Below are 144,179 nucleotides of genomic sequence, written 5' to 3'. Positions count from 1 at the left end.
ATGCATCTGATGAACATAACATGAAAATAATATGCATCTGATGACTTTAACATGAAAATAACATGCATCTGATGGCTATAACATGAAAATTACATGCATCTGATGACTATAACATGAAAATGCCATCTGATGACTATAACATGAAAATGCCATCTGATGACTATAGCTGGAAAATGACATTCATCTGATGACAATAACATGAAAATAACATGCATCTAATGACTATAACATGAAAATTACATGCATCTGATTATAGCATGAAAATGTCATCTGATGACTATAACATGAAAATGCCATCTGATGACTATAGCTGGAAAATTACATGCATCTGATGACTATAACATGAAAATGCCATCTGATGACTATAACATGAAAATGCCATCTGATTATAACATGAAAATGCCATCTGATGACTATAACATGAAAATGCCATCTGATGACTATAGCTGGAAAATGACATGCATCTGATGACTCTAACATGAAAATTACCATAAGTAAAAGAACAACTGATAGAACAAATTTAAACAAATCAAATTAAAAGATAAGAAAATTAATTCAACAAATGCTTACAAATTTGATGTAGGGGAAAATAGATCAGCAGATAAAATATATATGCACAGATTAATAACTTGTGAACTTAAAATCCGAAATTGACACTGAAATGCAAAAATTAAAATAACAAAAAAAGGAGGACAGCTTTACATCAACAACAGTAATCTGTACACAACTTTTCGAGATTTTAGGGTCAATAATTATGCTAGTGGTCATTTTGGTCTGATTTCATTATCATTTATGAGTGTTATTGATGTCATAAAAGAGATTAAAAAATTTTGTAATAAATGTTATATTATAATACTTCGTTTTGATGCAGTTTTTAAGTAGAAATATGTTGAAGACAGTGCAACACTTTCTTGTCACTGGGACAAGCACTGAAAACTTAAGTTGAAATTATTTGAAAAAATCTGAATTTTATACCTTTTTCAGTAATATATATTACAGACTTTAGTCATATTTAGCTATACACGTTTGAAATATTATGTTTACTAAGAATATCATTAATTTCTCCAGAAAGCTAAAATTAATTTTTTAAAAGAATCATCTCCCATTTTTTGTCAATAATAAGTAATATTGCTTCTTATTTACAAAAGTATTCAACTGAAGATGAGCAATAATTTAAAGCAATTTTATTAGACATAACAGAAACAGTATGACGCGTGTGCTGCTGAAGAAAATTTCAATTATTTGTAAATGAGCGTTCTTTGTCTATGAAGTCATCAAAATAATGCAAAGGTACCGTATATACTCACTTATAAAGCCAGTACAACTGCAAAACTACACAGACTCAAATCCGCCGACGTATAATGCGCCGGCAGATCATGGTTTGTGAAGTTAGAAGTAATCAGTAAAACAAAGAACGTACATAATCTGATCTGCAGACCCATTATGCTACGACATTTCAGGTTCTTTGTTGTTTGCAGTTTGACTCGACTTTTAAGCTAGTACATACGGTAATAAGATCGTGATGAAAAATCTTATAATCTGATTACTCAAACGTTACGCGACAAATTTCCATCAAATTTTTGCCGTTGTTTGTGTGCTAAGAAGACACTGCTTTTATTAAGGATTTCCAGACCTGGTCCCCTATTCTCATGCAGCGCGCTTTTTAAAAAAATACTCGAGGGTTTGCTTTCTCATGTAGTGAGGTATTTTTATATATAAAAAATACTCTAGGGTTTTATATTCTCATGCAGCGTATTTTTAAAGTACTTTAGGCAATGTATTCTAATGCAGTGTTTTTTAATTTCTCCATGCCCTGTATTCGAATGCAGTGTTTTTTTTTAAGTTCTCCATGCCCTGTATTCTAATGCAGTGTTTTTTTAAGTTCTCCATGCCCTGTATTCTCATGCAGTGTGTTTTTCAATTTCTACATGCCCTGTATTCTCATGCAGTGTTTTTTTTTTAAAAGTTCTCCATGCCCTGTATTCTCGTGTAGTGTGTTTGTTTAAAGTATTCAAAGCAATGTATTCTCGTGGAGTATATTTTCAAAGTACTTCAGGCAATGATTTCTCACGTAGTGTTGATTTTGTTTTCTTTTCAAAATAAAATTATTTCAGCCCCGTATTTTCATACAAGGCATTTATTTGTTAAAATTAGTCCAGGCTTTGTATTCTCATGCAGTTTTTTTTCTTTTTTATATAAGTATTTCCGACCCCGTATTCGCGTGCAACGTTTCTTTTAAAAAGTACTCTAGTGCCTGCATTCTCATGCAACTTTATTTTTATCAAAGTGTTTCGGGACCCGTATTCTCATGGAGTGGGTTCTTTTTTTTTTTTTATAAAAAAAGGTTTTATGGCCGTGTATTTTCATGCAGTGTTTTAAAAAAAAAGTACTTTAGGCCCTGTATTCTCATGCAGTGTGTTCTAAATTATTTCAGACTCCATATTGTCATGCAGTATGTTTTTAAAAGCGTGTCAGGCACTGTATTCTCACACGGTGTTTTTTATTTTATTTTAAAAATACTCCAGGCACTGTTTTCTCTGGAAGTGTTTTTTTTTTTAAATATAAAATTGTTCCACTATCCGTATTCCAGTGCAGTATTTTTTAAAAGCACTTCAAGCTCTGTATTCTCAAGCATTTTTAAAAAGAAGGTACTTTATGTCCCTGATTTTCACGCAGTGCGTTCCTTAAAAGCACATCAGGCCCTGTATTCCCATGCAGCGTTTTTTTCTTCTTCTTCTTCTCAGTGTTTGAGGCCCTTCATTCTCTTGCAGCGTGTTTTTAAAATACTTCAGGCCCTGCATTCTCATGCAGCGTGTTTTTAAAATACTTCAGGTCCCGTATTCTCTTGCAGCGTGTTTTTAAAATACTTCAGGCCCCGTATTCTCATGCAGCGTGTTTTTAAAATACTTCAGGCCCTGCATTCTCTTACAGCGTGTTTTTAAAATACTTCAGGTCCCGTATTCTCTTGCAGCGTGTTTTTAAAATACTTCAGGTCCCGTATTCTCTTGCAGCGTGTTTTTAAACTACTTCAGGCCCTGCATTCTCATGCAGCGTGTTTTTAAAATACTTCAGGTCCCGTATTCTCATGCAGCATGTTTTTAAAATACTTCAGGCCCTGCATTCTCTTGCAGCGTGTTTTTAAAATACTTCAGGTCCCGTATTCTCATGCAGCGTGTTTTTAAATTACTTCAGGCCCTGCATTCTCTTGCAGCGTGTTTCTAAAATACTTCAGGCCCTGCATTCTCTTGCAGCGTGTTTTTAAAATACTTCAGGTCCCGTATTCTCTTGCAGCGTGTTTTTAAAATACTTCAGGCCCTGCATTCTCTTGCAGCGTGTTTCTAAAATACTTCAGGCCCTGCATTCTCTTGCAGCGTGTTTTTAAAATACTTCAGGTCCCGTATTCTCATGCAGCGTGTTTTTAAATTACTTCAGGCCCTGCATTCTCTTGCAGCGTGTTTCTAAAATACTTCAGGCCCTGCATTCTCTTACAGCGTGTTTTTAAAATACTTCAGGTCCCGTATTCTCTTGCAGCGTGTTTTTTAAATACTTCAGGTCCCGTATTATCATGCAACTTATTCACAACTTCGAAGTCATTCATACGGATGATACCTCGAACGTACGTAGATAGTTTCATTCGGACCACATTGGTTATTTACGAATCAAGGATTGACCGAGAAGTTACAATTGATCGACCTATTTTATCATTCGTAACATTTTCGGTCAATCATATAGTAAATCCAATAGCAGAAATAGCCGAGGCAATCCTAATCAATTGGGGTTTCTTTTTAACGCGGGTAAATTGTCGGCGAACTAAATTCTTGATTTTTTCTGTAAATTACTGCGCCGACATATATCCTCAACATATTTTAGTCTCACAGAAATAACCGAGGTTGTTCCAATGATATAGCGTGTCATTTTTTCTTTCTTTCTTTCTTTAAATTACTTCAGGTTCCGTGTTGTCAAGCAGCGTTTTTTTTTCTTTCTTCAAAAGTTACTTCGGACCCTTGTTCTCTAAAGTATTTAAGCAAGAAACTTAAGCATTAAAAAACCCAAACTAGATATGAGACTTACTGGATGTCGGCTGCCGAATTTATTTTGATATGGCCATGGCCATTTGGTTCTACGTTGATGACTGGGAGTTAAATGTGTATGTGGTACAGAAAAAAAAAAGAAAAAAACAAACAAGGCCCAACTGTTATTACCTCATTGCAAATTTTTGTGTTCTGTATCAGGCGATAACTTAATACACATTTGAAATGTATAGATTTATGGTTTAATATTTGGAACAGCTACGACCCGGGCCGGCCTTAAGTTCAGGTGTAACTGCGTCATGGACATTTTTACAGCCAATGAGATGGATACGCGTTAATAAATATCTGAAAATTCCGTGATTCTGATTTTATTCTTAGTAAAGTTAAAAACTGTGATACTGGTTTACTCAAACCTTAAATTATCTAGCAAAGTGATCAGCAGGCACCGATGTTTTATTACACGTCATTGTGAGTGGCTGATGATATCGGGGGAAAAAAAGTTAATATCGAGACCTTGATTAAATCGTGACGTGTAATCTGTATCCATTATGAGGGGTGTAATGGCAATGTGACCATGTAATTGGTTCACCTAAAATCGGTTGTTCGGGTGTGTTGGAAACCTTAATTGTGATGAAAACAAGCGGATTCATGTTAGGAATTCATCTACACCAAGGTCAGGCAAACAGCTTTAGGCCTGCTATTTTGGGCGAACCGTGCTGCTGATTACAATCCCCAAAACGCACCCCTGTTAAATTAATGGTTGTGCATGGTGTTGTGTAGAGCTTCATGTGAAGATTTAGTTTATAAATATAACTACAGGATATTATTAGGTCAATATAAATATAACAAATGGGATATTCTACAGGATATTAAATCGTTATAAATATAACAAATGGGATATTCTACAGGATATTAGATCGTTATAAATATAACAAATGGGATATTTTACAGGATATTAAATCGTTATAAATATAACAAATGGGATATTTTACAGGATATTAAATCGTTATAAATATAACAAATGGGATATTCTACAGGATATTAGATAGTTATAAATATAACAAATGGGATATTCTACAGGATATTAGATCGTTATAAATATAACAAATGAGATATTTTACAGGATATTAAATCGTTATAAATATAACAAATGGGATATTTTACAGGATATTAAATCGTTATAAATATAACAAATGGGATATTCTACAGAATATTAGATAGTTATAAATATAACAAATGGGATATTCTACAGGTTATTAGATCATTATAAATATAACAAATGGGATATTTTACAGGATATTAAATCGTTATAAATATAACAAATGGGATATTCTACAGGATATTAGATAGTTATAAATATAACAAATGGGATATTCTACAGGATATTAGATCGTTATAAATATAACAAATGGGATATTTTACAGGATATTAGATAGTTATAAATATAACAAATGGGATATTCTACAGGATATTAGATCGTTATAAATATAACAAATGGGATATTTTACAGGATATTAAATCGTTATAAATATAACAAATTGGATATTCTATATGATATTAGATCGTTATAAATATAACAAATGGGATATTCTACAGGATATTAGATCGTTATAAATAAAACAAATGGGATATTCTACAGGATATTAGATAGTTATAAATAAAACAAATGGGATATTGTACAGGATATTAGATCGTTATAAATATAACAAATGGGAAATTCTATGTGATATTAAATCGTTATAAATATAACAAATGGGATATTCTACAGGATATTAGATAGTTATAAATATAACAAATGGGATATTCTACAGGTTATTAGATCATTATAAATATAACAAATGGGATATTCTACAGGTTATTAGATCATTATAAATATAACAAATGGGATATTCTACAGGATATTAGATAGTTATAAATATAACAAATGGGATATTCTAGAGTTTATTAGATCGTTATAAATATAACAAATGGGATATTCTACAGAATATTAGATAGTTATAAATATAACAAATGGGATATTCTACAGCATATTAGATAGTTATAAATATAACAAATGGGATATTCTCTAACATATTAGGTCATTATAAATATAACTAGTGTGATATTCTACAGGATATTAGATCGTTATAAATATAACGTTTGCGATATTCTGCATTTATTCGATCAATGTAAATATAACAATTGGGATATTTTACGGGATATTAGGTCAATGTAAATATAACAATTAAGATATTCCACAGGATATTAGGTCAATATAAATATATCAACTGAGATATTCTACGTGATATTATGTAATTATAAATATGACAACTGGGATTTTCTTTAGGATATTCGGTCGTTATAAATATAACGATTGGGATATTCTACATTTATTAGGTCAATATGATATAACGATCGGGATATTGTACAGGATATTAGGTCAGTATAAATATATTGATTGGGCTATTCCTCCCCCCCAAAGGGGCCCCGAGTGGCCGAGTGGTCTAAAGCGCTCACCGTTCCGGATCACTGCCATCTCATCTATGTCTGCGTGGGTTCGAGTCCAAGGCTCGGCTAGCGTGGATACGTGGGAAAGCCTGTCAGTAGCTTCTCGTGGGTCGGTGGTTCTTCCCTGGGTTTTCCAGGGTTCTTCCTCCACCAGTTATACTGGCCGCCATGTATAGCCTATCTTGTGCTGAAAAATGGCGTTAAACTCTACAACAACAACAACAACAACAACCCCACAACGTTTGACCTGTTCCGGCCCTGCGATAGCCACATAAAAATGTATTTTGTTCTAAGAAGAAAACAACAGACAAACTACGGCGTCAAAATTCCAGTGTCAGTTTAAGACATAAAACAAAAATTTATTTAGAACTCGTAAAATGTTCGTGCTATCCAAATTTTTATTAATAAAAAAATAATGAGTTTTCGTTTAAATGATGAATATGGTGAATTTGGCTGCATCTTTGTATTGTTGTAAGTTTGCTAACAAGTATCACTACTTAACGGTTCATAAATCTACAGATATCGTGTACACGACTGTTCTTTGTTTTGTAAAGTTCGTTCTTTTTTAAGTTTAGTTTTCGTTAGCTTAAGTATCTACTTTTCGGGCAAGTAATGAAAATTAATATATGGATTTTTCTCAGCATAATTTTGTAACTTTTTATCGGCAAAGAGTGAATTTACGGATTTTTATCTGTTTAGGGCTTATATATATATATATATATATATATATATATATATATATATATATATATATATATATATATATATATATATATATATATATATATATATATATATATATATATATATATATTGTAAATAGTATTGATAGTGGTATCCCTTTGTAGTGATGCGCTCGAGTTAGCTAGTGCGATCTTGGTTTGATTTCCTTATTATATTTCACTTGCCGTGACGTCACTATTAAGAAGGCTTATTAGGACCTCGTTAAGAACGTGCAGGCATAAGCAGTCACAAACTCTTTATGGGTAAGAGTCATGAAACCGATAATATGATTGGCTGAGAAATAAGAGTCATGAAACCGATAACATGATTGGCTGAGAAATAAGCTTTGCCTTATAAATCCTTTATAAGGCTACAGGGTTTTAAAGTCATCAGGCAATAAGCATTACTTAAATATTCTGTCTATCTAGAATAAGTCAACAAGTCCGCTTAATATAGATTTGTTTTTCAGACTTTATTCTTCTGTTATCTTTATATTTTCTTTTACATTTTTGGGTCTGTCTGTCTCATTCGCCAAATGCATAAATAGTTTCATCGTGGGCGTTCGCATTTTCAATAAATCATATTCAAATAATTAAAATAAGCTGTTACTACTCGGCAAAATATACTGCCTGCTCAAATACGATTCCATAGGGTCGTATCTAATTGGTTCTCATTATTAGAGCTGAGTTTCTTTGTGTTACACAGTTACTTTGACGACTGGTACCAGGACTTTGCTGCTCTTTTCGTGCACTGGATCTACCCGGCTTTTCGCTTGAAGCGTTGATTTGTTACTATTATTATTTGTCATACTGATACTTGGACTAACTGACATTTCTGTTTCACTCTCCACTTGGGAACTTGACTGCACAGTTTGGGAATGTGTAAAAACTGCAGTGTTAGTTTCGCCAGTTTGGCCAGTTAATTTCGGACTCCACCCCATCCCAATCAGAGAAAAACGTGTTTCATGCTATTCGGGAGCTAGATTATTTTTTTCCAGAAACCTTTGTCCATCGGGAATAGTAATGCCTTTCTTCTGTTTCAAGTGTTGGAACTCATCAAATTTCCACTTTTTGTAGTCTCTATCGTTGATAATTTTCCCATTGACAATTTTCACACAAATTTCCCTCTGGTATGGCCTTCTTGTTAACACATATAAAATACTGGTTCTCTTCTGCCGCCATGTTTGTGACTATGCTTCTGGTAACCGAGGCACCGCAAGGGATTTAAAATGAAGGTGTCCACTGAAATGTTCTGGAACCCATTCCTAGCGGTTGCATGCAATCGAACGTCGGTATGTAAGTGTTGGTGGGAATCTACTTGCTGTTACGGCCAATGTTGATTTATTTCACTTGGGAGACGTTCTGAGATCCAAAATTTTCACGCATCTCAGCTTCGATGCATCCGTCTAAATATTATCTATATCGCACATATGTACGTGTGTTAAGACATTTGCGTGGAATGACTTTGATGGGTGTATCCATCAACCGCTTGAAATGAAGCAGGTTATCAGAGTGATCTCTGTAGCTGCACTCTCAAGTAACAGGCCCGGGCAAAATTATTTAAAAAAAACTCTTTGGTTCTTCAGCCAAGGATTGAAGTGCGCTTCCTGTCACTAACGATGATGCTAGCTTCTGACTCTCATCTTTGAAATTCAAAAATGAGAAACCAAGGCAAATTTCCTTGACACTGGATGTAGTTCCTGATCCTTTGGAGACCATGTCTCACCATTGATTTTGTGTGTGTGTGTGTGTGTGTGATTTAGATTTTTTAATGTAGATTTAAACAATTTTCAGTCATGGCAGTTTGCAGTGTGGTTCCTTATGGTGATGTCTAGTACTGGGGCATCATGTCGCAGACATGTAACATAACGGTCCCACCCTGTCACATTATCCTGACACCAGGCCAACCAGTCCTAACACTAACCTCTTAATGCCGAGCGCCTAGTGAGGCAATAGTTTGTACTATTTTTATAAGTCTTCGGTATGATTCGGCCGGTTTTCTAATCCGCGACCTCCCGCATCCTGGGCGTCGGCCTTAACCACTAGGCCACCAGAACGGTGTCGCCATTGATTAAATTTATAGCGCGTTTCTCCAAAACAGAAGGACACTATTTGGTCACCTGGGCTTCCTACCTAGTTCGAAGAACAACAAGGAGGCAGTGAGTTGCGTTGATTTTGTGCTTCTCTCGTCAGGGCTGCACAAGGGTGATGTAATCAGAACGATCTTGATTTTATGCAACACATGAAAACACGATGCGATCAACTCTTAGCAAGACATTTAAGTGTAAATGTACATGTGAAAATACCCTTCCCCACACTTCATATACAGCTTTGGTAGTTTATATGATTCAAGTCCGTGTGACTTTGCAAGGCGATCCCCGCCTTGTGAATCATCATTGTTCTACCATTGTCAAGTGTTTTGAAGGTTGTTTTCTGATTGCGTCATGGGAAGGAGGTGCGTCGTTGGTGAATGTTATAGTAGGTTAATGTTTTCACCGTCTTGACATCACAAACAATTAGAATATCATCAGCTAGCAATTTCTTTATCAGCTAAACATCAAAAGAAAGTGCAATCTATCAAATCGTCATTTTCTGTGTGTATGTTTGTGTGCCGTGAGAGAGAGAGAGAGAGAGAGAGAGAGAGAGACAGAGACAGAGAGAGAGAGTGGGGGGGGGGGTACTGAGACTGTTTTCGCGAAGGTATGTTTACTTGTACTTGTATTTTCATAATATTGTATTTTCATAATACAAGCACCCCCCAAGAATATATATATATATATATATATATATATATATATATATATATATATATATATATATATATATATATATATATATATATATATATATATATAAACAATACCATAAACTGGATGAGAAAGTTTCACGTGGTTCCGGTATTTTAAAAAAAGAGATGCTTGATAAACTTCTCTTAGTAAAACGTGGTTCTCTTCGTAAGTGTACCTTTGGTTTAACATGGTTTAATATGGTTTTCTTCATAAGCATCCTTTTAGTTTGACATGGTTTAATATTGTTTTCTTCATTAGCATGCATCATACCTTTGGTTTAACATGGTTCTCTTGATAAGTATGCCTTTGGTTTAACATGGTTCTCTTGATAAGTATGCCTTTGGTTTAACGTGCTTTTCTTCATAAGCATGTCTTGGCTTAACACGGTTCCCTTGCAAGCATGTTTATCTGAAGCAGACGCGTCAATATCAAAGTATGATTTTTGTCGAAGATATTCGTAGCTACATGTATATTATATATATATATATATATATATATATATATATATATATATATATATATATATATATATATATATATATATATATATATATATATATATATATATATAAATTAACCATGAGTGGGAAAAGATATTAAATTAAACCGTGAAAGTAAGAAGGATAAGGAAAGAACAAACAGCGAAAGAGAAGGATTAAAGGGGTGGGGGTGGGACTAAATGAGTGAGCACACGCAGTCTCAAGATCACGCACATTGAATATAAGAAGCTTTAGATTTAATTAGAGGCGTTCTACAGATATGACATACTTATGAGAGAGTGACAGGTCTAAGTTGAAGTTGTTTGCATCTGCAACATGCAAAATGGAGAGAATGTTGGCACACCACCATGTTACTTTTTTGTACTCTGTCTTATTTGCCTTTTTTTTGGGATATTGCACTTGTACGTGATCTAAGCATACATTTAACCAAAGTAGCTGACCCCTTGTGCTCGAAAAAACAATCAGCCTGAATTAGTCTAAAATACACTATCTTTAGCAGCTATTATTATAGGGTAAACTAATTTGCCAGACTAGACCACACCAGCTAGCGAAGGTGCAGTGAATGAATTACAAAATACGTAAAAAGTAAAAATATTGTCGGGGTTTTGACAATGTACATAAATATACCATTATATATCAATATGCATACTCTATTACCCAAGTCTCACCCATTAATCATACACCAAAATAAAGGGAATTATTTTAACAATACCTAAAATAGACAAGGTCTTTTTTAAATGACTAGTATAACCAGTGTGGAAAACCTAGGAAATTCTTTTCGTTTAAAATTATAACCCCATGCAAAATACAGAAATGTAGAGTGCCACCTTAAAACAAATTTGAACAAAATATTGTGCAGTTTCTTTTCTTATTTTCATATCATCATGTATGTTGTTCTCAACAAACGGCACGTTAATATTGATGCTAGGTATGAAGTAAACCTAATTATGCTTATTTCGCTTCTGCTTACTCAGTATGCCTTGTGGCAGCGTTGGGTATGCAGTGACCTTAATTATGTGGAAATTAGAAGTCAAAGAAAACAGGAGTGAAGTCAACTCGAATTTACAACTGTTGCATTCAGTGAAAGAAAAATATATTGAAAATGTTTCTTTTCATTCATCTGTATTGAAATTAAAGAAGACAATATGATAAAGCAGATGCACTTTCTTCCATACGCATAAACTAAATCTAGAAGAACAAGCAAATATTGTAGCCTTTAACCTTTGACCCCCATGAACCTGATCTCTTCGATCTCTGTTCAAACTGTAACATTTTCTTATTGATATATCCGGAATAATTGTCGCAAGTTTTTCATGTTCATATTTTTCGGTATAACAGTGGGTGCTATTTTGAGAAATGCGAAGTTCATTTTGAAAATAGCTCACATTTCATCATGGGGTGCCGCTGGGATTTTGTATTCACGGTTCTAATTATATTGAAAAAATGAGAATCAGTCTAGAAATGGGTGAGCCTAAAATAAAGTATACGTGGGTTTCGAATGTCATGAATGATTGATAAATAAAAGTAACATTTAGGATAATGAATATTTTGTGTGCTTATCTTATTTGTAACTGCAAAAAGAGACATTGATGGAATTTCAGTACTTTTACAGACTTTGGAAAACTTATTACTGCAATTAGCACGTGATTCTTTAGTTCCTGAATTGAAAATGCGTTTGAAACACACGTAGAGTTAAATAAAACCTCTTGGGACATATGGTTTTCTCCACAAAGAAGCTTGCATCAAGGATGGGTCTGTACTGAGAAAAATATAGGTTTGATCATGAGCAATCAGAAATTTAGCCTAAAGTTATTTAATGTTAATAGGTTTGCTATGGGAGCTGAATTAGTGCCGCCAGTCCTGAAGGAATGATTGTAATTACAATGGACTTTCACCAAAATACTTCTTATGGCGTTTAAATGGTTCAAAATAATAAAAAATACCTAACTGACATTCGAAGTGGCCAGCCCAAAACAATTACGTTATGTTATATCAACATAAGATTTTTCACTAAACGACTTGTTATGCAATACAGATGGTTCCAAGTAAAATGGTGCCGAATTGACATCCAACAAGGCTGCCCTGTCGACCATCTTGAAAATCTTATTTTTGGCACTCTTCCTGAAAGAATTATCAGGAAGCCATGGTGTTTTCACTCCATGAGCTCTTATGATGCTTAAACGGTCCTCATATTCACCTTCATCGTTTCTTCATTGGCACTACATCGGCAGAGATTATTTCACTGTACACGAATACACGAGTGAAAAGTTTCACAATCGATTTTTATGTTAAACATTTATAAATTTAATTACTGGTATTCATCAGATGTGGCAATATCAATGCTTTCTTTTGGAAGTTGATTCCGGTCACGCATTGTCTTCGGGGCGAAACAATGTTTATGACAGTCAGTCCTTACCGTATCTGGTTAAACTAGTAATTGTGCATTTATTTTGACAGCCTGTTTGGTTTGTGAATTTTTTTTAATGGGTAGGTTTGCTATGGCTCGTTTAAAGACTTGAATAGGTATGGTATGTCTCCTTCTGACGGGTAGAGAAGACAGTGGAAGTAGTTCATTCAGAATATTTGTTATGATGCCAATTGCATTAACATGGGGTTTCCACTCAAAGACTTCTGATGATATGCAGATTGTTCTATATAAAAATAGTGCCGGTTCGGTATCCAAAACGTACGCGATCATCGTCTAATTCGCGTTATCGATAGTCTTCCTTAACGGATGGTTACATAGACATTGGGTTTATTCAGAAAGACTTCCGGTGATACGTAGATTGTCCTGAATGAAAACAGTGTCAGTCTTATTTAAGTTGGCGGCCATCTTGAACATCCTGGAATGTCTGCTTTGTCTGAACGGATAGTCATAAGGACATTGAGTTTTCACTGAAAAACTAAAATCTAGTTGCTGATGAATGAAACTGCCCCTCCCCCTCTTATATGGCCTCCACGAGGTCCACCATAAATATCTTGTTATAATTACTACACTAGAATGGATGGCGGTATTGTGGATTCTTGCAAATTCTTTTCAGCCGGAAGAGCGTCAATCCCATCGAGCAGAGCCTGCTTTTTACCCATCGATGTCTGTATTATCTTTAAACGAGTTATATGCAGTACCATTGTTCATTTCAATTTGTACAGTTTTTTGAGATCCCTCATCATTTCGTTATCTGTCATAAACCCTTACACTACTGTCTGTACTTTACTGAGTTCGTCGTTGTTCAGTAGCATCACTTCAGATGTATCAGGGGCAGGTAATGCATGCTCCAGCTTTAGCTAGGGTCATGTCTTTTTACAAGCTGTAATTTACACATGACGCGTATGAATTTAATAAGACCAACGGATATGGAGATTTTCACCTATTCAGGAGTCCAGATTAAATTCAAACAGAAACCTGCATAAACCGAGGGAGTAAATTATCGTCCTCCAATTGTACCAGTGTTAATTATATATATATATATATATATATATATATATATATATATATATATATATATATATATATATATATATATATATATAAAAGTAAATAATAAGTAATAATTTGAAGAAAATTGTTGGAGAAACGAAGGCTATAGAAAGGTGAAGTTATCCAAAGGTAAATAGTATTTTCCAGCAGACTTGTGTCCTTTCAAGTGTCTGCCTGATAATTCACGAATGATTAAGATAACGGGACGTTTTGATGATTGTAATTATGTTTTAAGAAATGGTGATAATCTTTCCTTGTCTTTTGAATGACAAAATAAATACGTTTCTAAGAAATAGACCAAAGTTATTACCTTGTGGTAAGTTCACAATGGGAAACGTATTGAAAAATCTGTCTCCTGGGATTAAAATGCCTTTTTCCTGGTGCTAGCTTTGTATTCTTGGCATTAAAGTTGTAGACCGTGATTACAATTTTTATTCATATTCACACATTTAAATATAACAGTAATAACAGTTTTCAATGGTTTTCTTGCCATACTCGCTACGAGAAGGGCGCGTGTTCGAATTATGCCTTTAATGTGTTGGTGTGCCATTAAAAGCGTATCAATCAATCAATTGATCAACTAAATATAAAAGACTTGTCATGTAACACAGCATAAAAATATGTTTCTATTATCCCCATCCCCTCACAAAACGTGCATTAGTATCTAGTACAAACTGTGTGAAGGTCAGACTGGGACAATATTATTCTTTACTGGTTTAGTCAAAATGACGTCTAGAAGCTTGGTCCTCAATTTGTTTTCGCCTTTTTTTAAACCCAAATAAATAACACTCACAAAATGTATTTTACTTACGATGCTTGTATAGAACTTTCTAATGGTCTTGAATCTAGAGACACGTATGGTTTGACACGCTCATTCATGTAATTTGTAAATAATGAGAGACACACAGCTTGCCTTCCATACCCATGTACATCATTTGCAAATAATTAGAGGCACACAATTGGCCGTACATGTCATATATGTCATTTTGCAAATAATGCTAGACACAACTGGCTTTACGTGCTCATGTATATCATTTGCAAATAATGGGAGACACACAACAGGCAGACCGCTCCGGTGGCCTAGTGGTTAGAGCGTCCGCCTCGGATGCGGGAGGTTATGAGTTCGATCCCCGCCCGAGTCATATCAAAGACTTACAAAATTGGTGCTAACATCTGCCTCGCTTGGCGCTCAGCATTATGAGGTTAGTGTTATGACTGGCCGCACATGCCCATGTTATTTGCAAATAATGCGAGACATAAAACAAGCCGTGCATGCCCATGTATGTCATTGGCAAAAAATGCGAGAACAATTCATAAAAGATGAATGGTAATATAGGACACTTCGTCACAGAGACGCTTCAATAAACTTTATTAAATTGATAGCAATCAAATGACTACATTTTCATTTTTCTCATTTTTTATTATTAAAAATTATTAATATTAGATATATGCAGGAATTCAGATTTTTCTTATTCTTAATATCAAATGAAGTGAGTGGTTACATTTACAATGTTAAACACTGACCATTATAGTTTACCCCAATTCCATCAATGTCTTCAGGTATGGAACTGAAAGCAGAGCTGTACAGGGACTTTTACTTCGACAGGTACCGCGACTTGCCCCACCCCACTTACCAGAGGCGAGGGTCCCTACAGCTTTGGCAGTTCCTGGTGGCACTTCTGGACGACCCCGCCAACTCCTCCTTTATCTCATGGACAGGAAGGGGACTGGAGTTTAAACTTATTGAACCTGAAGAGGTATGTACTCTACTTTCTGTATAATTGCGTTAGATGTTTAGCTTTATAGAAAATGTTAAATTAATGTATCTGGCTTATTTATTATTTTTTGCCCAAAGTAACCATGGCAATTAAAGGTCAGCTGCTTACGCGTAATCTTTCCATCACCGTAAGTGACCATAGGTCATCATCGTCCTTTTATCTTTTCTTCATTTAGAATAGGCTACCGACCTGTATTCATAATTGATTTGACTTAAATAGCATAGACAGTTTGTGTAAACTCCTTCGGTGTTGTTTTATTAATGCGGACACCCTATATTCGCTTATAAGTAGAGCCCAACTATAAACTGCACAGACCCAGATCTGCCGTCGCATAGTTCGCCAGTAAATCCGGGTCTATGCATTTTGTCAGAAGTGACAAGTTGAACAAACAACATAGACCATGAACTTCTAGCGCATTATGAGAACGCAGGTCACGGTCTTTGTTGTTTGTCGTATTTTTTAAATTTGATATGCCCTGCACACAGCTCATTATGGGTCCGTTTAGCTTGTGTACAGTCGCCATCTTAAATTTGGAACTTACACCAGCATTGATATTCTTCATCCATCCGCTGTTTGTTTGTTGGGATCAGCTCCAAATCTGAGGACCGCTCCGGTGGCCTAAGTGGCTAGAGCATCCGCCTCGGCTGCGGGAGGTCGCTGGTTCGAACTCAGGCCGAGTCATACCAAAGACCTATAAAAATGGTACTAGCAGCTGCCTCGCTTGGCGCTCAGTGTTAAGAAGTTAGTGTTAAGACTGGTCGGCCTGGTGTCAGGATAATGTGACCGGGTGGGACATGATGCCACGTGTCTGCGGCACGATGCATCAGTGCTAGACATCACTATAAACTGCCCAGTGCCGGATTACCAAATAGGCAGAGTAGGCACGGCATAGGGGCCCCGCGACAACTGATCAAAATAATATTGATAAAACGTATTAGGAGATAATTTGCGAGGGGGTCCCAAGATTTCGACTGCCTGCGGGCCTCCACAGGGTTTAATCCGGCACTGAAACTGCCACACTGCAGACGTAGCAATATTACTAAAACTGTTAAAGCTACGGTATAAAAAAACAACCCTCCCCCCCCCCCATCAAATCTGAGAGTTTATACTTCTGTTAAAATGGAATGCAATATATATATGTATACCTGCTGTACGTTCATACATATTTTAGTTTCCATCATAAGTTCAATTTAGTTTCCCCAGTGAACAATGTACCATCTACTGAGTCTCTAGAAAACAAGGGTATGGAATCGATAATGCAGGTGGATGGCCCGGGGTGGGGTGGGGCAGGTGAAGGGTTATGAAATTAAGAATTTCAGTCTTTGGGGGGAGGGTGATTATGAAATTATGAGTTCAATCTCGCACAATTCGTTTATATTTAGTTATAAATGCTTCGTCTTATATTTTACTCGGCTCTTCCATTTTCACTGAATACATGTTCATTTTGTAATCTATATATGAATATTTGTATTTCAGGTCGCGAGAAGGTGGGGTATACAAAAGAATCGACCAGCCATGAATTACGACAAACTAAGTCGATCGCTCCGTTATTACTACGAGAAAGGAATCATGCAAAAAGTGGCAGGGGAACGCTATGTTTACAAGTTCGTTTGTGACCCTGAAGCTTTATTTAGCATGGCATTTCCGGATAATCACAGGCCGGTACTAAAAACCGATCCTACACATGAGAACTATTTTCGGGACACGAGCCAATCCCCCGAATCCGCACCACCACTTTCCTTGGCCTCTTTACCACCACCATCCCAGATCCCTCCGCTTCCAAGCATCAACGTATCAGCCCCGGTTACTAGCTCTGCACCAGTAGGTCCAATACTACATCCAGCTGACCAACATAGGTACCAATATATGCAAGAGATGCAGAAAATGTACAATTCCGGACCATATATGGAGGGATGTGTATATTAGTAAAGTGAACTGTTTTGTCCCTTAATCTTTAATTATCATTAAATCTAACAGAAAATACGTTGTCGAACTGATGGCGTTCCGACACTGTTTTATTAACTTGCTACATATTTTTTCCATTTTTTGGAGTCATATTACATCCACACTGAAACTTGTTCTTCATTATCCACCTTCCTGGAATAAGGGAGGTAACCGTTAACCGTATTCTGATAACAGTTTTGGAACGTTTAAAACTAAGAGTCATCTTTATTTTGCATATTGATTTCATGTAGTACGAAACATACTTTTTAAATCTATTTAGAGATAAGAATCGATGTCTGTGTACTCTTTTTAAATCGATTCAGAGATAAGAATCGATGTCTGTGTAATATTTTACATTTTCAAAGCATTCGTTTCTTTAGAGAAACATTAATTTCAACCATTTTAAGTGGCAAAGCGTTACACAGTATTTGCACTGTATATTAATTAACCAATTTTACCGACTTTCTTATTAATATTTTCCCTCTCTCTTTCTTTCTTCTATTTCGATCTTCTTTTGTATTAAAAAGAGTTATAATTTTTTATATTATGCGGAGAATAATTTACCTGAAATTTCAGAATTTTCAGGTGATAACTGTGCAATACATTATTGTAACTTCCTACGGATCTGAACATTTCGTTACTTTAAAAAAATTATCCGGAAATTAGATCGGATGAAAAATTCCCATTGTCACCAATATTTTTTCTGGATGACACTACACCATTTTCTCCCAAAACCCAAATTTGCGAGTGTCCTAGAACTGAAATAGAAAAGAAAATATAATTAATGCGTTTTCGATTTATTATATCATCACATTCAACGTTATCGACACAGATGGTGCATATAATGTTAAAAGTTTCAACCGGTGCGATAGGTTTATACTTATAGCACTTTGATGTCTTGTTCATGAGAGCTGCTCAACATCAGAACTTTTTTATATTGAACATTTGATGGAGTCTAGTGCTGGTAAGGTTCCGCTCCACAGTTTCGTTTTTTTCATGGGGGATGGAAAGTGAATCTCGACATTGGAAAAATAGGATCGTGTGTGTTCTTTTTTAATAGAATAATTGATTAATTCTTATGTTGGTGTGAATCAGTTTTGTTTAGGCATTCGGTACGTACATCTATCTCAGTATGACCACCAAATATTGTTGAATGCGAAACAAAGAACGAATGCCCGTTTGTACAATGTAAATATATGTATAAAATGTTTGAGGTGAAATTTAGAAATAAAAGGTTTAACCGCTCAGCTATGAATTTTCAATAAGTTCGTTTTTGTAGAAAAATTCATTTGTAAAAAAAGGGATAAGGCAAAAATACCGAACTTCGATTAATTTCGACGCAATTGTGCTAGTTTACAAATTTGGATTTAAACAGGCGATGGATACTTAAAAATAAGATAAAAGCATAAGCTAGACAGATAGAGAATTTTAATTTCTACAGCAAGAATTAAGAAAAGGTCAGAATATTGTGCAGTAGTGACAAAACATCATTGCAGACGTCATATGTCTGAGGAAGTGAAATTTTTTTAAAAACTGTGGAGCGTAACCTAATCAAGGTAGCCCAAACTGCTCCCGAGATGACGTCCATAACAATTCCACTGACTGCTCCAGCCTTTTGATAGCGGTCTTATTTTGAAACGTCATTTCCGTCATTTTAGTGCAGACCTTTTGACGAAAAGCACGATACATTTACTATGACAGCTCTAAATCTGCTAGATTAATTATACAAGTTTCCATTTTATCGTTAATTCTTTCGAAAGCAAGTTTAAATAGAGAAATTAAAAAGAAATTGTTGAACAAATCTGAAGCAGATTTAAACTGCTAACGGGACAATAGGAACATTGTCGGTCTCTTCCGTTAAACCGAGATCGTTTTGTCTCAGACTTAACGGAAATTGATGAGTGATGTTTCGATCGTCGGTGACATTGGCTTTACCCTTGGTTGCAAGTGACGAGAACCTACTGTGAGGATGGTTTTATGTTTGGCTTTTGTGGGTTTAACTCCATTTTCAGCACATGATAGGCTATACATTGGGGTCAATATATTTGTTTGATGGAGGAAGAACCCCCGGAAAACCCAAGGAAGAACCACCGACCCACGGGAAGCTATTGACAAGCTTTCTCACATAACCACCTAGGCTGAGCTAAGACTCAGACCCACGCAAACGTAAGTGAGATGTCAATGATATGTAAAGCGACAGCCTTAGACAAATCGGCACGCCACCCCCCAAGAGTATGCGGATTTAAGTCACGCGCTACGACAAAGATTATCCGTCTGACATAAAAAGATTTAAGAATATTTATCAAATGTATTTTGACTTACTGTTTGGGGTGCAATTTACAATTTTGCTTCTTATTCGTAAGGATGAACGCGCAATTATTTATTTATTCATTTTTTATTTTGTTTAATTATCAATTTCATTGTTCATGTAATTTTATTGAAGGAAAACTTTAAACTACTGTTGTTTATTATCTGTTGGAAAGGACTCTGTATGTCCACTAATGTCTGTTCATTTAGGAGATGAATGTTATTAAATGGGCATAAAGCACTGACGAATCACCAAGTATCACATATCGACCAGCAACTGTGAAGCAGTCTTTGTTTACTTATAATTCTAAACGACCGCTGATCAATTCAATTCGGACTGTGTGAGAACCATCATGTTGTTGCTCACAGAATGCTATGCTTTTTTTAACTTTGTAGATATGTTGTTCACTAACGGTTGGACACCTATGTTGTTTCCTCTGTACAACATGTACAATTTAAAATTGTTATCATTCAGCAATGCTTCTTCTATTTTCTAAAAGAAATTCACTATCAACCCAAGGTTCCATATTAGGGAGTATTAAATTTTTAAAAGAAAAACCAGTTTTAAAATCTTCTGTAAATTAGTGGGCATGGTGATCTGTGATTCGTCAGTTTTAATGCATATCAGCTATTCTTATAAGTGCCCTTACCCCCCGAAAAATAGCATGTTATTCTGTATAAATTTTTAGGGCTCTTATTCCAAGTTTTCTTGTCTTGTTTCCGTTGCTATGGTTATGCTTCAATTGAAGTAGAAAAACTTTCGGGCTTAGTACCTACTGATCATTAAATATTTTATGAAATGCAGCTAATATGCATAAACACAAAGCCAATATATATATATATATATATATATATATATATATATATATATATATATATATATATATATATATATATATATATATATATATATATATATGAGATAAAATGTCAGCAAAGATTATGTAAATGTGTTTCTTAACCTTTGTTGATACCAGGATGTCAAACTTTATCAAACATATTAGCCCTTTACTTGAAAGAATATATATATATATATATATATATATATATATATATATATATATATATATATATATATATATATATATATATATATATATATATATATATATATATGGTGTATGTATTTGTTACTGAATTGATTTCTAGTCGGTGCAAGTAAAGTTTAATTATGTACATACATGCTCTAAATGAAAGAATATTGAAAACCTAAACATGAAATTATTTTCTTGTTCTTTTTTAATAACCAGATGGACTTTATGCGCATGTGCTGTAGGATGCCGGTATTATATGCAGTGTGGCGCTAGCAAGCTAATGAAACTTGGCCACATCTTTACTGAGCTTCTTGCATCTTTTTCCTGTGTGAAAATTCACATAGTCGTCTTTCTTTTTGCTTGGTTTATAGCAACTATTAAAAATTAACGCCCAATATCTTTAATTCTCTTGAAATTTCTTATTCGAACGTTTAATGATTTTCTTAAATTTGATGGATTTCTCTGCTCTTTATAGAAAATTACAAGATTAAAGAATCAACGTCGCTTCGACTGTCATGGCTATCACAAACTCTCAGTGTTGTCAAAAATGTAAGGACGAAGATACTTAAATTTAAGTTGAAATTTTGAAACATTTTGTGACACTGGTACCTTTTAATGTGTGCTACATATAAGGGACATTCGGATCACCTCTACTATTTCTGTGAGACAAAACTATGCATCGGATATATGTCTGCGAAGTAATTTACAGAACAATTCATCAATTTTATGCGCCGGAAATTTCTCCATAACGTACCCTTCCCCAAAGAATTATTCCGACCACCTTGGCTATTTTTTTGACTGGATAGACCGTAGAATTGACCGATAAGTTAGAAAAAAAATGTAGTTTGCTGCATTCGCAACTTCTCAATCAATTCTGGTTTTGTAAAATTCCTAGGCGTTCCGAATGACAACTATTAGCATGCATTCTCAAAGTTGCAAATGCTGACAGCGAATCATTATTAGATGAACTCTTGACTGATGCGATGACCCTGCCATACTTAAAGGTATCGATAAAATAAAGGATATCATAACACGGAAGAATAAACTCTGCTTGGTTTGCATGCAGACGATAGAATCCTGGTCCGGTGGGGTGGGGTGGGAAATCTGTTTTGTCTTGCGCGAGGCCCCGCTGATCCCAAAACATAACATATAAACTTTCGAATAACTTAAATGTTTTGCTTGCCAAGACATGGAAAAGACTAAACTTATTTGACTTGTCAGAAAAATTTCATTGAAATGTGCATTCACAAGATCGTTTGTGTATTTCAAGATCATTCACTGTACTATTATGCGGTATCGTTATATAAAATAAGTTGTTTTGTCATGCATTGGGTACAATCTTACATGTTCATTTTTTTTAAAAAAGAAATCATAAAATTCGGCGAAGAATATATATAAATTATTCGACTCGTTCCTATATTTGATTTGAAATAACCACTTGCGAAATATCATGTGCCATTTAGTAGGTATTTCTGCGGATATAAAATTTAGTGATTTTGTTAAAAACAGTCGATGCTAATTTTGGTTAGTAGTATATTTTAGCGATCAGTATGAATCAAGACAGTTTATAATATCCAAAGTAGTACATTTGCCCGGATTTATTTTCAATCTGCCATTACTGAACCACCATATTTTGTCTATTTGCATAGATTCGCGGCCATGAAAATTTTATTCAACAGTCGTTGAATTTTTCGTTGTGATTTTTCTCAGACAAATGAATGCTATCTTTAGTACGATTATCAATTTTCTTCGACTAGTCCGTCACTTGTCTGTTTCTATTTATATCACTCTTTCGGCTTTTCACGCTTTGTACAACATTGTTTTAATTGTTAATCACACCAGACACGTCACATTGATGTGTATTCCTACAGGTGTAAGACCTTGGTACACTCATCGCATCCAAGCACATGGTAATGTTGTTGTTGTTGTAGGGTTTAACGCCATTTTTCAGCACACAATAGGCTATACATGGCGGCCAGTATTAACGGTGGAGGAAGAACCCGGGAAAACCCTGGAAAGAACCACCGACCCACGAGAAGCTACTGGCAAGCTTTCTCACATACCCACATTAGCCGAATCCGAGACTCGAACCCACGCAGACAGATGTGAGATGGCAGTGATCCGTAACGGAGAGCGCTTTAGACCACTCGGCCACTCTGGGCCCCATCATGGAAATGTAAAACCTGGTTTCAGAGAGAAAAGGCGTTACTACCGTAGTGCAGCAAGATGCAGTAGGAACTCAAGTCGTGAGGAGAGAACCTCAACGTCCACTTCTGTCACAGAAGAGACGACAAAATTTGTACTGATCGTATTTAAAACAGGAAGCCCGTTCCGGTGTGTTTCTTCGTGGTGTTTGCTATACACATTTGACTGTCAGGAAAGGCAGCAGTGCACCATGAATTATCAGACCCAAGACTTTATTATCATTTTTTTTTTAACAATTACAACAAAATCTTTATTTCCTTAGGACTGGTTATACACTAATTTTGTTTCCGTTGCAAACTGTTTAAAACTATATTCAAATAATAAAAATATTCATATGGCCGATACTTTTTTCATTATGTTAATATCTCAGTAAGAAGCTGTAATTAAGGTGTGTCATATATAAATATATAGCATTACCAAATTCAGTGTGTGACTTTGGGTCCTGAGACTTGTCCTACTCTTGTTATATTGAAAATTAAAAATGTGACTATTTTTTTGTTCTATGACTTTATGTTTTTTACTTTTTGTTCTTTTACTTTCTGCCCTACATTCTTCGGAAACTACCAATACCTTACGCAAGGAAACAAAGTAACAAACGACGATTACAACAACGAAATACGAACATACAATAACATAATTACTATACAAAATACCCTAACGTATTTACTATACACAATACTATGGCGTAATTGCTGCACAAAATACTCGCATAATTGCTATACAAAATCTAAATAATGTATGCTGCAGATATTTGCATAACGATACAGAGAAATAATAAATGTAACGAGCAAGGATGAACGTTGCTACTTTTTGTAAGGATGCATCCTAATGAAAAGCTCCAAGGCGGAAATTGCAAGAAAAAAAAAGAATCCAATAGATGACGCGAGCAACTATATTTTCTCTTTATTTATTATCCCGGATCCAGTATTCTGCAGTGAGTTCCTTGAAACTTACATACTTGAAGTTCTAAATTTGTGACACATTACTGGGTTGGTACTAACAAATTAAATCAAATTAAACAATAACAAATTGATAAGCAATTTTATTGACATTTTTATATAGATAAATGGTAGGAAAATGTGTTAATTGTAAATCGGAAACTCTTTGTTATCCTTGAGCGGACAAATGCACGTTTTGAGTCTTCTTGATAGAAGCCTCGGGATTTGAGTGTTCGCAGCCGGTGAATCCAATAGAGTTCTTTGAATTTTCTATTTCTGTGCTCCAGTTTGAGATGTGGGCGATTCCAGTCAGGATTACATCATTGAAAGTATGGGGGTGGGGGACGAGAACTGTTTCGCCACTGGTCCCCTTTATTGATTTGCCAGTCTAATTTGTCCAGGATCCTCCTCGGAATATTTAATTTCTGAATTTCTTCAATATATTGGCAGCTGCATATCTTGCATGTGGCGAGGTAGATAACATTTTTTGTATTGCATGTTAAAGTATAGTTGTGAACATTTAACTTTCACCTGGAAAAATGTGTTAGTTTCCATCATGTCTTGGCACGTCTTGCACCTTTTGTTTTTGCAATACTTCGATTTCCCATCTATTATTTTTTTATTGATGGTGACGTTAAGTTTGCTCTGACCAATACGTATCTCAAATTTTGAGGTTGTTGTTGTTGTTTTTGTTGTAGGTTTTAACGCCGTTTTTCAGCACAAGATAAGCTGTACTTGGTTGCCAGTACAAGTGGTGGAGGAAGAACTATGGAAAACCCCTGGAAGAACCATCGACCCATGAGAAGCTAATGGCTCGTACTTACGTTAGCAGAGCCTTAGACTCGACCACACGCAGACACAGGTGAGATGACAATGATCCGGAACGGGAGAGCGCTTTAGACCATTCAGCCACTCGGGGCCCCCAACTTTTCAGGTAAACGGAATGCTGTAACGGGTTTGTGTGGACACATCAATTGAAGCCATTAAACGCATTTTAATGGTTGGTCAGTATTTTTTAATGATGCGACCTACAAGGAGGATATCTGGGTGGAATGTGTGGATGAAGGCTGTTCGTGCCACGTCCACCTCCATCTTGTGGTTTCGGTCATCACGGTTTGCTTGCTTACTGATCAGTTGTGATACCTGAGCAGATGACGAGACATCTATCTGAAGATATACTTAGTCTAAGCCATAGCTTCCGTTTCCGCTGTTGCAAGAAGTACACAAATAGCCTACTGGATACATTACGAAATTAGATATTACAATTTTTGTAATATGCATATTAAAAAAAAAATGAAAAAGAACCATACAGTTGTAAATTCACAAGGAAAGTGAGAATTGGTAACTAGAGACCGGCAAAGATCTTTGAGCGACACCACCAGGGCCCAAAGCAGTGCAAATGCACAACCATGTATGTCCTTTTGTATCGAAAGAAAGAATGAACGAATGTATGGTGGAGAAGAGGAAAACATCTTCATTGCATCCTTACTGAAAGAGGAACAAGCACATATTAAAAGGATAAAAGAAGAAAGATAAAGAAAGACGGGGCAATTTAAAATCGCACTGGACGATATCACTAATGATGGCAATGAGTCTCGATTAATTTTATTAAAATCAGTCTTCTGATATTGATACAGGAAATCAACGGTGTGGAAGCTATCCGAATGTGAATTTCTATATGCATTTACCATAAACATGTTTTTTTTTTTAAAAAGACAATGAATAATTTTTTTTTAAAAAAACAGCACTAAAACAATAGCCACCAATTTCCCTGCCCTTCACAGAAAAAGGATAATCTATGATATCAACATGTACCCCCACCAAAAAACAAAAAATCCTCCCCCACTGTTTCTAAAGTTTGAATTTTTGTTTTTATTTCTTGTACTCTTTTTGTATTGTACTTTTCTTGTACTCTTTTTGTATTGTACTTTCGGTATGAAACATGCAACTCCTTTTAGACGATTTAGGGATCTCGCCAGTAAGTGAGGAAAAAAGACCAACCAGAATCCGTCATAAAGATGACACAACCGACGTTTGTGATATTTATCGGCTATTGGTTCTCAAGTTAGGGTCTAGTGACCAAACATTCTGAAAACAGTCAGTAATGGGACTGAATTGTGATATTGACCCTAGCTGCTATATTACCACTGGCACTTTTTCTGTAATAGTCACAAAAAAGAAAATTTCTGTGTCAGGAGTTTTTGTCATTATACTTCTATATTTTTCAAACAACATTTCACGAGCATATATAATTTATCTTGCTTAAGTCTTAAGACCGGACGAACTGAAAGACACCAACGATTTCTATTTACGCAGGGAGAGGGGCAGCCAAATTAATGAACTGCCATTCGATTTTGCTGCTGATAATTTGCAGCATCCGCATCGGTACTGCCAGTAAAATGTCACAAGTTCTTGCTGTGACGTGTACTGGTGTTTATGAAATTTAACGGCGGTAATAATGGACGTAAATTTAAAAAAATGAGACGTTTTCCTGCAATTTTTCACTATCTGGAGTGAATTAAAGAGCTGTACTGAGCTACATTCTAATGTTTAATGAGAAATTTCGATATCAGCTCCTTTTCTAGATCCTGTTTTGTAAGGAAACTGCTTTATTTTACACCAGAGTTCAATCACTTCTCAAGAATAAAAGCAAACCTGTATACTGTATATAAGCAGAGGGAAAGACTGCGATAAATAATAGAGAGATAGATGGGTGGATGGAGATATATAGACAGATCTACAGGGCAAATCTGGAGATTGATATTTTTTTACTTTGACGGTCTCGAATTTAAAATGGTTAATTTTCTCAAGATGAACTGTTTGGATGATAGTAGCAAGCTGGGTGTTGTTTACCATCCATTAAATTTCAGGGCTACTTTATAATGAAGGTTTTACCCTAAAAATATGTTAATGTATGCCAGTCGAAAGAAAATGACTGGTAATGAAAACATCCTATTGTTCCTTCCACTAAGTCAGCTATTACCAAGTTCTCCTACTTCGACTATGGTAAACCGAGTCGGGCATATAAATAGAAACTGTAGTTACTGACAACTGCAAAAGAGATAAGAGAGTAAACATAACAAAATAGGCACTGTGCATGTAAACATGCTAGTCATCGTTGATATTTGAGGGCGTATAATTACATGTCTGAAATACTTGATAGTAAATCGCTTAAATGTAAAATTGGTAAGAAGATCAAATATATATCGTTTGACAAACACTGCAAAACAAAAGTACAGATTAATATATTAAGCTCAGAAATAAACAAAAAACTAATGAGAAGTGACGCAAACCATTAGAAGAGGAAAGTAAAAACAGCAAAAATGCAATTGAAAAACAAATCTATTGAGAGAGAGAGAGAGAGAGAGAGAGAGAGGTTTAGACAATATTCCAAACAATGTCAGAAAGAAGGACCTTAAGTAACCGAAAGCAATAAAATTTCCGAGATGCAATATATTGTTTCTAGGTTGCTTTTGTTGTTTTGGGGTTAAATACCTTTTTCAGCGCATAAAACGCTATACATGGCGGCCATACCCGGTAAGAATCACCTAACCACAGGAAGCTATTGGCAAACTTTCTCACATAACACACTAGCTGAGCCCGAGACTCCAACACACGTGGACAGAGGAGAGATGGAGTTGACCCGTAAAGACGAGCTCCGTAGACTACTCGGCTATCTGGGGCAAGATCAAAAGCAGATGGTATAGACTGTTCCTTTAGGTTTAAATTCAATACAAGAATTATTTATTTTTTAACAATTCTGATTCGACTCCACAATCTGTTATCATGAAAACTTTAGTATTTGATGACAATGTTTATACGAAGGATGTCCGGTTTTGAGTAAATTAAATAAAAGTACAGTGTAATAACATACAGTGTAATAACATACAGTGTAATAACATTGATTATACTGCTTACACAACTGCTGTATCTCAAATACAAAGTTTTGTATTTCAAATAGAAATCTTAACCTATAAATATTAAAGGTAAGTCTTTAAAATGGAACTCATCAAAGAAGGACAGCTTTAGAAACATCTTGATCGTTAATTATTAGAACTAATTTCTGCCGATGTTTTCATCCTTATTTTGTTCCTTCCATCTCTAATCTCTCTCATACATCTTTATTTCATCTTTAAAAAAGCAAACTGAAACAAAAGATTTCAACTCTGTCAAATAACAAGCTGAATGTAAATCCTCGTCTCTTTCCATGGAGAGTCGAATAACTTCGACACTCTGAAAGAGACTAGGAGGTAATCGCAGTGATATTTCAAGATTTGGTATGTTTTTTTTAGGACCAATATCCGGCTTAATGTTCAAAGAACAAATTCATATAAAATGGTAAGCGGCGAAACGATCACTTGATCATGTGTATGCAATCAATGAAATATCAGTATTTTTTAATTTTGAATGTTATTCTGCAGCATTGTAAACAAATTCAAGAAATCTTTCGGTTTCAATAGCCTAAAGCAGAGGTGGGCAAACTTTCCGGTGCAAGTGCCGCATACACAAATTTACACTTTGTCGAGGGCCGCATAGTTCATTAAGTAAAATAATTAATATTTGAAATAGCAAAAACAAAAGGTTTTTCTAAATAACATCATAATTAATTTTCAGTTCTTAATATGTTGTTAATATTTGAAAACTTAAACTTAAACTTCAAAAGAAGCACATTTATTTGATAAATAGAGTGACATAAACAGAGTCAGTACGAATGATGACTTGTTCCTAGGCCGCATGAAAGCCCTTGGCAGGCCGCATGCGGCCCGCGGGCCGTAATTTGCCCACCCCTGGCCTAAACGATTGCTTACACTGCAGTTAATGATGTAACACTATATGTTCATTGTGACATCAATGAAGAGATTATAACGTCTGAGTGATTTGGATTTATACTGTAGCTTTAATAAATAAATTCGTGATGTAGGAATGCCTTCAATATATTTGATAAAGCTATTGTTACTGGAAATTAACTTGGAAAGTGAAAGCGTAGGCCGAATAGTCGTCATGTTGACCTTTTATTGAGTGCATACTGTCTGCATAAATTATTGTAATGTCATTAATATTAAGTCAGAAATCTGTTACTTTTAAACTCCAAATCAGTTGTTTTATTTGGTTTTTCAATGCGGATTACATGTATTGCAGATGCAAATGGCAGATTAAAGGGTGTGAGTGTGTGTGTGTGTGTGTGTGATTTGGAATTTTAAGTAGCTTTAATAATTTTTCAGTCATATCGCTACGATGTTTGTAGTGTGGCAGTTTATAGTAATGTCTAGCACTGGGGCATCATGCCGCAGACACGTAGCATCATATCCCACCCAGTCACATTATCATGACACCGGGCCGACCAGTCCTAACATTAACCTCTTAATGCTGAGTGCCTAGCGAGGCAGCTGTTAGTACTATTGGAATAAGTCTTTGGTATGACTTCGCTGGGGGTTCGATCCCGCGATCTCCCGCATCCGAGGCGTACGCTCTAACCACTAGGCCACCGGAGCGTTGCAGATTAAGACGTAATAACAACCATGGAGTTGAGAGTAATTAAAAATGGGCATTATTTGCATCTACGTTTTTGATGGAGCTGTAGATCGAACAGGAATGCCTAAATTGTTTAGAAATTTTAAGGGTAACTTCACACACACACACACACACACACACACACACACATATATATATATATATATATATATATATATATATATATATATATATATATATATATATATATACCTTGTCAGCCAAACATTGGGTCACGTGTTGTTATTGGTCGAAAATCCAACTTGTATCAAGAAATAACGATCGTCCTTTAATCAGGGAAAGTGATATTCATAAAGTGTTAACAAAATATCCCACATTTCTATTCTAAATGCATATAAAAATGTGATTCTAAATGTCAACATAAAGACCCACTCCATGACCTTGTTGAACTTGTAACAACGAAAAACCTGTTTAATATTTATCTTTCAGAATCATACAAATAAAAACATTATTGAAAAGATAGAAATGTTTACCACAGAACAATACTGTATCTTAATTCAAGTTTCTAATTGTGCAAGTTGTCCTAAACCCACTTTATCGTCTGCTATCTTGTGAACTTTGCGCTCGAACGGATTTTCAAGTCATTTTTCTTGTACCGGGATTTTTATTTTTAAGTACGAGAAATAGTGTGTAAAACGTTTATTATCATTTTGAGGAAGAGTTCGCGTATGAATTGGTATATAATACGATCGTGGCGTGGTTCCCGAAATTTTAAATACATGTACGTGTAATTTTCTCGTACCGGAACAATTTTTTATTTTTTTTTTAAAGTACGAGAAATATTGTGTAAAACGTTTATTATCATTTTGAGGAAGAGTTAGCGTATGAATTTTAATATAATACGATCGTGGCGTAGCTTCTGAAATTTAACAATTTTACCAGGTTCTTGAAGTGTTATGCCCAAATAACATTATCGGAAATGTTACTTATTACTAATCCATGAGTAAAGCCAGTTAGTCGTCTTTGTGATTGTCTTCAATTATGTATACAATTGTTGCTCAAACAATAGTCATCATGTGTTTCTTCTTTAACTGCATGCAATCATGTGTTTCTTCTTTAACTGCATGCACAACCAAGCACCAAGCAGCAGACAATGCGGTGGTTGATAAAAGATTCTCATAATTTAAAAAACATCAAAAAACAAGAGCCGCCAACATGTTTGCTGGGCTTGGCGGTGTTATTAGACACAATCAGTTGACAAGTAAATAACGTCCGCTTTATTAGCTGGAAATTGAAAGGGTATGAAATTGTACATGCGTTCAGTTTAATTTTTTTATATATAAAAGTGACTAGTGACCATTGCAGGCCTACTGCACTTAGTTATACATGGGTATGGTGTTTGTTTATGAACTCAAAATATTTTACCGTTATGGAAAAGCAAGTTCACAAACGCAAGTCGTTCTCTGCACTGTGCGCAATGATTAGTATAGTAGTTTTCACACGTTTCTTTCGATATTCACAAAATCTGAAGTAAAAGTTATATGCACGCTGAAAGCATGTTTGATTGTTAATTATTCTTGCTGTAGTCGTTCAAATGAATAGGCATACAAGCGTTAATTATTGGAAATTTGCAAAGGATAAATGTACACGGAAACGCATATAAGAAGATGTTAGCATTATGAAATTTGTGCAGATACCGTTCATAGACCCTAGAAAGTAACGAACCGTACACGTGCTTCGTCTTTCTTAACCTAATTTTACTGTTAATTTTTCCCATAGAATTCAGACACATAATGATGTCTGACAAAATTATTTAATAGTTTAAATATGTATGCAATTTTTGCAATGGAATTACATGTATTATGGATTAATTGCATGCCCTGACAGTGTGATATCAGATTTTAGGTAAACGGTGTTAATACTCTGTTCATGCTGTATATTAAACGTTGAATTCAGACACAATGATCTGGGACAAAATTATTGAATATTGTAAATCTGTGCACGATTTTTCAATGGAATTACATGCATTATGGATGAACTGCATGCCAAGACGGCACGAGAGTAAACGGTTTTGATACCCTATTCGTTATATACATTAGACACGAATACACGTATATGTGCCAAAGAGTTATACTCTGAAAAAAGGAAAATACTGTAAACCCCGCATTAATGCGATCCATTTTTTTGGACCCCAATTATCGCGTTATAGTGGGGTTCCACTGCATGCATATATATATATATATATATATATATATATATATATATATAAGAAATTATGATGAGGAATTTGCCTCCATGTTTAGATTATCAGAGGGCAACACACGTTCCTCTAAAACTGCTTGAAGAGGACTAAACATGATTTGCATCTCAATTTATGATCAATGTACTAGGGTGTTACAGTATTGACAAAAACCTCTATGAAACCATCCGTCTCTTTCTGTCTCACTCTTTAAATAACCATGGTAGATCTCTTTGTCTCTGATTGCCTCAATATCTTTAATCAGTTCTTTGACGTTTGGTTGACCCAAACTTGATATGGCCTATATACGGTAACATTATCTCTTCTTTAGCATCAAACTATTATTGCCTGCTGAAATTGCTGACATCTTCCTCACACGTTTGTATAGAATGAGGTGCCAGAGATCACATAAGTTATGTCCGTGCTTTTGATAAACCTATGTTGTTGACATAATGCAGTCATTACCTGGTAATGACTGTGTTACCTGGTAATGACTGTGTTAACACATAACACAGTCATTACCTTCTCTTTTAAATTGTATGTATCTGCAGGAAATTTCCATCAAGGCAAACATATTGATAAACAATGTGTGTTGATCCTGAGTATCAACACTTCTTACTGGAATATCCCAAGTATTTGTCAGCTGTTTAATCGCTAGAGTAACAGAAATAATATTTCTTGTCTTCATCAAGTCATATAAAGTACTTTTTGTTTTTTTTCTTTCTATTTTTAGTAATGGTGGTCATATTAGATTTAACATAGCTTAAAAATTAAATGCTTGAAATGTCTAGATGTCAAAGTTTTCACTGGAATTATCAGTTAAATTTGGCTGAAATTATCATAGGATTTATAAAAAGTCAAAAATATCAAAATTATACTGACAGAAGATGCAGTATAATAATTTTTTGCTGTATGTATGCATTTCTATGTCCCATTTTTCCAGATTCTTAGAATTAATATTGTACAAAGTTAAAATGTATGGAGAATACTCTTTGCATACCATAAATCTTTTGTGTTATATTTTCATTAAATTCATGAGGTAGCACTTCAACCATGTTAAATAGAGACAAATACATTTTTTTTACAGACAGAATAAATACCATCAATTACAGATGAATAAAGTTAAATCATTGCAAACTAATAAGAAATTGAAAAGTCTAAATCAAGCAAAAAGTTAGTTTACAGAATTTCTTCCATTTGACCAAACAGAATGTCAGATGATGCAACCAAAATTATCTGACTTATATCTTGAAGTTGATGGAGTTACATGGAAAGGTTACATGTTGACACATATCCAGAAGGGGATGGAGTTACATGGAAAGGTAACATGTTCCTGAAGGGGATGGAGTTATGTGGAAAGTTAACATGTTGACATACATCCTGAATGGGATGCAGTTACATGGAAAGGTAACATGTTGACATACATCCTGAAGGGGATGGAGTTACATGGAAAGGTAACATGTTGACATATATCCAGAAGGGGATGGAGTTACATGGAAAGGTAACTTGTTCCTGAAGGGGATGGAGTTACATGGAAAGGTAATATGTTGACATATATCCAGAAGGGGATGAAGTTACATGGAAAGGTAACATGTTGACACATATCCAGAAGGGGATGGAGTTACATGGAAAGGTAACATGTTCCTGAAGGGGATGGAGTTACATGGAAAGGTAACATGTTGACATACATCCTGAAGGGGATGGAGTTACATGGAAAGGAAACATGTTGACATATATCCAGAAAAGGAAACATGTTGACATATATCCAGAAGGGGATGGAGTTACTTGGAAAGGTAACATGCTGACATATAGCCAGAAGGGGATGGATTTACATTCCTGAAGGGGATGGAGTTATGTGGAAAGGTAACATGTTGACATATATCCTGAAGGGGATGGAGTTACGTGGAAAGGAAACATGTTGACATACATCCAGAAGGGGATGGAGTTACATGGAAAGGAAACATGTTGACATATATCCAGAAGGGGATGGAGTTACTTGGAATGGTAACATGCTGACTTATATCCTGAAGGGGATGGAGTTACATGGAAAGGTAACATGTTGACATATATCCTGAAGGGGATGGAGTTACATGGAAAGGTAACATGTTGACATATATCCTGAAGGGAATGGAGTTACGTGGAAAGGAAACATGTTGACATACATCCAGAAGGGGATGGAGTTACATGGAAAGGAAACATGTTGACATATATCCAGAAGGGGATGGAGTTACTTGGAATGGTAACATGCTGACTTATATCCTGAAGGGGATGGAGTTACATGGAAAGGTAACATGTTGACATATATCCTGAAGGGGATGGAGTTACGTGGAAAGGTAACATATTGACATATATCCAGAAGGGGATGGAGCTACATGGAAAGGAAACATGTTGACATATATCCAGAAGGGGATGGAGTTACTTGGAATGGTAACATGCTGACTTATATCCTGAAGGGGATGGAGTTACATGGAAAGGTAACATGTTGACATATATCCTGAAGGGGATGGAGTTACGTGGAAAGGTAACATATTGACATATATCCAGAAGGGGATGGAGCTACATGGAAAGGAAACATGTTGACATATATCCAGAAGGGGATGGAGTTACATGGAAAGGTAACATGTTGACATACATCCTGAAGGGGATGGAGTTACGTGGAAAGGTAACATGCTGACATACATCCTGAAGGGGATGGAGTTACATGGAAAGGTAACATGCTGACTTATATCATGAAGGGGATGGAGTTACAAAGAAAGGAAACATGTTGACATATATCCTGAAGGGGATGGAGTTACAAGGAAAGGAAACATGTTGACATGTATCCAGAAGGGGATGGAGTTACGTGGAAAGGTAACATGTTGATATACATCCTCAAGGGGATGGAGCTACAAGGAAATGAAACATGTTGACATATATCCAGAAGGGGATGGAGTTATGCGGAAAGGTAACATGTTGACATATATCCTGAAGAGGATGGAGTTAAAGGAAAGGAAACATGTTGACATATATCCAGAAGGGGATGGAGTTACTTGGAAAGGTAACATGTTGATATACATCCAGAAGGGGATGGAGTTACATGGAAAGGTAACATGTTGATATACATCCAGAAGGGGATGGAGTTATGTGGAAAGGTAACATGTTGACATATATCCAGAAGGGGATGGAGTTACAAGGAAAGGAAACATGTTGACATATATCCAGAAGGGGATGAGTTACGTGGAAAGGTAACATGTTGACATACATCCTGAAGGGGATGGAGTTACATGGAAAGGTAATATGTTGACATACATCCTGAAGGGGATGGAGTTACATTGAAAGGTAACATGCTGACTTATATCATGAAAGGGATGGAGTTACAAGGAAAGGAAACATGTTGACATATATCCAGAAGCGGATGGAGTTACATGGAAAGGAAACATATTGATTCAAAACCAGAAGGGGGAGCTACAGACAAATATGTTCAAAAAAAGATCTGGGAAAAAGAGTACAGTATGTACTTGCTTACCAGTCAGTTGTACCTGCAATCAACAAATACCCTAAGCCAATGTTGGATAATGCATTGGCAGATCATGGTCTATGTTGTTTGTTGTACTGATTACCCCCAAAACACCGCATAGACCCAGATCAGCTGTCACATTATGCAATGGCAAACTGCAAAATCTGAGAAAATCTGAACATTTTCCTTAGAGGTAAAGAACAAGACCCTTTTATTAGGTGGACAAGACCATTTTCACAAACAACATAAGAAAGATATCTTAAACTCTCACGATCTGAGGAAGAAAATTTTAAAATTGTGATAAACCTGGGACCAGGTCTTCTATTGCCTAATTCATTGAAATACCTTATCTGGAAATCATAAAACCATTGAAACTTGAGTTTGAGGGTGAGATTTTGATTTGGCCAATCACAAATGGTGTAACTTTTTAAAGATAATTTCTGATTGTCTGAAAGTGAAATGTTGATTTCAAAATCAGGCTTACAGTTTTCTATGTTCTGAAGGCATGGTTTAGGTTCTATTCACTTTTAGTAGTCTGCTTTTGTGGAATCAATGCTTACTGCACAGCTCAAAACTGGCATCATTATATTATGATATCATCAATATGACATCATAACTATAACATCACATTTACCAATGTGTATCTTGGGACCATGAACTCTGGTAAACACTGGACATAAAATGATGTGAAGATAATCCTCTGCACCATATTACATACTAAAAAAGAAAACATTCTTATACAATTTTAAAACCCATATTACCATAAAGGAAATTGATAAGTCAATGAAAAGCATACCAGACCAATGGAAATATTTTAGCAAATTTTGACCAACTATAAATTGGTTGGGCAGACTTTTTGCTATGAAGGCTAATACTGTCTCAACATCTGTGTGATACGGAAAAATAATTAACTTGCCAACATACCCTTTTATATGTGTATTTGATAAATGGTGTCTGTCATCTTCAACTGATGTAAATTTGATGAATTTTTAAAACCTTCAGCCATTATTATTGTACAGACAGGGGCCCCGAGTGGCCGAGTGGTCTAAAGCGCTCTCCGTTACGGATCACTGCCATCTCACCTCTGTCTGCGTGGGTTCGAGTCTCGGATTCGGCTAATGTGGGTATGTGAGAAAGCTTGCCAGTAGCTTCTCGAGGGTCGGTGGTTCTTTCTGGGGATTTCCCGGGTTCTTCCTCCACCATTAATACTGGCCGCCATGTATAGCCTATCGTGTGCTGAAAAATGGCGTTAAACCCTACAACAACAACAACAACTTATTGTACAGACAATTAGTAACATGGTATATTTCCATAAACTATTTTTCTATATAATTAACATAATTTTAAAACATATTCAGTCAAGAGTAGTGCAAGATAATGCATACCAACATGCACACTTTTTAGTCATTTTGGATTGCCTGGAAAACACACACCAACCTATGAATTTTGCAAATGATTTTGGATTGCTTTGTACTCTTTACTATTTCAAAATATCAATTATTAATAAAGTTCAATGCTCCAATATTCTCTGCAAATACTCTGCCATAAAATCCTGGCAGACCTCATTCAGAGTACAGCAACTACACACATACAAGTCAGGTCCAATTGCAAGCAACACAGGGGACCCTAGTTGGTAGAGTGGTCTAAGGCAGTTGCCTTTATGGATAACTGACTTCTCACCTCTGTCAGTGAGGGTTCAAATCTTGGTAGGTATGTGAGAAAGCTTGTCAGTAGCTTCCCATGGTGATTCACAGGTTTTTCCTATACTGGCTGACATGTATAGCCTATCATGTGCTGAAAAATGACATTAAGCCCACAACAACACTGACCTAGATTTAATGTTGCATAATTTGCTGGGAGATCAAGGTCTATGTTCTACCGATACTCCTAACAAACTGCATGGACCCAGATCTGTCAACACATTATGCGACCGAAGATCTTTTGGTCTGTGCAGTCTACAGTTGGATCTAACTTAATATTTAAGTAAATACGGTTGTTGTTGTTGTTGTTGTAGGGTTTAACACCATTTTTCAACACATGATAGGCTACACATGATGGCCAGTATTAATGGTGGAGGAAGAACCCGGGAAAAACCCAGAAAGAACCACCAACTCACTAGAAGCTACTGGCAAGCTTTCTCACATACGCACATTGGCTGAATCTGAGACTTGAACCCACGCAGACAGAGGTGAGATGGCAGTGATCCGTAATGGAGAGTGCTTTAGACCACTCGGCCACTCAGGGCCCCGTAAGTAAATATCGTAAATGCAGTTTCATATGCTAGTGAAAGCAGCATCTAGTAGTTGGCATGGTAACCATAAGACAGAAAGATCTGGAATCTGTTGATGAGACTGACTGATGGGTACTGATGAAAAATAATTGTATAATAAATTGTATAAAGTCTTAACAGTATCTTGATAAAGCCCCTATGGAAAGAAGGTAACAATGATGACAGAAGATAATTATTTACTTTGTTTATTGTAATTCTCATAATAAGAGGTCACTGTGACCATATTGAATGTAAATTATTCAGGCCACTGTGACTGCCAAATCATTCTCTACTGAGGCAAGACAAAATTAAATAATAGCAACAAAATATGTGCAGTAAGTTTAGCAACTCGAAGTAAATGATGCAAAGTACTAGTTGAAAATTCAAGGTTTCTATTGATACAAAAAAGGTTTACAACTAAGAAAATGTACATGAAGCTGGACACAACATACACATCGATACAACCCCAGATCTTTTGGTAATTGGTGTTGTACACATTAAGATGTATCCACATACCAATGTGATATGGCTGTGTGGCTAACTGTACTTAAAAACTGACCATATACAAGCTGTAACATTGAGATTAATGCAGGATTTGCATGGATGTATGGACAGAGATGCACACAGACACCAAAGTAATCACTATTTCAAGTTTTTGCCATGGTATGATAAACAATGCAACAAATTTGTCAATGTGTCTAAGTGTAATTTTCTTTGTGGATCTTAGGGTAACCAGTAAATTTAACAGAAAAGGTTGAAACTTTAACTGATCTCACCTGTCCCTATTGTTACCAATCTCACCTGTCCCTATTGTTACCAATCTCACCTGTCCCTATTGTTTCCAATCTCACTCGTCCCTATTGTTACCAATCTCACCTGTCCCTATTGTTACCAATCTCACCTGTATCTATTCAATGTTTCCTAATTTAATCAAAGGTTACCATACCTATTGTGGATGGTACTGAAACTGATTTACATATTCATAAATAGTGTCAAAGAAATGATACTGCTGATAAAAGTGGTATTGTCACTGTGCTGGCATCACCTCTGGAATTAAATTCTTTTCCACTTAGGAAATATATTTGTTATTAATATGATATATTTTCCATGTTTATTTTCATTTTTTCTGTACTTCTCTCTCTCTACTCACAATATCAACATATAATAAATAAAAGCTGCCTATGCCCTATTGTGAAGAAATGACATGACTGTCATAAAATGCACCCCCCAATCAGTTCCACAACAAGTAGATTTCAAGAATCATACTCATTTTCCACTAAAATCATGCAAATTGTCATCGACTGAATTAACATAATCTGTTTCTGTTTGATATTTAGAGTTATGTACTGTCAATATCCATCATAAACTTTACAAGAAATGATACAGGTTATTAACATTAAAACTTGGTTATTAGGTGATTTAAACTCACATCTCACCTATACCTGTGTTTTGTAAACATTGCACAAATCTGGCATTGATGAATGCTGACTGCAAAAACAGAGACTATACAATTTTTTGAAGTCTCTCTTATGGAAATAGACTGCTTGCTTCGCAAGGCAACATAATTCAAGTTTGAATGTAGACATAAAATAAATGGGCAAGGCTATAACAGATATGCAGACAATCAATGAAATCTTTAATTTAATAATGTCGGATTCCACTGCTCCACATCCACAGTATCATCAATCCACACAAGAAATGTTTTAACAAAATATATTTGTTCCTTTTTCAATTTAAAGTAATAATTAATTGGACAAATAATACTATTTAAAGCATGTTTACAGTTTCAATTATTATAACATTCCTGGAGTTCTTTTAATTGATGTGATATAAGTAATAAAGCTTATGAGTCTACACTGTTACATGCACTGGCGCAGACTGAATTGAAACAATTCTAGAAAATCTATGTTTTACACCTTCAAGGATGCAATAAAAAAATACTCAATGCTTTTTAAGTATATATAAAGAAATGTTTGACCAACTGTAATTCACTCGTGAAATGTATCCTCATCATCTCATATGAGCATAACTTATTAACCTTCTACATCATCTCATATGATCATAACTTATTATAACCCTTTACATCATCTCATATGATCATAATTTTTATAACCCTTTACATTATCTCACATAATTTATTATAACCCTTTAAATCATCTCATATGATTTAAATTTTTATAACCCTTTACATCATCTCATATGATCATAATTTATTATATGGTTCTTTGAACAGATTTACTAGAATTTACTTCTGCAATGAAGCCATGAAAACTAAAAAATACATGTGGTCAATCATGGCTGCAGAATGTTTTATGTTTCTGGACAATTTCTGACACAATCTTGCTCTCTATTTCCACTCCCAACGACAGCTCCTTGTCTGTCAGTCGAATCCAGTTTTCCTGGTCTTTGGTGACTGAAACCACCTCCCTCTTTCGTGTGTCAAGCAAGTTACCTATCACCACCTAAAAGACAAAAATTTCCCAAAATCAGAGGAAACTTGTATGATAATAAATCCTCAGTTCTGGTTAGATTTATCTCCCCTTGGAAGACACAGATCATCTTTAGAATCAAACTTTCTAAGTATCATATTGTTACCATAGGAACAAAAAAATCTGACTTTTCTTGCATATGGTGTAGGTCATACAAATATATAATGCAATTTCTTCCAGGTATATAGGATACTTTAACAGGTTCAATATATTTGATACAGGAAGAGAAAAATGGTGGAGATGATTACTGGGGAAGGAATTACACAAGCAAATATTGTCATATGAAACTATATTTAATCATAAGTCAAGGAAGATTATTATTTTCTACTTTAAAACAAATATTTCCTATATGGACAGTATTTTCTTCAAATTGCACAGTAACAGTTTCTTTTTTTGCACATCAATATTCAGAAGTGTATATAAAAATTGGCTATGTGTCATAAAAGGCATAATTTCAATACATTGAAAATGCTTTCAATACATTTGTGCTCTGCATCATGAGTATTAGATTAGGAAAGTCCACTAAGTCACAAGATTCTACAATTGGATCAAATAGCAAGCTCCTCAATGATCAAGATTACCTCAGGTTTTAAACAATGCTCTAAGGGGGCGCTCACCAGTTATTATGTACTTTTGTGAGAGTGACGTATGTATGGCGAAGTTGTTTGCATTTAAAATATGCACAATGGAGAGAATGTTGGCATACCTACATGCTACATTAATGTAATGTGGATGATATTTCTCTGGATATTGTACTTTTGGAAATTGTACATGATCTAAGCACACTAACTAAAATGACAGCTCCCTTGTTCTAAAAAATCAGCCTGAATTAGTCTAAAGCACACTATCCATAGCAGCTATTAAAATAGGGAAAATGAATTTTGCCAGACTAGACAATTCTAGCTTCTGAAAGTGCAATGAATGAATTATCAAAGATATAAAATGTAAAAAACGTTATCGGCTCCTTTCTATACAATTTACCTCTGAAGTTCAGGAAGTGAAAATGACCAAGTGGAGCTAGCACTTTTTTGAAAGGTGCGCATCTGGAGTAAGGCCATGCTGTATACCCTATAACCCATATTACACCCTTTAATCATACACCAAAATAAAGGGAATTAAAGGTTCTTTGAATTATACCTAAGATATACAAGTTTTTTTTTAAATAGCCAGTATAACCAGTGAGGAAAGCCAGGGAAATTCTTTTTCTTTAAAATTCTAACTCTATGCAAACTACGAAACTGTAGAGTGCCACCTAAGCAAATAAATTTTAACTAAATTAAAAATATCTAACATCTTACTGCTGAATATTCAAGTCAATGAGGGTGATAACAACTGATGGTTTGATCCAAATGTATAAATTATATATTTAGAGCCTGTAGGAGATGATTGAATTTACATTAATGTCAATGACAAAAGAGTCATTAATTCAGAACTGGGAGTGATAGCTTATCCAAGGCTTCCAAATGACCAAAATGAAGAAAAAAAGATTTAATTTCATTATGAATGTAGAGCAAAATAAGGAAAAACACACCATTGAGTTATGTGTATGCATTATTAATTAAATTCTAATGTATCTGTAACAATTCTTCTACTAAATAAGAACATGTGATCTGTCATTATTGGCAAAATTAACTGAAAAAAGTATGGGGAAACCCCATAGTAACACACATTGTTATAACAAACTCTGATATAAAAACCCCTTCAATATGCATTGTTCTAACACAAAGTCTGATATAAAACCCCACTATAATGCACACTGTTACAATATGAATTCTGATATAACATAGTCACAGTGTAGCTCAACATTTTTTACAACCCCTTCACCACTTTCTTCTGATTGATTTGACATGACTACAACATTTTTGTTGCCAAAGAAAATTATTTTGATTAGTTTTTCCAGTGAGATGTGTTATATTCTTGAAAATTATTTATGTACTTTATCTTTACATGAATAATGATTTTACAAGTTTCTATTTTTAAATATGGTGTACATTTTCTTGCACTAGTCCTAGCTGACTATCAAAACCAAAGTAAAACTACTGAAACTGTAATGTGCTTGGAGCTACATTGTCAATTAATGTTGGTGTCATTTATCTTCTCTCCTTGATGATAAATGTAGGATCACTTTTTCAGCATAAAAGTAATTTGTAAAATCTGCATTTCCCACTGGATCTCTCCCTGCCTCTTTCGGAACTAGGTCCTGATTCATAACTTGGAAGCTGATCACAGCACCAATATTAAAGTGTATGCACTCACCAGGCATTACAAAGGGAGTTAATTCATAGACACAATGGTTCTTGTATCCTTACTTACTTCCCTTGGCTCATCTCTGAAGTGACAACTTGGAGGACTCACGGTACTAATTCAGTTCCCATAGTAAACCTATGCAAACACCATGATATTAAAAATTCAATAACTTAAAATTGTTGAGTGCTCATGATCAAACCTATATTTATCAGTATAGATGAAACCTGAATGTCAGCTTCTGTGTAGAGGAAAGGATATGAGCCACAGCATTTTCTGGACCTGCATGTGTTTTAAACGTGCGTTCATTTCCACACCATTGAGTCAGGTGCTAATTTTAGTAATGAGTGTTCCAAACTCAAGATTGTTAAAGAACTGAAATTCCATCAATAAAACAATGTCTCTATTTTTTTCTCACTTACATCTAGGATAAGCTCTCAAAAGATTCTTTTTCCTACAACGTAACTTACATTATTAACCAATTCTGGTCAGCCTAACCCATATATACTCCATTTTATATTCACCCATTTCCAGGCTAGTCCCCATTTTTCCATACCATTAGTACAGTGTGTCCTGGAAACCACCAAGATGTCCACCCAAGAGAGCTGTGGTGGATAAGTGGTTAAGACATTGGACTCATGACCAGAAGTTTGTGGATTCCCACCATCTCTAATCAGTTTTGATTGACTACTGAATTTTGAGGATATTTGTGAGGTCATGGGATTATCTGCTTTCAGTAGTTAAACTGGGAAATGTTTTCAAAAGGAAAACATTTTTTGTTATAGAAGATTAAATTAACAAAATATGCATTTAAAAATAATTAGTGAGTAATGACAATGCATTGAATATATGAAATACATAACAACAATGACAATGCATTGAATATATGAAATACTTAACAATAATGCACAAAGCATGCATTAGCGTATAAATGACACACATTTCAGTTACAATAAGATGGTAATATTTGCAATGGAAAATTCTATTTAAATAAATATATCAAACTTGCTTCAAAATATTCAACAATTTTAACTGTGGTCAAGCTTTAAATGTAAACCAAATATAATATGTTCTTCTAAATATGGACACATTTTTAGCATATATTTTGTCCTATTTATGCCATTTCTGACCAGATTGGATACTATTTTGCAGCCAGAAATGAGAGAAAAATAGTTTGTTATACACATCAGCGTTTGAAAGGAAAATTTCACCCTCAGAATCAGAATTTTGCATCAGACATTCAGTAAACCCTTGTGTCCGATGCAGATTTTTGGGTAGAATTTTCCTTTCCTACACGAAATGATATGAAGGATTCTGTTAGTCTTCAACAGCCAGATTAAGTATATATCTTCTTTCTTACCTGATGCTGATACCTGTCTAGGGCTTGCTTTGATTTACTTATCAACAAGGAAGGATCTGTCTCAAGCTGCAATAAAGATAGCACAGCATTTTGTTTATGACATTGTACTTAGATAATAATAATTCTGGCCCATTCCAAGAGTTATAATCAACACATACTACTACTGACTTGACAAAACAGATATGGATCAGGTAAGATAGTTACTGAGTAGACTTACAGTCCCTAATCAAACTTAGGGATGAAGCAAAAGCTACAATAAAACTCCAACAAATTTGCATGAACTTGATACTTTGAAGTCATTTATATTTGTGGGTTAAACTTTTATGGTTTTACAAGAATGATATATTCACTGGGGGAAACTGCTGTAGCTCAGTGGTTAGAGCATTGTACTCATAATTCATGGGTCAGGGGTTCGCTACATTGGCCAGACCGCAAGTATACCACTGCCCATCAGCTGATGCAGGTATAGATACAGGTGCCATTAAATTACTCAATTTGAGTTTTAAAATAGTTACTTATTTTAGTTCCTGTCTCATTAGTAACCCAATCATTAAAACATTCCTGTTTTGTTTTAATGTACTATTAGGACATGGTAACCAATTGTAATGTTAAATCTCATAATTGAAACTTTACTGGTGTGTCTGAATGTACTATTAAGACATGGTAATCGATTATAATGTTAAATCCCATCATTAAAGATTTCCTGTTGTGTTTGAATATACTGTTTGGACACAGTAACCAATTATAATGTTAAATCACATCATTAAAGATTTAATGTTGTGTTTTAATGTACTGTTAGGACACAGTAACCAATTATAATGTTAAATCCCATCATTAAAGATTCAGTGTAGTGTTTTAATGTACTGTTAGGACACAGCAACCAACTATAATATTAAATCCCATCATTAAAGATTTCCTGTTGTGTTTGAATATACTGTTTGGACACAGTAACCAATTATAATGTTAAATCACATCATTAAAGATTTAATGTTGTGTTTTAATGTACTGTTAGGACACAGTAACCAATTATAATGTTAAATCCCATCATTAAAGATTCAGTGTAGTGTTTTAATGTACTGTTAGGACACAGCAACCAATTATAATATTAAATCCCACCATTAAAGATTCAGTGTAGTGTTTTAATGTACTGTTAGGACACAGCAACCAACTATAATATTAAATCCCATCATTAAAGATTTACTGTTGTGTTTTAATGTACTGTTAGGACAAAGAAACCAATTATAATATTAAATCCCATCATTAAAGATTTACTGTTGTGTTTTAATGTACTGTTAGGACACAGCAACCAACTATAATATTAAATCCCATCATTAAAGATTTACTGTTGTGTTTTAATGTACTGTTAGGACAAAGAAACCAATTATAATATTAAATCCCATCATTAAAGATTTACTGTTGTGTTTTAATGTACTGTTAGGACAAGCAACCAATTATAATATTAAATCCCACCATTAAAGATTCAGTGTAGTGTTTTAATGTACTGTTAGGACACAGCAACCAATTATAATATTAAATCCCATCATTAAAGATTTACTGTTGTGTTTTAATGTACTGTTAGGACACAGCAACCAATTATAATATTAAATCCCACCATTAAAGATTCAGTGTAGTGTTTTAATGTACTGTTAGGACACAGCAACCAACTATAATATTAAATCCCATCATTAAAGATTTACTGTTGTGTTTTAATGTACTGTTAGGACACAGCAACCAATTATAATATTAAATCCCATCATTAAAGATTTACTGTTGTGTTTTAATGTACTATTAAGACATGACCTTGTTAGAACATGCCACAGTCTTAGCCTCCCTCATTTTTATAACATGGGTGACTCAAGGCTCCCATGAATAGCATGATAAAATAACAACACTAAATAAATGGTGGAAAGGTCAAATTTCTGTATAATTTTTTTTAAAAAGATCCAATACATACAATATTGAATTTATCATAGTCATCTTTACAACACTGTCATACAGCTGTTTGATCCCAACATTATGTTGCTAAATGACATAATAAAACTGCAATCTCAAATGAATATTTTTGTGCATAGTTTTCATAACATATCAAACTGGGATTACATACAATTACAAAATTTATGCATTTAGTGGAATAGAAGTGAAGAGTTCAAGCCCAAGGGTTCAGTGCTCTGGTAAATGTCAGGGATCAACAAACCTTATATGAACGTGGCTCAAACATAATCAATGTACTTGCTTATAAATCACTTGTTTTTAATGAAAATTTGATTCATGTGGAACAGGAGTCATCTTATAAAGTGAGACATACAAACAGTTAGATAAATCTTGGGGTAATAATGGACACTCAAAATATTTTCAGTACATAAAAAACACCATCAATTTAGATATTTTTGCTTTTCATTCCACTAGTCCTATTCAGAAATGCATACATGATATGCATTGTGTTTATCTGTTTCATTATGGTATTCATTATGCAGTATTTGCACCTACATTAATTTCAGTTTTAATAATTTGAATATAATAATGGTAAATTAAATATTAACCACTGTAATGTCCGTCAATATTGTTTAGCATCGATGTTTATTAGTAAGTATACTACTTCCGTCTGCATGCAAGTCCCGTATCTGTATTATATTTTTGTGTTTTGCTGTGTAAACACTATGTGTTTGATGCAATAAAAGTTGTGCTTTTATTTATATTTTCATTTATCAGAAGCCAGACCTAATTACCAAGTTATATTTCTTAAGTTATCTGCCAATGCACATTGGCCAATAAGATTTTGGGTTGTAAAGGCTTTGTTTTCCCATTTGACAGTCATTTAATCAAGCTGTGGATTTGATACTTGTTCGATGCCTACAATTCACTGTGTGCACATGAACTTAAACCATTCCTTTGTGAAGACAGTGGGTCCTACTTTGTTTTCCCAGATGACAATCTTTTGATCAAGTCATGAATTTGATACTTGTTCATTGCCAAGTAGAGTACTATATTCAGTAACAGTTGCAAAATATTCTTTAATAGGTTTTACAGATCAACGTCTCACTTACATAGCTCACATAAGTGACCACAGATAACAGTAAAGACAAGGAATCTAAGTCGGATGATGTTTATGATGACCAGGCAATGCTGGAGTCAGATGATGTTTATGACGACCAGGCAATGCTGGAGTCGGATGATGTTTATGATGACCAGGCAATGCTGGAGGATTTCAGAACTTTATTTTGTAGTTTGGGCAATGAGGCAATTCTATTTCTGTTTTACCAAGTTCAAACCAAATTGTATATAGATATGTTGAATGGTTCCTGGCTTGTGCTGATTACCAGAAACTGTTACTGCGAAGATTCAAATCTGACAAAATAGGGGTGTGACTATGTCAAATAACAGGGTTGGAAAGACAAAGTTTTAAAAAGCATATGTTCATGAATTAGGCAGCTTTCCAATACAATGAGACTGAATTACAATAATGAATTATTAAGTTATGCTGGTTGCAATTCTGGGCAAAGAAACAGACAGATGACAATTGTGTTACTACTGGCTTCCCACATCTTTATGTAGGCCTTAAATAAAATTGAGGCATTATGGGTATGACTAATACCTTGTTACACATCGACTAAAATCAATGAACATGCTTTCAAAGATTAAAAAGACACCAGTCATACCCACAATGTTTTTCCAGAAAATTAACTTTCAAAATGGTGCTAATCTGTATGTGAATTTTCACTGCAAGGGATGTCATCTGATTCAAAATAAACTTTTACAGGAATTTTAATTCATTTATCTCACTAAAAAATTATTTTTTTGTTAAGATGTAAGATAAGTTGAGAAAATTATTCATTTTTTAAGGACGTTTTGTTTTGAAAATTTGTTTAACCTGACTGAAATATACACTGGACTGTATATTATTTGAAGTGAATATTTGACATAGACATTCAAAGCACAGAAATAACAATGTTAGCTTCATTAGCACAGAATAATATGGACTATGGAAACATCAAAATAGTTCATTTCATCAATACCTTAAATGAGATAACAAAAGCATTTGGGACCCATTCCATGACAAGTGGTGCCATCATTTTTGGGACCAGTTCCAGGGACAGCTGTAAAGGTCCCTCTGAGGACTGTATTTTGTGTTCTGGCTGCGATCAATGAGAAAAACATTTCATTATAAGTGTCAGATCAATTTAATGGATAAAACACATCAGTATAACAATGGTAACCTCTGGGCAACCTAAATTAAATAAATGGTAATCTAGACACAGTATTCTGGTAGCCCCTGAGCAACTGGAATTCAGTAAATAGTAGCCTAGAAACAGTATTCTGGTAGCCCCTTGGCAACCTGAATTTAATAAATGGTAACCTAGACACAGTATTCTGGTAGCCCCTGAGCAACTGGAATTCAATAAATAGTAGCCTAGAAACAGTATTCTGGTAGCCCCTTGGCAACCTGAATTTAATAACTAGTAACCTAGACACAGTATTCTGGTAGCCCCTGAGCAACTGGAATTCAATAAATAGTAGCCTAGAAATAGTATTCTGGTAGCCCCTTGGCAACCTGAATTTAATAAATGGTAACCTAGACACAGTATTCTGGTAGCCCCTTGGCAACATAAATTCAAGAAATGGTAGCTAAGACACATTATTCCAGTAGCTTCAGGGAAACTTGAATTTCATTAAATGGTAGCCTAGACACAGCATTCTGGTAGCCTTGGGTAACTTGAATTCAACAAATGGTAGCCTAGAGAGAGTATTTTGGACTATGAGCAGTTGAGCTCAAAATACTGGTACAATACATGAACATCTGCATTGTTTATCATATAAAACGTTACTACACTGATGTATGACAATAAAATATGTATCCATATTTTACAAAAATATGGCTGAAAATTAAATCCCCATGCCCACATAAATTATACTTGTGTAAAAATGTGGACTGCACATATGATTTTATATTAGTGTTCATTCATAAGGTTTTATATCAGTGTTCATTCATAAGATTTTTTTATTAGTGTTAAATAATGATACAATTTATTAAACAAATCCAATAAACATGATATGTGATAAGGTACTTCAAATACAAGTGGCATGTTGTATCTTTGCTTACAAAGTAATGCATACTGGCAATAAAGAAGAAATGCATATACAATAATAAACATTTCTATACACAGTTGTCTCCCTTATCTGATCAATTGTATTTAAGATTTTATCGGCACATAAAAAGGCAAAATAATACAAGTGTTACAATTACTTGAAAATGTTTTCAGAAAATAATTTACCATTTTATCTTTTGGAACGTAGAAGTCCGATACAGCTGCAGCAAGGTACAGAAGTGCTCTGTTTCCTAATGGACTCAAGGCAAGGGAACAAGCTTTCAGCAGGTACAGGTATTCGGAAAGTGTACTGAACTCCAGCATCAAAAGCTGTCTTTTCTTCTTCACATCTTGATATATCTTAAGCACATTTAATACTTGAGGACAGTAGTCTGACTTCACTGAGAAAAAAACAATACACAAAGCATTGAATATAACTGTCAATGGCAATATCAGTGGACATTTCAACTTCCCTAAACCAGACTCGGTTCTGGATAAAAAAATGTTTGATTGTTTTATGGATGTGACCAGTAATACATGGCCATGAATTAGCATAAAACAGCATAATTTGATATAAAGGTACACAGTCAGTCTGCTGGTGAAGCTGTATAATGTGATGCCAGTTCATAGACATCTCAAAGTATTGTTAATATTGACCAACAACTCTTTACATTCCCAGGAGAAGTAAGAGTTACAACTCTTTGCAATAAGTCAAAAGTCTCCAGGGGATTTTTTTGTTGTTGTGGGGTTTAACGCCATTTTTCAGCACATGATAGGCAATGCATGGCGGCCAGTATTAATGGTGGAGTAAGAACCCACAAAAACCCCGGGAAGAACCACCGACCCACGAGCTACTTGCAAGATTTCTCACATACCAACACTGGCCGAATCCTAGACTCGAACCCATGCAGACAGAGGTGAGATGGCAGTGATCCGTAATGGAAAGCGCTTTAGACCACTCGGCCACTCAGGGCCCCGTCTCCAGGGGAAAAATTACTTATGTTTAGAAATCTATATATGTCTTGTAAAAGATTCTGTTTATATAATATAGGTCAAATTCTTGCGTAGTTGTTTTTTTATTATATAATTGTTCTATGCATTTTAATAAATAACTCACTGAGTGTAATGTATTGTTTTCCCCAATGGCTGCTGACCCATTGCAAAGGGATGTAACTCTTACATTGTCTAAAAGAATACTGATTTTGGGTACTGAATTGGTGTGTTCTACTGATGTATTGATACACATTACATAAAAATACCATGAACAAATCCTATATTTTTGATATGTTTACTCCTAAATAAAACAAAAAATACCATTAAATAAAATTGAACAGATACACAATACATTTAGAAGGAAAATTTTCTACTTTAATTGTGATGACCTAATTTTTTATTTTTATTTTTATTTTTGTTGTGGATGTAAAATTGGAGCACCATGATATATGGACCTGTCAATCATCAACCTTTCATAGCTAAACCGCTTATTATGAAACCATTTCTTTATAAAGCATGTATATCATAATTAATTTATATATTAATTAATTATGAAATTTAAACTCATTTCAGTGGTCGGAGTTCTCGCTAATTGCAGCTATGTGAAAATGATGTCAGAAGTTAAGACTCATCTTAAAATTAATTTCTATGTTCTGGTGTGAGACAGCTTTAATGACTGAAACTACATACATCCCATACTGGAATGTTCATCCATCCATCCATCCACCTAGGGGTCAAATTATCAACAGATATACTTACCAAGTTGGGCAGACTAACACAATACAGATTTGACAGAACTGGCTTTGCGTTTTGTTAATCAAAGAAAGGGTTCAACCATTACCCCATATAAGAACAATTTTATTTATATGAAACTGTAGGTTGTACATTTATTGAGATTTGAAAAACTGCACTCATCAATGATGAACATGAAACATATTGTAAAGTTATTCTGTCCCAAATTAGGACATTAGAGTTATGGTTCTTACCCACAACACTTGAGTTACTATCATGTTCATTGCTAATCACTTCCAAAATGTCTAATAAATGCAAGTTCTGCAAATGCCTGGTAAATGGTTCTAAAGATCGCCCTCTGTGCAGAAATATAACAGCATAACCATGTTGCAAAAAATATCTACAGATCTAGTTAAGGAATTTCAGAGCAAAAGAAGTTTTCTGTTGAAAAATGAAACTATTCTAAAAAATTATAATACTGCCTTCATCTTTATGCATTGTCAATCTAATCCCATTTTGCCTCAAATTTTGTTCTTTCATTATCATATGTTTGACCATATAAATCATTAGTTCAATTTTTATCATTAATATATAAATCATTAGTTCAATATTTATCATTCATATATATATATATATATATATATATATATATATATATATATATATATATATATATATATATATATATATAAAATTATATTCACATTAAAACGAAAGCTAATTAAACATTATAAAATTATATAATCATTACAACATCATTAATATGGTGTGGTGGTGTTTTGGGGTAAAATTACACTTTTCAGCACAAGACAGACTATACATGGCAATCAATATGTATCGTGGACAAAGAACCCAGGAATAACCACTGGCCTATGGGAGGCTACTGGCAAGCATTCTCACCTAAAGAAATTGGCCAAGCTGAGGCTAAAACCCATGCCAACAGAGACAAGATGTCAGTGATCTGAAAAGGCGAGCACATTAGACCACTCAGTTATCTGGGCTCCCTTGGTAATATGACAAAACTTTTTAAGTAGGTTTATTGTGGTACATTTACTATGAAATCCAAGAGAGATTGGATGAAAAATGATATGGGTGTGACTTCTGTCTCTCATTAGAAAATGAAAAAGAATTCTTATAAAAGTTTCATAATCAACATAACAGTCCTGTGAAAGAAAATGATAAAGACAATGAAAATTATATGAAACCTTGGAAAATGTCAAGAGATTCATAATTTGCTAGTTTTGAATACTTCACTGAGCTATTAATTTTTGAATACTTTACTGAGCTATTAATTTTTGAATACCTCACTGAGCTATTAATTTTTGAATACTTCACTGAGCTTATCATTTTTGAATACTTCACTGATCTATTCATTTTTGAATACTTCATGGAACTATTCATTTTTGAATACTTCACTGAGCCATTCATTTTTAATACTTCACTGATCTATTTATTTTTAACACTTAACTGAGCTATTCATTTTTGAATACTTCACTGAGCTATTCATTTTTGAGTACCTCACTGAGCTATTCATTTTTGAATATTTCACTGAGCTATTCATTTTTAATACTTACTGAGCTATTAATTTTTGAATACTTCACTGAGCTTTGAATACTTCACTGAGCTATTAATTTTTGAATACTTCACTGAGCTTTGAATACTTCAATGAGCTATTCATTTTTTATGAAACATTTAGTTGCAAGATACTTCAGTATATTTTCCTGTGCAATGACCTTTTCTGTGGAATAGAATTTTAACAAAGAGTAATGCTATTGACTAATAATAATTGGATTTCTAGGACAATGTGCCATGTAATAACTTTCTTTTTGGATTTCTAGGACAATGTGCCATGTAATAACTTTCTTTTTGGATTTCTAGGACAATGTGCCATGTAATAACTTTTTTTTTGGATTTCTAGGACAATGTGCCATGTAAAAATATCACAAAAGTAAAATACTCTATTTAAGAGACAATCATTCTCAATTCACTGACAGAGCTTTCAATTCATGTACTTTAATGATTGCTCCTGTCAAAAGAAGTGGCTGCAATATAAAGGCTCATCTTACATTAGAAATATATAGAACATATATTCCTGATATTAAGTCATTCAAGAATCTCCACTTGTGTGTTTATAAAAACAGAAAAGTATAAATAAAGATGTATAGAAGATATACTGTCTTACTGTGGCCAAATCTCTGATTACCAGTAAGACATGAACCACAATGAAATTTACCTTTGTGAACACCCTCATATAAAGAAAAGCCCCATATAAAGAACACCTAGTCATAAAGTACATTTATTAAATTCCTTTTCTTAAGTTTCTTTTACATTCTGCAATTGAGATAAAAGAAAAATGTCCGAAAAGAAAACAATTCTACCTATGGAGTCTTCTTTACAGCAAGGTTGTACTCTCCCTAAAATATTTCTGCTAAAAATGCCATGGAAAGTTACCCTAAAATTGTACACACCATTTTGCAGGGGAGATAAATAATACTGAAAAAGGAATAATATCCATAGTTACTGATAAATACAGTATATACTGCTTACATGTTGAGTCTGAATGCAAACAACATAGACCCTGATCTGCCATCACAATGCATTGGCAGATTAGGATTTATCCTATTTATTCTACTGAGTACTTCTAACAAACGGCACATCTCCTAATTCTGTTGATGCCTTATGCAATGGCAGGTCTGGGTCTGTGCAGCTTGCAGTTAGACCAGGCTTGATGTGATTTATGACTTTAATTGAACATAAAGGAAAAAAAATGTCTCTCCTGTACAAGTAGATAGTGAGACACAGGTGATGGCTGTGTTATTGTTGCAGTGGTCTCTCACTATACATGTATGACACAGTTAATGGCTGTGTAATTGATACAGTGGTCCCTCACTATATATGGTGTATGACACAGTTGATGGCTGTGTTATTGATACAGTGGTCCCTCACTATACATGGTATGAGACACAGTTGATTGTGTTATTAATACAGTGGTCCCTCACTATACATGGTATGAGACAGTTGATTGTGTTATTAATACAGTGGTCCCTCACTATACAAGGTGTACAACAAAATTGATGGCTGTCTTATTGATACTGTGTTCCCTCACTATACATAGTGTAAAATACATTTGATGAATGTGTTACTGACACAGTGGTCCCTCGCTATACATGCTGTACAACAAAGTTGATAGCTGTGCTATTGATACAGTTGTCCCTCACTATGCATGCTGTATGACAAAGTTGATAGCTGTGCTATTGATACAGTGGTCCCTCACTATGCATGCTGTATGACAAAGCTGATAGCTGTGCTATTGATACAGTGGTCCCTCACTATGCATGCTGTATGACAAAGTTGATAGCTGTGCTATTGATACAGTGGTCCCTCACTATGCATGCTGTATGACAAAGTTGATAGCTGTGCTATTGATACAGTGGTCCCTCACTATGCATGCTGTATGACAAAGTTGATAGCTGTTAATGTTACAGTGATACCTCTCTATAAAGCACATCTTTATAGCATTGTTACAATCCATGGTATAACATGGTATGGTCATGAACTTTATTATATTGACCGAATTATATTTTTCAGTTTAAGACAAACTCACCTATTATCAGGTTCACTTGTATGGCTTCCTTCAACGGTACTATAATGAAGGAGCATTAAATTAGGTACAGTAGAACTTTGATTATCCAGCACCCAATTAACTGTCAGTCTCTGTTAACTGCCAGGGCATTGTATGTCAAAATATTAAAAACAGGTACATGTACATATGTAGATATTATGATTTTTTGATGATCGGGTGTATTGTATAATACTTTTAATGTACATATTCTATTATCCGTCTATCCTCATATCCATCATGGTCTCGGTCCTGCATCCTGACAGATGTACACCAGTATGGCTTTATAATGAGTGGTATTCTAATGAGGGAGCATTATATCAGGTACTCTTGCATGACTTTCTCCAGCAGTTTTATAATGTGGGAAAACTGTATCAGGTACACTTCTATGACTTCCTTCAACAGTGTTATAATGAGGGAGTACTATATAATGTACACTTGTATGGCTTCCTTTGATAGTGTTATAATGAGGAAAAACTATCAGATACACTTATATGACTTCCTTTGATAGTGTTATAATGAGGAAAAACTATCAGATACACTTATATGGCTTCCTTTGAAATGTTATAATGAAGAATAACTATATCACATACATTTGTATGGCTTCCTCCAACAGTGTTATAATGAGGGAGCACTATATAATGTACACTTGTATGGCTTCCTTTGATAGTGTTATAATGAGGAAAAACTATCAGATACACTTAAATGGCTTCCTTCAATAGTGTTATAATGAGGAATAACTATAACACATACATTTGTATGGCTTCCTCCAACAGTGTTATAATGAGGGAACACCATATCAAATACACTTGTATGGCTATCTCCAACAGTGTTGAATGAGGAATCACTTTATCAGGTACACTTGTAAGGCTTCATGTTATAGTTAGTGAACAACATATGAGGTACACTTGTAAGGCTTGACCGTCCAGGCTGGTAAGTAACAACATACAAAGTATGCTTGTAAGGCTTGACCGTCCAAGCTGGTAAGTAACAACATATGAGGTACACTTGTAAGGCTTGACAGTCCAAGCTGGTAAGTAACAACATACGAGGTACTCTTGTAAGGCTTGACAGTCCAAGCTGGTAAGTAACAACATACAAGGTACACTTGTAAGGCTTGACTGTCCAAGATGGTAAGTAACAACATATGAGGTACACTTGTAAGGCTTGACCGTCCAAGATGGTAAGTAACAACATATGAGGTACTCTTGTAAGGCTTGACAGTCCAAGCTGGTAAGTAACAACATATGAGGTACACTTGTAAGGCTTGACCGTCCAAGATGGTAAGTAAACTATTACGATGTAAAGGATACTCAGCTGATACAGCTCCTCTTGTGCCAATGCTAAAATTGTCGATGTATCGGACTGTATTACCTTCCAGGGGGACTTTGGTACCACCTGACTGTATAAAAAACAGGTCACAATAATTATATAGCAAAGCTCTTAATTCATAAATACAATGGCTGTACTATAATTCACTCATGTTACACTATGCACTACAGTATAATTTCTTCATGTCCCTGTACGTTTCTAAGTTACACTGTGTGATAAGCTTTGCCTCTGCAAAAGTACCACATATACTGATTATAAGTTGAGTCAAACTGCAAACAACCAAGATCCTGATCTGCCATACCATAATGTGCCTGCACACCACAGTATATGTTGTTTTGTTCTACTGATTACTCCTAACAAACTGCACAGACCAAGATCTGCCAGTGCAGTTTACAGTTGGACTTGACTTATAAGCAAATATATATGGTATATACACCCTCTGTCTAGACTGATGTAGGAGTTACATGACAATTTTGCATGCATTAATGCTGTTGTTGTTCTAGGGTTTAACGCCATTTTTCAGCACAAGATAGGCTATACATGGCGGCCAGTATAACTAGTGGAGGAAGAACCCTGGAAAACCCAGGAAAGAACCACCGACCCACGAGAAGCTACTGGCAGGCTTTCCCACATACCCACATTAGCCGAGCCTTGGACGCATGCATTAATGCACAGTATGGCATACTTTTTACCCTTTCTTGAAGAAGAAAAAAAACAACAGAAAGCTGTTGCCAGAGCTCTCTGTATGATTTGGAATCAAGAGTCCTGGCCCCATATCCCTGAGGCAGTGTATCCTCTAGGGCTCTGTACCCACATCCCTGAGGCAGTGTATCCCCTAGGGTGCTGGACCCACATCCCTGAGGCAGTGTATCCCCTAGGGGTGTAAGACTTAGAGTAAAAAATCTCCCTGGTAATAAAACCAGGGGTCAGACTGAGTAAAAAACAACTTGGGTATCAAAACTGGAGGTCAAATTAAAAATGTGTGGGTCTCTGAAGTGCAAATGAGGGTAAAGGTAAACACTGCTTGAGGGTCCAGTTGAAAAATAAAATGAGGGTCCAGGAAAAAAACGTACATGTCTAGGAGAAAGACACATATGTGTATAATATCCAACAAGTTAATAATTAAAGGAAGAAGGAATAAATGCAAGAAAGAAAGACAGAGAAGTTGAGCCATAAAAATATTGTAATCTTTTTTCTCTTTCAAATAATGTGTGTGTGTGCACATGTGTGTATGTGTGTGATAAACTAACCAAACTAGAATTGGAAATACTTGCTGAATCATACAAATGAAAACCATGTACCATTACCAAAAAACATCAATTAAGCAAATTCCTGTAACCACAAACAGCTCATACAAATACCAAATCTAAAACAGGGATACTTTCTGTTTCTTTACCTCTTATCTACCTCCTCCTTCACAGTCATGTAATTTATATCATAAGGTGTAGGTAGTCTACATATAGCTGTTGTTGTTGTGGACATAAGGCCATTTTTCAGCAAAAACAAAAGACCATGCATAGGCAACTCCCTCCAGGTATGTGCCAGATACATGTGTTTTAAAGCCACACCCATAATGTAAACTGACGGATAAAACCAGATCACTGGATGTATTTTGCCCATCCCTGCAATAGACTATGCACAGAGACCAGTATAATTGAAAGGAAGAACCTGGGAAGAACCACAGACCTATGGGAAGCTATTCTCAAGCTTGCTAACCTACCCACATTGGCAGAGCCTGAGACTTAACATGTCTGATGTGGACAGAGGCGAGATGGTAATGATCAGTAAAAGCAGGTGCTTTAGACCACTCTACTGCCTGGGCTATCTCTGCATTCAGTAGTCACTTATAAATTTAGAAATTAAATCAAAATGAGATTTAATTAATTGATAAAAACGAGATATTTTTGCCCTGAAATGCATGCATTGAAAACATAAATTAAATGGCACTAGAAAGAAACTGCCAGCGCATACAAATTTCACCCAAGCAAATGAAAGACTTCAAGAACTTACTTCATAACACGCAAATGGTAGTTTGATGCCATTGTATTTGTCAGTAAAGGAATTTAGTGCTTATGCTGAGAAAGCCCTGGCATATAATTTGTGAAATATTTATTAAGTGAAATCAGAGTTAATTGCTAAGACAATAACCCCATGTAAAAGTAACATGAACTTTTAGTATATGTAATGTACATGCTGAACAAATATCAAAATTTAATCAAATACATTTTTAAGTTATGAGCACTTGAATTTTGACATCATATACCGATAGGTATTACTGCATCAGACCAAAATACTCCCACGATGTTCTGGGCCGCTGTGATTACATAATCACTAGTATGTAGTCAGCAATATTATTGGTGAGCAACCCACTTGAATCTGATAAGCAGAAAATGATTTGACAGCAAGAAATAGGTTGATGAGGAATACAGGCTAGTGCTGCATTTACTAAAACACATACTCTGTGGATTGCCAACTCAGTCTAGTGGACATGGGCAGAGAGGCAGGGAGAGGCAAGTGCTCACTATGAGCATTGGAAGTCTGGTGGATCACCAACCTCCCCCCCCCCCCATCTCCATCAAGTGGGAATCTACTCAGTGTAGTGGAAGTCCATAACAGATTTTATTGCAGCAAGAGTGGGCTTTATGGCACCCCTTGATACTCTAAACAAACAGGTGGGAGACATCCCCAACACCATAAACCCTACCACGGCAGGTGTCAATTTCATGCCTTTACCTGTACAAACTATACAGTGGTAACATTTGCTGTGGTATTTATCATTGGCCTAGCTAGGAATACATAAAGACAAATGCATGTAATATAGAAAAAATAAGAGGTTTCACAATTCCTGGATATCTTCCTACTCATGTCTACAATGGAGTGTACATCAGAAAAATTGCTTAGCTATAAAATACAATCATATTGATTGATTAGCTGTAGATTTTCTTTTATCATGTAAAAAAGTAGAAATTTATATTCTATGCTGTGATACCTACTGCAAGAACAAACTTAAAGACCTAATAATGTTTCCTACCTGAAATATTCCCAGCATGTTTTTTATTTTTTAGTGTTTTTCTAATTTCATGGTGTTTGTTTTTGTAATAATATTATTATGTTTTTTATCTTATAGGTGTTGTCTAATGTTGTAAAGCGCTTAGAGCTTCTAAAGATTAGGCACTATACAAAGTGCTCATTATTATTATTATTATTATTATTATTCTGCATCAAGCTGTCATTTGGATATTCTTTCTCAATAAATGATATTTCAGAAAAGTGCCTTGTGTACTAGTTATTTAATTTGTCATAGTTTCCATTTTATTTTCATCCTATTTCCAAAACCCACTTTAAAGAAGTTATTACAAAACAGTAATACATATAAAACTCGACACGAGATTACAAATGAATGCAGCAGCTCTACTATTTCTACCAGACATGTACGATCAAGAACACTGGAACATTATGACATGCATGTCATAATTCTTTCCAAAGTATATTCTGAAATAATAAATCACATCAAATACTAAAATTAAAAAAAATAAATGAGCTATCATACTAGAAGTGGTTTGTTGTTTTACTTTTTACCCAAAACCTTGAAAATAACATTGTATATAAGACAAGATGACAATTTGTTTACTGTAAAGAACTGTGTACACTTTGCTGACTGTTTCATTCTATCAGCGGCCATTGATATCACAAAGTTATTTCAACAAAAAAGTAAGGTATTTTCTGTCCTTACTTTTTAACGAACCTAGATGCATCACCAGGCATCGGCTGCAGAATAACATTCTTAACCTGAAGTCAGCCGCTAGGTCTGTTATTGAAGCTTCCTGTCTAGAGTCAACAACAGTCAGTCAGGACAGTTACTTTTCAATGTGCTTCAAGGTTTCAAGGTGTACATTAAATGAAATCAAAATATCACAAAACCATACCCCAAAACTAAAAAGATTTATGCCAACAAATTTGGACTGAGAAGTGTGTTTGATATAAAGTTCTCATATTATCATGTAAAACTGGTCTCTGACATTATACAAAAAACTAAATATAATAATTTATTATTTTTCAATTAGCGACCTACCATTTAGCTTAAATTTAGAATAAAAAGAAAAATCGCCTTGATTCATGTCTAAATTTAGTTCTTTTTTTTCTTCTAAAAATCCCCTCCATATCTTTTTTTCAGCCTACAACCCCGCCACTCCATATTGTGATAAATGACTAGAGCAGAAAACTTAAATTTAATTATTTATTAGCAGTGACTGGTCAGTATCATGCTTTTATTGTTTCAATGTATATATTGTTGAATGAATGTTTCTTGTTGTCACAAAATCAAAGCCTTAAAACAAAAAGATATTAGTTTGTTTTAATTTTTAAATGTACCAAATTTGTCTGTGTAGTACTGAAGGCTGCCCTCTATTAGTGACTGTTTATGCCTTCAACAAATTGATTTTTATGAAAGAGATTACTTTGTTATTTTTTTCACAAATCTAAAATCAAGCACCGGCCATGGAGTGAGATTTTTTTCATTGGTCAACAGCTACACTTCTTAAGAATGGCCAGTCAGGAAGCTGCTGAGTATCCATTTATTTTCTAGCAAAGATGTTTCTAACAAACATGATTTTTGAAATAAAATGTGTCTTGTTGTTTGTGGAAAAACAAATGTTGGACTTGTAATATGGACTGAGAATTGCAATGTGGTAAAGTTGCGATATTTTCATGTAAAATTGGTTCCTAGCAGTATGTAAAACAAAACATATAAAAACTGTATTATCTACATTAAGCATTCAATTCAGTGCATATAATATAGGTCGATTCCAGCGGCACAAAGCTACAAAATGTTTATGAATCCTGTATTACACAACAGGCTTTTTTTAAAATAAAAAAGGATCTTTTTTCGTAATAAAATGTTTATTGCATGCATGAGAGAGAGAGAGAGAGAGAGAGAGAGAGAGAGAGAGATCATGCACCGTAACTTTTGACTGACATCACCTTTAGCTTTTATCGCCAACCTGGAAACATTCATTGATAATTAGAGACTATACATTTTTTAAATTTGCTATAGTTGTCTTCATTATGGAATTCTTCTACTTACAAAATTTAGAAATATAGTTTTGATTCTGCTCTTTATTCAAAAGAAATAAATAGGTTAATTGCTGCTTAGCAATTCATTTTGCATTTAAGAAGAATTTACATAATTAACTGGGTTATTAGCCTGCTTTTCTTATTTTCTTATAATCTGTTGCTGAATCTGGTAATAATTAACACGTAATATCTTCAGAAATTTAACAGACTGAAAGCCACTTTAGTGAGTGTTACTTCAATATTCAAACTGAAAACCTTAGTGCTGATATGAACATTTTTAAAAAATAGGGATTTACAAAAACCTCTGCCAACTCCAGGTCAGATTAGATAGCAAAGTTCTACCAGATATTTGTTTAAAGCTGTGAAAAAGAAAAGCCACATATTAATAGCAAACAGTGCAATCTGAGATAGATTTTATAGCCTGGCAAACACGCTGATTAGCCATTTTGGATAACCTACAAGGCATATTTGATATGCATAATTTGTTAAACTTTATGTGTGATACAGTACAATTTAACAAAGGGGGAAAAAGAAGTATAAACAAGAAGAAATTCCAGTTAGATAAAGCTACAACCAACTGGCATACAATGCTGAAGGCTATCATTATTGAAATGCAAATGTAATTGCATCTACTGCAGATACACAACTATGTTTGCATATTAATAAAATTTTGCAAACGATGAGAATGATATGTTGAATGTACTGTAGAAATTAACTGCTACTGCAACATGGGAAAAAATAGTTATATTCATACACATGACAGAACAGATGAGGCCCTGAGTGGCTGAGTAGTCTACAGTGCTTTCCATTACGGATCACTGCCATCTCACCTCTGTCTGCGTGGGTTTGAGTCTCAGATTCAGCCAATGTGGGTATGTGAGAAAGCTTGCCAGTAGCTTCTTGTTAGTTGGTGGTTCTTTCTGGGGTTTTCCCAGGTTCTTCCTCCACCATTAATACTGGCTGCCATGTATAGCCTATCGTGTGCTGAAAAATGGCATTAAACCATACAACAACAACAACAATGATAGAACACATAGGTCAGCTTAGGATAGAACAGGAGATCTGCAAAAGAAGTTTTGACTTCAAAAGAAGGAGGATTTCATTGACCTTACTTTTAATATGCAAATGGACAAAAATTTAAGTACTGAACAAAATTCTATTTTTTTAACATTAAAATTTGCACATCATGCATCATATAAGTCATTTCACAGTAACTCATTGCCACTCATACTCTCCTTATATGTACTACAAGCATTTTTAACATCTCTTAGGAGACCATTGTCTGGATTATATTTGTGGCAGTCCTCATTGCTGTGATCTAAACATTGAGATGATTAGCTATGCTGTTGTACATGTCGAGGCTACAAAGTGATCCTATACCGTGCCATGGAGCAATTAAAGCTATTTTCAAAGACTGAAAGATAACATGAGTCATATCTACTACCCAAGGTGAGTTGTTTTCCAGGAAGTTTAATGATAAATTTATTAAGCCTATGTATGGTAAATTACATTGTTATGTTCACAAAAAGGTACTTTGCCTACAATGAGAGTTAACACAAGATTTTCATGGTCATTCGCTTTCCAAATAAGGCTTGCTATACTGCATTTGGATATTTTTTTAATATGTTATTGAATGCTTGCCCTATTTACTATGATCTGTTTGTTTCCAGATAAGAATGCAATGTCCTTATATAGCACACTGAAAAACAAGGCTGAAAATGGAAGTAGTTCTTAGTTCTAACTAATATGATGGACTAACATGATGGACAAAAAAAATTTGTACAAAGAATATAAAAGCTGTTTTACTCATTTTTCAACAGTGGCTATACTGGTATTAAATATGGCTTGTTAAGTTGTTTAAGGATTATTATGCAAAATCTTCAAATGTGCTGAGAAAACATGAGATGTGAATCACACTCAGCTGTTCCATTGATCCATTTAGGAACATTATAGTACTCTGTCTACAAGGTAGGAGTACAAATCATTTCTGAATGACTACTGATCACGCATAGTATAACTTAAAGATAAAACCCCCAATTCTGCCTTTGTCAAAAATTTCACCATTCCTCCAGCCTAATTAAAGTTTGGAAGGAAGGAAAGGTTATAAAGGATGCTTGATATAAACCATTCTTTGAAATAATCAAAATGTTAGGTTCAAATGACATTCAAATATTTAGTTTTGAATTAAGAAGTGCCACCTTTTAATTCAGTCAATGAAGTCGCTTGTAATTCTGATCTTTTTCACGAGCACTCCAAAAGTAGTGATGCAATAAATTCAAAAATTATGTTAGTGTGCACACAGCACACATATTGAATCAAGAGCAAATAAAGAGAGGCATGCCCACTTTTTAAAGTGGATCTGAGAAGAAAGACATTAGATAAAAATAACATTCTTATGAATATTGAACATCAGCTGGGGTGATGTAATACACACTGAAGCAGTAACTGTTATACGTTTCCAGAAATGGACAATATTGGTTTAGTTCCCCAGAGTTACATCATCATAATTGATGCCCTAAGAATAAATGGGTGAAGACAATATTTTTTGAAAGAAAATAAATCTATGTCATAATATTTTATTATATGGCGTTTTCCTTTCTTTCTGTCAATTATTCTCTTATCCTTTCATGCTGGAAGTGTTACCATATTTTTTTATAATTTACTTTTTTTCATAATCTGCTGATGGTAGGTCAAGTAATTTTATTTCATGAGAGGCATCTCGTTATATTACATAAATTTTGTCTTGTCTTTCTAAATACACTGTCTACCCCACAAAAGTATTTCTGGTATAGTAACACTTGTGACTGTCACAGACAAATTTGTATTTTAACTATTATGTAATATCAATTAGTTTTAAAAATGTTTGTATGTTCATTTCAGTTAAACATACTATCCTTCAGACCAGAGAAATGGCATATATTGGTTTAAAAGAGCTAAAATAAATTGAAAAATATGTTGCATCATCCCATCAGTTACTAGGGGTGGCATTTTTTGTTTTAGGGCTCAGTTTAGTAAGATCTGGAGCAAATTAAAAAAATGTATTTATATTTGAGGTTAAATTCCTTTTTGCAACCAGCACTGAAGAAGATCCCACATATAACTATAATCTATCTGTTATAGGCTTAATAACTTTATCACTGGCAAAAACTTCCTGAAAAATATAACTCTTCTTTGGTAGAAGATTTTTATTCCAGTTGCCCTTTTGTCTTTAACAAGTTTTATTTGCTCCACTGCAAGGTATAGGATCACTACGTAGTGGTCGAGGATACGATTTCGTAGCTATGGACACTGTTTGTACACCCACCCACCCGGAAAATGTCTGTTCCTGATTTGTTTATATTTTAATAACAATTTTGAGTTTGCGGGAGATTTCAATGAGTGACTGGAGGGATGTGAGACACCCCATATCTTCAGAGACAAACCAGGAAAGTCACATGAATGCGTATTCCTCATCTTGAAAATGAGCTACTTTCAATTTTGATTTACATAATATTGGAACCCGTAAATTAACTTTTCTGGCAAAATAAAGCTCAAGAAATAACAACATAAAGAGAAAAGTAAAACCTGACACTTATTAAAAAAATCCTAACCACATGAGATTAATGATGAAAATATTACCGGGACTAATGCATTCATAAGATGGCAACGAAAATCGAGTCTACAAACGAAATTATGTTCCCGCAGAGAAACAATTTGAAAAGGTTTCTGATTGAAGAGTATTATACATGAATAACAAATATTTTATACCGTAACAAGAGCAACAGGCTTTCCAGTATCTTTAAAATATTTTATAAACTCATTTGCTTCATCTTCACTTTTTGTACATGTCTCAGGAAGCGAATTGTCCTGGAAGAAAGCCTCCAATTCAGCCATCTTAAAACATATCACTTTTTACATTTCTTTAACTAAAGAGCTCACTTCCGTTGATGACCATTCTGAATCTGCAAGGTGAAGTAGGTTATTAAGACAGGTAAAGATAGAGAGATCAAAGTTCGCTACATTTTTGTTGACAGAAGTAGAGTAGTAAGTCAAAGTTATGAGAATTCAGTTTATGGTCGTTTTCCAAGATGGCAGGTCCGTAAACTTTCGATTTTGTTGAGAATATGAGTTAAACCTGTGATAACAAATGCAGTTTTCAAGTGATAAGACAGTCAGTTCTCAAGTTTTAATTGTGTTATTGCAAGGAAAGCAATCGCGTACAACCACATAGGCAAACGTGTACTAACAGTTTTAATCTTTAATTGTTGAAATAACCAAGTAATTGCTGAATTCAAGGACATATTCTAAGTTATTTCATTGTTTAATTATGAATAAGCTTTTTGCTACAAGGATTATATTTCTTAATGTTGGTAAGAAGATAGTTAAATTTAATTTAATTTTTTTATTATTTCAGAGAAGAAAAAGGAGGCAGACAAGAAACCAGGAGCAATGTTATCAAGGTACAGTTGGAGTTAATTGTTTGAATATAAAGCTCTTTAATTTTCACACATCAATGACAGTAACACACATAACAATATTACTTTAATAGAAGGGTGCTTTGTCATGTGTTATAAGTCATAGCATAATAGTTATCAGATTCAAAAATCTCACAGTAAAGTTACAAAGTTCAAATAAAAAGTAGTGTGGTTCAGGCTACATTGAAAAAAAATGTTGGTAGGTTTTTACAGACTTTTTTTTTCTTCTCCTTTTATTGGTCCATATGGGTTGAAATGGAGCAGAAACTAGAAAATAAGCATGTTTCCAGCCTGAATTTAACTTTGATCAATTTTGCTTCACTTTGTCCTTTTCTTTCTCCCAATTTTTGTTCTTCTTATTTCCAAATTTAAACAAGGAAATTCACCCCAAAAATGTAGAGTTTGCAGGAAAAAATAGGTTTGGTCAGATAACCAGAGCCATCCTGCTTTTATATTTGGCCTAATCGTACTGTAAATTAGTTTTCATATACCTGTAATATTAGTAAATTGATTGAGTTTGATACCAAACCTTAGAGTCTGTTGGAATAGTATCTCATTTAATTTCTGCCACCATATTCACCATGTTTTACATTTATAGAATTTTTATTTCTCTCAAACTGTAGAAAATAAAAAACTTAAGCATGTCTCTTATCTTTCCTGTGGAACTGTATAGATGTAATTATGAAGCTTTTGTGCTATTTATAGTTGTTTACAACTTGCTGCAGGGGGTGGAGATACTTTCATGTCTTTAATTAATAACACCATGAATCTAGCATAAATACTTGCATGTAAGTCTATTCCACATGCAAACTGCACATAACATACCATCAAACAGTGTACAGGCAGATCTGAGTCTATGCATTTTGTTCATCTCATTTCAGAAGTCTTCGGAGATTGAATGTTGTCTTCATGCATATGGTAAGAGGGACTTTTAAATAGTTCTGACATCAGGATGATATTAGAATGGTTAGGTCCAACATCAGGATTATGTTAGAATGGTTAGGTCCAACATCAGGATGATATTAAAATGGTTAGGTCCAACATCAGGATTATGTTAGAATGGTTAGGTAACATCAGGATGATATTAGAATGGTTAGGTCCAACATCAGGATGATATTAGAATGGTTAGGTCCAACATCAGGATGATATTAGAATGGTTAGGTCCAACATCAGGATGATATTAGAATGGTTAGGTCCAACATCAGGATGATATTAGAATGGTTAGGTCCAACATCAGGATTATGTTAAAATGGTTAGATCCAACATCAGGATTATGTTAGAATGGTTAGATCCAACATCAGGATTATGTTAGAATGGTTAGGTCCAACATCAGGATGATATTAGAATGGTTAGGTCCAACATCAGGATTATGTTAGAATGGTTAGGTCCAACATCAGGATTATGTTAGAATGATAGGTCCAACATCAGGATGATATTAGAATGGTTAGGTCCAACATCAGGATGATAATAGAATGCAGTTAAAATTCATTATGAGGTAGGGTCTTATTTGAGCAAAAGCTAATTTATTTATAATGATCAGGTGCTAACTCCGGTTCACATGGTAAGTGCCAAAAATATGCGTGGTTCTGGTAACGTGACTTTATTATTAATGGCTTAAACCATGCATAGTTTGTTATTTCTGAGCCTGTAATTTTAGATTAGAAACATGAACTAACAGCAGGATAGTAAAGAAATAAAAGCAAAAATTTCATTCTGACATTTCTATCCTATTTTTGTACACTGTAACTAGAATCAAATATTTTTTTATTATTTGGGCATAAATTTAAAGTATATTGCTTGAAATATAGTATAAATCATATCATATGAACTGATCTATTCCTTGAAACCTACTATCTCAGATTGGATTATACAATGGGGAATAAAATTGGAGTGATGTTATCATATGTTGCCATCATGGTGTGGCATCAGATTGCATTACAGCAATATTGGCAAAAATATTTTTGGGTGATATCATGAATCCAGATGTTAGCACCCCATCTAATGTGTGAAAATTGATGTAATGAAATGATAAAAGTTTTTTTAAAATTTCTTATTGAATTTATACATGTAAAATGTTTGCTGTACATAATGCATTATTATTATATCATCATGCAATTCATTTTGTGGATGCTCAGAATTACAAAAGTGTTACTTAAATGCCATGAAATTTTTTCCAGTACATGTACATCAGAAATGAATAAATAATAAATCCCCAACTGCTCAGGAATACACCTAAATTGATTCATAAATTCTTGATTGCTCAATAATGCACAAATACTGATTAATAAATCACTAATTGCTCCATTATGCATATAAACTGATTAATAAATCACTAATTGCTCCATTATACATATAAACTGATTAATAAATCACTAATTGTTCCATTATACATATAAACTGATTAATAAATCAATAATTGCTCCATTATACATATAAACTGATTAATAAATCACTAATTTCTCCATTATACTTATAAACTGATTAATAAATCAATAATTGCTCCATTATACATATAAACTGATTAATAAATCACTAATTGTTCCATTATACATATAAACTGATTAATAAATCAATAATTGCTCCATTATACATATAAACTGATTAATAAATCACTAATTTCTCCATTATACTTATAAACTGATTAATAAATCACTAATTGTTCCATTATACATATAAACTGATTAATAAATCACTAATTGCTCCAGTATACATATAAACTGATTAATAAATTACTAATTGCTATGCAGTATACCTGTAATGAAACTCATTAATAAATTAGTAATTGCTCCATGTTATATGTACATAACAAAACTGACTAATTAATTCATAATTGCTTTGTTTTTGTTTTCTTTTCTTTTCTTCCATAACCTGGCCAGTTTAAGGGCACCACTGATGACTTTACAACAAACTATCTCCATTGTGCCCTGTTCTTCACTGCTATTTGGGACTTTGCAAACTTCATGCCTGTCCACTCTTGGATATTATCTTTTCATCTCTTCTTCTGTATGCCTCATTTTCTCTTGCACCACTCCGGTGGCCTAGTGGTTAGAGCATCTGCATTGGAAGTGGGAGGTCATGGCCCCGGCCAAGTCATGCCAAAGACTACAAAAATGGTATTAACAGCTGCCTTGCTAGGTGCTCAGCATTGAGGTTAGTGTTAGGACTGGTGGGCCTGGTGTCCGGATAATGTGACTGGGTGGGACATCATGCTACATGTCTGCGGCATAATGCCACAGTGCTAGACATCACTATAAACTGCCACACTGCAGACATTGTAGCGATATGACAGAAAAATTGTTAAAGCTACGTTAAAAACTCCTAATCATACACACATTTTCCCTTGCTCTCACTGTCCCATGTAGGATTGTCTTTGACAGGCCAAATGAGCATGAATCGTGACCATACTGTTTTAGTTTGCATTTCTTTATGGTGGTGAGCAGATCTTCGTATGGTCCAATTACACCTTGGATTCGGTGCACCTCCTCATTAGAGACATGGTCTAAATATGAGATTTTCTTCATTTAATATCATCTCTAAAGCATGGATTCTTCTCTATAGTTCTACTGTCAGGGTCAGTGTCTCATACAGGAATATGGACATGATGAAGGAGCACATAAGCTTGATTTGGATCCCAGCATAATTTTGCTGCCCTTCCAGATAGGCTGCAGCCTAGCCAGCTGAGTTGTTGTATGAACAATCGAGGAAAGAACCTCAAGTTTTGAACCTTCATCAGAGGTTATAGCACCTAAATACTTGAAGCTTGTCATTGTACCTAGCTTCTGTTATTTCACTCTTATTTCCTTTTGGATGCCACAGAAACTGATTAATAAATCCCTAATTATTCTAATACACATAAACTGATTAATAAATCCCTAACTCCTCCATGATACACATAAGCTGATTAATAAATCTCTACTTATTCTAATACACATAAACTAATTAACAAATCCCTAATAGGTCTGTAATATACATACACTGATTGATAAATTCCTAATTGCTTTGTAATACACATGAACTGATTAATAAATCCCTAATTATCCTAATACACATTAACTGATTAGTAAATCCCTAATAGCTCTATAGTATACATATACTGATTGATAAATTCCAAATTGCTTTGCAATACACATACACTGATTAATAAATCCCTAATTATTCTAATACACATAAACTAATTAATAAATGCCTAATAGCTCTGTAATATACATACACTGATTGATAAATTCCTAATTGCTTTGTAATACACATAAACTGTTTAATAAATCCCTAATTATTCTAATACATCATTACTTAAATGTAAACAGAAGTGAAAAAAGAAACATTTCAAAGCTGGCTGGCGTAGAACAGGGCGAAGAATTCCAGTTATCTCCCTTATGCCCTTTCTGGCTCAACAGTTTAAAAATTTGATTGTTAATTTAGATAACCTAATTAAAATTCCTATTAAATCGTCAACCTTTGTGTCCACTATCCAAGCGATACCTCTGCGTATTGCATTATTCAATACCCATTCAGTAGGACAACCGGAAAAATGCACAGAAATAGTTAATTTTATCAACAATCAGAATATCTACGTCCTTTTCCTGTCAGAAACATGGCTAAAAATATCAGGTGATGAGCCACCAGTTACTCCATCAAGTCATCCCCCGCCACTCTCGTGGAGGTGGAATTGCTGTCATCACAAAGAACTCCATGATCAAATGTCTTAACCATACCACAACTTTCAGTTTCTACCACACATCGTTTGAACTAACCCAAACCACACTTACACTGGAACAAAGGTCAGTCCATTTTTTCTGCCTATACCGCCCTCCTCCTAGTAGAAAAAACAAGCTGTCTGAATATCTCTCTTTGGAGCAGTTTCCGAATCTCCTGGAGCATGGAAATTCGATAGGTGGCAACCTGATTATTCTTGGAGATTTCAACTTTCACTTTGTCTGTCCTGGAAACCCAAACGCATCAAAACTCCTAGATTCCATTAATGGTTTCAACCTCAGTTAACCAACCCACTCATAAACATGATCACATTTTAGACTGGATTCTTCATAGACCTGATGATAACATTCTATGGTCCTCCCTGGTATCCCATGAACTTGCATCAGATAACCTCTGCATTATATGCCATGTTGACGTATCAGTCCCTAACCCTCCACCTTTATTTGCTACTAAGAGAAACCTCCGTATAATAAATAGAACCAAACTAATGCATGACATCCAAGCAAACCTAACAACTTACCAACCTCCTACAGCAGAACAACATGATAACTGCATGCGTTCATTGCTCGACAAACATGCCCCAGCCACCAAGTGCAGAGTATCAATTCAAAAGTGTTCTCCATGGTATAGCAGTGTTAGGGACCAGCTTTGCACTGCTAAAAGAGACCACCGTAAAGCTGAGAGGCTTTAGCTTTCCACCAGACTCACTACTCATAAGCAGATCTATGAAGCCGCTAAGAAGAACATCACAAACAAAGTCCATACAGGGAAATCAGCCCACTACAGTACTAAGATCATGGAAAGTTCTAGCTGCAACGAGCTCTTCAAGATTACTAACAAGCTAATGTCAAGGAACAAATGTACACCACTTCTAACTACCATCTCTCTAGTCGACCTTCTGGACCTGTTTGCAAATTTCTTCCGTGACAAAGTACAAACCATTAGAGATAAGCTTGACAACACAATTTCATTTGACTCATCATCACCATACAGTTGGGATACAGAATTTCAGCAGCAACCATTAGCAGCATTTGAACCTATCTCTATGGATTTAATATGTACAATCATGATGAAGAGTGCACCAAAGTCATGTGAACTTGATCCAATTCCAACATCACTCCTTCTTGAGTGCTTAGATCCAGTATTGCCTTCACTAATGTTATTAATACCTCTCTCTCATCCAGAGAATTCCCATCATTTTTCAAAACCACCATTGTAAAGCCTCTGATGAAGAAACCAACACTCTACCATAACGATTTAAAGAACTACCGCCCAGTTTCTAATATCCCATTCATATAAAAAAATCTTAGAAAAGGTTTTTCTATCCCAGCTTTCTATCCCAAAGTCTTTTTAGCAATGTACAATCTGCATATCGCCCTTTCCACAGTACTGAAACTACTCTTCTAAAAGTAGTTAATGACATTCTCCCTGCTTTGGATAGCGGAAAGATTACAGTCCTCACCCTCCTTGATTTGTCTGCAGCATTTGACACAGTAGACCATGATATATTACTTCACCGTGTCTAGCATGTATTTGGCGTTCATGATACAGCCTTACTTTGGTTCAAGTCCTACTTGGTCAACAGGACACAGACTGTGTCTGCAAATGGAATACACTCCAGCCTAGTTAATCTATATTGTGGTGTTCCACAGAGGTCTGTTCTTGGACCTGTTCTCTTCATTCTGTACACTCAGCTGCTCTCGAGTGTCATAGATCATCATTAAGTGTCTCACCAATTGTATGCTGACGACACCAAAATTATCAACTCTAGCCACCCAACTGAAGTTGATGCTACCATCCAAGGTGTAGAGAGGTGCATTTCTGATGTGAAATCATGGATGACATGTAACAGGCTACAGATGAATGATGATAAAACTGTGGCCATTCTGATCACAACACAAAGACTTTCTCATTCACATCCTTTACCTCAAACAATAAATATCAGTAACACCAATATTAAATTCACACAGTCAGTACGAAACCTAGGTGTCACTCTCAACAGTACTCTCACATTGCACCAACATGTCATGAACATGTGCAAGGCTGCATATCTTGAGCTGAGATGCATCAGCTCCATTCGCAAATATCTTTCAGTTGATGCCACTAAAACACTTGTATGTTCAATAGTACTTTCAAGACTGGACTATTGTAACTCAATTCTGTCTGGTTCATCTCAATATCTACTTCAGAAACTTCAGAAAGTTCAAAACACAGCTGCTCGGATCATACTTAGAGTACCACAATCAGAGCACACCTCCCCACTGCTCTATACCCTACACTGGCTATCCATTTGATCCAGAATCAAACACAAAATTTGTTCTCTGTGCTACATTTCACTGACAGACTCCAGTCCAACATACCTATCTGACCTCACCCATGTATACACACCAGCAAGATACTTACGCTCCTCTTTTGACAATCGTATACTCATTATCCCACTACGAAAACGAAGTCATATGGACAACATTCTTTTGCATACCAGGGCCCAGCAACATGGAATGAATTGCCCACTGAACTTAGACACAAATATACAGTGATCCCATTCAAGAGTGCTCTTAAAACTCACTTATTTCGACTGCAAGAACAAACTTAAAGACCTAATAATATTCCCTGCCTTAAGTATTTACAGCATGTTTTTATGTTTTCTGATTTCATGGTGATTGTTTTCTGTAATAATATCATTATATATGGGTTTTTTATGTTATAGGTGTTGTCTAATGTTGTAAAGTGCTTATAGCTTCTAAAGATTAGGCACTATACAAAGTCCTCATCATTATTATTATTATACACATAAACTAATTAACAAATCCCTAATAGCTCTGTAGTATACATACACTAATTGATAAATTCCTAATTGCTTTGTGATACACATAAACTGATTAAGAAATCCCTAATTATTCTAATACACATAAGCTGATTAATAAATCCCTAATAGCTCTGTAATATACATACACTGATTGATAAATTCCTAATTGCTTTGTAATACACAAAAACTGATTAATAAATCACTAATTATTCTGATTCACATAAACTGATTAATAAATCCCTAATTATTCCAATACACATAAACTGATTAATAAATTCCTAATAGCTCTGTAATATACATACACTGATTGATAAATTCCTAATTGCTTTGTAATACACATAAACTGAATAATAAATCCCCATTTAATTTGTAATATACAAAAGCTGATTAATGAAATCCTGACTGCTTTCTAGTACATATACTTCACACTGTAGTTTACATAATAAATTTCTCCATGCAGCAATGAGTTGTCAGTTTATTGCTAATTTTTCGTTGAAGAGGATGGCAGCTCCTTACTCTTCATCAGTGGAGGATGAAGTAATTCTTCAGAAAATTGATACCAAAGGAGTCATCACCCTCAACAGGCCTAAGGCCCTCAACGCCCTGAATCTGACCATGATCAGAAAAATAATGCCCAAAATGACGGTATGGACCTGTACACATTGGCAGCTCATTTATCTTTTTTTAAACATAATATAGATCTGTGCCAAAAGTCAGCAATAACTTTGTTTTTACATAGATTGGTATTTAATCTTTGGTGCCACCCCTGTTTTGCTCTTTATTTTGTGATTGCTTGATTTTCACATGGAAATAAATGCATCCATTGCTTTAGGTATGAGAAAATTCATTCCACTGGCACTGCATATGTATATGTTGCCATGAGTCAATTAAAACTTTTGGCCGTCATTAATAATTCATACCAGTGTTGATATAAGTATTTGACAACTGGATTGTATTCTAAGACTTGTACTTTACTAGTAAATAATTGCATAATATCTTGTATTGATTAGCTGTTTTTAAAAATACTTTGTATACACCCTTATAACTGGGATAACAATGCATAAATGAAAGAAATTGTATAGACATGTACTTTTTCTATATCAACATGTACTTTTTCTAAATCAACATGTCATACATACAACCATTTCATAGGATTCATCATTGTTTCAGAAAGCAATACATTTTTCTAGCTATTTTAAATCTTGAAAATTTAAACAGGATGAATGATCACTGAACAAATTGTTTATATATTTCTCTGCACAGGAGTGGGAAAATGACCCAAAGATGACCATGGTTATTATCAAAGGAGTTGGAGACAAAGCCTTCTGTGCCGGTGGAGATATACGAGGTATCACTTAAAGAAATAATTTTAAGCTACTTTTAAATGCTTGCAGTCTGGTGGTAAGTGTGACCACCAGACATGTAGACAAACCAAGTTTAAACACAGTTGTGTGCATATTCTTTTTTCTTCATTTTTAAATTTTTTTTATTTATTTAAATATGCTTGTTTTACCTTGACTATGGAAGAAAATTATGTTACTCCTGATATTTTCTGTGCAAATATACACAAAATGGTTAACTGCTGACAATATCACATGGGATACAGTAAAAAATCTGAAACATCATATGTATTTGTAACCAATATATTTGATAATAAATTAGAAAGAAAATTTGCTTGCTCTGATTGAATAACAAATATATTTCATTTCCTGGATGAAGAACATGAGTATTTTGCCACTCGTGAGATTACTAATTTTTCATTCACTCAATGAAATATTTATTATTCACTAGTTACTAAGCAAACATTACACAGTTGTCACACAAAGTGTGTGCATTTTACATATCTTAATGTATCTCATATGTAAATCACTGCCATGATCTAGCATTTGTCATAAAATGGGAATGTTTTAATGGTGGAGCAAAGAAATCCAATATCATTGACTGGCTACATCCAAAATTGCTAAAATCCCATTTAAAAGATAAAAAAAAATCACTAAATTGTGGATATGCATATCTAATGCTTTGCTGTATCTTATCTACAGATTTGTCCTTTTGTATGTTTTCATTGAATTAATTTAACATGCAAGACAACCCTTTTAGATTTGTCCATTTGTGTGTTTTCATTGAATGGATTCTGCATGCAAGACAATCCTTTTAGATTTGTCCATTTGTATGTTTTCATTGAATTAAATTAACATGCAAGACAACCCTTACAAATTTGTCCATTTGTATTGGGTTTTTTTTGTTTGTCAGAGGATGTTACATGCACAGCAACCCTTGCAGTTGTATTTTGATTGAATTAAAGCTTGGTTGACATTAGCATTCATGCATTCGGTGATTATAATTTGATGAATTTCTCCAGAGTTCTGTCCCCTTTTGAAACAAAATTTGGTGTAGGCATCATTACTCTGTGAATACATGTTTGGGTTTTTGGTTAATAAGGATTGATGAACTGCCCTGTATCAGCCATAAAATGTTGTATATTGTACATTTTTGTTACCACTCTAGAATATTTATTGCTGAAGTTGTTTATCAAACTTTGCATGTGTTCTTTTATCAACCAGATCTAAAATAAATATGATTATGGTCAAGTGACATACATATATTTCTTAGGTGAACTTGTGCATGATTAGCTATCCTGTTGCCGTTGGCAGCATTTCAGAATTAGATTTTGATCGAACCATGGCAGTGCGCAAAGAAACTATTTTCTGATACAGGTCTAGGGCAAGCAGGTTTAAAAATCACTTGCCTTGACTCATTTTCACTTGCCACAAAGGGCCATATTTGTTTACTGCTTCTTCAGAATTGTGTTCTCCATACTGATTGGATCAGCAGCAGAATTGTGTTCATGTTTCTGATTGGTTCAGTGGAGTTGTGTCCATCTCACTGTTAGGTTCAGCAGAATAGATGTACATAAGCATCTGAAGTGTTCATGAGACAAAACCTCATTAGCATTCTGCTGCTGGAGAAAGGCTCACAATGAACAGAATTTTACAATTTAACTTATAAATGAATTGTGGCGTATACCTTTGGTCATTTGATCTCTGACTGATTGTATGCCATCAGTTTTGCTGTTGATGTACTGTGTTTTTCATCATGACCTGTAGGAAGGAGTATTTGCGAGACTTCGGGAAGTTTCATGTTCTGGAGCCTGCAAATATATCCATATGTTGCTCAGAAGAAGCTGAAAACAGAAATAAAGTCGGAGAGCGATGGGTCTTTTTTATTTTTCTTCATTCAGTAAAAACAATATCTTAAATTTACAATTACAAAAAATAAGCTGCATCATAATTAGTCTGTGTTGCAATTATAGACAACACCCAGTCCATTTATCAGTAGCATCAGCAATGCTTATAGATTTTGATACAGGTAAACAGATGATCTTAAGAGGATGAGGGATGTACAAATGAAGCCACATCAGGTAGTTGAATATTAATAATTTGCCAGTGTTTGCCAGTTATTCTGAACATGCCTGATGGGCATCTCAGAATATGGAAGCGACTCTGTTTACAATTAGAGGAACTCAGTGAATCAGGCAATCAAGTTTCTTCAGCAGTGTTTAGCATTTATGCTTATACCATCAAGAGAGTGGGTGAATTTAATTACAGTTAATAGCAAAACATGCTAAGGGAGGTAATCTGGAATATGACTTATAATCAAGGGATGAATTTGTATGATTTAACATATAACCATTCTAAGGGAGGTAATCTGGAATCTGACTGACTTTTATAATGAAGAGCTGGGGTGAATTTAATAATGTTTAATGTCTATACATACAAAGAGAGGTAATCTTGAATCAGAATGGCACAATTATGACTTTGCTGTTTTATTTTTGTTGGTTTTTTATTCGGTTTGGTACATACACTTTGCACTTTTGGTATAACACAGAGCTGTAGATAAGATTTTCATGAATTTGGTAAATAACTTTGGTTTGAAACTAATTATAGGTTTGTTTTGCTTTACCTTCCAGTGGTGTATTGTGATACTAATCACAGACCATGAGACCTTATGGATGGTCTTTTGTTTGTTGTTGGCCATCATCTGACATCCATCTGTCTGTTAGCACAAGTTTGTTATTGTTACATATGCTAAACTACTTGAAGGATTTATGCATACATTCATCCCATTGAAATTAGTTCCACATGGACAACCAGTATGGTTGCCACAGTGGCCATTTTGAAATTCTTCCCTATTTGGTCCTAAATGAAAATGGTACTAGTCTGATGTCCAAAATGGCTACCATAGTGGCAAATTTCTTGGGGGAAAATTATGGTGGCTGTTGTGGACTGCTGAGTAAAGGTGACTGTTAGGACAGATTTTACTTTATTTAGCAGTTGGAAATAATACTGCAATATTCTTGTGTATGTTATACTGAATTTGTACGATGTATTCAACAAAGATCTGAATTTTGTTGGAATAAGAGGTAAAAGACACACAACAAATGAAAGTCACAAGTTGAGTGACCATTGTCTGACTTGGCAATGTCGTCAAAGTTTCCTTTTTTTAATGTCTGTCTGATGTTGGTGTCTTTGTTTTTTGTTTGTTTAAATTTTGCATACATTTCAAGGTACAGCATCTTTGAATCAAAAGGTAAATCCTCAAGGCCATGCAAAAATTGCTTGGAAAGTCTAGGAACAAAATTTATTACATACATGGCTATAATTTGATCTTTTATGTACTTGAACCATGGTCATGGTGAAATATTTATAAGCTATTTTTTTTTTCTTTAAACACATTACCCAATCATAATGCCTTAGGAGAACTATCACTATCTTGTAAATCCAATCCTCCCAGATATTACTTTTTGCTCAAGGGAGCTAAAAGTTGTCTGCCAGCCAAGATGACTGTTAGAGTGAACTCCTCTCTGGTATAAGGATTGGTGGCAGAAACCATGAACCTCTCATTTACTACTTCCACTTGTGCCAAGAAGCATGCTTTCGTCATAAGAGGCCTCACAAAAGCCAGAATCTATGTGGTAGTTATACCATTACAAGTTGGATGAGTTTTTCACCTCTAAGGAAAGTTTACTCCATAAATACTTTTTCTCTTCCTATGCCAGCAGAGTTCTGCCTTTACAATTTGCTAACACTTTAGCCCTCAGAATTAAACAGTTCTCACAACCACTCATGGAGAGAATTACTCAAGCAAGAAGGCCCTCCACTCTGAAGGCATATGAAGGTAAATGGCAAGCTTACACCCAGCGGTACCCAAACAGAACTTATCACTCCAGGCGTCTATACTGCAAATTGCTAACTTCCTCTGGCTCTTCAAAGAGAGAAAGTTTGCAGCAAGTACAATAAAAGATTACTACTCCACAAACTTGGACACCTTTCATCACCACAGAAGACAGGATATCGGACAAAACAAGGACTTATACAGCATTCTCTCTATCTTCAGGTATACACAACCAAAGTAGTATCTGGAATTGCTGGATTTGTGAGGTATTAGTAGTTCTCCTAAGGTATTATGATTGGGTAAGTATTCTCAAAGAAATATTTTACTAGGAAAAATTGGTTTTCTGACATACAGTCTTATTTTATGTCAGAAATCATCTTGATTAGCTGAGACTATCCCAGCTCTGCAAGTCCGTTAGTGATCACTATACAAGAAAGTAAGGGACATGAAGAGCTAAGATAACTTCAGATACGGGTGCTACTGATACTATCTTTTATATAAAAAAAAAGAAAAAAAAATTATCTTGACACAAGATTTAGTCTAGATTTCTAACTCATTTTGAATGATTATGTTTTCAGCTGTGACTGAGGCAGGCAAAGTAGGGGACAAATTGGCACAAGACTTCTTCAAGGAGGAATACATCCTGAATAATAAAATTGGTAAAGTCTTTTCCCTGTCTGTCTACTGTGAATTCACTATTTTTCATGGGGTACCAATTTTTATGGATTTTTGTGATTTTTACCAATATCGTTAATGTACAGATCTTATGAACAGTGATTTTTCAGTGAAAACAAGACCACGAAAATTGATGACTTAAAAAGTAGATCAGTTCATTGTATTTAATTTGTGAACTTGGTCCCAAAAGTGCAGCTCTAAGTGACCAGGTTGTTTGGCTCACATTTGAGTTAACTCCGTTTAAATTTACTATTTATTTACCATATACACTCATGTATTAGTCTTGTCCAAATGCAGAAAATATAGACCCCGATTTGCCATTGCATAAACACTAGAGATCAGGGTCAGTATTGTTTGTTCTACTTACTATGTCTAAGAAACTGCATAGACCAAGGTATGCTGGTGCATTATATGACAGTAATTCTGGGTCTGTGCAGTTTGCATTTTGACTTAGAAGTGAGTATATATGGTAAGCATGAAGAAGCCAAGGTCAGCACTGTTAAATCTATTTCAATTCAGATAAAAACTACCTGAATTGTATAATTTGTCCACCCCACAAGCTTTAGTGGCGAAGTGTTTATACTCGTAAGTCGAATCCAACTGCAAACAGCATGGACTCAGATCTGTTTTACAAAATTCACTGATAGATCAAGGTCTGTGTGCTCATTCTGCTGATTACTCCTAGCAAACTGTATAGACCCAGATCTGCGAGCACATTATGGAATATCAGATCTGTTTCTGTGCAGTTCAAAGTTGGACTTATAGGCAAGTACATGTGATATTATTTAAATAATAGAACATTTCACATGTCAGAGCAGACCAGGTGCATAAAGGAAGCTGACAACCAGCATGTGGCAAAAAACACCGCATAGTCTCAAACTGTGAATGGAAATACATACACTTCTTGAACCTACGACTTCCACACATCCGAGGCAGACACTCTAACCCAGTGCTGTCCAACCTTTTTGACACCATATGCAACTGAAAACTGTTTTTCTTGAAGCAGAGGGCTGCAGCAGAAAACTGAAAAGCAACGACTATATAGCTGCTCGAGCTCTGATGGGCCCTTTAAAATCAGCGTGCAGGCCGCGGGTTGGACAGCACTGCTTTAACCACTTAGGCCACCAGAGTGGTCGCCATATGATGAAGAACACAATATGAAGTATTCCCTCATTATAACACTGTACATGACAGCCATAGTGTGTACTGCTTAGTATTGGGACTGCCATATAATGAAGAGCATAATATGTAGTATTCCCTCATTATAACATTGTACATGACAGCCATAGCGTGTACCGCCTAATATTGGGACTGACATATAATGAAGAGCATAATATATAGTATCCCCTCATTATAACACTGTACATGACAGCCATAGTATGTACTGCTTAATATAGTGACTGCCATATAATGAAGAGCATAATATATAGTATCCCCTCATTATAACACTGTATATGACAGCCAGTGTGTACTACTTAATATTGGGACTGCCATATAATGAAGAACATGATATACAGCATTTCCTCATTATAATACTTTCCATTATGTGTACTGCCTTATATTGGGTCTGCATTTTGATGAACATAATGCAGTATTCCCTCATTATAACACAATACATTAGAGACAGAGTGTAACACCTTTTAGACCACCCTATAATGAAGTACATAGCATATTATAATTTTGCTACCACCTAACAAAGTGGGATCTGTGACCATAGTTGCCTCATAGCAAGAAATGTGTTATTATGAAGGGCATTATAATAAGGGAGTACTGTATAGATATTGATAGATAGCATACATGGAAACAAATAAGTAACTGATTTATATCTGTTTATTGGGTCTATGTTCCTACAGTTTGAGTACAGTTTTTTTAATATTTTTAGAACTTAGATTTAATCAGTACTACATGCATATAACTAGTAATATGCTGACATGCCATTAAACCCACTACATTCATGCATACATGCAGACATACATACATGCATACATACATACATACATGCATGCATGCATGCATGCATGCATACATACATACATACATACATACATACATACATTCATGCATACACACATACAGACATACATACATACATACATACATACATACATACATACATTCATGCATACACACATACAGACATACATACATACATACATACATACATACATGTACCGAGTGGTCTAAAGCGCTCTTCGTTACGGATCACTGCCATCTCACCTCTGTCTGCGGCGGTTCGAGTCAAAGATTCAGCCAATGTGGGCATGTGAGAAAGCTTGCCAGTAGCTTCTCATGGGTCGGTGGTTCTTTCCGGGGTTTTCCGGGTTCTTCCTCCACCATTAATACTGGCCGCCATGTATAGCCTATCGTGCTGAAAAATGGCGTTAAACCCCACAACAACAACAACAACAACATACATGTATTTGGTGTTGATAGATTCACTAAATTCTAAATGAAATTGGCATTATAATATTTGTACCAAGTGTGTTTTACTGCATTGCTATTTAATGTAAGTTAAATCATTGAAATAAAAAGGAAATTAATCAAATAAAACTTCAGTGCTCAGTAATAACTAGCCTTTTTTATTTCAGGCACCTATCATTTACCCTATGTTGCTCTGATCGATGGCATCACAATGGGAGGGGTAAGTGTAACGAATCTATTTGTCTTAAACTAAGAAACAGACAAGAACAAAAACCGACTAGTGTAGTAAAATTCAAGAAATAATTTATTTCCCTAGAAAACAAAGTGAAAATTTACAAACAACTTTAAAGTATTGTCAATTAAATCCGATATAGTCCAAAAAGTTCTATAACAAGTCCAGAATTATAGTGTTCTGAATGAACTCTGGTGGTCTTCTGAATGTATTCCAGTCTTGAATATACTGATGTGCCTATAGTTTGAAATGTGCTTATGTGCAAACAGTCTTAAGTATATCAAAATGATATAATCCAGAATGTCGTTGAATGAATTCACATTAATTCCAGAATAGTGATTTGGTCCTGAAGTCAATGAGCATTTTGTAATTCCAGTGAATAATTTAAATAATAAATCCTCACAAATTAAAAGTGAACACGACTAAAAGACTCATTCCACTTAAGATATTAAGATAGGAATGAGTAATTCTGATGTAAATAACTTTATGTACCTCCCTGCTTGACCTTTGGTGCAGTTGCTATTTTCTGAAAATACTGTCATTCCAAACTGTAAACAAGGTTGGATCTTTTTACTTAAACTTTACTGAATCAGCTTCACAAATATCAGGTAGACTCTAAATTTCAAAGGAGAAAACAAGCGTCCTGAACTCAATTCCAAGTAAACATGTTTACCTACAAGTGATGGGGGCCCCGAGTGGCCGAGTGGTCTAAAGCGCTCTTCGTTACGGAGCACTGCCATCTCACCTCTGTCTGCGGCGGTTCGAGTCTAAGATTCAGCCAATGTGGGCATGTGAGAAAGCTTGCCAGTAGCTTCTCGTGGGTCGGTGGTTCTTTCCGGGGTTTTCCGGGTTCTTCCTCCACCATTAATACTGGCCGCCATGTATAGCCTATCGTGCTGAAAAATGGCGTTAAACCCCACAACAACAACAACCTACAAGTGATAGTAATCTTAAAATATAACATACAATCATGGACAAAAATTAAGCACACACTATAGATATACATAACAGTAAGTATTAGATGTGATTGTAGTGGATAACCTTTATTGTTGTATGCTTCAAAGATGGGTGCATCTAGTGTTTGGGTTTTATATTGTTTGTGTGTGGGTGTGTCAATGTACAGCTTTGGATCAAGTCTTTTTAAGAATGTATAGCACATTAACCCCTTACATGATTTGGTTCAGATTTAGAATGTAGTATGGCAGGCTCATCTTCTCTCAGTACCACAACTGCCCCTGTGTTTCATCTTGGGTGAAACCATGATGTCAAGAATCAGGCTGTCTGTACTGAAATTCACTGCTTCAAGGACTCTAATTTCTGGGTCTGGACTGTTTTCAGAATTTGATCTACAGTTTTCCATATAAAGATAATCTCATATTTTTGGGTGTGTGACCCAGAACTTCCATTCTTCCTGCCTATGCATTCTGCCTCTGTTTGGGTAAAGATTTATGCTGTTTTTTTTATAATTTTTATTATTAGCTCTATTGGTCATAGACCAGGAAAGCCTATGAGATGGTCTGTTGTTCATCATCCATTTGTCTGTTAGCACATGGTTGTTGTCACCACTCCTCCTAAACACATTCATTCCATGGATTAGCTTGTCATTGATGAAAATGGTGCCACTTGGACCTCCAAAATAGCCACCAAAGTGGTCATATTGAAAATCTTGTTATTGCGACTCTTCTTTATGCCAATATGGTATTTGCATTAAAAGACTTGTCTACTTTGTCCCAAATCAGAATTCTGCCAATCTGAAGTTTATCATGGTAGCCATGTTGAAAATCTTGTTGCTACTAGTAATCCTGCATCGAAAGTCATGTTTAACCAGAAGGCATCTTTTGTAAATGAAAATAGCACTGCTCTGATGTCCAATATGGCCACCACAGGAGTCATTTTGAAAATAGAACTGCTCTAATGTCCAATATGGCCACCACAGGAGCCATCTTGAAAAGTACACTGCTCTGATGTCCAGTATGGCCACCACAGGAGTCATCTTGAAAATAGCACTGCTCTGATGTCCAGTATGGCCACCACAGGAGTCATCTTGAAAATTGCACTGCTCTGATGTCCAGTATGGCCATCACAGGAGTCATCTTGAAAATTGCATTGCTACTTTACCTGAACAAAAATTATTATTGCTACGGGTTTTTCACCATAAGAATTTGTATGTTGGTCCAGAATGAAAAGAGTTCTGCTTATGCAGATAACAGTGATCCCATTCAAGAGCGCTCTTAAAACTCACCTATTTTGACTGCAAGAGCAAACTTAAAGACCTAATAATGTTTTCTACCTTAAATATTTTCAGCATTTTTTTTTATGTTTTCTGATTTCATGGTGTTTGATTTTTGTAATCATATCATTATATGTTTTTATTGTTACAGGTGTTGTCTAATGTTGTAAAGCGCTTAGAGCCTCTAAAGATTAGGTGCTATACAAAGTCCTCATTATTATTATTATTATTATAATTATTATTATGCATTATGTATGTCTGCCACAGTGGCCATCTTGAATTTTTTTAATTGCTGCTCCTCATGAATGGATGGTTATAACAGTGAGAGGTTTTCATTGAAAGACTTTTTAAGATGTTTAGTGGCTCATAAATGAAAATGGTGGAGATTTGACTTTCAATATGGCCACCACAATAGCCATCTAGAAAATCTTGTTATACCTAATTCTTTTAGAGGACTGGTCATATCAATAGCATGCTTTCACCAATACATTTCTTATAATGTCTATTTGGTCCTAATTAGATATTGTGCAAGTTTTATCTTGAATATGACCACCATGGCATCCATCTTGAAGGTCTTCTCATCATTATTCTTCTAAAACAGGAAGTGATGTCACTATTGGGTTTTCACTATAAGACTTATTATATCTTGTTGGACTTAAATAAAAACAGTGCTCATCTGATGTGTCTAGCAACTAATATGACAATCTTGATATTGCTGAAGAATATCAGAGATGGTTTCAACAATCAGTAATTTAAAAGAAGAAATGTCATATCTTGAATTCCAGGAAATTCTTTATGGCCAGATTGGTGTCAGACATGTCAAGAGACTCCTGTTTCATCAGCTGTCTTTCATAATCCCTCTCCCAATTCACATAAATTGAATATAACAATATCACAAGCATATTTTCTTCAGTACCACTCCTGCCTATGGGTTCTGCCCCTGGATGTGATCAGCGGGGGTCAAGGGGGCACATTTTTTTTTTTCTTAAGATATATTTCCTATCCAGTTCACTTGAAATATAACAATTTCACAAAGAGGCCATATGGATTTTTTACTACACCAACCCTGAATCAAGTCACTTGGTTGGACCATATGGATTTTACTACACCAACCCTGAATCAAGTCACTTGGTTGGACCATGTGGATTTTACTACACCAACCCTGAATCAAGTCACTTGGTTGGACCATATGGATTTTACTACACCAACCCTGAATCAAGTCACTCGGTTGGACCATGTGGATTTTACTACACCAACCCTGAATCAAGTCACTTGGTTGGACCATGTGGATTTTACTACACCACCCCTGAATCAAGTCACTTGGTTGGACCATATGGATTTTACTACACCAACCCTGAATCAAGTCACTCGGTTGGACCATATGGATTTTACTACACCAACCCTGAATCAAGTCACTCGGTTGGTCCATGTGGATTTTACTACACCAACCCTGAATCAAGTCACTTGGTTGGACCATATGGATTTTACTACACCAACCCTGAATCAAGTAACTCAGTTGGACCATGTAAATTTTACTACACCAACCCTGAATCAAGTCACTTGGTTGGACCATATGGATTTTACTACACCAACCCTGAATCAAGTAACTCGGTTGGACCATGTCAATTTTACTACACCAACCCAGAATCAAGTCACTTGGTTGGACCATGTGGATTTTACTGTACCAACCCTGAATCAAGTCACTCGGTTGGACCATGTGGATTTTACTACACCAACCCTGAATCAAGTCACTTGGTTGGACCATGTGGATTTTACTACACCACCCCTGAATCAAGTCACTTGGTTGGACCATATGGATTTTACTACACCAACCCTGAATCAAGTCACTCGGTTGGACCATATGGATTTTACTACACCAACCCTGAATCAAGTCACTCGGTTGGTCCATGTGGATTTTACTACACCAACCCTGAATCAAGTCACTTGGTTGGACCATATGGATTTTACTACACCAACCCTGAATCAAGTAACTCAGTTGGACCATGTAAATTTTACTACACCAACCCTGAATCAAGTCACTTGGTTGGACCATATGGATTTTACTACACCAACCCTGAATCAAGTAACTCGGTTGGACCATGTCAATTTTACTACACCAACCCAGAATCAAGTCACTTGGTTGGACCATGTGGATTTTACTACACCAACCCAGAATCAAGTCACTTGGTTGGACCATGTGGATTTTACTGTACCAACCCTGAATCAAGTCACTTGGTTGGACCATGTGGATTTTACTACACTAACCCAGAATCAAGTCACTTGGTTGGACCATATGGATTTTACTACACCAACCCAGAATCAAGTCACTTGGTTGGACCATGTGGATTTTGCTACACCAACCCTGAATCAAGTCACTTGGTTGGACCATGTGGATTTTACTGTACCAACCCTGAATCAAGTCACTTGGTTGGACCATGTGGATTTTACTACACTAACCCAGAATCAAGTCACTTGGTTGGACCATATGGATTTTACTACACCAACCCAGAATCAAGTCACTTGGTTGGACCATGTGGATTTTGCTACACCAACCCTGAATCAAGTCACTTGGTTGGACCATGTGGATTTTGGTACACCAACCCTGAATCAAGTCACCTGGTCATACCATGTGGTCAGATATGTTGTCCTCCATTTGGTTAAAGTTTTGATTCCAGCATGTATGTTTTAACATTTTATTTAAATCTATACAAGCTTGGAATATTATATTATACCTGGTCCTGCTTTCTTCCTATAATGATTAGGGTCTGTGTTGTTTGCAGTTGAAGTTGAACTCTAAGAGAGTTTATACAGTATTTTTGTCATATGTGTTCTCTGTCACAGACTGGTTCTTTAATTTATGTTTAATGATACACAACTTGACACATATAAGACTTAAGACATATCATATGATGGCAAGCAAATTTATGCAGTTGAAGTTAAATTATCGGTGAGGATATATGATAGTTTTGTTCATAACGGTGCTGTGTGACAGACTGGTCTTTTAATTTGTGTTTTGAATGATGTAGAACTTCACACATTTAAGACTTAAGACATCTTATGCAATGGCACATTGGGGCTCGGAGTGGTCTAAAGCACTCTCCATTACAGATCACTGCCATCTTATCTCTGTCTGCATGAGTTCGAGTCTTGGATTAAGCTAATGTGGGTATGTGAGAAAGTTTGCCAGTAGCTTCTCGTGGGTTGGTGGTTCTTTCCAGGGTTTTCCCGGGTTCTTCCTCTACCATTAGTACTGGCCACCATGTATAGCCTATCATGTGCTGAAAAATGGCGTTAAACCCTACAACAACAACAGCAATGGCAAATCAGGGTCTATTATGTTTGAAGTTGGACATGGCTTATAAGCAAGTGTATATGGTACCTCAGACAATATGAAACAGTTATCTGAAGCAATCCCTATTTCTGATACACATTCATAGTCATTGCAGCCTTATTAACTGGAATGGCCATGGTTGTCCTACATTTTGCTACAGATCACCAGTGTATTCCAAATCTGTTGATTATTTAATGTCACCTGTGTATGTGAGCACACATTTGTGTGCTGAATGATATACAACTTTACACATTTGTGTGCTGAATGATATACAACTTTACACACTTGTATGCTGAATGATATACAACTTTACACATTTGTCTGCTGAATGATATACAATGTTATATATTCTTGTGCTGAATGATATACAACTATACACATTTGTGTGCTGAATGATATACAACTATACACATTTGTGTGCTGAATGATATACAACTATACACATTTGTGTGCTGAATGATATACAACTATACACATTTGTGTGCTGAATGATATACAACTTTACACATTAGTGTGCTGAATTGTATACAGCTGTACACATTTGTGTGCTGAATGATATACAACTTTACACATTTGTGTGCTGAATGACATGCAACTTTACACATTTAAAGTTGAGATTTAAGGTGATGATTTTTGATTGTGTATATGGTTTATTATGTTTATAATAGTCTTAAAAGTTGGATCTACCCTCAGGAGATGTGATAGGGTTGGGGTGGGTGGGAATAAAACTGATGCTGGTAATTTTATCTTTTGCTACTGAAAGACAGGTGAGTAATTACAAAGTTTAATGGTATTATTCAATAGAGTTTTGAATTTAACTCAGTTGGTCAGATATTATATACAGTCATGTAATTTGTGGATTTCTCAGTTTTGTAGGGTACTGCTCATCACAACCAAAAGTTGGTCACAGTGACCTACTTTTCACACTCCATTGATTACATTAACTATGGCATTTTGCTCTGCTTCTCGCACTGAGTAATTCTCTCAGAAAACTTATTAAAGCACAAGTGAAGGAGGCAAGACATTACATTCTTCAGACTTCTTGTTGAATTCAGATGAGATTTGATGACAACTGAAAAAGGATTTTGAGGTTAGATCAGCAGCTTGCATTAAAGTAGCTGGGGTCAGAAGTCAGTGAGTGTAATGAAACAGAATGAAAGCTAAGTAAACCTTGTAGATGATGTAGCTTTGTTGTGTGCTTTTTCCTGTCAACATATTGGATGGATATTTGGTGTATTTTTCAGGGCGTGGGATTGTCTGTACATGGTACATTTAGAGTTGCAACAGAGAGGACGTTATTTGCCATGCCAGAGACAGGAATAGGTAAACCATTATTATGCCTTTATGGTAGTTGTGCTGTTGTAGATTAATTTTTGGTTGTTATAGAAGGCCTAACCTAATCTCACAGAAAGCATTCTGGCATTAAGGCCATACAAAATTTCACAGAAAGCATTATGGCATGAAGGCCTTACTGAATTTCACAGAAAGCATTATGGCATGAAGGCCTTACTGAATTTCACAGAAAGCATTCTGGCATGAAGGCCTTACTGAATTTCACAGAAAGCATTCTGTCATGAAGGCCATACCAATTTTCACAGAAAGTATTCTGGCATAAAGGCCTTACTGAATTTCACAGAAAGCATTCTGGCATGAAGGCCATACCAATTTTCACAGAAAGCATTCTGGCATTAAGGCCTTACCAATTTTCACAGAAAGCATTCTGGCATTAAGACCATACAAAATTTCACATAAAGCATTCTGGCGTGAAGGTCTTAAAAAAATTTTTGTACAATTTTGTACCAATTTTCAATCAATCAATTTCTTAACAGAATTTCTGGACTAGGAATCCAAGACTATTAATCCTGAAACTTGAAGAGTTCCTGGCCATTTTCTGAGAATCACATCAGTCTTTAGAGTCCCCAATGTGGCTAATGCTTTCTAGAAAACTTGTTTCTTATTATTATTTGCTTATTGATAATTTATGATTAAATTGTTTGCTTGATAAATTCATTGTTGTACATCTCTACTCATTAGTAACTACTATTCCTGTCTTTGTTCTCAAAAAGTAAATATTTTAAAATCTAAATTACTCCTACATTATCATATTCTTATTCTGCCTTTCATAGTAAGGATTGTTCCATTAAAACATACATGGTACTCAGGGAAGGCATTTTTTTATAAAAATATATGCAAGGGTACTTTGATTTCACAGAGTTCATATTAAAATGATAAGAAAGTTTTAAATCACATCAATGGGTGAGTACCCCACTTTAAAAGTGCCATCCCTGGGTCCCATGTTTGTTTTAATGGAACAGCCCTAAGTTGGAAGAGCAGTAACCACCATCTTATAAATGTGGTTAATTTGATAGTGTACATGAATCAAGATGAATTCATCTTGTTTATATAGGTGTGTTGGGAAAGAATGCACTGAATTCAAACATGCAGTACAAGAAATAACAGTGACAAGTTAATCCAGCATGCCTTCATGCAGTGACTGCCTTTCAGAAATTTGATCGGCCACAAACAGCAATTTACAAAGGTGGCAGCCTGTGATATAATTGACTCCAGGTCAGTTAACAAAAAGGCAGCTATCTGCTGTGATTGAATTATGTTTGATTTTGAACTGCAATCAATTCAATGCATTGCAAAAACTTTGATAGAGATATATGTCTTTTGCACCAACACAGATTGATTAAAGAAGAGCTATAACTAAAGCACTGTGTGAAGACCTTGGCATAATTGTAAGATAATTGAATCCTACATATGTGGTGTTGCTTCTGCTATGGTCAGTATGTTCTATTTTCTTAAAAAAATACTACAAATGGTTCATTCAGCTTGGGGTACATGGTACTAAAAATAGAATGACAAATATGCTGCTTTATCAAAAATAAATGTGGTGTAATTTGACCAACATTGAGAGAAATCACCCCAGCAATGAATTCTTTCAGTATTGAACAAATGATGCTGCTGATGTACCATCAGATATAGATGACAGTACCATAGTAGAAAAACATGAAACAGTTGTCACATATACAGATGGCATCCTACAGCTTCTTATTTTGCATAGACTTAGATTTTTTAAAGAAAAAGAATTTCCCTGGTTTTCCTGACCATTTATACTGGCTATTTAAAAAAGGCCTTGTATATCCTAGGTATTATTCCAAGAACTTTTAATTTCCTTTATTTTGGTGTACGATTGATGGGTGTAATATGGGTTATAGAGTATACATCTTGGCCTTACTTCAGATGTACACCTTTCAAAAAACTATCACTTTCTGGATTTCGGAAGTAAATTGTTGTTGTTTTAGGGTTTAACGCCATTTTTCAGCACATGATAGGCTATACATGGCGGCCAGTATTAATGGTGGAGGAAGAACCCTGGAAAACCCCGAAAAGAACCACCGACCCTTGAGAAGCTAAGTAAATTGTAAAAATAGAGCCAATAACTTTTTTTATACATTTTTTATATATTTGGTTATTCATTCATTGCACTTTCAGAAGCTGGTATTGTCTAGTCTGACAAAAATCCTTTTTCCATATTTTAATAACTGATAGAGTACTTTACACTAATTCATGCTGATTTTTTTTAGCACAAGGGAGCCATAATTTTAGTTAGCTGTGTGTTTAGATAATGTACCGTGTCCACAAGTATAATATCCAAAGAAATGATAGCCACATTACATGAAAGTAACATGGAGATATACCGACATTCTCTCCATAGTCACAGTACATGAAAGTAACATAGAGGTATACCGACATTCTCTCCATAGCCACAGTACATGAAAGTAACATGGAGATATACCTACACACTCTCCATAGCCACAGTACATGAAAGTAATATAGAGGTATATCGACATTCTCTCCATAGCCACAGTACATGAAAGTAACATGGAGATATACCGACACTCTCTCCATAGCCACAGTACATGAAAGTAACATAGAGGTATACTGACACTCGCTCCATAGGCACAGTACATGAAAGTAACATAGGATGTCAGCAATTTGAGTCCTCTCAAGCTTAATGGTTATTAGGCTGATGTCAGCAAGGTGACTCATCTCAGGCTTAATCATTTTTAGGCTGATGTCAGCAAGGTGACTCATCTCAGGCGTAATGGTTGTTAGGCCAATGTCAGCAAGGTGAGTCATCTCAAGCTTAATGGTTTTTAGGCCTATGTCAGCAAGGTGACTCATCTCAGGCTTAATGGTTATTAGGCCGATGTCAGCAGGTGACTCATCTCAGGCTTGATGGTTTTTAGGGCGATGTCAGCAAAGTGACTTATCTCAGGCTTAATGGTTTTTAGGCTGATGTCAGCAAGATGAGTCATCTCAGGCTTAATGGTTATTAGGCCAATGTCAGCAAGGTGACTCATCTCAGGCTTAATGGTTTTTAGGCCGATGTCAGCAAGGTGAGTAATCTCAGGCTTAATGGTTATTAGGTAAATGTCAGCAATTGAGTCATCTCAGGCCTAATGGTTATTAGGCCAATGTCAGCAAGGTGAGTCATCTCAGGTTTAATTAATGGCTATGAGGCAGACGTCAGTGAGGTGGTTCATCTCAAGTTTATTTAAACCTTTTGTTACTTTACAGGTTTATTCCCAGATGTAGGAGGTGGTTACTTTTTGCCTCGGTTAGGAGGAAAGTTGGGTATATATTTAGCTTTGACTGGGTTTAGGCTAAAGGGGAGAGATGTGCAGAAAGCTGGTGTAGCCACACATTTTGTACAGTCCAACAAGGTACAGTAGCATTTTGTACAGTCCAACAAGGTACAGTAGTATTTTGTACAATCAGGTTAGGAACATTAACCTTTTTAGAGTCCAGAAAGGTACAAAAATCCTTTGTGCAGTCCAAGAAGGTACAGAAACATTGTGCACAGCCAAACCAGGTCTGACAAGCACCTGCATATAGCAACTATCTGTCCAGAGAAACCAGTCCAGCTAGGTGAAGTACATCCAAACCATGATTTGAATCTTGGGCTTGGACAGTGATGGCTTGTGCGAAAGCTTGCCAGTAGCTTCCCATGGGTTGTTGGTTCTTACCTGGTTCTTCCTAGGTTCTTCCTCCCAGTTATATTGGCCACCATGTTTGACCTGTTGTGTGCTGAAAATGGCATTAAACCCACAACAGCAACAACATGTATACCTTGTGGAAAATGTCTTTAAATTCTGATTTCTGAAGTTTTATATCACATATAGTTATTATTTTCAGGTTAGCATTGATCACTTGGTATAATGATGGAAATTTATATCAGTTGCATTTGGAAGTTCTGTTTTGAAATTATTAGTTTCTCTGTAGATATAGTGCAAAATTCAATAAAATAATAGATAAATTTATAGTGCAGCTATAAGGTGACTTCATCTATAAGGCAGTCTCTTTTTATGTCTCCCGTTAATAGTGCTACAGTGGGTGAGTACAGTATAAAGACCACCTGTCTGTTAAGACCACATTTTCTTGGTCTCCAAAGTGGTCATTATATACAGATTTGCCTAGTTTGTAGAGTCCAGCAAGGTACTGCACTGTTGCATCAGCACAATCCATCTAACAACTGTACTTTTGCACAGGCTAGAAATGTACAATAAAATTGCAGTAACCCAATTTGTACATTCCATCAAGGTACAGTAATATTTTGTACAGTATTACAAGGTAAAATGATGATATGTATTCCAGGAAAAACTCTTTAATTGTCTAATTAGTTCTTTTATATCGCTGTTTAACTCTCTTGTTCATTACTCAAAGTCTTTGACATACCGTAATTTAATCAAGGGAAATGTGAACCTTTAACAACAGAATTCTGTTCTATTCTCAGTGGTATATACAATTACTATGCAGTCTACATAAGTGATCTGTCAGCCTGGTTGTTTTAAGTTATAAGCGGTATCACATGGAAAAATATTCCCTGTACATTTCAGGAATGTTGAATTTTTTTCTTAATATTTTTTTCAATCTGATACACAGCTTGCAAATTTGGAGCAGAGTCTACTGAAACTGGAAAATCCCATGCCACAAAACATTGCCAGTGTTATACAGGATTTTCAGCATCAGGTGAGTGGGTCTTACGGAAAGAAAAAAAAACTTTAAGATTTATTTTATATATCATAGGTTACAGACAAGCTGGCTTTAGAGTTGGAATACAATATTTGGTTTCATGTCCTATTTGACATTGTATCATTGTCTCATCTGCAATGTATATTTGAGACATAGTCTCTGTGTCTCATCTGCAAAGTATAATTGAGACATTGTCTCTGTGTCTCATCTGCAAAGTATAATTGAGACGTAGTGTCTGTGTCTCATCTGCAAAGTACAAGTGAGACATAGATATCACTGTTGTGACTGTTCTTGTATTTTAGCTCAGTTTCTGAGTCATACCAAAGACTTACAAAAATGGTACTAATAGCTGCCTCACTTGGCGCTCAGCATTAAGAGGTTAGTGTTAGGACAGGTCAGCCTGGTGTCAGGATAATGTGACTGGGTGGGACATCATGCTACATGTTTGTGCCATGATGCCCCAGTGCTAGACATCACTATAAACGGCCATACTGCAGACATTGTAGCGATATGACTGAGAAATTGTTAAAGCTACATTAAAAATCCAAATCACAAACACACACACACACAGAGCTCAGTTTCTCTTACACAGTCACAAAACTTGATGGATGTATTCATCATGGAGGGTATTGCACAACACAGGCAATAGGGTATCACAGTAACCTAATTTTATCCCCAAGTGATGATGCTAGGTAATTTAAATGTGCTGTGGCAAAGCAAAACACAGAATTCTGTGGATATCTTGTTCGATCTGTCTTTCATAACTTGCAGTCACAAAAGATTTTTTTTGTCATATAGGTCTTACATTATTTTTCAGCCTTTTCACATGTTAGCTCCAAATGTATTTGTAGTTACCTGCCTTGATTTCCAAGCAGTAAGAAATACACCACTCCCTCGATAACTCGTGCACATCGGGGTCCAGAAAAATCAACCGCACTATAAGTGAGGTGCGAGTTATCGAGGAACCTATAAAATAAGCCCAAAACCAATAAAGTGATTGACGACATAATGGAGAAATAAGTGTGTGGGGGGGGTAGACAGATTATACTGTTGAATACTCACTTTATAATCATTCTAAGATTAAATGTTAATAAATATCTCTTCATAACGGTGTACTTTATTATTTCCTCATAGGACAACATTAATTTCAGGATAAATTACAGTATATTGAGGCGATCATCGAAAACATTATTCCACGTGGTTTCCTTTCGCTTAACATGTGTACCACTTCATGCATTGTGTACTACGTCACTAATTTTTATGTTGAATTGGATACATTCTAGTTTTATTCTTTGATCCAAATTAGACGGGTTTTTTTTATATACAAAAGATCGACTCTTTTCGAGAAACAGTGTCGATCGAACGATAGATAGATAAATATTTTTGAATGTGATAGAAGTAAAATGGAAAACATAAAAACAAGGGTTAATCAGTACTAACATATTTAATTGGTCTACAAATTTAAAACAACGTAAATTAGAACAAGTTAATACTTGCCGTTTGTGCCACGCTTGACAAATATCAATTCACTTTTTGAAAAAATCAGTTATTTTTTTTGTGTGTGTGTTACTCCTTGGTTTCTCTGCCGCCGAGCAATATCCCTCAGATTTCTCAACTGCATGAGCTTTACGTAGTCAACATTTTGGGTCTCCAGCCACCTTATGGCAATATCAAAATATTTGATTGCTTCCTGTGCAGAGGGGTGGGGGGTGCAAAATCTGCGTCTGCATCACTTTCAACACTTGTGTTACTCCAGTTAGAATCGTCTTCTGCTGCAAATTTGTTAGCTATAGAAATAATTATAGTTTCATTTGACATGTATTCGGCTGTAGGGCAATCATTGTCAGCACAAATCCACTCCTCCATATCATCAAGAGAAACGCCCATCTCAGGACCATGAGTCTGTACGAATTTCTCCCAAACAGCCTTGGCATTAATGACATCAGTTTCACTGAAACATTGGAAGTCACTATCATCGTGGTTGTCTCTGTTACTGTTTTGCTTTACGTCAAAGGCAGCTCCAAGACCCTTAATCCAGCACCCGAGGTCTCTTGTAATCGATTTTTTTTTTTAATGCAACAAACACTTCCCCAAGTTGTTGATCAAAACAAAGCCGGCATGTACATGTAATTAGGTTCTCACGGGTTTCGATGTGACGGTCGATTGACTCTTTTCATGTTTTCAATGAACAGAATATGTTGTGATTATAATGTTTACACTGAAACGGAATTAAAGGATTAGAACGTGACTTTCACACAGGAAGACGTTTAATTGGTGTTTATTTCATTCTCTGTTGCCACCTGTTAGCATTTACCAGAAGTTTTCATTGATCGCTATTTCACCAGACTGTTTATTTACAGTATACTGACAACTATTTATCATAAAAACTTACATAATATATGATATCTTTAAACAGAAGTCTCGCTAGGATTTCAAAACTGGGTCTTTCTGCCTCTGAATTCAGTCACTAAATATCAGTACATTTTCTCACTTGGCTGCTAGTCAAAGCCTTTGAACTAGCCGCCTAGCTGTTGCATCATGCTCTTTTTTTTTTTTAATGTACATCAAAGAGTCTTTCAGTCACTGAATTCTGTCATTGTAAATATCAGCACAGTTAACTGATCAACACATTTTCCCACAAAGCAGGTGGCTGAAACAGGACCAGCAAATCTTTGAATTTTCCCGCGCACCTATTACATGCGTACGGAGGACTCCCGCCTCAGTGATTTTCTGCCTCCCAGATAAAAAATTGGCGTCCAAATACGCGTAATTAAGCGTTTTCGAGATCTCTGAAATTAATTCTTCTTTATAACTTGCAAATTTCAAAATATGGATTATATTTTTACGGGCATTAATCACCATTTTCGACGATAAAACGAGCAATGTATCTAGGTTTAATTTATCAATTCTTATCGTAATTTTTTCATGTTCAGCATATTTTAAAGATATTTTAAATACATTTTCTCCGGAAAAAATCGGGAGCCAAGACAGACACTGTGTTATAAGCAGGATCGCGAGTTATCCGGGTGCGAGTTATCGAGGGAGCGGTGTATAGAAAATTGGCACTAATAGAAAATAAGGTGAATTTATATCAGATATAATGTTTTTGGTGTCAAAATGCCTTCTGTCAAATTTGATCAAATTCTGCCATGCTGTTTTTGTTTTTAATAACATTAGTCATTGTTGTGGGATGATCAGCATCATTCATGTAACTTTGAAAGATGTGTCTGCTATGATGCTTTTTGTCAAATTTGGTCAAATTTCTTTTAAGCAGTTTTCAAGAAGAGGTCATTAAAGGTTTTCTGTTTTGTAACATTCACCATATTTGATGGCAATGTGAGATCATTGGTAAAATTTGAAACCCCATATGCCACGATACTCTTTTTCGTAAAATTTCGGTCAGATTTTCTTGAGTGTTTTTCTTTTTATATAGAAGGTTTTTAAAGCATATTCTGTTTGTAATAATGATGGTCATATTTGATAGCAGATTGGCATCATTTATAGAAATTTAAGATCCCTCATCATACTTTCTTTTAGTCAAATTCTTTTGAGCAGTTGTATAAAGGTTTTTCTAATTTTATTAACATCTGTCATATTTAGTGGCAGATCAGCACCTTAAAGGCCCACATTGCTCTCAGTCAGATTTGTTCTGTTGATAAGTTTTGGAGACAAAATTTTATTAACTTTGTCAGTATTTAAGGCAAGATTGCCATCACTTTTGTAAACTTGAAAGTTTTTAATGCAAGAATGATTTTGGTCCAGTTTAGTCCAATTCTCATGGATGATTTTTAGAAGTCATCTGAAGATTTAAAAGTTTTAAGCTCTACTGGTTATCGGCCGGCAGAGTTTATGAGTTGTTGTTATTAACAGCAGTCATATTTGATGACAGATTGGCGTTATTTATAAAAACTTCAAAGTCCTCGACAACAGGCTACTTTCAAATAAATAAGTTCAAATTCTTTCATGCTGTTTCTTTTAGAAGTTGTTTGAAGTTTTACATTTTTTGGTAATGGTGGCCATATTTAGTTGCATATCAGCATCATTTGAACAAAGTTGAAGACTAACATCAGGTTGCGCTGTCAGATTTGGTCAAATTCTGTTTAGTGGTTTTCTTAGAAAACGTTTGAAGGTTTTTCTATTTTCAGTATGGACAGGCATATTTGTTGATGGATCGGCTTTCTTTGAACAAATTTAAAAGGCTTTGATGCCAGAATGCTTCCTGTTAATTCAGGTTCTGATTTGTAAAGGTTTTATTGAGAAGTTGCAAATTATACTTGTGATTGGCAATTGATATTTGACAGACGGATGAAGAACCATACAATAAGCTCACTTGACTTTGACCTTGCTGCCGTATGAACTAAACATATACATACTATTTTGAATGCCTTTAAGAATTAGTCCGCAGGAATCTTCAAAGAAATATGGTGGTAGAGTATGACTTAGGTGTATGCACATTTTAGATGTTCTCTACAAGGTTAAAATATTATTTCATCAAAGATGCTGACAGAATAGACACAATAATATTTGTTCTGTTCTTTTATATCAGTGATTCAGATATGCTAAATGCCATTTTTTATGGGTGATTCCAACATGCAGATTGCAAACTGACATTTTTTATGGTTGATTGCAACATGCAGACTACCATTTTTATGGTTGATTCCAACATGCAGATTGCCATTTTAATGGTTGATTCCAACATGCAGATTGCCATTTTTGTGGGTGATTCCAACATGCAAATTGGTGCTAGCAAAGAGAAATTGATGTTACAGATCAGCATTCAAAAGATTGATTGTTCTTATCATTTCACACATATTACTTTCCTGATACATATTACAATCCTGATACATGTTACATTCCTGATACATATTTCATCCCTGAAACATGTTACATTCCTGATACATTTTATCATATGATATGGAACAGAGATAATTAAAAGTTGTTACGAATACAGTTATGCATGAAATAGCAATTTTTCTCATAAAAACATTGACCCAAGCAATTATAATAGTTACACTTTGCATTGCTTTTACAGAGCACAGATATACCAGACAACGAATTTATTTTAGCCCGACATATAGACAAAATAAATACACTTTTTAATGGGGCCACCATGGAAGAAATCTTTAAGAACCTAGAAGAAGATGGAAGTGAATGGGCTTCTGAACAGCTTGCAGTATTGAAGAAAATGGTTTGTACAGTCCAGACCCCAATATTGGTTATCATATTTAACAATTAACTCATTTGCACACAGTCACAATTTTGTATGTTCCCAATGGTGGTTACCATCTTTCAGAATCAGCTTATTTACACAATGAGTCACAATTGTGTGTTTTAGTCCAATTCCTTTTAGTATGGGGCATCTTATATATTTCCAGTACAAATGTATGAGTGATGTGGGAGGCTTGCTTTGTATGATTACACAAAACACCTTGGCATAAGTATAATATTGTTGGCATGCTTTTATTTATATACAGACTGGCTGGCATGTTTTTATTTATGTTTTGTATTTATTTATGTTTTTATTTATATGCAGACTGCTTGGCATGTTTTTATTTACATTCAGACTGGTTGGCATGCTTTTATTTATATACAGACTGGTTGGCTTGTTTTTATTTATATACAGATTGGTTGGTATGTTTTTATTTATATACAGATTGGTTGGCATGTTTTTTATTTATATACAGATTGGTTGGCATGTTTTTATTGATATACAGACTGCTGCTTGGCATGTTTGTATTTATATACTGACAGGTTGGCATGCTTTTATTTATATACAGATTGGTTGGCATGTTTTTATTTATAAACAGATTGGTTGGCATGTTTTTATTTATGTGCAGATTGGTTGAGTGTTTTTATTTATATTACAGACTGGTTGGCATGTTTTTCTTTAGATTTAGACTGGTTGGCATGTATTTATTTAGGTACAGATTAGTTGGCATGTTTTTATTTAGATACAGATTGGTTGGCATGTTTTTATGTATATACAGATTAGTTGGCATGTCTTTATTTAGATACAGTATGGTTGGCTTGTTTTTTTTTATATACAGATTGGTTGGCATGTTTTTTATTTAGATACAGATTAGTTGGCACGTTTTTATTTAGATACAGATTGGTTGGCGTGTATTTATTTAGGTACAGATTGGTTGGCTTGTTTTTATGTAGATACAGATTGGTTGGCATGTTTTTATGTATATACAGATTAGTTGGCATGTCTTTATTTAGATACAGACTGGTTGGCTTGTTTTTATTTATATACAGATTGGTTGGTATGTTTTTATTTATATACAGATTGGTTGGCATGTTTTTATTTATATACAGATTGGTTGGCATGTTTTTATTTAGATACAGACTGGTTCGGCATGCTTTCATTTAGATACAGACTGGTTGGCATGTTTTTATTTATATACAGATTAGTTGGCATGTCTTTATTTAGATACAGACTGGTTGGCATGTTTTTATTTATATACAGATTGGTTGGTATGTTTTTATTTATATACAGATTGGTTGGCATGTTTTTATTTATATACAGATTGGTTGGCATGTTTTTATTTAGATACAGACTGGTTCGGCATGCTTTTATTTATATACAGATTGGTTGGTATGTTATTATTTATATACAGATTGGTTGGCATGTTTTTATTTAGATACAGATTGGTTGGCATGTTTTTATTTATATACAGATTAGTTGGCATATCTTTATTTAGATACAGACTGGTTGGCTTGTTTTTATTTATATACAGATTGGTTGGTATGTTTTTATTTATATACAGATTGGTTGGCATGTTTTTATTTAGATACAGACTGGTTGGCATGCTTTCATTTAGATACAGACTGGTTGGCATGTTTTTATTTAGATACAGATTGGTTTGGTGTGTGGAATTGGTCAAGAAGAGGCTCAGTTCATATTTCTTGTCTCGACATACTGTGCATTACTCAGTCAGGCAAAATCAAATTTAAAAAAAGACAACTTTCATGAGACATATTTACACTGAAGCAAGTGCCTGAAGGTGAAAATGCATTAGAGTAGTGCTTCCCATCCTTTTCATGTATGAGGAAACCCTTGTTAACTTCCCAAAAATGTGTGCAGACCCCGCTTGCTAATATCTGTACTTTAAACACCCTTGGAGTAATCCCACTGACCCCTAGAATAGAGTCAATTCTGTTTTCATCCTGCAGCTGATTTCATTGTAAAATCAAATCTTGTGAATGCAGTTTTTTTAGTTTTATTACTGTGAAACTTGTTAGTATAAAAATCATGATTTATAGATGCACATAGTAACAGTTCTTATGCTCTTTTTATTTTTTGAGGAGTTATTACTCTTGTTGACACCACTGGATGCAATTTATTGGTTGTCATCAAATCAGTCATTGTGTATTTGACTATTTTCACAAAGCTATGCCATTGTTTTCTATGATAGACACATCTTGATCATGGGGTAGGGTTGTGTACAGTAAGGCTATTACCATTCCTTTTTTTATGAAATATTTTTAGCCGTAATTTTTCAAAATTGATTTTATGGGGAGGGATAGAAATAATAAAATAAAAGGAATATTAACAAACAGGGTAGATTACATTTTGTTGTAAATTGTGGTTTTATCATTACCATATATATGCACTGTTCAGTTGGGTCTGTTCACATTTGTTTGGAGTGATCAAAAAACAACATAAACCCTGATCTGCTGGCAACAATATGATGACAGATCAAGGTCTATGTTGTTTTAAGATGGACTTGACTCATAAGTGGGTATATATGGTATTTGCTGTTGAATGTCATATGTTTAATCCTCTAAATTTTGAAATTGATGAATGAAGGAGATTATAATGTATTTGTCCTTTTAGTCCCCAACATCAATGAAGGTCACACTACGGCAGCTGTTGGAAGGGGAGACTAAATCTCTGCAAGAGTGCCTGATTATGGAATACAGACTGAGCCAAAGATGTTTAGAAGACAAAGATTTTTTCGAAGGTGTTAGAGCAGGTAGAGAGCCGTTCTTATTTAGTGAGAACCATGTCCTTTTGTTTTCAGAGCATCCACTTTCTACAGGGAGGTGAAATGCTTTTCTCACATAAAGAGATTCTGAGATAAGCATTGTGGTACTTTCAGATTTAAAATCTTTCTCTGCTAAAATAGGGTCTGCTGATCACATTATGTTTCAAACTGCCATACAGTATAAAAGATCTAAACATTTTGAAGTGTATGTTTTTTCATAAATAAAGAAAATGCCAAACCATCTGCATTTATGTTAAAAAAACATCGTCACATAATGTTAATTGTTTCACATAATGATAACTGTGTCACATAATAGTAATTGTGTCACATGATAGTAATTGCATCACATAATAATGCCCAGGTCACATAATGGTAAGTGTGCACTCAAACTTAACAAATAATTGGATTTATGAAAAGGAAAAAAATATTTATTAAAAATTTTAGTTGCTTTTTGATCAGCATAAGCATCTTAATCATGTTTTGATAAATATTTTTGTCATTGCTTATTTCTAATCTACTTTACACTAGGTTTTTTTTGGTGGAAATTGACTGAAGAAAAAGCATTGTTGCTACATATGTTTTCATCATTTTAATGATAGGAAGGGCATGAGAAATAATTACATTGTACCTCAGTGGTGTAACTAGGATCCTTCTGAAATTACCTCAGTAGTATAACTGGGATCTTTCTGAAATTACCTCAGTGGTATAACTGGGATCTTTCTGACATTACCTCAGTGGTATAACTGGGATTTTTCTGATATTACCTCCCTTCATGTATTTTTCGCAACTGTCTGGTATAACTGGCATTTTTCAGACATTACCTGAGTGGAAAATTCATGTACTTCGTATGACTGAAATACTTTACTTAGCTGAATCCATAAACAAGATGTTTTGACTCCAATGGCAGATTCTGTATGCAGATTAGGCAGGGTCATCATTACTATAAACAAATCATCTTCTGGCCCACATATTTTGCTGTGCTCAAACATTTACTTCAGTACTTTTTCTGTGCAAATCACATGTACTCATATGTAGGTGTACATGTACTGGCAGTTACATGTAGAATTTGTAAAGTAGTTGAACAGTCAGACATGGTAGAGCTACTGGAAGCAGAACATTATTTTGGGGGACACTTAATGTAAATGAGCAACAAAAAATACTTTCACTCTGTCTGACATTGAGTAATGCACACAGGTTCTCTGGGATCACAGGCTGTCTGTGATCACACAGGCTGTCTGGGATCACTAATCTTAATATGCAAATAAGTTTTTGTCTGGGATCACTAATCTAAATATACAAATAAGTCTTTGTCTGGGATCACTAATCTAAATAAACAAATAAGTTTTTGTCTGGGATCACTAATCTTAAACAACTAAGTCTTTGTCTGGGATCACTAATCTTAAACAACTAAGTCTTTGTCTGGGATCACTAATCTTAAACAACTAAGTCTTTGTCTGGGATCACTAATCTAAATATACAAATAAGTCTTTGTCTGGGATCACTAATGTAAATAAACAAATAAGTTTTTGTCTGGGATCACTAATCTTAAACAACTAAGTCTTTGTCTGGGATCACTAATCTAAATAAACACATAAGTTTTTGTCTGGGATCACTAATCTAAATAAACAAATAAGTCTTTGTCTGGGATCACTGATCTTAATATACAAATAAGTTTTTGTCTGGGATCACTAACCTTAAACAAATAAGTCTTTGTCTGGGATCGCTAATCTAAATATACAAATAAGTCTTTGTCTGGGATCACTAATCTAAATAAACAAATAAGTCTTTGGGGTCACTAATCCAAATATACAAATAAGTCTGTCTGGGATCGCTAATCTAAATAAACAAATAAGTCTTTGGGATCACTAATCCAAATATACAAGTAAGTCTTTGGGATCACTATTTTAAATATACAAATAAGTCTTTGTCTGGGATCACTAATCTAAATATACAAATAAGTCTTTGGGATCACTAATCCAAATATACAAATAAGTCTTTGTCTGGGATCACTAATCTAAATATACAAATAAGTCTTTGTCTGGGATCACTAATTTAAATATACAAATAAGTCTTTGTCTGGGATCACTAATCTAAATATACAAATAAGTCTTTGTCTGGGATCACTAATTTAAATATACAAATAAGTCTTTGTCTGGGATCACTAATTTAAATATACAAATAAGTCTTTGTCTGGGGTCACTAATAAAAAATACAAATAAGTCTTTGTCTGGGATCACTAATCTAAATATACAAGTAAGTCTTTGTCTGGGATCACTAATCTAAATATACAAGTAAGTTTTTGTCTGGGATCACTAAGGGGGCGCTCACCAATTAATATGTACTTTAGAGAGAGTGACGTAAGGTGAAGTAATTTGCATTTGAAACATGCACAATGGAGAGGATGTTGGCATACCTATGTGCTACAGTAATGTAATGTGGATGATATTTCTTTGGATATTGTACTTTTGGAAATTTTACATGATTTAAGCACACTGCTAACTAAAATGACTGCTCCCTTGTGTTAAAAAATCAGCCTGAATTAGTCTAAAGTACACTATACATAGCAGCTATTAAAATAGGGAAAATGAATTTTGCCAGACTAGACAATACCAGCTTCTGAAAGTGCAATGAATGAATTACCAAATATATAAAATGTAAAAAAAGTTATCGGCTCTTTTTTATACAATTTACCTCTGAAGTTCAGGAAGTGAAAATGACCAAGTAGAGCTAGCACTTTTTTGAAAGGTGCACATCTGAAGTAAGGCCAAGCTGTATACTCTATAACCCATAGTACACCTATCAATCATACACCAAAATAAAGGGAATTAAAGGTTCTTTGCATTATACCTAAGATATACAAGGTCTTTTTTAAATGACCAGTATAACCAGTGAGGAAAGCCAGGGAAATTCTTTTTCTTTAAAATCCTAATTTCTATGCAAAATACGAATCTGTAGAGCGCCACCTAATCTAAATATACAAATAAGATTTTGTTTGGGATCACTATTCAAATATACAAATAAGTCTTTGTTTGGGATCACTATTCAAATATACAAATAAGTCTTTGTCTGGGATCACTAATTTAAATATACAAATAAGTCTTTGTCTGGGATCACAAATGTATATATATCAAGTAAGTTTACACCCACTTATGAAATAAGAATGTGTTTATTGTCACATGGCGGAATAACTATTGGAAACTTAAAAGTACTGATATGTGATCAGTATACTATGGACTTACAGCTTAAAAATCCTAGCTGGCATTTTAATTTTTGCTGATAGAAATTTTGGGTTTCTTATAGATTGTTACCAAATACTTGCTTATAGCGTATTGCTACAAATGTTGATCAAGGCAGTAAATTTCAGCGGTTACTAAAATCATTTTCATAAATCATCTCGATAATGAGTATTGGATGGTAGATGTTTATTTATTAACATAGTCCATTATATGACCTTGTTATATCCACATCACATGAGAATACAGGTCATAATATTGAAGAACAATTGTAGGACCCCATTATTACAGAAATGAAACCAAATGGAAGTTATACTATTTTGATGATGTTTGCTCAAAGTTTTCAGAAAATGTACAGCTTTGTGAGAAAATGTATGACTTTTCTTCTTTGTATCATTGCAGTTCTAATTGAAAAAGACCAAAATCCAAAATGGAAGCCGTCCTCATTAGCAGGTGTAACACCACAAAAAGTTGACTGGTACTTCTCCCCATTACCATCAGAGAGAGAATTAGTATTGTGAGACACAAGTACAAGAACCAGACTAGTATTTTGAGACATTAATTTAGTCATAATACAACTGAGTATTTAATGTTTTGCAAAGAGACTTTCACAATATCTTCAGTTTCTTTTTGTTTTTTGTGATGAAATCTTAATAAAGAATTTATTTCAGTACAAAAGAAAATGAGCTTCCCTCAAAAGATTTATTCATGCTCTGTGTAAAGGTTTTGGTGTTTTCTGAAATTCAGGAAATACTTCACTCTTTTTGAAAAAAAACAGACATGAATTGTTTTACAGTTCAAGATTATCTTGGCTCTGATAAATATTTGAATGAAATGATGAAGTATGAACATGGTTGTTAATATTTGTTAATTTAGTGAAACTGAGGCTGGAGAGATCATATTGTTTACATAAGCTGATTTAAATCAGCCTGCATTACAGGATGCACTATAGTCATGTGGGTAGATTGATCTATGTTAAATCAGCCTGCATTACAAGATGCACTATAGTCATGTGGGTAGATTGATCTGTGTTAAATAAACCTGCATTACAAGATGCGCTATAGTCATGTGTGTAGATTGATCTGTGTTAAATCAGCCTACATTACAAGATGCACTATAGTCATGTGGGTAGATTGATCTATGTTAAATAAGCCTGCATTACAAGATGCACTATAGTCATGTGGGTAGATTGGTCTATGTTAAATCAGCTTACATTACAAGATGCACTATAGTCATGTGAGGTAGATTGGTCAATGTTAAATCAGCCTGCATTACAAGATGCACTATAGTCATGTGGGTAGATTGATCTGTGTTAAATAAGCCTGCATTACAAGATGCACTATAGTCATGTGGGTAGATTGATCTATGATAAATCAGCCTGCATTACAAGATGCACTATAGTCTTGTGGGTAGATTGATCTATGATAAATCAGCCTGCATTACAAGATGCACTATAGTCATAATGGTGGATTGAACTGTGCATTGTCACAGACATTTTTAATGGTGAGGATGACAAGGGAGTTTTGTGGACAGGCTCTCGAATTAGTAACAAAATTCACGTGAAAACAATTTGAACACAAAATTGAAGAATTAGGTTAAAAATGTTCATCCTAGTGTTGACCAAGTTTTCAAAGCTGTCCATTGTGTGGTTTCCAGTTTTACTTGGACAGCATCATGACTACAAAAAAACTTGCTTGGAACTTATAAAACTTTTCAGCAGGAGCTAGTACATAAAGTTATAAATGCAATTCCATTTAAACATACATGGTACCCAGGAAATTCATTTTTTAAATGCAATTCCATTTAAACATACATGGTACCCAGGAAATTCATTTTTTTAAATGCAATTACATTTAAACATACATGGTACCCAGGAAGTTCATTTTTTAAATGCATTTCCATTTAAACATACATGGTACCCAGGAAATTCATTTTTTTTAATGCAATTCCATTTAAACTAACATGGTACCCAGGAAATTCATTTTTTAAATGCAATTCTACTTAAACTTACTTGGTACCCAGGAAATTCATTTTTTAAATGCAATTCCATTTAAACATACATGGTACCCAAGAAATTCATTTTTCAAATGCAAAATATGTGGAAGTGTACTCTTGTTTCATAGAATTCATATTAAAATGATAACAAAATTTTAACATGCATCTATAGTTGAGAACCCACATTTAAAAGTGCCTTCCCTGGGTCCCAGGTATGATTTACTGGAACAACCCAAACTGTTTAAAACTGTATTATATTTTAATTACAGAAGTAAATTCAACAATATTTTGTTCAAACAACATTCAGTTATCCATCTCAAATTAGTTGCACTCGAACATCGAGATTAAAAGTTTGGAATTGGATCCCATGTTTGTACTGAAAGTTATTACTGACATGTCTTGTCTGAAGTCAAATATTACCAGACACTGTTCACAGTGAATTACCTTCTCTCGTAGTTCAGGTGACTTTACTGCCACAGTAAGTTCATATCTGCTAGAAACTTGAAGAAGTTTTTTCCTCAAGTTGAATACTCGAGGTAGCAACTCTAGTGCTATCATAGTAAATGTATTGACCATCTGGGAAGCAGTTTGAGACAAGAATTACAAACATTTAGACTAACACACATCAGTGTGTCTATTTTGTGTAAGATTATACATTTCTAGGTCTCGTAAAGTAGGGTATATAGGGAAGATTAATTAAATCCATGTAAGACAGGAAGTTTCACCCAAGGTTTTAATGAGTGTCTAATACAAAAATCTGATCGTTGAAGTTAAATGAAGGATTATTTTTCACACATTCCTGTACAAAACATGGGGGCCATTAAAGTTAAAATGGTATCATGTGAATGGTGAATACTGATGGAGTTTTACAAGGGCAAAAACACTCATTGAACATTTTTTTTCACCTTAAGTTTGAGTGTAAAATGCTATGAGATGATGATATGTTAAAAAAAGGCTCTTTCACCATGTAACTGGACTAGAGAGTCTGCAACTGTAAGTGTAAGCTAGATCAATCAGTGCAAAACATCCTGTTTTGTGGGGTGCTAGCATGAACCTTTATGCATTTAATGAGGTATGTTTATGTGAGTTTATGTTTATCTTGATTAATGTGAAAGAATGCACAATAATGATGGGGGATCGGGGAATTTTTGGTACTTAGTGTGCTCTGTCATCTCAGTAGAGGATCGTGTGATGAAAGACAATAATCACATGATAAAATATATATTTCCCATCCGTCTTCTGATCAGAAAAACACAACGATAAACTTATAGGAATCTGAGAAAATAGTATTTACATAATGGCATTTATTTTGCCAGCTTTAAAAACTTGTATTCCTGGAATTGAACAAGTATGTTTGATGCAAGTCAGATCTCACTTTAAATCACATAGACCCAGATCTGCCATTGCATAATGTAATGGCAGATCTGGTCTATGCCAAGAGTAATCAGTTTAACAAACTTCACTGATCCTGATCTGCTAGTGCATTATGCAGATTACGATCTGTTTTTTTTTGCAGTTAGACCTGATGTGTACAAGTATATATGGTAGTTTTACTACAGAATAGAAGGAAGCCATTGGAGAAGTTTCTTTCTTAATCATAATGAAATGTTCAGCAGCCATATGTCAAAATAGAATAGTTTTAGAACAATTATTAGTAACTGTTTATGTCAAAATAGAATGGTTTTAGAACAATTATTAGTAACTGATTAGGTCAAAATAGAATGGTTCTAGAACAATTATTAGTGACTACTAGTGTCAAAATAGAATGGTTTTAGAACAGTTATTAGTGACTACTTATGTCAGAATAGAATAGATCAAGAACAATTATTAGAGACTACTTACGTCAAAGTAGGATGGTTCTTGAACAATTATTACTGACTGCTTCTTTTTTCAGATAGCATTATAATTCATGGGTAGTGACTTTTATTTCAAAAGGTAGCATTTGTGATTAGATATATAAAGTTAAGGGCAGTGTGGATTTTTGTGTGTCACCATGTACTCCATTTGAATGAAATATATGTAAATGATCTGACAATCACTCATATTATGCTCTCATCATCATTCCACATTTTATTCTTATCTTTCCTGCAGTGAATGACTTTTTCCCTTTTCATTGGTGATAATATATTTTAATTTATTTTAAAAAACTCTGCATAAGTTATCCATGTGAGTGTTTGTGCGTAGATAGAGATTAAAAGCCTTGTATGATATCATTGTAGGCAGTTTGCACAGACTAAAAGCCTTGTATGATATTATTGTAGGCAGTTTGCACAGACTGAAAGCCTTGTATGATATTATTGTAGGCAGTTTGCACAGACTAAAAGCCTTGTATGATATCATTATAGCCAGTTTGAAAATGTGTGCAGTGGTCCTGAAATTAAGTCACTGAGTAGAGACTGTGGATGGTAGTGCTTGGGGAGAGTTATGTGGTTCAAGATGGAGGCAAACATTTTGCTTTCCTTGTTAGGTTGGTTTTTTTCTCTTTATCTACAGCATTAGATTTTGAAAAATCTTAGTGATAAATGAGCTATGTGTCAGAATGAAAGGACATGATTGTAGAGTAGTTAAAGGAATTTGTTACAGTGGGAAGATCTTTTTTTTAAATTCCAAACCAAAATATTTGTAGTTCATATTGAGTTATCTTTATAAGTTTGCCCATCTATCGATATGTCACACTTTGGTTAAACAGTTTTCATTTAAATTCAGGCACTGTTATGGAGCATTCTGTTTCAATCTACAAATTTATATTTCTTTACAGAGAGGTTGATATTCTCTTGCTTCATTTATCATGAAATTATCTGCACATGTGAAGTAATCAATACATATGAAGTAATTAATACATGTGAAGTAATTAATACATTTTAAAATGTACATTCAGTAAATAAATTTTCCAAAGTCAGTGATAATTTTTTTCTTTCTTCCCTATTTCCTATTTTCTCTGTCATTGTCAAGAAATAAAGATACATAGAATAAAGTTTAGCATGTTTGTAAAATTAGACAATGTCTTTGTGGTAGAGAAATTAGAGGTACAATTTCTTTTCAACATGATTATATTTACTTCTTAATAAGCACAAATTTAAAATATCTTTCTGCAGGTATTCTTAAACCAAATAGGATTGTATTACCAGTTATTGGCTTTCTGTCTCAAATCTAGTTAAGGCTTTAACTACAGTGAGAAATAAAAACTGTTCGGATCACTCAGTCCGATCCAGATGGATCATAATTCTCACAGTATGATACAAGTCATCATCACATACGACAAATATGACACTTTGTCCAGTGTGCAATCCGGTCTCTGGTCTCTAGTCAACTTTACTTTGCCAGATGCCTTCCAAAATCCAAAATTAAGCATTTGATTAATTAAAGCCCATTTTTTAAGACCCCCCCCCCTTCCAAAGTTATATATGTAAGTCATTTGCAAATAAAATACTCAATTGCAGTACCATTAACTATGCCTTTTAAATGAAAATGGATACATCCAAAATCTAAAATATCTTATATAGTACTTAAACAGACTTCAAATACACCTCCAAACCTCCAAGTAAAGTAATTCAGACTTCAAATACACCTCCAAACCTCCAAGTAAAGTAATTCTGCTACATTACTTATGAATACTCCGACTCTAAGACACTAGCCCTTTATATAGGAACCCATTGCATGAAGAATCTAGTCATATGAATACTCCGGCTCTAAGACACTAGCCCTTTATATAGGAACCCATTGCATGAAGAACCAAGTCAAAAATGAATACTCTGGCTCTAAGACACTAGCCCTTTATATAGGAATCCATTGCATGAAGAACCAAGTCAAATGAATACTCTGGCTCTAAGACACCAGCCCTTTATATAGGAACCCATTGCATGAAGAATCTAGTCAAATGAATACTCCGGCTCTAAGACACTAGCTCTTTATATAGGAATCCATTGCATGAAGAACCATGTCAAATGAATACTCTGGCTCTAAGACACTAGCCCTTTATATAGGAACCCATTGCATGAAGAATCTAGTCAAATGAATACTCCGATTCTAAGACACCAGCCCTTTAAATAGGAACCCATTGCACGAAGAACCAAGTCAAATGAATACTCCGGCTCTAAGACACTAGCCCTTTATATAGGAATCCATTGCATGAAGAACCAAGTCAAATGAATACTCCGGCTCTAAGACACCAGCCCTTTATATAGGAACCCATTGCATGAAGAATCTAGTAAAATGAATACGCTGGCTCTAAGACACTAGCCCTTTATATAGGAATCCATTGCATGAAGAATCTAGTCAAATGAATACTCTGGCTCTAAGACACTAGCTCTTTATATAGGAACCTATTGCATGAAGAACCAAGTCAAATGAATACTCTGGCTCTAAGACACCAGCCCTTTATATAGGAACCCATTGCATGAAGAATCTAGTCAAATGAATACTCCGGCTCTAAGACACTAGCCCTTTATATAGGAACCCATTGCATGAAGAACCAAGTCAAATGAATACTCTGGCTCTAAGACACTAGCCCTTTATATAGGAACCCACTGCATGAAGAATCTAGTCAAATGAATACTCCAGCTCTAAGACAATAGCCCTTTATATAGGAACCCAAAACATGAAGAACCAAGTCAAATGAATATTCCGGCTCTAAGACACCAGCCCTTTATATAGGAACCCATTGCATGAAGAACCAAGTCAAAGGAAATTTTGCATAAGATGAAGCTGGCACGATTTCAGTGAGAAAGGAAAAGAAAGTAAGAGGCAATGATGTGACATATTGCCTTGCACATGAGCTGAAATGTTGGCTCAAATCCATGCCAGCGGTTTTGAAGACAAAATGAGCAAACCTAAATCAACACCCTCCATATCTGCTCCAAGACAAAGACAGCCTACCTCAAATGAAACTCACTCATTAGGTCTTGAAAATTATTACATTTGAGAGATGCAAAAACACACATTTAGAAGCTCAGCATATACCTACATGGTGAAATTTAAAGAGCTCAGGTCTGAAATGCTGCCCCAGAAAGTAGGTTTCATCATCAATTTGTGAGATTCCTTGTTGAAGACACTGAAGCAGCAATGCCAAGCTAAAGAAGACGAGCGTCTGAGACTCCATTCATCATGACAGCTTGAAATTGCCCATTGGATCAAGTTAAGCAGTGTGGGCAGAATTGACACCATCCAGAGTCATCAACAGAATTCAACACATGCAACAATCCAACGACAAGTTTCACATCACTGATGGAAAAGCTACACTTTACATGACCTGCATTTCCCCTCTGAAAGGGAGCAAACCATGCAAAGTGTTATTGGTGGATGAAATTTGTAGGACCAAACATAGCATCATAGAAATTAGCAACTTCCAGGACCTCGTGTGTTTACCCTGAACTATCATCATGGGTTGAATGTGTGTCAACAAGAATGAAACTACAGAATGGAAAAGTGCTTGGGAGAGCATTTGAAAATCAGACAGAACCAAACAACAGAAAGAAGCAGATCTCCTGTTACAGCAGGCAGGCATATTGAAACAGACTGCCTGTGGCATTCCAGAAATGGATAAACTTAAAGATGTCTTGGTTCCGTGCTACACGTTAAGCGTGTACCCTCAAGTGGTTTGTGGCCCTCTGGTGTTTTCAAGGGCCCAATTTTCCAGATGGAAAATACATTTACATCTATCATCATGAAGAACATTTTGATACATTACAGTACCAGTATCACCAACATTTTGATGCCATTACAGTACCAGTATAACCAGCATTTTGATACCATTACAGTGCCAGTATAACCACCATTTTGATGCCATTACAGTACCAGTATAACCACCATTTTGATGTCATTACAGTACCAGTATAACCACCATTTTGATACCATTACAGTACCAGTATAACCAACATTTTGATGTCATTACAGTACCAGTATAACCACCATTTTGATACCATTACAGTACCAGTATAATCACCATTTTGATGCCATTACAGTACCAGTATAATCACCATTTTGATGCCATTACAGTACCAGTATAACCACCATTTTGATGCCATTACAGTACCAGTATAATCACCATTTTGATGCCATTACAGTACCAGTATAATCACCATTTTGATGCCATTACAGTACCAGTATAACCAACATTTTGATGCCATTACAGTACCAGTATAACCAACATTTTGATGCCATTACAGTAGCAGTATCACCAACATTTTGATGCCATTGCAGTAGCAGTATCACCAACATTTTGATGCCATTACAGTGGCGGTATCACCAACATTTTGATGCCATTACAGTAGCAGTATCACCACCATTTTGATGCCATTATAGTGGTGGTATTACCAACATTTTGATGCCATTACAGTACCAGTATCACCAGCAAAACCACCATTTTGATGCCATTACAATGGCGGCATCACCAATATTTTGATGCCATTACAGTGGCAGTATCACCAACATTTTGATGCCATTACAGTAACAGTATCACCAACATTTTGATGCCATTACAGTAGCAGTATCACCAACATTTTGATGCCATTACAGTACCAGTATCACCAGCATTTTGATGCCATTAAAGTAGCAGTATAACCAACATTTTGATGCCATTACAGTACCAGTATCACCAACATTTTGATGCCATTACAGTACCAGTATCACCAACATTTTGATGCCATTAAAGTAGCAGTATAACCAACATTTTGATGCCATTACAGTACCAGTATCACCAACATTTTGATGCCATTACAGTACCAGTATCACCAGCATTTTGATGCCATTAAAGTAGCAGTATAACCAACATTTTGATGCCATTACAGTACCAGTATCACCAACATTTTGATGCCATTACAGCGGCGGTATCACCAACATTTTGATGCCATTACAGTAGCAGTATCACCAACATTTTGATGCCATTACAGTAGCAGTATCACCAACATTTTGATGCCAATACAGTAGCAGTATAACCAACATTTTGATGCCATTACAGTACCAGTATCACCAACATTTTGATGCCATTACAGTACCAGTATAGCCACCATTTTGATGCCATTACAGTACCAGTATCACCAACATTTTGATGCCATTACAGTACCAGTATCACCAACATTTTGATGCCATTAAAGTAGCAGTATAACCAACATTTTGATGCCATTACAGTACCAGTATCACCATCATTTTGATGCCATTACAGTAGCAGTATCACCAACATTTTGATGCCGTTACAGTGGCGGTATCACCAACATTTTGATGCCATTACAGTAGCAGTATAACCAACATTTTGATGCCATTACAGTACCAGTATCACCAACATTTTGATGCCATTACAGTACCAGTATCACCACCATTTTGATGCCATTAAAGTAGCAGTATAACCAACATTTTGATGCCATTACAGTACCAGTATCACCAACATTTTGATGCCATTACAGCGGCGGTATCACCATCATTTTGATGCCATTACAGTAGCAGTATCACCAACATTTTGATGCCATTACAGTAGCAGTATCCCCAACATTTTGATGCCATTACAGTAGCAGTATCACCAACATTTTGATGTCATTACAGTGGCGGTATCACCAACATTTTGATGCCATTACAGTTCCAGTATCACCAACATTTTGATGCCATTACAGTGGCGGTATAACCAACATTTTGATGTCGTTACAGTAGCAGTATCACCAACATTTTGATGTCATTACAGTAGCGGTATCACCAACATTTTGATGCCATTACAGTAGCAGTATCACCAACATTTTGATGTCATTACAGTGGCGGTATCACCAACATTTTGATGCCATTACAGTAACAGTATAACCACCATTTTGATGCCATTACAGTGGCGGTATCACCAACATTTTGATGTCATTACAGTGGCGGTATCACCAACATTTTGATGCCATTACAGTAGCAGGATAACCACCATTTTGATGCCATTACAGTGGCGGTATCACCAACATTTTGATGCCGTTACAGTAGCAGTATCACCAACATTTTGATGTCATTACAGTGGCGGTATCACCAACATTTTGATGCCATTACAGTAACAGTATAACCACCATTTTGATGCCATTACAGTAATAGTATAACCACCATTTTGATGCCGTTACAGTAGCAGTATAACCAACATTTTTATGCCGTTACAGTAAAAGTATCACCAACATTTTGATGCCATTACAGTGGCGGTATCACCAATATTTTGATGCCGTTACAGTAGCAGTATCACCAATATTTCTCAGATACAGATATTAATGCAAAAAATTAGACATGGGGCTTTCCTGTTGTTGTTGTTGTAGGGTTTAATGCCATTTTCAGCACAAGATAGGCTATACATGGCATCCAGTATAAATGGTGGAGGAAGAACCCGGGAAAACACAGGAAAGAACAACTGACCAACGAGAAGCTACTGGCAAGGTTTCTCACGTACCCACATTGGCCGAATCCGAGACTCGAACCCATGCAGATAGAGGTGAGATGGCAGTGACCTGTAACGGTGAGTGCTTTAGACTACTTGCCTACTTTGGGCCCCCAAGGGTTTTGCAGTTGAGAGCAACACATTCATTGCAGAGAGAGATACTGAGGTTGTCTATCCCCCTGCATTCCTGAAAGAAAAGAACAAATTCAAATTGCAAGTGAACCTTTGGCATTCCTATGTGCTATGAACAACATTGCATGATGTAAGGTCGATATCAGAAATGCTTGTAAATTATTGAGATTATGCTCTACCTTTGGACATTGCATTCTTACCAACATCCCTTAGTCCCATGTTTGTAAAAGATAGAGACAATTTGTCATCAAATCATTGACTTTGAACATAGATGCTATATACAAAAATACAACCCTGATCAGGAGGAAGATTTGAAGACTGATAAGAAAATGACACAAATGGATTTCATCTTCTTTTATTTGGAATCTGTGCAAGAGATTGTCCTTCACAGCACTGATTTCTACATCACTCATCAGGCTTGCAAGAAATGCATTCAAGAGCCTATCTTTTTCATTGTTTTCATTGTTGTAGTAAGATTCTCTTGAAGATCTTCAAAAGTAACCCCTGTGGGTGAGGTGTGGAGAGCATGTGCCTAAAACGCAAATTGTCTTTTTCTGCCAAATATTTGTGGTCTGTTGTGTCATCGGTACCTGGATGGTCAATCTGAATTTGAAACAACGAGACAAACAATTGTCGACCATTCTACTCAGCAGTTACGTCGTTACCTTCTTCCCACTTCTTCTTTTAAATAATCTGCTAACTACGGTAGCCATGCGGGTTACGCCAGTAACAACAAGAATAGCAGTAATATCAGCCCTCTTTTGGAACATGTGAAAACTCGTTTTCATCGAAGATCAAAACATGTTCGTCTTCGAATTCCTGAATGATCAGATGCAAGAATTGCTGGACAAAAGTGATCCTCTGGTTACGAATTCATAAGACCATCAGCATCAGATAATCATCAATTGAATGCCTATACCATCATAATTTATGTGGGGCATTATTTTAATGCTCAACATCTTGTCAAAACAATTGCCTTTGTGTTTCACGAACAGTTTGGCAACGGTGCATAGAAACACCAAAACGCACCGAAATACCGGAACGCACCGAAACACCAGTACGCAATGAAAACACCGAAACGCAATATGGTACCTACGGATCAGGGTCAAAAGGGACCGGTACCAAAAATGTTCATGGACAAAACGGACTAGTGTTGAAAAGACCCAGTTAAAAAAAAGACCGACCACAAAAGGCAGATTTATATATCAATTACTAATTACTACTATTGTGTATACTAAAAGAAACTAATACATAAATATAAAATACTTATGTTTAATTGTGAAATATCTATAAATACTATGCAGTAAAGTAACATTGTGCAGTATGTCACAATCGTACATGAGTGGTCATGAAAGTAACTGAGACATGCTACTATTTGTTCTATGTAGAATGAACAAAGAAGAAAATAACGCAAGTTACTAATGTGAGAAGCTTCAAATGAGGCAAATACTAATTGTGAAAGAAAACATTCGAAGCAAATCGAATCGATAACATCTTTGTTATAACATATCAAGACTGAATACGAGTTTGCAAAACCCACATGTGACATCATCGCCTTCCATCTTGAATTTCATCGGGATTTGAACTGAGATTCACGTATAACTTTTCGTTGATAGGACTTGTACAATTTGGATTTAATTTGCAGTACCGTCAGTTCTTTTTTTTTTTTTCTTCAGCGGCCACATGAACCAAAATTGTAATGTTCATGGGCCATGCATGCTTATTTACATTATAATTATAGAACTAATTATTGTATGAGCGTGGGCCACACAAATATGTGGCTCACAGGATTACAGCTGGACCATCCTGTACTAGAAAATTGTCCTTTGGAATATATAGTACGGCAGCGTGTTAATTACTTAGTATATTTTAAGGAACGAATTTTATATATAATTAACAAATACATTTTGAATTTGTTTGAAAAATTTTCTTTGTGTATTAAACCTATTTCTCCAAATATCCAGTATCCCCTACTCTTTCTCCAATAGCAGAATAGGTTTATAAAACGGTTAATGAAAGACTGTGGATATGCTTGAAAGCAGGCATTAGCCAACCAGTCGTGTACTATGTACTATTAGCTAGTGCATTTGTTGTATATACCAGTAACGGAAATCAATATGGAAAAAATGTAACTACTCTGAATCATACGCAAACAACTTTTGTTTGTGATATAAATACCGAAATATGTAAGGAAATGAGCTGACACTACCTTCGCGCACGTTAGTAGTGAAGGGGGACACTTTACGGACAATGGGAATTAGCATTAAAAACACCCTTGGGACACTTTACGGACAATGGAAATTTAACATGGCGAAAAATCGTGGGACACTTTACGGACAAGGGGAATTAACATGGGAATAAATCGTGGGACACTTTACGGACAAGGGAATTTAACATGGGAATAAATTGTGGGATACTATACGGACAAGGGGAATTTAACATGGGATTTTTTTTTTTAAAAAAAAGTTTTTTTAAAATTTAAATTTAAATTTAAATTTAAAAAAGGGGTAGGCAATTCAAAAGACTATCTCTTTTCGAGAAATATGGCTGGCCCTGAAAAGGGCCTTTGGGTTTTCTTCTTCTTCTGCTTCTAATTTCTTCTTTTCCTCCACCAACTTCTTATTTTATCTCCAACACTCTTTCTCTTCTTTTTTTTCTCCTTCTCTTCTTTCTTCTCTTCCTCCTCTTCTTCTTTCTTCCTCTTCTCATTTTCCTCTTCTTTTTCAATTTTTTCGTTCCATGTTCTTATTCTTATCTTTTCCTCTTCATCCTCCTTCTCCTCCTTTATTTCTTTCAACAGATCACTGATGATTACCTTCATTTTTCGTAAATTGTTTATCTCCATCTTCACTCGATGGGGACTATATGAATAGTGATCCTCGTTTAGGTTAACCAACATTTGCTCCATCATTCCTAAATTGTCGAGGACGTTTTGCAATTTTTCCATTTTGTCAAGGTGGTTCGAAGCCATCTTCTTTTTTATTCTGTGCAGAATGGTTTGAACGACGAATACTGTGGGTTCTTATACTCAAAGCGCGAACGTGAAGGAAAACATCCCCTAAAAACATAAAATGGATCTTACCTAGATCATGACCCAACATCGCGCGTACGTGAAGGAAAACATCCCACTTTTCTCATTTCATATAATATAACCCTAACTATACTCTCCACATTTGCTAAGAAACTTAATCTACTATTCACACCAACATACCTGAGCTCTTACAAACACACAAACACATACACTTCCACTATTAATAAAGAGTTAGTGTTTATTTTCACACTACTCTACCTACATACATTGGCAAATTAATAGTTATTTCTTTTCTAGAGTATTGGGTAGCCCTGAAAAGGGCTGTTTTGTTTGGAACTTCATGGGCACCTGGTTAATGGTGGCACCTTCCAGGCCTGGCGCCAGTAGTGAATGGGGTCACCCTACGGACAATGGGAATTAGCATTAAAAACACCCTTGGGTCACTCTACGGACAAGGGAAATTTAACATGGAGAAAAATCGTGGGTCACTCTACGGACAAGGGGAATTTAACATGGCAATAAATCGTGGGTCACTCTACGGACAAGGGGAATTTAACATGGCAATAAATCGTGGGTCACTCTACGGACAAGGGGAATTTAACATGGGATTTTTTTCTTTAAAAATTTTTTTAAAAAAGGGGTAGGCAATTCAAAGACTATCTCTTTTCGAGAAATATGGCTGGCCCTGAAAAGGGCCTTTGGGTTTATGTTAATGTATTCATAAACATAAATGGCACCGCATTGGTCTTCTTCTTCTCCTTAGGCTGCGTCTCACTGTTGGTCCGTACATCAGCACTCTTTTCAGGCATCCTTGCCTCTCCACGTAGATCCTACGTATCCACAGGCTGGTGTTGGTCCTGTGGACAACGGTCCACTTGGATCGGACATACATGAGCAAATCTGTCCGAAACATCATGGAAGACACAAGGGTGGATGACTCAACTGTAGTCCACATCTTGAAGCGACGAGAACAGGTGAATCAATGCATTGAACGGCGCTTATTTATAGGGACAGGAAGGATTGAAACGGATTGAGTTCATTCACCAATCCGAACACGCGTTACAGAATTCAGTCAGCCCGCATCCAATCCGAAGAGAGCAGTCTGTGACGTCACGTAGTCAATATAGATTCGCTAGCGCTTGTGTGCAGTCAATCTATGCGACAGTGATTCAACATGACGGAAACTCAGAAAACGATCCATTGGGGTGCACCAGCAGGGGAGACTGCCCAAGGGAACTCGGACTTACTTTCAGAAGAAGTGAATTGGGATTTTGTGGATTTTCTCTCCTCGCAAGAATTTGTTCCGGAACCTTCGTTACCTTCTTCATTACCGCAAGTGGAGAATTTTAGACAGAGACAGAAAGAAGAATTGGAGAAATTTATACAACGACAAAAGGAAGCGGAACAGGCTTTTCTCCTACAGCAACAGCAACAAGAAGAAGAGGTAAGAAAAAAACAACAGCAACAACAGCAAGAAGAAGTAGCAGCAAAGAAACAAGAGGGTGAAAATCAAACGGTCACGGTACTGTTGGACATTTTAGCGGAGTTAAGAAGTCTGAAACAAATGTATCAGACTTCTTTATCACGACCGAAGAGAATACGACCTTCCCGAGCCAAACATGTCAACCCTGTGACTAAGCCTACCGTACCACCCTTAGTGATTTCAACCCAATCATTATCATCATCAACATTACGCAGTCCAGAAGTAGGCCTTGGCCGTGGCAAAGGCTTAAGGCAGTTAAAATTGATTGCTTAAACTCACCCCTACACCATGAAGAAAAAAAGGCCCTTTTCAGGGCCACCCACATTTCTCGAAAAGAAATACAATTTCAATTTGCCAATAACTCAACAAAAAAACTCACCCATGTTACCCTTTTAGTACGTGTCTGTGTATGAGTGCGTGAGTGTAGCTTCTTATTTTAAAATCACAACTCAAAGACACTTACCTTATATCATTCATTTATTCTTTTCTCCATTTTTTACAATCCAATTCACAATTTATAACACAACACTTTAATAAAGAAAAGTTCATTAATTTCTTCTTTTCTCCTTGTTTAGTCTCTCTGTTTTTTTAATTTCTTCACCGTCACACTCTTTTCCTCTTCTTCCTCCTCGCTTTCTTCCCTTCTTCTTTTTTTCTCCTGTTTCTTTTTCTTCACCTGTCTTCTTTCTTCCTCAGAAGAATCCCTCTCTTCCTCTGAAGAATCCCTCTCTTCTTCTGAAGAATTCCTCTTTTCTTCTGACTCCTCTTGTTTCTTTTTTGGGCAATCTGGAGACCAATGTCCTTTTTCTTGACAATAATAACAGGTATCTTGACTTTTGTCTTTTTTAGTCCCTGTTTTTGTTCTTTTTTCACGGTCTGGACACTCTGAAGACCAATGCCCTTTCTTCTGACAGATATAGCAAGTATCTTGACTTTTATCTCTAAAGGAAGGAGAGTAGTCCGTAGGCTGGTCTGAAGAGAATTTTCTAATGACCCCTCGCAAAGCTCTGACGAAACGTTCCATCTGGTTAGTCTCTTCCATCGTTGTGCTCGGCTTGAGAGTGAAATGAATAGTGAAAGGACAAGACACACACCCTTTTATATACGCTGGTCTGCCATGACTATAAAGTAGTTTATGGTGTTTGAACTTGAGTCATTTGACTTTTTGCTTTCAAGATGAAACGATCCCATTCATTCGAGAAGAAAGAAGAAGAAAGAAGTAAGAGGCAGAAACGTGATCTATCGCCTCGTACCAGGGCTGAAATCTTGGCACAAATTCATGCCAGTGATTTTGAAGAGGACATGAGTGAACCAGAATCCGAACCCTCTAAACCAAGTTCACCACCCTTAGTCAACCCTGAAAAGTACTATTCCATTCGAGAGACGGAAAAGCGCTCCTCTAGAAAATTTAAAACCACAGCCTACAAATACACGGTGAAGTTTAAAGATTTCAAGGCTGAAGTGCCGTTAGAGAAAGCAGAAGTGTTCATCACCGAGGTGTGGGATTCTTTGCTCACTGCACTCAAGCGACAATGTCAACCCAAAGAAGACGATCGCTTGAGACTTTCCATACAACACGACGGTTTGAAATCCCCTGTTTGGATCGAGTTTAGCACCCCTGCAGAATTGACTGCTTCCAAAGTCATGGACAAGATTCAACACGTGCAACAATCTAATGACCAGTTTGACATCACCGATGGTAAAGCCACACTGGATATGACCCACGTCTCTCCTCCTCAAGGGACTGGACGCAAAAAGATGTTATTGGTGGACGACCTTCGCAACACCAAAACAAGTCTCGTCCGAATTAACAACCCTCATGACCAGATGTGTTTAGCCCGTGCCATCGTGGTGGGACGAACCTATGCCAACAAGAACGACACGGTAGAATGGAAAAGAACCTGGGACACTATTCAACGTTCCGACCGAGCCAAACAACGAAACGAAGCAGAACTCCTGTTACAACAAGCCGGACTGTCCAAAGACACACCCTGTGGCATTCCTGAGATGCAAAAATTGCAAGATGCCCTAGCTCCACGCTACACCTTGAAAGTGCACCCTCAAGAAGTGCGCGGACCTCTGTTGTTTCGAGGCCAACATTTTAAGGACGGAAAATACATTCACCTTTATCATCACGATGACCATTTCGATACCATTACCAGTATCACTGGATTCCTGAGATATGTTTATTATTGTGAGAAATGTGACTATGGTTATAATAATCGAGAGCAACACAAACATTGTGGATGGAAATGCTCAGGATGTTTGGCCTCTCCACCCTGTCTGAGCGAAGAACCAGTGCCTTGTTCCACTTGTCTGCGTACGTTTGTCAGCCCTACCTGTTACCAACAACATCTGAAAACGCAAGGTTCACAGAAGAAATGTGCTTGTCAACTGCTGAGATTGTGCCCTACGTGTGGACAAGGCATACGTACCAATAGTGTCAAGGCACACGTATGTTCAGGAAAAAAGAAATGTCACATTTGTCATCACATCGTGGACTTGGAACACCAATGTTACGTGCAAAAATACCAACCCCCACCAGAGAAAGAGGACGGTCACAAGAAGAAAGGCAATTTCATCTTTTTCGATTTCGAATGCATGCAAGAAACCGGCATTCACATTCCTAATTTCTGCGTGGCTCATCGAGCGTGCGAGAAGTGCATTCAAGAACCTATCTTCAGTCATTGCCCTCACTGCAGCAAGATACCCGGAGGGCGTGAAAAAATCTTTCGGGGACCAAACACGTTAGCCGATTTTGCCCAATGGGTTTTAGACCCCGTCGACAAGACGTGGAGCCAAGAGGACATCGAACGTTACGGAGATTGTCATCGCCATGCCACGGTGATGGCTCACAATTTCTCCGGATACGATGGACAGTTTCTTTTGAGGTACTATACGGAACAAGGTACCGAGCGTCCTAAAGTGACTTTGAACGGAGCCAAAATCATTTTCATGCAAGTGGGACAAGTACAGTTTAAAGATTCGATGAGTTACTTGGCCATGCCTTTGAGCCGAATGCCTAAAACGTTTGGAATGACAGAAATGGCTAAAGGGTACTTTCCACACTTTTTCAATACGGAAGCCAATCAACACGCCGTTCTACCCCATTTGCCTGAGGCTCACTATTACGACCCCGACAACATGCGTACCGAACAACGAGAAGCTTTCTACGCTTGGTACCAGGCTCACGCTTCGGACCCTTTCGACTTTCAGGAAGAAATGCTAAAGTATTGTCGTTCCGACGTGGACATTTTACGGCGTTGCTGTGGAAAATTTCGAGAACTGTTCATGGAACACGGAGGGGTCGATCCTTTGAAAGAAGCTTGCACCATTGCCAAAGCGTGTTCCTTAGTGTATCGACAACGATTCATGCCTGAAAACACCGTGGCTGTCATCAGTCCTCAAACGACCCACTTTGTCAAACGTCAATACTCGGTCAAAGCCCTACGTTGGTTACATTACTTGTGCGACAAGGAAGACAAGTGGATTCAGCATGCCCGCAACGGAGGGGGCGAAAAGACCATCGGAACATATTCGGTCGATGGCTGGGACTTAGAAAACCCCAAGATCGTGTACGAGTTTAACGGTTGCTTATTTCACGGATGTCCCGTCTGCTACCCTGACCGTGGTACTAAAAATCAGTTTTTGCAACGAACCATGGAAGACTTGTACCAGGACACTTGTCAGCGACGCCTAAAGTTAGAACAGGAAGGATACCAAGTGGTGGAAATGTGGGAACACGAGTACGATCACCGTATGAAAACCGATCCCGAGTTTAAACGCCTCGTGGAAAGTTACCAGTTCATGGACCCGCTGAACCCGAGGGATAGTTTGTACGGAGGAAGGACCAATGCCACCTGTTTGCTGTACCAAGCCGACGAAGAGAAAGGAGAAGAAATCAAATACTTGGACGTGTGTTCGCTGTATCCCTACGTGTGCAAATATTGTCGCTTTCCTGTAGGGCACCCGCAATTGCTGACGGAACACATCGACCTGGTCAACATTCGACAATACGAAGGCTTGATCAAGTGCAAAGTTTTGCCTCCCACGAACCTATACCATCCCGTCTTACCTCACCATTGTCAAGGCAAACTGATGTTTCCCTTGTGCCGTACTTGTGCCGAAACGTGCAACCAAGACCAGCCTTGTCAGCACAGCCAGGAAGAACGGGCCTTGACGGGAACCTGGGTCAGCGTGGAATTGTTCAAAGCTCTGGACATGGGATACCAACTGTTAGAAGTGTACGAAATTTGCCACTTTCCCAAGACACAACAGTACCGCAAGGGTGACCCCACGCAGAAAGGCATTTTCGCAGACTACGTGGATGCCTTTTTGAAACTGAAGCAAGAAGCCAGCGGCTATCCTTCCTGGTGTTACACTCCCGAAGACCAAATACAATTCAAAGAGAAATATTACGCACAAGAAGGTATCACTTTAGACCACATCGAGAAAAACGAAGGCAGGCGATCGTTTGCCAAAGTGATGTTAAATTGCTTGTGGGGTAAAATGGCACAACGACCGTGTTTACCCAAGACGGAATATTTGACAGAACCTTCCCGCTACTTCCAGATGATTCACGACAAAACCAAATACATGAAACACGTGGACGTCGTTCGAGAGAATTTGATCTTGGTCAATTACGAAGAAGATCTGGACTTTGTACAAGACGACCCTTTTGGAAATGTCATCATTGCGGCTTACGTGACAGCTCATGCTCGCTTAAAATTGTACGAAGCTTTAGAACTGTTAGAAGAACGCGTCCTGTACTTTGACACGGACAGTTGCATTTACATCCATCACCCGATTCAACATCACCCTAACATCGAAGGAGACCGTTTAGGAGCCTGGACAGACGAGCATCCCGACGACAAGATTCTAAGTTTCGTCAGTGGCGGTCCCAAAAATTACGGCTACGAATACCGGGACAAACAAGGAGAAGTGCACACGACGTGCAAAGTGAAAGGACTGACTCTGAATTATCGTACCAGTCGAGTGGTCAATTTTGGGGTATTGAAAGAAGCCTTGCAATCGGGAGAGGATGGAAACTTTAAAGTGACCACCTATCAACCGAACAAGATTGTACGTTTACCCACTCACCACATCGTCAGTCGGCCCTTGGAAAAAGTCTATCAAATCGTGTACCAGAAGCGAGTTCGACTTCCCAATCATTTCACCTTACCGTATGGACACGTTGGTATAAAACATTGGTTGTAAGAGGATAGTTACCCCACCAGAAAGATGACTTCGCCACAGCAAGAATCGAGTGAGAAACCCGATGAGAACTCCAAGTTCAAACCCTACCATTTTCCAGTCTTCTTACCTGACTATTGTGATTGTGCCCGTCGATTGGACACGTTTCAGAAATGGCCTACGGATAGGGAAGGATTACCTTTTTCGCATGTTTTAGCTAGAACAGGATTTGTCTACTTGGGACCTGAGTCAGGATTGGGATACGAGGTACAGTGTTTCGCTTGCGGACTGAAGTTACGAATGGATCTATGTATCTATAAAGATTCAGCTATTCTGGAGCATACTCGATGGTCTCCGAATTGCCCTTACCTTTCTATGGCCTTTCCACCCATCACACTACGGTACAATGTTGACGGTACCTTAGAGACGGTACCTTCCAGAACAGGACATAAAAAACGTAAAAAAGGAAAGATGTACAAGTTGGAGACTGCATTGAGACTAGTATAAAAAAGGGGCTATGGTCAAGATCGATAGTTCATTGTGACTACCAAGACCGAGCGAACAAGATGAATACTTTGAAAAAGACATCGTTTCAGTTTGGGGATTGTAAAAAAGTTGTATCTTCCTCTAGTGTGACTAATACTGGATGGATAAGACCCATGCATTGCGACGGAAAATGTCCGGAAGGAAACTGCGATTGTCCATGTGGTTACCATTGTAATTGCGTAACGGAGTTTGCAGACGAGTGCGATTGTGAGCCTTGCGATGGAACCGATGCTGTACCTTGTGACCTGAGCGATGCCGTAAAGCATCATGGGAACTTTAGTACCCCTACCCCTATCATGGAAAGTGATGCTGTGCGTGTCAGACCTGTGGGATGCGAAAGTGATGCTGCTCGTCCTCTTGGACATTTTACTGGGTTTCGTTTTAAAGGGGAATGTCCACCTTCACGTCTACCCCCTTACGGATGTCATCCAGCCCTGAGCAAACTCCTACCCATGTCACTCAACCCTCATCGAAACGAACCTGTGAAAGACGAATATTCGTTTCCTGTGCGTTTGTCGGAATACTGCGACTTTGAAAATCGTCTTCAATCGTTCAAAGGAAAATGGCCAAAGTATCTGGGAGGACCGACCCCCGAAGAATTAGCCAGAGCCGGATTTTTCTACTTGGGCGAAGGAGATAAAGTCAAGTGCTTCAGTTGCGGTGTGTCACTTCACCACTGGGAACCGCAAGATTCGGCCTACGTAGAACATGCTCGATGGTCACCGAATTGTCATTACTTACCCTTAGTGGGACCGAGACATTGAAGTAACTTCTTACCATAATCATCTGTTCATGGATACTTTACAAGAGAACATTCGTGCTTTACCTGTGGAGTTGAGAGAACGCATTTATCGAGAACTGGTCAAAATACAAGTGAAACGTAAAGAACAATTGCATCCGATACGTCACCGGTGTTTGAACCACTGGTACCTTCAGGCTATACAAGGACTGATTCAATTGAAAGTGTTCCATTGGACAGACATTGATCAACGACCTCCTGGTTATAAAAAGGAATGGTTTGGTATTGACGATTCTATCTACTACATTGTAAACGTACTGCATCGAATTCCAGAGGAAGAGTTAACGAATTACCAACATCTTTCACGCAATGTCAACTTGGTGAAAGAGGAAACTTCTGAACGAATTGTCATGTGTAGATTAGTGACTCAACGATTTAAATTCGACACTGAAGTGAAACCATGTTTGTGCAAAGAGTACATTTCTTGTGTCAGACCAAAGAGGATTTAGTATGACCTATTCATGGATACTTTGCTAGAGAACATTCGTGCTTTGCCTGTGGAGTTGAGAGAACGCATTTACCGAGAGCTGGTGAAAATACAAGTGAAACGTAAAGAACAATTGCATCCGTTACGTCACCAGATCTTTAACCACTGGTACCTGAATGGTATAAGAGAACTGATTCGTCAGAAATTCTTTCAATGGTCAGACATTGTTCAACACTTTGAGGTCGCTAATGATCGACATGTTCATAATTATGGTTACTTCGAGATTCACCTAGTGCAACGCATTAAGGAAGACAAGTTAAAGGATTACAAACATATTTTACGTGGAATCTACTTAGAGGAAGAGGAAACACCTAAACGAACTCTGACGTTTCGGTTACAGTATGCAAGATTTAGATTCCCTACTGGAGAACGAAGATCTCTGGCTAGAAAGTACGTCTATTGCATCCGAAAAAAAGAGAATATAAAAACAGGCTGCCATGCCACGGTTTATGTCACATGTCATCCAACAGATTCCGTGGAAGGAACTCAATGACCATATTCAAACCGTGGATCATTACCATCAATTATTACAACAACTATATCCATTCAATTTTGGACGACAAGTGGTGTGTGTCTTAGTGACTTGTTTTTTGGGATTTCGTTTACCAGCCGATTCTTTGTGGACTCTTTACGATCAGTACTTACCACCTCCATGGCCTTAAATGGTCACGAAAAACTCCTTTTGTTCAAAGCCTTGCGTTTTCATCTGGATACTTCTCGACCTCAACAGGAAAAAAAGATTCGTCAACTTTTAGCAACCCAAGACGTGTATGACGATGTGTGTGTAGCTTGTGACTTACACCCTCATTGGACAGATGTTCGTGATTGGAAAAAGGGGGGTTTTGAGGCTTGGACCCAAGAAGTGGCCCAGTATGCACAAGAGTTGTTCAAGGAAAAAAGTTACTTTTCAACCCGTGTTAGTGACGGTGCCAGAAGAACCCGTCACCGAGAACAACCACTCGCTTCAGGACAGGACTGTCATGGACATGCCTGAAAGGTCATTCCGGGAGGACACTTGTGTGACAATACCTCATGTAGAGACTGTAAGAACATTACACACTGTCCCTAGGACATCTTGGTTAACCAAAACATGTTGTACAGACACTTGTTTATATTCCACTTTGATCGCTTTGCTGTGTTTTATATTCCTGTACATCACTATTTGGGTTGTATGTATTTTTGTCTTTCGTGTTCATATTTGAAACATTCAATAAACGTGTTCTGAAAAAGTATATAAACTCTTGTCTTGTTTGTTTTTTCGTGTCACAAGTGACATTTCTCACACCATGGCTACCTCTGCTGTCTCTGCTCCCTCTTCCTCTACTGTCAAAGTCATCGACGAACACTTAGATCGTGCCAGTTGGGAGGCTTTGTATCTTCGCCATCCCTTTAACATGCTCATTGCTGGACCTAGCGGTTCAGGCAAAACCGAATTCGTCAAACGTTTGATCGAACATAAACATCATTTGATCGATCGGCCCCCTCAACGGATCGTGTGGTGTTACAAAGAGTGGCAATCGGCGTACAACCTCTTGCGAGAAAGTCAAGGCGATTCCATCGTGTTTGTGGAAGGCATTCCTAAAGAAGACGATGGCATCGTCTCTGACTCCCGTCTAACCCATTTGGTCATTTTCGACGACATGTTAGGAGAAGACGAAGAAGAAATTAAACTGTGGTTCACGCGCAAAGGGCATCACCGTAATGCCAGTGTCATTTACATCACCCAAAATTTGTTTCAACAAAGTAAAGCCCATCGCACCATCAGTCTCAATGCGCATTACGTGGTCTTGTTTAAAAGCCCTCGAGATAAATCGCAAGTGCAAGTTTTAGCCAAACAGTTAGGAACGCCTTGGCTGACTCAGGCGTACGACGATGCCACTCAAACGCCACACGCCTATTTACTCGTCGATTTGAAACCTACGACTCCCGAGGATTTGCGATTTCGTACCCACTTGTTTCACCACTGGTGCCAAGACGGAGGGCCTGTCCTGTACACGTCTCCGTCCTCGACTTCATTTCACTCCCCATAAAAAAATCTATAAAAACCTCAGACCCTTTTTCGTCTGTCTCACACAGTGTGAACATGACGTCCCTTCAGTCACATCTTCCCGTCAAATTGATTCGTGCCTTGTATGGCATCAGTCGAGAAAAAGATCCACAAACACGAGCTCGTGTCTTAGAAGCTAGTCTCAAAGAAGTCTTACGATGGTTCACGGTGACGGCACGTCAATTACTCCAAGGAATCATTCAGATTCCTCATCAAACCCAACGCTTTTTCGATCGAAACAAAGTCGCTTTGGTCCAACTGGCCGATCCCCGCATCGACACTCAAACCAAAAAACAAATCATTTTGAAACCTGGAGGGAGCGGTACTCTAGGAGGGGTCATCATTCGCTCACTCTTAAGATGGGATCCTAATGCCCCCAAAGTTATCCCCAAGACAAAAGTCCAACGAAGCCCCAAGAAGAAAAAGAAAAAGACCAGGTCCCCAAGAAGAATAACTTCTCCAGTGGCAGGACCCTCCTCTTACCAGACACCACCACCATCACCCCGGAAAAAGAAAAGAAGCCCCCAGAAAAAGAAACAGAGAAAAAGTCCCCAGAAAAAGAAAAGTCCACAGAAGAAGAAGAAAACTAGTCGCAAGAGAGGCACTTCGGCCAGGACGCAACCTTACACTCGCAAGCCACGACCTGCCACAGCGTCTCCGGCAGCCTCACGTTTGTCCACTTCTCCGTTGATGTCACCAGGAACTGAAGAGTACTTGGAGACGTTGATCACACCAAGAACTTCTCCGTTGATGACCCCCAAAAGAACTTCCCCAGTGGCAGGACCTTCCAATTTAGCGGCAGTGGCTGCTGCTCACAAAGTACCTTCTCCCAAAATCAAAGTCCATGAAAGATCGGGCATGTTACAAAGTTTACTGGATTTGTCCAAGCAAGAACTGGCTCGATTTAGTCCGTTACGTACCCCTGCACGACGTGTCATGCCTGTCCTCAAACTGATAAAACGTAAAGACAATCAGTGGCGACGAGTTCCAGTATAAAAAGACCTGTGACCAAGTCGGGGGTATCAGTGAACTTGTAAAAGATGTCACCTCCAAGAAGCCACAAAAGAAAGAGACAAAGGCAGACGCGTCATCCGACAAAGCGCTTAGCCAAGCATCGACGTTACCCTAAAAAAAGACACAGTCGTTCCAAGAAAAAGAGGCGTCAACAAAGGGGAGGATTCCTTGGCGATTTTCGGAAAAACATTGTCACCTTTATGACAAAGCGATAGTCCCAGAAAAAAAGATAAAAGGGTGTGCGTTAAGTCATCGACGTTAGTGTCTGTTCGGTGAATGTCCCGGAACCCACAAGCAAAAATGTCACCCTCCAGAAAACCCCAAGGAAAAAAAAGGAAAGGACTGCCACCACGTTTAGCCAAACATGGGGACCTGTTATCTGTCCTGTCCAAAGCTTCTCCACCCCTACGAAAAAAACTCATTCAAACGGCCTCCAAAGAGGTCATCGATACCGTGTGCGAATGTTGTTTGAACGTTTTGAAAGGCACGATCCCTTTGTCCAAACACCAGAAACAATGCTTAGGCAAACATCGTCACGTTCTTCGGAAAATGGTTCAAAAGAAAATTCCCATTCGTCAAAAAAAGAAGATGTTGGTCCAACGTGGAGGCATTTTACCTCTCTTGTTAGGCCCCATACTAAAAGGAGTCTTGGGAACCATGTTGGGAGGACTAATGGGAGCAAGATAAAAAGGCCTTCGGAAGTCCCAAGATCTCAGAATTCATCCCTGACAACCCCATGGAAGGACGAAAACTAGCTTTAGTGCCTTACAAACGATGGATGGAATACCATCGGTGGCAAGAACAACGCACCCCGCATTTACCTCCCAATCCCAATTTGAGCGAAATGTCCCAGTTACAACACGAATTGCAGTTCTTGATGGATCGCCAAGATTTGTCCGAAACAGAAAAATCGCAAAAGTACGGTCAACTCTTGCAACGATTGCAACTCTTTCACCAGAAAGCTTTAGACGAAACAGCTCTACCCACTCTGAAAGATTTTAAGACCTTGATGAAAAGTCCAGCACCATCACCAGTACCAGTACCAGTACCAGTACCAGTGGTCAAGACAGAAAAAGGAGAAGAAGAAGAGGAAGGGTTTCTAACTCCACCAGAAAAAGTACGCAAGTTAACAACACCACCTACCTCCAGAATTGGATGGATTAAAAAGATGATGGCCACCCCTTCTTCATCACAAGAGAAAAAGAAAGTGAAGACAGAAGTGAAACAAGAACAGATATCCCCTGCACAGACATCCTCCTCCTCTTCGACACCTATTGCTGGTCGCACACGCAAAGCCTTGCAATCCAAGAAAATACCCCAAGAGAAAAAGAGTAGCCTCTTCCAAGAGTGGGTGCCTTATTAACACATCAACCAACACAAAAAATGGAAAAAGTCTTAGCCAGCATTTACTACGATCCCTCCCATCCTGCAGGTTACGCAGGAGTTCAAAAATTGTATCGTGCTGCCAAAACTCGACTGAAAAGTCTCCGTTTACCTCAAGTGCAACGATGGTTACAAGAACAAGCTACCTACACTTTACACAAACCCATTCGACGCAAGTTTGCCAGAAGTCGCACCCGAGTGGAAGGCATCGATCATCAATGGCAAGCCGATTTAGCCGATGTCTCTCATTTGGCCAGCTACAATCGCGGCTACAAATATTTGTTTTGTGTCATCGACGTCTTTTCCAAATTTGCCTGGGTCGTGCCCTTGACTTCCAAATCGAGCAGCGAGTTAGTGCGAGCCCTGCAACGGGTGTTGAAACAAAGCGGTCGTCGCCCTCTTCGATGGCAAACGGACAAAGGCACCGAATTTCTGAACCAAGCTTTCCAAAAAGAATTAAAGAAACGTGACATTCATTTTTTTACCACCGAGAATCCCGAAACCAAAGCCAGTATCGTGGAACGTTTTCAACGTACTTTGAAAGAACGCATGTGGAAATATTTTACGCATCACCACACTCTGAAGTACATCGATATCTTACCGCACCTGGTGCAAGCGTACAACCAATCTTACCATCGAAGCATCGGACGTGCCCCGCAAGACGTGACTCCCGACAACGAAGTGCTGGTGTTCGAGCGCCTGTTCGGTACGTCCCCGACGAGGGCTGTCCCCAAGAAAAGTGGAGAGTTGACCGTGGGAGATTGGGTGCGCATTGGCAAAACCAAACGCACTTTCGACAAAGGTTACTTACCTAACTGGACGACCGAACTGTTTCGCGTCACTGGACGAGTACATGGCCGTCATCCTGCCGTCTATAAATTGGAAGACATGAACGGAGAAGTACTCAAAGGAACGTTTTATTTGCCCGAGTTACAACGTGTCACCAAAAAAGAAGACGACGTGTACGACATCGAAAGCATTCTCGAACGCAGAACCCGTAAAGTGGGCAAACGACGTGTCAAAGAAGTCAAAGTACGTTGGAAAGGATATCCACCCAGTTTCGATTCTTGGATCGACGCTTCGCAAGTCATCGACTATAAAAAGAAGAAGTGACCATCATGCCCTTTCACACAGCAGCAGACGCAGCTACGTCGACCAGTCCTTCTTCCCCTAGTTCTTCTGTGCAAGATTTACAAAAACAACCCTTGTGGGTGTGGTGTGGAGAACGTGTGCCTAAAACGCAAATCGTCTTTTTCTGCCAAATCTTCGTGGTGTATTGTGTCATCGGGGCAGCCATCGCCAATTTGAGTTTGCAACAAGGAGACAAACAATTGTGGACCATTTTATTGAGCAGTTGCATCGGTTACCTGCTTCCCAATCCCTCCCTGAAATTCTCCTCGAACGGGAACGTTGTGTCCAGTGCCAGTGCCAGTCACCACTCCAACAACCACAACCAGAACCCCATTTTGGGCGGAGACACACCTCTGACATCCACTAATATTCCCTCGGACAGCCACAGAACTCTGGAATTATGAGTCACCAAAACCAATTTTACTTAACCTTACCCAGTGACAGTTCCATGGAGGTGTTTCCCCACAACACGTTGTGCTGTTACACGGCCAAATTACCTCAGGCCATCCCCTTAGATCACGAAGCCCATTGGGAAGTGGCTTTAGTGGAAATCATTCACCCGACCCAAGTCCTCAATGTCATTCCCAATCAAAATTTTTTTAATGTGGAAGTTCATGACGAGTCATTGCAACAGGAGTTGAATAAGAAAGTCACGTATGACAATAAAATCTATAATGAGAAAACTCAAAAATGGACCTACCACTTTTTAATTCCCCCAGGTTATTATTTCAGTGGTCAACATTTGGTCAACGTCATAGCTGCCAAGTTTAATGGCGTGTTTGGGAAAGCTTTGGAGCATGCCAAAATAAGTGTCACCATGGAGTACCACAAAGTAGCTCGTCGCTTCTCGATGAGATTTGAGCGGAGTAAAATCATGTCCATTTTATTTTGTCCTGAATTGTTTGACATGTTGGGCGGAGACATGAACCTGAGAATGAGCATACTCAAGAACAACGAATTACCCATCGTTTACGACAACGAGTCTTTTAGCAAGTTATTTCGTACCCCAGTAGAACTGAACCAAGGACTGAATTTGATGTTCGTGTACTCCGATGTGGTGGAATACAACGTGGTGGGACACACCTCCGTGCCGTTACTGCGTGTCATTCCTTTCAAAGTGGATTCTGCCGCAAACGCTGACGAGGAAGGTGGAAACACTTACCACGTTCACCGCGAATTTGTCCATCCTCATTATTTGCCGGTCAGCAAGTCGTATTTGGACACGGTCAACATTACTATAAAAGGAGATTTGGGACAAAATATTCCATTCACCAAAGGAAAAGTCACGGTGAAACTCCATTTTCGAAAACGGTTCTCTCACGATTCGTAAGCAAGTCATGTATCCAGTGTACCAAGGGGTTGCACGACAGCGAGGACACGGTTTAGGAGATATGTTAAAATCGGCCTTTCGTTCGGTGGCCCCGGTGTTGAAACCGATGGTGACACGCGGATTGCACGCCTTGAAAGATGCGGCACTGACGCAAGGCAAAGAATTTCTCCAAAATGTCATCATCGACAAACAAAACCCTAAAGAAGCCTTCATGAGGGCAGGCAAAAATGTCCTGCTGCAAACGGGTAAAGACATTTTAGGCCGACGAGACACACCTATAAATGCCCTGCACGCTACCGAGTCAGGCATTCAGCAAGGACAAGGCAGAAAGAGACGACGAAGAAAACACCCTTTCACCAGACTTCAAGCTAGAAAAGCCAAGAAAAGAAGAACCGTTCGAGACTTAGACGTTTTCGATTATTGAGACACAGAAAAAATGATGCACCGAGAGTCATGTGCTTGTTCCAAGACGGAACTGGATATGTTTGCCATGCCCCCCACCATGATGACGATGCAAGAATCCCAGTGGGTGGAATTTCATCCCGTCTCCTCTTTGACGGATTCCGCTCCCATCGAGTTCGAAATCAAAGGACAACCCGAAGATTACATCGATCTGAATAGCAGTTACCTGTATTTGAAAGTCAAAGTGATCAAAACTGACAACACCAATCCTGGAGCCAATGATAGGGTAGCGCCCGTCAACAATTTCATGCATTCCTTGTTCAGCGAAGTGGACTTGTACTTGAATAACAAACTGGTCAGCAGCAGCATGGATACTTACCCATATCGTGCCTACTTGGAAAATCTCTTGACGTACGGAAAAGAAGCCAAGAATACTCATCTGGATGCTTGCGTGGTATGGAAACCTGACACGGCAGGTGCAGGCACGTTTAGCGACACAGCCCTGACAGAAGATGACAATCCTCACAATGTGGGGTTTAACACACGTAGAACTAAAATTTTGCAAGGACGTAGTTTAGAACTGATGGATCGTTTGCATTTGGACATGTGGTTACAAGAAAAGTATTTACTGAACGGAGTGGATATTCGCCTGAGACTGAATCGTAGCACTGCCGCTTTCCATTTGATGGCCCATGCCAACGAATACAAAACTGTTATCCAAGAAGCCAGACTTTACGTACGCCGTGTGGAAGTGTTACCTAAAGTGGGAAACGATATCAGTCAGACGTTGAGCAGAACGACCGCCAAGTATCCCATAAGACGTGTGGAAGTGAAAACATTCACCATTCCTGTTGGACAGCGATCCATGATCGAAGATCATCTGTTCCAAGGACAGTTACCCAAGCGTTTGATCGTTGGTATCGTCAGGAATTCAGCTTTCAATGGACTTCATAACGAAAATCCTTTTGAGTTTCGACACTCTAGCGTGTCCAAAATCGAAGTCAGTCGTGACGGCAAGACCTTGTGTACACGACCCTTTGAGCCTAACTTTGCCCAGAACAATTACTTGAGATCGTACTTGTCCCTGTACGAAGCCACCGGACAGTTAGGAACCAATACCAGTCACGGTATTACGTACGAAGATTATGCAGGAGGCTATGCTTTGTGGGCCTTTGATTTCACTCCAGACCAAGGCAGCGACGAGGGACATTTCCACCCTATAAAATCTGGCCAGATTCGTGTGGAAATTCAGTTTGCAAATCGAGACCCTGCTGATCCAACGTTGAACGTGATCCTGTATGCAGAATTTGACAATACAATAGAAATCAACAGTTTGAGAGAAGTCATTCTAGATTACTAGAAGCCATGGAAGACTGTTATCCCTCTTTACCTAGTGAAGAAACTTTGGACATGAAATGTGAGGAGACCGTGGAAGGAGAATCCCAAGACAAAGACGAAGAAATTGTCATGATGAAGTCGAGATGGCCAGAACAAGAAGCTCATTTAGTCTCCTGTTTTGCCAAACACTTGGTCGACAAAATGACGGAATTGATCAAGAAAAATTGTTATGGATGTCAAAACGATCATCCCAGTCAAATTCAACACGATAAATGCCTGATGTTGAGTCAAGAAGAAAAATTGGACGAGTATCTGGACGAAGCTTGGAGTCTCATCTCGAACAAAGACGTGTTGCACCAGTGGTATAAAGACTTGCGTGAACATTCTTGTCCACCATTAACCACTCAAGAGATCCATCGTATCGAAGCTCTCCTGAATCAGAGTGAGGAAACAGAACGAATAACCGTTTATTCGTCAGACATTTTCAAGCAAAAAGTCAGGATCGAATTGACGACTTATTATTACCTGTGAAGAAGAAAAAAAAACACAAATCAATGGATACCTGGGAACTTTATTACCTTTTGAACCATAGTTCGTATACGGCTTCTTGGAATCCTGTCGTCTGTGCTAAAGATGAACTCCCTCATCGCAAACCTAAAGACCATCAAGCTTACGTGATCAACACGGACGAAAGTCATCTCCCAGGAACCCACTGGGTAGCCGTCTACTTTCCTCAAGAAGGATGTGTGGAATATTTCGATTCGTACGGATTGCCCCCTTTGGAAGACGATATCATCGACTTTATGAGAAGAAATGCTCAAACCACCCGATTCAATAACGTGAAATTACAAGGCACAGATTCCTTGGTGTGTGGACAGTACTGTGTGTATTTTCTGCATCATCGCAGCCTGGGCTATTCCTTAGAACATTTAGTGACTCATTTTGATCCTCGTTCTTCTGCTAGAAACGATGTGAAAGTAGATCGATGGTTTTGTGACCATTATGCTTATCTTTTGTCTCAAGCTAGGAAACGTAGTGTCCATCAATGGCCTAATGATTTCCAACAGTGGAAATCACAATTTCATTCACAACGTTGTCAGCCCTGTTTAAAGTAGATTGTCGATTGAGAAAAAAGTTTGTGATTTGAAAAAATTTATTTGATGTTATCATGTTGAATTATTGTTAAAAATGTTGTTGTTTAGTGTTAAGTGATTTTTGAATAAAAAATGTTGTGTTTAGAAAAAATGCCTTTGTCTTTTGTTTAGCTATAAGAATGTTGGATTGATGCTCTTTCATTTCTTACTATCCCTCTCATGAACGTTGCGGCTCGAAAACCGTGTGGGGGATGTTTTCCATCACGTCCGCGCTTTCACTTTAAGAACCGGTTTGTTCCCAGTCTAACCATCCATTGTCGACTCATCCTCCTACGAAGATGTGCTCCAAACTAGCTAAGCTCAACGAAGCCTACGTGAATTTGCATAGGGTCAGACACAGTCTGATACCGAAACCAGAAGAAATAGAGAATGTGAGAATGTTAAAAATCACTGAAGACCTGATAGAAGAACTCTTCAGAGAAGAAATGAACAGGGAGAAAGAAGAATGGACAGAGAAGTACAGACTTCAGAGACAGCAGCAACAGCAGCAACAACAACAGCAGCAACAACCTGAAGCTGACAGAGGCTTTGTCGATTGTCGTATCGACACCAAAGAATTCTTCTTCTCTTTCCGAAGAAGCAGACCTATTGCCAGAAAGTCTATCCTCAGAGGACATCGCATTCTTAGAAACTAAAAAAGAATGCCATAGCAAACAAAAAAACAGCCCTTTTCAGGGCTACCCAATACTCTAGAAAAGAAATAACTATTAATTTGCCAATGTGTGTAGGTAGAGTAGTGTGAAAATAAAAACTAACTCTTTCTAATAAAAAATGTGAGGGTATGAGTTTGTGTGATTGTGTCTGTAAGTGATAAAATAGGTTGGTGTGGATAGTAGATTAAAATGATGTTTTTTTTGGGCTGTTTGAGGTGTATATTTGGGGTTAGATTGGATTGCCTTGCGTATGTGGATAGTCTATTGAAGTGATGGGTAGCATAAAAAGTGAGCGAGTGTTTCTTTTAGGTCCGCGCGTTGTTGTTGTTTTTTGGTCATGATCTAGGTAAGATCAATTTTATGTTATTAGGGGGATGTTTTCCATCACGTCCGCGCTTTCACTATAAATTGAAACTCGTTTGGCAGTCCAGCTACCCTTGTTGATTGATCAACACCAAAAATGAACACGAGACTGGAGAAACTGTTGGAGCTTCATGTGCATCTGGAATATGCCAGGCGCATATTAAATGAACTGGCCGCGGAAGCCATTGTCGAGGAGGGAAGAATAAGAGAGGAGGAAAGAAGAAAAAAAGAAGAGGAGGAGAGAAGATATAAAGAAGAAGAAGAAAGAAGATATAAAGAGGAAAGAAGAAACAAAGAAGAGGAGGAAAAGGAGAGAAGAATAAATTTCAAAATCCCAGAGAGCGAAAATTGGGATTCTGAAGCGACATATCCTGCCTCTGCTCTCTCCCCCCAAAAGGTAAAAAGTAACTGGGGGATAAGATGCGTATGTGGCGCCAGGCCTGGAAGGTGCCACCATTAACCAGGTGCCCATGAAGTTCCAAACAAAACAGCCCTTTTCAGGGCTACCCAATAGTCTAGAAAAGAAATAACGATCAATTTGCCAATGTGTGAAGGTAGAGTAGTGTGTAAATAAACACTAACTCTTTTTAAAAAATGTGAGGGTATGTGTTTGTGTGTTTGTGTTTGTATGTGATAAAGTAGGTTGGTGAGAATAGTAGATTATGGGTTTCTTTATTGTTTCTTAGCAAATGGGGAGAGTATAGTTTGGGTTATATTATATGAAATGAAATGAAAAAGTAGGGGATGTTTTCCTTCACGTTAGCGCGTTGTTGGGTCATGATCTAGGTAAGATCAATTTTATGTTTTTTAGGGGGATGTTTTCCATCACGTACGCACTTTCAGTATAAGAACCCACAGTATTAGTGGTTCAAACCATTCTGCAAAGAATAAAAAAAGAAGATGGAGGTGACAAAATTATTTAACGATTTGAGACATAGCTATTTTTGGATCATGGATGGAACTTATGTAGTAGAAAGATTGAATAAGGAAGGAAGATTTGAAGGTAGCCTGAACAATGTGAAGAATCTTGGAGTAGCAAAAGATCAAATAGGGGGAATGATTGAGGAAGAAGTAGAAAGAATCAGAGGATTCATTGACCCACCTTACGTGAGAGTAGGTACTTTAAAGGAAGCCTTGGATCATATCACAGAAGTCAGGAGCTTCCTAGAAAATATCTTTTATTGGACTGACTGGTGGTACGTAAAGTGGGGTTGTAACCAGTTGATAAAAGCAGAAGAACTAATTAGAGAGGTAATGAAAGTAGAAGTGATGAAGATAAAAGAAAAATGGAGCAAAGAGAGAAAGGAAGAAGAGATTAAGAAGAAGAAATTAGAGTTTGAAAGATTGAATAACAACTGGATGAAGATCCAACAGAAATTTAGAGAGATGGGCCATCCTGACTGGATAACAGAGGAGGAAAAGAAGAAGAAGAAGAAAGGAATAATGGAAAAAGTGAGGACTTGGTGGAAGAAGTGGAGGAGTTAGAAGAAGAAGAAGAAAAACCCAAAGGCCCTTTTCAGGGCCAGCCATATTTCTCGAAAAGAGATAGTCTTTGAATTGCCTACCCCTTTTTTAAAAAAATTTTTAAAGAAAAAAATCCCATGTTAAATTCCCCTTGTCCGTAGAGTGACCCACGATTTATTGCCATGTTAAATTCCCCTTGTCCGTAGAGTGACCCACGATTTATTGCCATGTTAAATTCCCCTTGTCCGTAGAGTGACCCACGATTTTTCTCCATGTTAAATTTCCCTTGTCCGTAGAGTGACCCAAGGGTGTTTTTAATGCTAATTCCCATTGTCCGTAGGGTGACCCCATTCACTACTGGCGCCACATACACATCTTATCCCCCAGTTACTTTTTACCTTTTGAGGGGAGAGAGCAGAGGCAGGATATGTTGCTTCAGAATCCCAATTTTCACTCTCTGGGATTTTGAAATTTCTTCTCTCCTTTTCCTCCTCCTCTTCTTTGTTTCTTCTTTCCTCTTTATATCTTCTTTCTTCTTCTTCTTTGTTTCTTCTTTCCTCCTCTCTTATCCTTCCCTCCTCGACAATGGCTTCCGCGGCCAGTTCATTTAATATGCGCCTGGCATATTCCAGATGCACATGAAGCTCCAACAGTTTCTCAAGTCTCGTGTTCATTTTTGGCGTTGATCAATCAACAAGGGTAGCTCGACTGCCGAACGAGTTTCAATTTATAGTGAAAGCGCGTACGTGATGGAAAACATCCCCCTAAAAACATAAAATTCATCTTACCTAGATCATGACCAAAAACAACAACAACGCGCGGACCTAAAAGAAACACTCTCTCACTTTTTTATGCTACCCATCACTTCAATAGACTATCCACATACGCAAAGCAATCCAATCTAACCCCTAATATACACCTCAAGCAGCCCAAAAAAAACAAACATCATTTTAATCTACTATCCACACCAACCTACTTTATGACTTACAAACAGAATCACACAAACTCATACGCTCACATTTTTAAAAGCTAGAGTTAGTGTTTATTTTCACACTACTCTACCTACATACATTGGCAAATCGATCGTTATTTCTTTTCTAGAGTATTGGGTAGCCCTGAAAAGGGCTGTTTTTTGTTTTGCTATGGCATTCTTTTTTAGTTTCTAAGAATGCGATGTCCTCTGAGGATAGACTTTCTGGCGATAGGTCTGCTTCTTCGGAAAGAGAAGAAGAATTCTTTGGTGTCGATACGACAATCCACAAAGCCTCTGTCAGCTTCAGGTTGCTGCTGCTGCTGTTGCTGCTGTTGTTGTTGCTGCTGCTGTTGTTGTTGTTGTTGCTGCTGTCTCTGAAGTCTGTACTTCTCTGTCCATTCTTCTTTTTCCCTGTTCATTTCTTCTCTGAAGAGCTCTTCTATCAGGTCTTCAGTGATTTTTAACATTCTCACATTCTCTATTTCTTCTGGCTTCGGTATCAGACTGTGTCTGACCCTATGCAGATTCACGTAGGCTTCGTTGAGCTTAGCTAGTTTGGAGCACATCTTCTTAGGAGGATGAGTCGACAATGGATGGCTAGACTGGGAACAACCCGGTTCTTAAAGTGAAAGCGCGGACGTGAAGGAAAACATCCCCACACGGTTTTCGAGCCGCAACGTTCATGAGAGGGATAGTAAGAAATGAAAGAGCATCAATCCAACATTCTTATAGCTAAACAAAAGACAAAGGCATTTTTTCTAAACACAACATTTTTTATTCAAAAATCACTTAACACTAACTAACAACAACTCTAACAATAATCCAACATTATAACATCAAACAATTTTTTTCAAATTACAAACATTTTTTTCTTCAAATACAATCTACTTTAAACAAGGCTGACAACGTTGTGAATGAAATTGTGATTTCCACTGTTGGAAATCATTAGGCCATTGATGGACACTACGTTTCCTAGCTTGAGACAAAAGATAAGCATAATGGTCACAAAACCATCGATCTACTTTCACATCGTTTCTAGCAGAAGAACGAGGATCGAAATGAGTCACTAAATGTTCTAAGGAATAGCCCAGGCTGCGATGATGCAGAAAATACACACAATATTGTCCACACACCAAGGAATCTGTGCCTTGTAATTTCACGTTATTGAATCGGGTGGTTTGAGCATTTCTTCTCATAAAGTCAATGATATCGTCTTCCAAAGGGGGCAATCCATACGAATCGAAATATTCCACATAGCCTTCTTGAGGAAAGTAGACGGCTACCCAGTGGGTTCCTGGGAGATGACTATCGTCCGTGTTGATCACGTAAGCTTGATGGTCTTTAGGTTTGCGATGAGGGAGTTCATCTTTAGCACAGACGACAGGATTCCAAGAAGCCGTATACGAACTGTGGTTCAAAAGGTAATAAAGTTCCCAGGTATCCATTGTTTTGTGTTTGTTTTCTTCTTCTTCACAGGTAATAATACGTCGTCAATTCGATCCTGACTTTTTGCTTGAAAATGTCTGACGAATAAACGGTTATTCGTTCTGTTTCCTCACTCTGATTCAGGAGAGCTTCGATACGATGGATCTCTTGAGTGGTTAATGCTGGACAAGAATGTTCACGCAAGTCTTTATACCACTGGTGCAACACGTCTTCGTTCGAGATGAGACTCCAAGCTTCGTCCAGATACTCGTCCAATTTTTCTTCTTGACTCAACATCAGGCATTTATCGTGTTGAATTTGACTGGGATGATCGTTTTGACATCCATAGCAATTTTTCTTGATCAATTCCGTCATTTTGTCGACCAAGTGTTTGGCAAAACAGGAGACTAAATGGGCTTCTTGTTCTGGCCATCTTGACTTCATCATGACAACTTCTTCGTCTTTGTCTTGGGATCCTTCTTCCACGATCTCCTCACATTCCGTCTCCAAAGTTTCTCCACTAGGTAAAGAGGGAGAACAGTCTTCCATGGCTTTCTAATAATCTAGAATGACTTCTCTCAAACTGTTGATTTCTATCGTATTATCGAATTCTGCATACAGGATGACGTTCACTGTCTCTGTCAGAGGATTTGCAAACTGAAGTTCCACACGAATCTGGCCAGATTTTATAGGGTGGAAATGTCCCTCGTCGCTGCCTTGGTCTGGAGTGAAATCGAAAGCCCACAAAGCATAGCCTCCGTCATAATCGTTGTACGTAATGCCGTGAGTGGTGTTGGTTCCTAACTGTCCGGTGGCTTCGTACAGGGACAAGTACGATCTCAAGTAATTGTTCTTGGCAAAGTCAGGTTCGAAAGGTCGGGTACACAAGGTCTTGCCATCACGACTGACTTCGATTTTCTTTACGTCGAAGTGTTGAAAGTTGAAAGGATTTTGATTGAAGGCTCCGTTGAAGGCTGCATTCGAGGCCATACCAAGGATCAAACGCTTGGGTAACTGTCCTTGAAACAGATGATCTTCGGTTATGGATTGCAGTCCAGCAGAAATGGTGAACGTTTTCACTTCCACGCGTCGGATGGGATACTTGGCGGTTGTTCTGCTCAACGTCTGACTGATGTCGTTTGCCACTTTGGGTAACACTTCCACGCGCCGTACGTAGAGTCTGGCTTGTAGGATTGTGCTTTTAGGATTGCCACCTTTAGTAGCATCACCATCAGCCAACAAATGGAAAGCGGCACTGCTGCGATTCAGTCTCAGGCGCACATTGACACCGTTCAGCAAATATTTCTCTTGCAACCACATGTCCAAATGCAAACGATCCATCAGTTCTAAACTCTTTCCACCTAGGATTTTCTTTTGTCTTTCCTCAAAGCCGTCATTGTCTTTTTTTAATGTGTTGAACTCGTGCGCTTCGTCAGGTTCCCACAGCACACAAGCATTGAGATGAGTATCCTTGGCATCTATTCCGTACGTCAAGAGATTTTCCAGGTAGGCACGGTAAGGGTAAGTATCCATGCTACTGCTGACTAGTTTGTTATTCAAGTACAAGTCCACTGAGCTGAACAAGGAATGCATGAAATTGTTGACGGGAGCTATATTCTCAGTGTCTTCTACTGCACCATCATCCTTATCTAGAACTTGGACTTTCAAGTACAAGTAACTGCTATTCAGATCGATGTAATCTTCGGGCTGTCCTTTGATTTCAAACTCGATGGGAGCTGAGGCTGTCAATGAGGAGACGGGATGAAATTCCACCCATTGGGATTCTTGCATGGTCATCATGGTGGGGGGCATGGCAAACAGATCCAGTTCCGTCTTGGAACAAGCGCAAGACTCTCGGTGCATCATTTTTTGTTGTTGCTGTGTTTCAATAATCGAAAACGTCTAAGTCTCGAACGGTTCTTCTTTTCTTGGCCTTTCTCGCTTGAAGTCTGGTGAAAGGGTGTTTTCTTCTTCTTCGTCTCTTTCTGCCTTGTCCTTGCTGAATGCTTGACTCGGTAGCGTGCAGGGCATTTATAGGTGTGTCTCGTCGGCCTAAAATGTCTTTGCCCGTTTGCAGCAAGACATTTTTGCCTGCCCTCATGAAGGCTTCTTTAGGGTTCTGTTTGTCGATGATGACATTTTGGAGAAATTCTTTGCCTTGTGTCAGTGCCGCATCTTTCAAGGCGTGCAATCCTCGTGTCACCATCGGTTTCAACACTGGGGCCACCGAACGAAAGGCCGATTTTAACATGTCTCCTAAACCGTGTCCTCGCTGTCGAGCCACCCCTTGGTACACTGGATACATGACTTACTTACGAGTCGTGAGAGAACCGTTTTCGAAAATGGAGTTTCACCGTGACTTTTCCTTTGTTAGTGAATGGAATATTTTGTCCCAAATCTCCTTTTATAGTAATGTTGACCGTGTCCAAATACGACTTAGTGACCGGCAAATAGTGAGGATGGACAAATTCGCGGTGGACGTGATAAGTGTTTCCACCTTCCTCGTCAGCGTTTGTGGCAGAATCTACTTTGAAAGGAATGACACGCAGTAACGGTACGGAGGTGTGTCCCACCACGTTGTATTCCACCACATCGGAGTACACGAACATCAAATTCAGTCCTTGGTTCAGTTCTACCGGGGTACGAAAATACTGGCCAAAAGTCACGTTGTCGAAAATGACTGGTGATTCGGGTGATGTTTTTCGTTCTAAGTTCTTCCTCAGCTCCATGTCCCCGCCCAACATGTCATACAATTCAGGACAAAATATAATGGACACGATTTTACTTCGCTCAAATTTCATCAAGAAGCGACGAGCTACTTTGTGGTACTCCATGGTGACACTTTTGTTCCTGAAATTGTCCTTCTTAAAAACTTCCCCAAACACACCATTAAACTTGGAGGCTATGGCGCTGACCAAATGATGACCACTGAAATAATAGCCTGGGGGAATCACAAAGTTGTAGGTCCACGTTTTAAGTTTCTCATCATAGGTTTTATTGTCATATTTGACATTCTTATCCAAGTACTCTTGCAATGGCTCGTCATGAACTTCCACCGTAAAAGTATTTTGCTGGGCAATGACATTGAGGACTTGGGTCGGGTGAATCATTTCTACTAAAGCCACTTCCCAATGGGCTTCGTGATCTAAGGGGATGGCTTGAGGTAATTTGGCCGTGTAACAGCACAACGTGTTGTTGGGAAACACCTCCATGGAACTGTCACTGGGTAAGGTTAAGTAAAATTGGTTTTGGTGACTCATAATTCCAGAGTTCTGTGGCTGTCCGAGGGAATATTAGTGGATGTCAGAGGTGTGTCTCCGCCCAAAATGGGGTTCTGATTGTGGTTGGACTGGTGACTGGCACTGGCACTGGACACAACGTTCCCGTTCGAGGAGAATTTCAGGGAGGGATTGGGAAGTAGGTAACCGATGCAACTGCTCAATAAAATGGTCCACAATTGTTTGTCTCCTTGTTGCAAACTCAAATTGGCGATGGCTGCTCCGATGACACAATACACCACGAAGATTTGGCAGAAAAA

At 36.7% G+C, this 144,179-nt stretch overlaps 3 protein-coding genes across 5 annotated transcripts; 2 read left to right on the top strand and 1 right to left on the bottom strand.

Moving 5' to 3' along the window:
• The first annotated feature begins 15,569 nt into the window (after positions 1-15,569).
• LOC149791380 (ETS translocation variant 1-like) lies at positions 15,570-20,854 on the top strand. The gene is made up of 2 exons (XM_089969188.1): positions 15,570-15,764; positions 17,262-20,854. Exons 1-2 carry the CDS (start codon positions 15,570-15,572, stop codon positions 17,709-17,711), a joined length of 645 nt encoding a protein of 214 aa, XP_089825314.1. The 3' UTR covers positions 17,712-20,854.
• Positions 20,855-39,312: 18,458 nt separating this feature from the next.
• On the bottom strand, positions 39,313-64,519 carry LOC149791379 (phosphopantothenate--cysteine ligase-like). Its single transcript, XM_089969935.1, has 7 exons — positions 64,363-64,519; positions 55,524-55,612; positions 50,846-50,991; positions 49,053-49,267; positions 47,796-47,915; positions 43,783-43,848; positions 39,313-40,151 (listed from the first exon to the last, which is right to left on the bottom strand). The coding sequence occupies exons 1-7, from the start codon at positions 64,486-64,488 to the stop codon at positions 39,978-39,980; spliced, it is 936 nt and encodes a 311-aa protein (XP_089826061.1). The 5' UTR covers positions 64,489-64,519; the 3' UTR covers positions 39,313-39,977.
• Positions 64,489-108,812, top strand: LOC149791378 (3-hydroxyisobutyryl-CoA hydrolase, mitochondrial-like). 3 transcript variants are annotated; one of them, XM_089969933.1, is made up of 13 exons: positions 64,489-64,585; positions 65,009-65,054; positions 65,951-65,987; positions 73,087-73,233; positions 73,852-73,936; positions 78,342-78,422; positions 81,027-81,079; positions 87,897-87,975; positions 91,240-91,385; positions 92,605-92,691; positions 97,727-97,882; positions 100,535-100,673; positions 104,321-108,812. In XM_089969933.1, exons 2-13 carry the CDS (start codon positions 65,044-65,046, stop codon positions 104,437-104,439), a joined length of 1,140 nt encoding a protein of 379 aa, XP_089826059.1. In that variant the 5' UTR covers positions 64,489-64,585; positions 65,009-65,043; the 3' UTR covers positions 104,440-108,812. The 3 variants fall into 3 exon arrangements, with proteins under 3 accessions (XP_089826059.1, XP_089826060.1, XP_089826058.1); XM_089969934.1 differs by lacking the exon at positions 64,489-64,585 and adding an exon at positions 64,620-64,638; XM_089969932.1 differs by lacking the exon at positions 64,489-64,585 and adding an exon at positions 64,635-64,689.
• The last annotated feature ends 35,367 nt before the right edge of the window (positions 108,813-144,179 follow it).

The sequence above is a fragment of the Sinohyriopsis cumingii genome, chromosome 9, assembly GCF_028554795.1.
Source record: "Sinohyriopsis cumingii isolate HCF-2022 chromosome 9, ASM2855479v2, whole genome shotgun sequence".
Taxonomy (NCBI): Eukaryota; Metazoa; Mollusca; class Bivalvia; order Unionida; family Unionidae; genus Sinohyriopsis; species Sinohyriopsis cumingii.
Note: the sequence above shows the minus strand (reverse complement) of the source record. Positions and strands in the feature narration are given on the sequence as shown.

What these genes read in the sequence shown, in the direction of transcription:
- LOC149791380 (XM_089969188.1), top strand. Translation starts at nt 15,570, where the DNA reads ATGGAACTGAAAGCAGAGCTGTACAGGGACTTTTACTTCGACAGGTAC. An exon ending in AACTTATTGAACCTGAAGAG is followed by an intron (nt 15,765 to 17,261) that starts GTATGTACTCTA and finishes TTTGTATTTCAG; the next exon opens with GTCGCGAGAAGGTGGGGTAT.
- LOC149791379 (XM_089969935.1), bottom strand. Translation starts at nt 64,488, where the DNA reads ATGGCTGAATTGGAGGCTTTCTTCCAGGACAATTCGCTTCCTGAGACA. An exon ending in ACGTTCCAAAAGATAAAATG is followed by an intron (nt 47,916 to 49,052) that starts GTAAATTATTTT and finishes CATTGATCGCAG; the next exon opens with CCAGAACACAAAATACAGTC. An exon ending in TAGACAGGTATCAGCATCAG is followed by an intron (nt 40,152 to 43,782) that starts GTAAGAAAGAAG and finishes TTTGTCTTTTAG; the next exon opens with GTGGTGATAGGTAACTTGCT.
- LOC149791378 (XM_089969932.1), top strand. An exon ending in ATGTTGTCTTCATGCATATG is followed by an intron (nt 65,988 to 73,086) that starts GTAAGAGGGACT and finishes TTTTCGTTGAAG; the next exon opens with AGGATGGCAGCTCCTTACTC. An exon ending in TTGCAGTATTGAAGAAAATG is followed by an intron (nt 97,883 to 100,534) that starts GTTTGTACAGTC and finishes TTGTCCTTTTAG; the next exon opens with TCCCCAACATCAATGAAGGT.